The 142,040-nt window shown below is 41.8% G+C and overlaps 9 protein-coding genes across 10 annotated transcripts in view; 4 read left to right on the top strand and 5 right to left on the bottom strand.

Moving 5' to 3' along the window:
• Positions 1–5,601: 5,601 nt before the first annotated feature.
• Positions 5,602–14,462, top strand: LOC310956661 (P2R1A-PPP2R2A-interacting phosphatase regulator 1). The gene is made up of 9 exons (XM_083926973.1): positions 5,602–6,184; positions 6,554–6,638; positions 7,026–7,082; positions 7,266–7,312; positions 7,387–7,444; positions 7,665–7,729; positions 7,854–7,909; positions 8,535–8,619; positions 8,703–14,462. The coding sequence occupies exons 1-9, from the start codon at positions 6,084–6,086 to the stop codon at positions 8,824–8,826; spliced, it is 678 nt and encodes a 225-aa protein (XP_083783099.1). The 5' UTR covers positions 5,602–6,083; the 3' UTR covers positions 8,827–14,462.
• Positions 14,463–37,002: 22,540 nt separating this feature from the next.
• Positions 37,003–44,844, top strand: vps26c (VPS26 endosomal protein sorting factor C). Of its 2 annotated transcripts, none has more exons than XM_083926971.1 (8): positions 37,003–37,182; positions 38,613–38,756; positions 38,990–39,139; positions 40,439–40,519; positions 40,931–41,005; positions 41,588–41,738; positions 41,815–41,967; positions 44,643–44,844. In XM_083926971.1, the coding sequence occupies exons 1-8, from the start codon at positions 37,126–37,128 to the stop codon at positions 44,723–44,725; spliced, it is 894 nt and encodes a 297-aa protein (XP_083783097.1). In that variant the 5' UTR covers positions 37,003–37,125; the 3' UTR covers positions 44,726–44,844. The 2 variants fall into 2 exon arrangements, with proteins under 2 accessions (XP_083783097.1, XP_083783098.1); XM_083926972.1 differs by having other exon boundaries at positions 41,815–41,963; positions 44,643–44,788.
• A 75-nt stretch (positions 44,845–44,919) lies between these two features.
• ttc3 (tetratricopeptide repeat domain 3) lies at positions 44,920–81,640 on the bottom strand. Its single transcript, XM_083926962.1, has 46 exons — positions 81,532–81,640; positions 78,452–78,531; positions 78,312–78,357; positions 76,117–76,276; positions 75,928–76,006; positions 75,270–75,323; positions 74,803–74,935; positions 74,567–74,652; positions 72,580–72,674; positions 71,611–71,673; positions 71,241–71,295; positions 69,536–69,698; positions 68,448–68,466; positions 68,247–68,346; positions 66,792–66,822; positions 65,332–65,392; positions 64,185–64,269; positions 63,687–63,839; positions 62,206–62,286; positions 62,009–62,118; positions 61,787–61,913; positions 61,258–61,374; positions 61,064–61,165; positions 59,950–60,042; positions 59,790–59,854; positions 59,498–59,634; positions 59,093–59,413; positions 57,990–58,265; positions 57,865–57,908; positions 56,760–56,810; positions 56,597–56,676; positions 56,348–56,503; positions 55,654–56,254; positions 55,474–55,542; positions 54,389–54,538; positions 53,256–53,395; positions 52,261–52,329; positions 52,074–52,170; positions 51,441–51,544; positions 50,087–50,171; positions 49,873–49,974; positions 48,045–48,238; positions 47,320–47,434; positions 46,619–46,729; positions 45,300–45,392; positions 44,920–45,171 (listed from the first exon to the last, which is right to left on the bottom strand). The coding sequence occupies exons 2-46, from the start codon at positions 78,518–78,520 to the stop codon at positions 45,061–45,063; spliced, it is 5,253 nt and encodes a 1,750-aa protein (XP_083783088.1). The 5' UTR covers positions 78,521–78,531; positions 81,532–81,640; the 3' UTR covers positions 44,920–45,060.
• A 682-nt stretch (positions 81,641–82,322) lies between these two features.
• LOC310956847 (uncharacterized protein) lies at positions 82,323–85,875 on the bottom strand (the record flags this gene model as incomplete). The annotated part of the gene is made up of 3 exons (XM_083927222.1): positions 82,323–82,844; positions 83,960–84,265; positions 85,561–85,875. 3 exons carry the CDS (start codon positions 85,873–85,875, stop codon positions 82,323–82,325), a joined length of 1,143 nt encoding a protein of 380 aa, XP_083783348.1.
• A 3,145-nt stretch (positions 85,876–89,020) lies between these two features.
• On the top strand, positions 89,021–97,847 carry rabgef1 (RAB guanine nucleotide exchange factor (GEF) 1). Its single transcript, XM_083926964.1, has 9 exons — positions 89,021–89,068; positions 90,686–90,883; positions 90,963–91,162; positions 92,061–92,227; positions 92,376–92,457; positions 92,542–92,674; positions 94,068–94,159; positions 95,967–96,223; positions 97,280–97,847. Exons 2-9 carry the CDS (start codon positions 90,702–90,704, stop codon positions 97,691–97,693), a joined length of 1,527 nt encoding a protein of 508 aa, XP_083783090.1. The 5' UTR covers positions 89,021–89,068; positions 90,686–90,701; the 3' UTR covers positions 97,694–97,847.
• A 4,618-nt stretch (positions 97,848–102,465) lies between these two features.
• Positions 102,466–105,464, bottom strand: kcnj6 (potassium inwardly rectifying channel subfamily J member 6; the record flags this gene model as incomplete). Its single annotated transcript, XM_083926974.1, has 2 exons — positions 104,552–105,464; positions 102,466–102,818 (listed from the first exon to the last, which is right to left on the bottom strand). The coding sequence occupies exons 1-2, from the start codon at positions 105,447–105,449 to the stop codon at positions 102,466–102,468; spliced, it is 1,251 nt and encodes a 416-aa protein (XP_083783100.1). The 5' UTR covers positions 105,450–105,464.
• A 14,122-nt stretch (positions 105,465–119,586) lies between these two features.
• On the bottom strand, positions 119,587–128,633 carry kctd7 (potassium channel tetramerization domain containing 7). Its single transcript, XM_083926970.1, has 4 exons — positions 128,093–128,633; positions 125,087–125,256; positions 122,538–122,716; positions 119,587–120,491 (listed from the first exon to the last, which is right to left on the bottom strand). Exons 1-4 carry the CDS (start codon positions 128,438–128,440, stop codon positions 120,115–120,117), a joined length of 1,074 nt encoding a protein of 357 aa, XP_083783096.1. The 5' UTR covers positions 128,441–128,633; the 3' UTR covers positions 119,587–120,114.
• A 1,171-nt stretch (positions 128,634–129,804) lies between these two features.
• LOC310956666 (uncharacterized protein) lies at positions 129,805–137,639 on the top strand. The gene is made up of 12 exons (XM_083926979.1): positions 129,805–129,825; positions 132,802–132,906; positions 134,092–134,134; positions 134,832–134,875; positions 134,962–134,995; positions 135,988–136,022; positions 136,132–136,173; positions 136,252–136,282; positions 137,039–137,094; positions 137,177–137,236; positions 137,348–137,410; positions 137,562–137,639. The coding sequence occupies exons 2-12, from the start codon at positions 132,804–132,806 to the stop codon at positions 137,591–137,593; spliced, it is 543 nt and encodes a 180-aa protein (XP_083783105.1). The 5' UTR covers positions 129,805–129,825; positions 132,802–132,803; the 3' UTR covers positions 137,594–137,639.
• Positions 137,640–139,165: 1,526 nt separating this feature from the next.
• pgk1 (phosphoglycerate kinase 1) overlaps positions 139,166–142,040 on the bottom strand; it is a 13,177-nt gene continuing 10,302 nt past the window's right edge. Inside the window, exons 8-11 of the mRNA XM_083926968.1 lie at positions 141,240–141,419; positions 140,983–141,160; positions 139,923–140,021; positions 139,166–139,808 (exon numbers count right to left, since the gene is read on the bottom strand). Of these exons, the coding sequence (XP_083783094.1) occupies positions 139,768–139,808; positions 139,923–140,021; positions 140,983–141,160; positions 141,240–141,419 (498 nt within the window). The 3' untranslated portion in view covers positions 139,166–139,767. The remainder of the gene's footprint in view (positions 139,809–139,922; positions 140,022–140,982; positions 141,161–141,239; positions 141,420–142,040) is intronic.

Below are 142,040 nucleotides of genomic sequence, written 5' to 3' on the forward strand. Positions count from 1 at the left end.
GGACCAGGACCAGGCTGGGACTGGTCCAACTACCTAGTGTGTAGATCCAGGTCTTTAACCTCTCACAGGCCGATGATGTCACTGGAACCCTTTGTGCTCCGTCGTTAGAGTGACAGTTGTTGGTGGAAGTAGGTCTGGACTTCGTTAGTGCTAGTCCTGGTCCTGGTCCTGGTCCTGGTCCTGGTCCAGTCGTTGGTGGAAGTAGGTCTGGACTTGGTTAGGTCTCTATTGAGTCCTAACGACAGTCGTTGGAGTCACAGGAGGTCTGAATACCTGGATCTCACACCAGGTAGTTGGTCCAGTCCCAGCCTGGTCCTGCTCCTGGTCCTGGTCCTGCTCTTGGTCCAGTCCCAGCCTGGTCCTGGTCCTGGTCCTGGTCCTGCTCCTGGTCCAGTCCCAGCCTGGTCCTGGTCCTGGTCCTGGTCAGATGCGTACATGAACTGATGGTGAAACGTCTTCCTGACACAGAACCAGGTCCAGTTGCTTTGGACTGAAATTGCTTTGAGGATCTTTTTGTGGCGTTTATTAAAAAGCGTCTAAAAAACGCTTGAATGTGACTTTAGTTGAAGCTGCAGATCTTCTTGATTTCTCGTTATCGTCTGTAAAACGCTGTAAACACGAATTAGACCTTTTAAAAAGGATAAACAGGGTAAATGTCGTGTGCGCCAGGAGCCCACAGACTCCGCTGACCTTCGACCTTTCCCTCCTCTCCTGCTCCTGTTTCTCCAGCTCCGCGATGCGCTGACTCAGCTCCTCCCAGTGCATGATGGGAAGGCCCTGCTGGTCCACAGAGGACGCCGCCGCCGCCGCCGTGACGTGATGATGAAGCTCCTCGTCCTCCTCCTCCTTTTCCTCGGCCGTCTCTTTCTCTCCCTCCATCCTCTGGAAACAGACGACAGGAAGGAAACACTTTAAATGAAGAAGAGTAAAATCAGACGTCGTCGAGTTTCAGGGTTCATAAAACTGAGAAATCATAAAATAATCAGAACATATTAAAGAGAAACGAGATTTTCATGGAGAAACAAAAGCAGCTTCTCAAAACTGTGTCATTTCACATTAAAGTGAAGCTTTTTGAGCTTTTACAGCAACTTTATTTACAGTATTCTCATTATTTCACATTATTAAATGAGATTATAATAAAGTTAAAAACAAAGTTCCCTGATTTCACATGTTATAAAACGCTATTACATCAATTTATTACAGTGAACTTAACTTTCACTGCCGTACATCTGTGACAATTCAGGATATTCAAGTGTCAAGTAACAAATGAAGAGCTCTTCTCCGAAACAAGATAAAAGCCAAATTTTAAAAAATGAGGTTGAGCCACTTTGCTGTTTACAGAACCTTTTAACTTTCACTTCATTAGAGATTTAAAACAACTAAAATGACTAAAAACAGATTTAAAACAACTAAAAAAGACTCAAAACGACTAAAAACAGGTTTAAAACAACTAAAAACAGATTTAAAACAACTAAAAAAAACTCAAAACGACTAAAAACAGGTTTAAAACAACTAAAAACAGATTTAAAACAACTAAAAAAGACTCAAAACGACTAAAAACAGATTTAAAACAACTAAAAAAAACTCAAAACGACTGAAAACAGGTTTAAAACAACTAAAAACAGATTTAAAACAACTACAAAAGACTCAAAACGACTAAAAACAGGTTTAAAACAACTAAAAAAGACTAAAAACAGATTTAAAACAACTACAAATGACTCAAAACGACTAAAAACAGGTTTAAAACAACTAAAAAAGACTAAAAACAGGTTTAAAACAACTACAAATGACTCAAAACGACTAAAAACAGATTTAAAACAACTACAAAAGACTCAAAATGAATAAAAACAGATTTAAAACAACTAAAAAAGACTAAAAACAGATTTAAAACAACTAAAAAAGACTAAAAACAGATTTAAAACAACTACAAATGACTCAAAACGACTAAAAACAGATTTAAAACAACTACAAAAGACTCAAAATGAATAAAAACAGATTTAAAACAACTAAAAAAGACTAAAAACAGATTTAAAACAACTACAAAAGACTCAAAATGAATAAAAACAGATTTAAAACAACTAAAAGTGACTCAAAATGGATGTAAACCACCACAAAATGATTAAAAATAGATGTAAAGTGTCTCAAAATGACTAAAAATACTTCATCATTGGTGTGCTTTTGAAAAGTGCACATTAATTCTCTGTATTTCTGTAAAAACAAACTTCCTTAGATATAAAAACAACAACAAAATGACTCAAAAGAGTTGCAAACGTGTCTCAAAATGACTAAAAACACTTCATCATAAGTGCACTTTTGAAGATGCACATTAATTCTCTGTAAATCTGTTAAAACCAAACTTCTTTAGATGTAAAAACAACAACAAAAAGACTCAAAACAGTTGTAAAAGTGTCTAAAAAAGATCATAAACACTGAATCATAAGTGCACTTTAATTCTCTGTATTTCTGTATTTCTCTGTTCCCGTGTAAACGCGGCTGAACGCGGCTGGAGTCGCTCCGTGTCCCCGGGAGGAGGCAGCAGGCTCTGCCCGCAGTTGTTTACCAGCAGCGGGGAGCCTCGGAGCGCCGCACCCGCCTACCAGCCACCTCCGGACGGCCCGGATCCCTCCGTCATGTCGGGGAGCGTCTGCCCCGCGGCGTCGCTTCCGCCGCCGGCCTCGCTGCTCGGTGAAGGTCGGTGTTTTTACCGAAGCACGGAAGAAAAAGTGTCAAAGTTCTGAAGTTTAAGTCAGAACTCCTCCTCTTCCTCCTCCTCCTCTTCCTCCTCCTCTTCCTCCTCCTCCTCCTCTTCCTCCTCCTCCTCCTCTTCCTCCTCCTCTTCCTCCTCCTCTTCCTCCTCCTCCTCCTCCTCCTCTTCCTCCTCCGCTTCCTCTGCCTCCTCCTCCTCGTCTTCCTCCTCCTCTTCTTCCTCCTCCTCCTCCTCTTCCTCCTCCTCCTCTTCCTCCTCCTCCTCTTCCTCTGCCTCCTCTTTCTCCTCCTCCTCTTCCTCCTCCTCCTCTTCCTCTGCCTCCTCTTCCTTCTCCTCCTCATCCTCCTCTTCTTCCTCCTCCTCCTCCTCTCCCTTTTCCTCCTCTTCCTCCTCCTCCTCTTCCTCCTCCTCCTCCTCTTCCTTCTCCTCCTCCTCCTCCTCTTCCTCCTCCTCCTCCTCCTCTTATTCCTCCTCTTCATCATCCTCCTCCTCTTCTTCCTCCTCCTCTTCCTCTTAAGCCTCCTCTTCTTCTTCTTCTTCCTTTTCTCCTCCTCCTCTTCCTCTGCCTCCTCTTCCTCCCTCTGGGCTTCAGCCGAGTGATGAAGGTTAAAAACGGGAGGAAACAGGAGGAATAAATATTATATAATATAATATAATATTATTTTTGATGATATTATATAATATTATAATAATATAATATTATATTATATTTTATGATATTCTGGAGGAGGCCGACCCCCACCGGGAACGACTCCGACTTACTGCTGAGGATCCGGACTCAGCTCTCTCTTTGGGGGTACAGAGACTGGACGGCCCTCAGAAGTGACCCCCTCACCCCAGACTCCCCCAGCACCTCCCACAGTATCTCCAGGGACCCGGTCATGGGCCTTCTCCAGATCCACAAAGCACATGTAGACCGGATGGGCCCACTCCCAGGTGTTGGAGGGTCCCCGCCCCATGAGGCACCTAAGACCTTGAGGCCACAGCTCACCGCTGCAGCTTCAGCAGTGGAAGCTTTGAACATCGCCCGCTCCGGTTCGATGCCCCCAACCTCCACAGGGACGCCAGAAAAGCTCCTCCGGAGGTGTGAGTTGAAGGTCTCTGGGACAGGGGCCTCCTCCAGACGGTCCCAGTTCACCCGCACTACTGGTTTGGGTTTACCCGGTCTGTCCAGAACCTTCCCCATCCTCTGACCCACTCATCACCAGATGGTGATCAGCTGACAGCTCTGCCCCTCTCTTCACCCGAGTGTCCAAAACATCCGGCCTCAGATCAGATGAGACCATCACAGACTGGGTAATCGACCTTTGGCCTAGGGTGCTCTGGAACCAGGTCCACTTCTGAGCCTCCTTCTGTTCCAACATGGTGTTTGTTAAAGAGGATCCAGGACCAGCACACACACCAGACGCTGGGGTTTAGATCAGGGAGGCCGTTCCTCCCAATCAGCCTCTCCAGGTGTCTCCATCGTTGCCCACGTGGGCGTTGAAGTCTCCCAGCAGGACTCTGGAGTCCCCTACTGGAGCCCCATGCAGGACTCCATTCAGGGTCTCCAAGAAGGCCCCAGACTCTGAACTGCTGTTCGCTGCATCTGCACCAACAACAGTCAGAGTCCCCCCAGTCTTTAAGAGTTGTTTATTTATCTTTTTAATATTATATATTATATTAAATAATAATGTTTCTGCTTCCCTCTCTCTCCTCAGCTCCCTCTGTTTATTTATTGTTTATTTATCTTTTTTCATTATTTTTTATTATTATATATTTTATTTTATTTCCTTATGCCCCCCCCCCCCCCCGGCCGCTGTGTTTATTTATCTTTTTTTATTATTTAATATTATATTTTATTTTATTTCCTAATGTTTTCCCTCCCTCCTGACCGCTCTGTTTATTAATTGTTAATTAATTGTTAATTAATTTAATTATTATATATTTTATTTAATATTATTATATATTTCTTATGTTTCCCTCTCTCCCCCCGGCCGCTGTTTATTTTTTTAATATTATTATTATATATTTAATATTATTTTATATTTCTTATATTTTCCCTCTCCCCTCGGCCGCTCTGTTTATTTATATATTTTTAAATTATTATATATTTTATTTAATATTATTTAATATCCTAATATTCCCCTCTCTCCCCCCGGGCTGCACTTTATTTATCTTTTTTATCATATTTTTTATTATACATTTTATTTCCTAATGTTTCCCTCTCCCCCCAGCCGCTCTGTTTATTGTTTAAATATTATTATTATATATTTTAATTAATATTATTTTATATTTCTTATATTTCCCCTCTCTCTCCGGGCCGCTCTGTGTATTTATATTTTATTATTGTTATATATTGTTTTATATTCCTAATATTTCCCCTCTCTCCCCGGGCTGCTCTCTTTATTTATATTTTTTAAATAATATATTTTATTTATCTTTTTTTATTATTATATATTTTATTTAATATTATTTTATTTCCTAATATTCCCCCTCTCTCCCCCCCGGGCTGCTCTGTTTATTTATATTTTTTATTTTTATATATTTTATTTAATATTATTTTATTTCCTAATATTTCCCCTCTCTCTCCGGTCTGCTGTGTTTATTTATATTTTTTTAATATTATTTTATTTATCTATTTATTATTATTATATTTTATTGTATTTAATATTTTATTTCCTAATGTTTCCCCTCTCTCCCCCTGTTTATTTTTTTAATATTATTATATTTTATTTAATATTATTTCATTTCCTAATATTCCCCCTCCCTCCCCCCCTTGGGCTGCTCTGTTTATTTATATTTTTATTATTATATATTTTATTTTATTTAATATTATTTTATTTCCTAATATTCCCCCTCTCTCCCCCCGGGCTGCAGTCCTCCGTGTGGCCGGGCGGCGGCGCTGTTTCCCCGGTGTGTGCGCTCCGGTGTCTGCGGTGAAGGACTAATGTTATGGAAATCTTTCTAAACTGTTTGATTCCCGGTGATCGCGGAGCTGCGCTCGGTGTTTCAGAGGCCCGGCTCTCCCGGAGGACTGTGCCCGGCCCGGGGGTGAGTGTCCCGGGCAGCTGCTGAGCGCTTTCCCGCTCTCTCCCTGTGTTGTTTTGAACTAAACCAAGTTAGCTCCACGGCTAACCCTGAAAAGTCCCGTCACCCGCGCGGACCCGGGTTAAAAGTGTCCCGGGTAGAGGCGGGAGAACTTTGACCCGTGTACCCGGACTAAACTTCATGTGGTGTTTTTTCGCGGGCTTCGTGTTTTTTATCTCGCTTTCACGGAGCCATAGGAGGCCTGCGGGTCGGGCTTCCCCCGGGCTTGAGTAGAGCCCCTACGCCGCCGTCGGAGGGTCGGAGGCCGGCTGTTGGCGCTGCTTCCGCCGGGCCTGCGGACCGAGCTATGGAGCGGATGGAAGTGGACCAGTGCGCAGGCGCAGCTGGCGGAGCAGGGGGCGGGGCGCTCCGCAGGTCGAACAGCGCCCCCATGATAACGAGTGTCAGGTCAGTGGTACTGCACCCAAACACACACCACTGCGGTTAATGAACATTTATTATTTTATTTATTATTGTTTTATTTATTTATCTCTGCATTCATTTATTGACTTATACATGCATTAATTAATTGATTTCTTATTGTTTTATTTATTCATATATGTATATACTCACTTACTGTATTTATTTACTCATCCCTACATTTATTTATTTATTTTTCTCTGCATTAATTTATTTATTTTATTTTTCTCTGTTTTTATTTATTTATTTTTTTCTGCATTAATTAATTTATTTTATTTTTCTCTGTTTTTATTTATTTATTTATTTTCTCTGTATTTTTTTATTTATTTATTTATTTTTCTCACTCTTGTGTCTCAGTGACGGGATGACCGTGTTCAGCCCGGTGCCGTCGGCTCGATACCGACGCAGCAGCGTGTCCATCAACCCCAGCTGCCCGTCACAGGTCAGTGTCCACGCCGCCTCACCCCTTCACCATCCTCTCTCTCTGTCCCTTCACCCGTTCACCGTCCTCTCTCTCTGTCCCTTCACCCGTTCACCGTCCTCTCTCTCTGTCCCTTCACCCGTTCACCGTCCTCTCTCTCTGTCCCTTCACCCGTTCACCGTCCTCTCTCTCTCTCTCTGTCCCTTCACCCGTTCACCGTTCTCTCTCTCTGTCCCTTCACCCGTTCACCATCCTCTCTCTCTCTCTCTCTGTCCCTTCACCCGTTCAACGTTCTCTCTCTCTGTCCCTTCACCCGTTCACCGTCCTCTCTCTCTGTCTCTTCACCCGTTCACTGTTCTCTCTCTCTGTCCCTTCACCCGTTCACCGTCCTCTCTCTCTCGTCCCCAGCTCCTGCCTCTCTCTCCGTTCTCTCTGAGCGGAGACCGACTGGACCACAAGAAGCAGGTGAGCTCACACTTCCTGTTCCTGTTCTTCTTCTTCTTCTTCTTCTTCTTCTTCTTCTTCTTCTTATGTTTAGTGTGAAAGTCTGGATGTTTGTTCCTTTTACGTGAGTTTGAATTTGACAGTGAGGACGGAGGTAGACGGGTCAAAGGTCAGCGTTGAGGTTAATCAGCTGTTTGTGTTCAGGAGGAGACCATGGAGGCGGCGCTCCGAGGAGGTCTGCACAGACTCAGGTACGACTCTGACCCCCCTCAGCTCTGTGACGCGACCGTGTGCCAGCGTTAGTGACCGTGTCTCTCTCTCCCAGTGCCTCCAGTCTGATCCCAGCTCCTCCGGTCGCTCAGTGGCACAACCACACGTCAGCGGTGAGCTCTCTTTACTGACACACTCTTATTCTGGAGGGGCTTTGGGCCTACTTCCTGTTTGGATGTTCTCACTAGAACGCCAAGGCTCATGGGTAATGTAGTATCCACCCACCAACCAGAAGGAAGACGGGACACGGAACTGAATCCAGATCAAACTGAATCCAGATCGGAGAGTACAGACTGACGTTTTTTTCTGTCTTTTCACCTTTTTCTTCTTCAGTGGTTCCAGTCGCAGGACAGCGGCATCACGCCCAACTCCTCCCCGAGTCCCACCCGGAGGTTCAGGTAAACAAACAAACAAACAAACAAACAAACAAACAGGAAACCTGTTTCTGTAGAAAGTACTGGTTTCATTGTTTACTCTAAGCTTCAGTCTGTTTCACTTTACTGACGTGTGTTCGTCCCACAGACCGGCGGTCGGCGCCACAGTGAGGTGGCCGGCGTTAACGCCACTCAAGAGGAAAGGTGAGGACGGCTCCTAGAGGACACTTTAGCACACGTTTATGCTCCTAGAGGACACTTTAGCACACGTTAATGCTCATAGAGGACACTTTAGCACACGTTTATGCTCCTAGAGGACACTTTAACACACGCTTATGCTCCTAGAGGACACTTTAACACACGTTTATGCTCCTAGAGGACACTTCAACACACGTTTATGCTCCTAGAGGACACTTTAGCACACGTTAATGCTCATAGAGGACACTTTAGCACACGTTTATGCTCCTAGAGGACACTTTAACACACGCTTATGCTCCTAGAGGACACTTTAACACACGTTTATGCTCCTAGAGGACACTTTAACACACGTTTATGCTCCTAGAGGACACTTTAACACACGTTTATGCTCCTAGAGGACACTTTAGCACACGTTTATGCTCCTAGAGGACACTTTAACACACTTTTATGCTCCTAGAGGACACTTTAACACACGTTTAGGCTCCTAGAGGACACTTTAACACACATTTATGCTCCTAGAGAACACTTTAACACACGTTTATGCTCCTAGAGGACACTTTAGCACACGTTTATGCTCCTAGAGGACACTTTAGCACACGTTTAGACTCCTTTGTGAACCTTTGTCTCCCAGGAGGGGTGGAGTCTGACGGGCCCCCGAAGAAGCTCTTTGTTGCCGGGGTAACAGATCCCGCGCACCGCAGCAGCTACACGGTCAGGTGAGACTCACACCTCGGACACACACCAACCATCGCAGCATGAATCAAATGAAGTAGAGCTTCTTTCTCCCCCCCCCCCTCAGTGTCTCCCAGGCGGTGGCGGACTCCCCTCCTGCAGGAAGCGTCAGCCCTCAGTCCAGCCCTCTGTCTCTCTCTCCTCCCCCGTCCTTCACCCCCTTCACTTCCCACCAGCACCCCGGACACTGAACCCCTCCTCGCCCCCATCCTCAGAGTCCTGACCCCGTCATGGAGGGTGCAGACCGACCACCAGCAGCTCCAGAGACGTAAAAAACACAAAACACCTGGAGGAACATGGACTCCATCGCACCTTATTACCGTTCCAATCATCTGCCAGCATCACTGTAAGTCCCGCCTCTTCCTTCGACCACATTGGCCGGACGGAACAATCACAGGAAGTGGTTTCCTGCGACCCGATCGACTTTAACAGGTTTTGCTTTCTTGGACATTTTTCTGCATATAAGACAGAAAGTGTGCATCACTGTTCCTCTGATCCTTGATTCTGTGTTGGACTGTTCCCAAACTGACGGGCAGACGGACGCAGTCGCTGTGTCACATGCGTGGCTCCGCCCCCTTCAGAGGACGTGGCCAATGAGGTCCTATGAGAACTCAACCCCCCCAATAAACGTTGTACAAAGGACTCAAACTTGTGGGCGACTGAGGACACACTGGTTGTGTCGGACGTAGGTGGCTGATTCTGATTCGTTGGAATGAAACGTAATTGTTATACAAGTTGTATCAATGGATGAAAGAAGGAAGTGCACGAATGTGTCGTCCTTCTGCTGCGTTTCCCTGAGAACGTGCAGCGCGTCGAACTGTTCTGTGGACATGGAAGGACCCGGGTCACATTGGTTCACGTCACTGCCCCTCGGGGCGCGGCTCCAGTCCGGGCTGACGGTCGCAGTTTATGAAGTTCCAGATCTTCTGTGATCGACGGAGAGAACAGTGGCTCTGAAGAAGTTTTATTAAGGTCTTGAGTTGTAATCAAGACGCGTTCGCAGCTGACGACAAAATGCTTTCAGTCGTCTCTCTGACGGAGACGCTTCAGGAACATCTGGTTCCACCTCCGCTGATCCGTTCGACACCAGCTGTCAGAGACCCTTCTTGTTTTTTTGTTCCTGGAGACGAACTTGTTGTATGTAAACGCATCGATCTTCGCATCAGGAAGACGTAGAAATCATCTGATTCATTTAGACGCGGTCGTGAAGCCGAGGTCATAAGCGGCTGATGGATCCGTCCAAGAACATCTGGACTCTCCCGGCACTTAAGCTGCTTTCAGACCACCGCACGCAGACGCCCACATAAGCGCCTGAAAACAGAGGCTCAGACCCAAACCCCGAACCCGAACCCTGCAAGAGCGTTTCTCAAAAGAGCGAAGCCTTTTTAAAGCAGCACCTGGCGTCGGGCGGTTGGCGTCGGGCGGTTGGCGTCGGGAGTTCCGCGTGGTAAACTCTGGGGTGGAAGAGCAGCAACCGCTTCAAACGCCTACGGTCGAGGTCAAAACCGCCTTCCCTCAGTGAAAAGACTGGAGGTGGCGAGTTACGGGCCGTCACATGATCATGTTTCTGCTCTGGTCTCACCCGAGGTCGGGCGCAGAGACCCAGAAAACGGCTAAACCAGCGTTAGCATCGTAGCAACCGTTAGCTGCTAAACTGTGACGCTGATAAACCTCCATCTCTACGTTTTCTTCTGATCATCAAACGACTTTAATGGAACGTTAAATAGTTCGACACACAAAGAATACGTTTTTCCTCCGTCTTTCTAACCGGCGTGATGTCGCTCTCTGGTTGCCTAGGAAACGGAAATGTCACACTCAAAGCTTCTCTCTCATTGGTCGAGCTTTTGAAAGGTCAAAGTTCAACTCATTTGAACTTTGTGCGCAAATCTGAGTGCTGCACGCCGCTACATTGGTGCTAATGCTGCTACATGGATGCTTACGCCCCTACATTGATGCTAACGCCGCTACATTGATGCTAACGTTGCTACATTGATGCTAACGCTGCTACGAATGAATGGAACGACTGGAGCGAAGCGTTTTTACCGTTTATCATGTGTCTTTAACGCGCAGCGGTCTGAAAGCCCCTTTAACCAAATCAGAGAACCAAGTTATCGCACTTCCGATCATTTTTATGTCAAAGTTCGTAGAGAAAACAAAGAAAATCCTGAATATCAGATGAAACTCTGTAAAAACAACATTGGTCCCGACACAAACACCGTGTGAAGAGGGTTTGTAGCTTTTTCTGAGGCCAAAACCGGAACTTTGTGTATTTTTTTATCTTTTTTTTTAGCCCAAAGCAGTAAAACCTGAAATTCAGCCACTGAACAAAAGCTTCTGCCATCGAAGATTTTAGTGTTTTAAGGAAAGTTGTTGTTGTCGGCGTCGCTGTGACTGAAGCCTTCTGGGTAAAACAGAAGAAACTCTAAAGACAAAGACAATCGTTTGTTTCCTGTTTGTTAAAGTTCTGACGACAGATTTTTACAGACTGTTCCCGTCAGCAGCTCGTCTGTCTTTTAATCGTGTTTCTGTGAATGTCTGCGGCCGCAGCAGCTGACGCGTGCTCACCTCCCTCAGCCTGCACGGTTCGATCCTCCGTACTGAATCTGCAGGAAGCGACGGCTCGTCCCGTCTAAAGGTCGTTTCTCTCCAAGGAGCTTCAGTCGTGCAGCTCATCTGATCGAGTCAACACAGTTAGATCATGCTTAAAATCCTCCATAAACACTTTAGTTTTACTCGCTGTTTCACAAAACAAGTCAAAAACTTCTATAGTTTTATTTTATCTGCATAAAAGTGACCCCCCCCCCCCCCCCGACCTGGTGGTCCCGTTCCTATTTAAATGGATTCATTCCCAAATCTATGGAGCCCCGAAGAAGACTTCAAGTTTCTGATGCTAACCGCTAATAGAAACAAAATGGTGGTCAGTAGAAACAAAATGGTGGTCAGTAGAAACTCTGTGACTAACCAGAGAGTATCATCTGATGCCAAACACCTGGTGTGTTTTAGAGGCTCCATAAAAACCTCCGTCGCCGTCACGTCCGTCACGTCCGTCGCGTCCGTCGCTGGCTTTGACATCATTCTTTCAAAAATATGACGATTCACCGCCGAGGATTTTTATTTTGTCTTAGTCTGAAATGATTGTAATGATTCAGCAAACAGAGGCCTGCAGCCGTATCACCACAGGGGTCAGAGGTCAGAGTCAGGGGTCAGAGGTCTGAGTCAGGGTCAGAGGCCGGGGTCAGAGGTCAGAGGCTGGGTTAGAGGTCAGAGTCAGGGGTCAGAGGCCTGCCGCCGTATCACCACAGAGGTCAGGGGTCAGCGTCAGGGGTTAGTCGGGTCAGAGGCCGGAGTCAGAGGTCAGAGGCCTGCAGCTGTATCACCACCGGAGGGATCAGAGGTCAGAGGCCGTGGTCAGGGGTCATAGGCCGGGGTCAGAGGTCTGAGTCAGGGTCAGAGGCTGGGGTCAAAGGTCAGGGGTCACTTGCACAGTATTGTACGGTTGTGTGCTGTCACTCATCATTGTGCCTCCACACGTCGACAGGAACCTTGTTTTCGAGACGATCCGGTGTTTCCTAATCACCCGTGAGACGTTTGTACAGAAAGTGTCTGTGAGCGTTTTATACACGTGTCTTTTTCTCTCGCTGCTCGTTCAGATCTTCAACACAGACACGTTTCCAAAGCTTCAGATCTTTTTACGTTGTCACGACTTTGCACGACACGAGTGAGAGCATCGTGTTTTTCTGTTAAGTTTCACCGTGTTTGGTTCCGCTGCTGCAGATACGAAACCATTTGAACGTCTTAGTTTGAGAAACACAAATGATATTTTTTTAACAACAAAACAAAACAAAAGGCAGAGTTCAAACATCAGGACACAAGAACTGAACCACGGAGCCGGTCCTGAACTCTCTGATGAAAGACGACGACGATCTCTGAGATTCTGACGCTTTGCTTCTAAAACTCAAAAACACAAAAGCATCAACGTTCAGTCACTCGCTCCTTTATCTTCAGCGTCTTTCCTTTAATGACCACGTTCTCATATTGAGGAAAAATGGATGAAACGAATCAACATGAATTCAACTTTAACATAAAAATATTTTGGTTTCTTTTTTTTAACCGGGCCAAAAAAGTTCTGTTTCCAAAACACGTTCGTGTCGACGAGGCTGGAATGAATATTTAAAACGTTTTTGACGGGTTTGACGATGACTTCCTGTCCTGTTCTGTTTCCATGGCAGCAGCCAATAGCGTTGAGCGTTGCTGGTTGCCAGGGTTGCCTGTTGTTGCTATAGAAACAAGGACTCATGTTGAGTTGAGAGCGAGTGAATGCTCCAGACCTACGAACGTTAAACACGGTTAAATGAGTGGTTCCCCTGTTTGATTCATCACTGACACTCAGAGACAAACCTGGCAACTAACTAACCAACCTGGCAACCAACCAACCTGGCAATCAACTAACCTGGCAACCAACCTGGCAAACGACCAACCAACTAACCTGGCAACCAACCAACCCGGCTGCTGGACTTATTTTTTGTTGCTGTTCTGTTTTTTACAGTTTCGACCTTTAAATGTGACTCATGGAGGAAATCTCTTCTCCGCTCGGTGACGTCTTAGTTTCTGGATTTGAACGTTTTCACCGTTTTAGAATCTCCGGTAAAAATAAATCCACCGCCTTTTTCGTATCTGCAATAATTTCACACACGTTTTGAATCAATGTTTTTCTTGATTAGCGCTGATTTCAGGGTCGGCTTCTCTCTCGCTGCAGTACAGTAACTGCACCCAACAACAGACAACCCCGGCAACCAGCCTACAGTAGCTGCACCCAACAACAGACAACCCTGGCAACCAGCCTACAGTAGCTGCACCCAACAACAGACAACCCTGGCAACCAGCAATGCCCAACGCTATTGGCTGCTGCCATGGCAACACAACGGGACAGGAAGTCAAACATTTAAAATATTCATTCAGACTAAATATAGTTTTTATGGAAAAGCAAAACTTTGATTCTGTTCTCCTCAAAACGCCCGTGGGTGGATTATTATTAAAAATATAACTTTAATAAAGATTCTACAGATTTAACCTTTAATTCAGTCAAGATGTTGAAACTTTGATCAAAAAGTGGATTTTAAAGTTCTTTACAAATTTAGTCTTTTCATTTAAAGAGAAAAGAAAAACATCATAGCACCAGAAACAAGATGGCCGCCGTGTCGAGGCTTCAGCAGCCAATGAGAAATCTGCGTTTTTATTTCTGAGAAACTTTAAAGAAAGTTTTTTCAATAACGACACTTCCATTTGAGACTTTTCTGCCAAATGTGAAACTTTGGTTTTAAGCTAAAAATGTTTTAAGTTTAATCAACAAAAGGATTTTTAAAGACGAAAACTTTAAGCACTTTAAATTTTTACGTTTCTGAAGCAAAAACCAACAAAAATCCATTTCCTTGTGTTTTCGTGTTGATTCTTTGACGAAGCTGCTTCACGATCTTTGACTTTGCCGTGAAACAAAACGCAGAAACTTCGTGAAAAGTGCAGAAAACGTCGCAGATTCTCGACTTTAAAGCTCAAACGTGACGAAGGGAAATAAAAGCACAGGTGGAAACAATCACAGTTCAGTATTTTAAAACTTTAAGTCGCTTTTTCTTCTGTTTCTGTTTCTTTTTGGACGTAAATGAGACGTAAATGTATTTTTGTGTCAAATCAAAATCTATATTCAAATGTTGGTGAAAACGACGCAGAACGACTTTTTAGTTTTAGTGGAAACTTCATTATAAATAAATCTCTATATTATATTTTATTGTTTATGAAAACTCAATAAAAGCAAATCTGTATGAAATCAGAACGTTGTTTGTTTGTTTTGTTGTTGTTGTCTTTTGTTTTTATTTTACTTTGAAAGAAAATCAAATGAAAAATTTTCATGAATCCCGTCTGTTGCCGAACGAATTTTTAAAATAACTTTTTAATGACTTTTTTTAAAAAACGGACTTTTTAAAAAAACTTTTTTTAAACTTTCTTGCCTTTTTCGTCACTTTTCTGACATTTTTTTTAATTTTTCGAACTTTTTTGACTTTTAGGGTTAGGGCTAGGGTTTAGGATTAGGGTTGGGGTTAGGGTTATTTTAGAGACTTGAAACTTGGGCTGCCCCCCTATTATGTAGGTGCTGAGTTCACTGGTGCTGGTTTCGTTGCGATCGGACATCGGGAACCCTTTGATCTTAAACAATTGTGTGCCTATTTTTTTTCCCTTAGGTGCTCATTTGTTGAGACTTCGCCTACCCCCCTAATTGTGGCCACGCGCTTTCCATCGGTACCAAGATGGAGTCTCTACGACGTTCCTATCAAAAGTTATGGCCTATTTAAAATAGGGTTAAGGTTTGAGATTAGGGTTAGGGTTAGGGTTAGGGTTGGGGTTGGGATTAGGGTTGGGGTTAGGGTTGGGATTAGGGTTGGGGTTAGGGTTGGGGTAAGGGTTGGGGTTAGAGTTAGGGTTGGGGTTTGGGTTGGGGCTAGGGTTGGGGTTAGGGCTGGGGTTAGGGTTGGGGTTAGGATTAGGGGTTAGGGTTACTTTAGAGACTTGAAACTTTGGCCACCCCCCCCCCCCTATTTCGTGGGCGCTGAGTGCACTCGTGCTGGTTTTGCTGAGATCAGACGTTGGGAACCCTTTGATCTTAAACAATTGTGTGCCTATTTTTTTTCCCTTAGGTGCTCATTCGTTGAGACTTCGCCTACCCCCCTAATTATGGCCAAGCGCTTTCCATCGGTACCAAGATGGAGTCTCTACGATGTTCCTATCAAAAGTTATGGCCTATTTAAAATAGGGTTAAGGTTTGGGATTAGGGTTAGGGCAAGGGTTGGGGTTAGGGTTGGGGTTGGGGTTAGGGCTAGGGTTAGGGTTGGGGCTAGGGTTAGGGTTAGGGTTGGGGTTAGGGTTAGGGTTGGGGTTGGGGTTGGGGTTAGGGTTAGGGTTGGGGTTAGGGTTGGGGTTAGGGTTGGGATTAGGGTTGGGGTTAGGGTTAGGGTTAGGGTTGGGGTTAGGGTTGGGGTTAGGGTTGGGGTTGGGATTAGGGTTGGGGTTAGGGTTAGGGTTAGGGTTGGGGTTAGGGTTAGGGTTAGGGTTAGGGTTAGGGTTAGGGTTGGGGTTGGGGTTAGGGTTAGGGTTGGGGTTAGGGTTGGGGTTAAGGTTGGGGTTAGGGTTGGGGTTAGGGTTAGGGTTGGGGTTAGGGTTGGGGTTGGGGTTAGGGTTAGGGTTAGGGTTGGGGTTAGGGTTAGGGTTGGGGTTGGGGTTAGGGTTGGGGTTAGGGTTGGGGTTAGGGTTGGGATTAGGGTTGGGGTTAGGGTTAGGGTTAGGGTTGGGGTTAGGGTTGGGGTTAGGGTTGGGGTTGGGATTAGGGTTGGGGTTAGGGTTAGGGTTAGGGTTGGGGTTAGGTTTAGGGTTAGGGTTAGGGTTAGGGTTGGGGTTGGGGTTAGGGTTAGGGTTGGGGTTAGGGTTGGGGTTAAGGTTGGGGTTAGGGTTGGGGTTAGGGTTAGGGTTAGGGTTAGGGTTGGGGTTAGGGTTAAGGTTGGGGTTAGGGTTAGGGTTAGGTTAACTTAACACTTAGGCTTCTGAGGATCCCATTTGCTTGTTTTTCTTTTCTGCTTTACTTTTAGCCGCTCATTCACCTCATTTACTTGGCATTATTATTTTAATTTTTATACATTTTTAACATGTTCAATAAAGATTAAAATAAAAAATTTAGATAGCATTTATTTATGTCTGTTTTCATTAGGGTTAGCATTTATTTCATTTATTTAATTTATTATTATTATTTTTTATTTATTACAATTATTTCAGTACTTATTTATTCCTGCATTTATTAATTCATTTATTTTTATGCATTTATTAATTCATTTATTTTTATGCATTTATTAATTAGTTCACTTTTATGCATTAATTTGTTCATTTATTTCTGTATTTATTCATTTTTTTCATGCATTTATTTATTAATTCACTTTCATTTATTTATTTAGTCCTGTATTGATTTATTTATGTATTTACTGAGACATAATTCATGTTTAGTCCTCCACACCGGTCACAATCAAGGTTCGGTGAAGCTTTTACTTTGAAGGATTCTGAGCTGAGACGCCTGCTTTTATACTGAAGGACGTGGACCGGAAGTCATATTCCTGTTGCTGCCGACCTGAAAACAAACTGGGGGAGTGAAACATAATAAGGTTTTGCTGCGATCAGACGTTGGGAACCCTTTGATCTTAAACAATTGTGTGCCTATTTTTTTTTCCTTAGGTGCTCATTCGTTGAGACTTCGCCTACCCCCCTAATTATGGCCACGCGCTTTCCATCGGTACCAAGATGGAGTCTCTACGATGTTCCTATCAAAAGTTATGGCCTATTTAAAATAGGGTTAAGGTTTGAGATTAGGGTTAGGGTTAGGGTTAGGGTTGGGGTTGGGATTAGGGTTGGGGTTAGGGTTAGGGTTAGGGTTGGGGTTAGGGTTAGGGTTAGGGTTGGGGTTGGGGTTAGGGTTAGGGTTGGGGTTAGGGTTAGGGTTGGGGTTGGGATTAGGGTTGGGGTTAGGGTTAGGGTTAGGGTTGGGGTTAGGGTTGGGGTTGGGGTTAGGGTTGGGGTTAGGGTTAGGGTTAGGGTTGGGGTTAGGGTTGGGGTTGGGGTTAGGGTTGGGGTTAGGGTTGGGATTAGGGTTGGGGTTAGGGTTGGGGTTAGGGTTAGGGTTGGGTTAGGGTTAGGGTTAGGGTTAGGGTTAGGGTTGGGGTTGGGGTTAGGGTTAGGGTTGGGATTAGGGTTGGGGTTAGGGTTGAGGTTAGGGTTAGGGTTGGGGTTGGGGTTAGGGTTGGGGTTAGGGTTGGGGTTAGGGTTAGGGTTGGGTTAGGGTTAGGGTTAGGGTTAGGGTTAGGGTTAGGGTTAGGGTTAGGGTTGGGGTTAGGGTTAGGTTTAAGGTTGGGGTTAGGGTTAGGGTTGGGATTAGGGTTGGGGTTAGGGTTGGGGTTAGGGTTAGGGTTGGGTTAGGGTTAGGGTTAGGGTTAGGGTTAGGGTTAGGGTTAGGGTTGGGGTTAGGGTTAGGTTTAAGGTTGGGGTTAGGGTTGGGGTTAAGGTTGGGGTTAGGATTAGGGTTAGGTTAACTTAACACTTAGGCTTCTGAGGATCCCATTTGCTTGTTTTTCTTTTCTGCTTTACTTTTAACCGCTCATTCACCTCATTTACTTGGTATTATTATTTTCATTTTTATACATTTTTAACATGTTCAATAAAGATTAAAATAAAAAATTTAGATAGCATAGATCATTTATTTTTATGCATTTATATATTCCTGTACTTATTTCAGCATTTAATATTCATTTATTTCTGTATTTATTAATTTTTCATGCATTTGTTTATTGATTTTTTATGCATTTATTATATAATTCACTTTTCTGCATTTCTTTCTTTCTGTATTCATTTCAGCATTTATTTTTTCATTCATGCATTTATTTATACAATTAATTCAGTGTTTATTTATTTATGCACTTATTAATACATTTATTAATTTATTCCTGTATTTGTGTATTCATTTATTTATTATTTTATTAATTAATCTATTAATTTATTTCAGCATTTATTAATTCATTTATTCATGCATTTATTAATTAGTTCACTTTTATGCATTCATTTGTTCATTTATTCCTGTATTTATTCATTTTTTCATGCATTTATTTATTAATTCACTTTTATTTATTTATTTAGTCCTGTATTTATTTATTTATGTATTTACTGAGACATAATTCATGTTTACTCCTCCACACCGGTCACAATCAAGGTTCGGTGAAGATTTTACTTTGAAGGATTCTGAGCTGAGACGCCTGCTTTTATACTGAAGGACGTGGACCGGAAGTCATATTCCTGTTGCTGCCGACCTGAAAACAAACTGGGGGAGTGAAACACAATGTTAATAAAACACGTTATTGTTTGTTTGTATTGACAAACAAACAAACCGAACGCAGTCGCTTTAAACAACCGTCAGGGTTGGGGTTAGGGTCAGGGTTAGGGTTGGGGTTAGGGTTAGGGTTAGGGTTGGGGTTTGGGTTGGGGCTAGGGTTGGGGTTGGGGTTAGGGTTAGGGTTAGGGTTAGGGTTGGGGTTAGGGTTAGGGTTTAGGGGTTAGGGTTACTTTAGAGACTTGAAACTTTGGCTACCCCCCCCCCTATTTCGTGGGCGCTGAGTGCACTCGTGCTGGTTTTGCTGCGATCAGACGTTGGGAACCCTTTGATCTTAAACAATTGTGTGCCTATTTTTTTTCCTTAGGTGCTCATTCGTTGAGACTTCGCCTACCCCCCTAATTATGGCCAAGCGCTTTCCATCGGTACCAAGATGGAGTCTCTACGATGTTCCTATCAAAAGTTATGGCCTATTTAAAATAGGGTTAAGGTTTGAGATTAGGGTTAGGGCTAGGGTTAGGGTTAGGGTTAGGGTTGGGGTTGAGATTAGGGTTGGGGTTAGGGTTAGGGTTAGGGTTGGGGTTAGGGTTGGGGCTGGGGTTAGGGTTAGGGTTAGGGTTAGGGTTAGGGTTAGGGGTTAGGGTTGGGATTAGGGTTGGGGTTAGGGTTAGGGTTAGGGTTGGGGATAGGGTTGGGGTTGGGGTTAGGGTTGGGGTTAGGGTTAGGGTTGGGGTTAGGGTTGGGGTTAGGGTTAGGGCTGGGGTTAGGGTTATGGTTGGGGTTAGGGTTGGGATTAGGGTTGGGGTTAGGGTTAGGGTTAGGGTTGGGGTTGGGATTAGGGTTAGGGTTAGGGTTGGGGTTAGGGTTAGGATTAGTTTTAGGGTTAGGGTTGGGGTTAGGGTTAGGGTTAGGGTTGGGGTTAGGGTTAGGGTTAGGGTTGGGGTTAGGGTTAGGGTTAGGGTTGGGGTTGGGGTTGGGGTTAGGGTTGGGGTTAGGGTTGGGGTTAGGGTTAGGGTTAGGGTTGGGGTTAGGGTTAGGGTTAGGGTTAGGTTTACTTAACACTTAGGCTTCTGAGGATCCCATTTGCTTGTTTTTCTTTTCTGCTTTACTTTTAGCCGCTCATTCACCTCATTTACTTGGTATTATTATTTTCATTTTTATACATTTTTAACATGTTCAATAAAGATTAAAATAAAAAATTTAGATAGCATTTATTTATGTCTGTTTTCATTAGGGTTAGCATTTATTTCATTTATTTTATTTATTTTATTTACTATTATTATTTTTTATTTATTACAATTATTTCAGTACTTATTTATTCCTGCATTAATTTGTTCATTTATTTCTGTATTTATTCATTTTTTCATGCATTTATTTATTAATTCACTTTCATTTATTTATTTAGTCCTGTATTGATTGATTTATGTATTTACTGAGACATAATTCATGTTTAGTCCTCCACACCGGTCACAATCAAGGTTCGGTGAAGCTTTTACTTTGAAGGATTCTGAGCTGAGACGCCTGCTTTTATACTGAAGGACGTGGACCGGAAGTCATATTCCTGTTGCTGCCGACCTGAAAACAAACTGGGGGAGTGAAACATAATAAGGTTTTGCTGCGATCAGACGTTGGGAACCCTTTGATCTTAAACAATTGTGTGCCTATTTTTTTTCCCTTAGGTGCTCATTCGTTGAGACTTCGCCTACCCCCCTAATTATGGCCAAGCGCTTTCCATCGGTACCAAGATGGAGTCTCTACGATGTTCCTATCAAAAGTTATGGCCTATTTAAAATAGGGTTAAGGTTTGAGATTAGGGTTAGGGTTAGGGTTAGGGTTAGGGTTGGGGTTAGGGTTAGGGTTGGGGTTGAGATTAGGGTTGGGGTTAGGGTTAGGGTTGGGGTTAGGGTTAGGGTTAGGGTTGGGGCTGGGGTTAGGGTTGGGGTTAGGGTTAGGGTTAGGGGTTAGGGTTGGGATTAGGATTGGGGTTAGGGTTAGGGTTAGGGTTGGGGATAGGGTTGGGGTTGGGGTTAGGGTTAGGGTTAGGGTTGGGGTTAGGGTTGGGGTTAGGGTTAGGGTTGGGGTTAGGGTTGGGATTAGGGTTGGGGTTAGGGTTAGGGTTAGGGTTAGGGTTAGGGTTGGGGTTAGGTTTAGGGTTAGGGTTGGGGTTAGGGTTAGGGTTAGGGTTGGGGTTGGGGTTAGGGTTAGGGTTAGGGTTGGGGTTAGGGTTAGGTTTAGGGTTAGGGTTAGGGTTAGGGTTGGGGTTGGGCTTAGGGTTAGGGTTAGGGTTGGGGTTAGGGTTAGGGTTAGGGTTGGGGTTAGGGTTAGGGTTAGGGTTGGGGTTAGGGTTGGGGTTAGGGTTAGGGTTAGGGTTGGGGTTAGGGTTAGGGTTGGGGTTAGGGTTAGGGTTAAGGTTGGGGTTAGGGTTGGGGTTAGGGTTGGGGTTAGGGTTAGGGTTAGGGTTGGGGTTAGGGTTGGGGTTAGGGTTAGGGTTGGGGTTAGGGTTAGGGTTAGGGTTGGGGTTAGGGTTGGGGTTAGGGTTGGGGTTAGGGTTAGGGTTAGGGTTGGGGTTAGGTTTAGGGTTAGGGTTGGGGTTAGGGTTAGGGTTAGGGTTAGGGTTAGGGTTAGGGTTAGGGTTAGGGTTGGGGTTGGGGTTAGGGTTAGGGTTAGGGTTAGGGTTAGGGTTAGGGTTAGGGTTAGGGTTGGGGTTAGGGTTAGGGTTAGGGTTAGGGTTAGGGTTGGGGTTGGGGTTAGGGTTAGGGTTGGGGTTAGGGTTAGGGTTAGGGTTAGGGTTAAGGTTGGGGTTAGGGTTGGGGTTAGGGTTAGGTTAACTTAACACTTAGGCTTCTGAGGATCCCATTTGCTTGTTTTTCTTTTTCTGCCTTACTTTTAACCACTCTTTCACCTCATTTACTTGGTATTATTATTTTAATTTTTATACATTTTTAACATGTTCAATAAAGATTAAAATAAAAAATTTAGATAGCATTTATTTATGTCTGTTTTCATTAGGGTTAGCATTTATTTCATTTATTTAATTTATTATTATTATTTTTTATTTATTACAATTATTTCAGTACTTATTTATTCCTGCATTTATTAATTCATTTATTTTTATGCATTTATTAATTAGTTCACTTTTATGCATTAATTTGTTCATTTATTTCTGTATTTATTCATTTTTTTCATGCATTTATTTATTAATTCACTTTCATTTATTTATTTAGTCCTGTATTGATTTATTTATGTATTTACTGAGACATAATTCATGTTTAGTCCTCCACACCGGTCACAATCAAGGTTCGGTGAAGCTTTTACTTTGAAGGATTCTGAGCTGAGACGCCTGCTTTTATACTGAAGGACGTGGACCGGAAGTCATATTCCTGTTGCTGCCGACCTGAAAACAAACTGGGGGAGTGAAACATAATAAGGTTTTGCTGCGATCAGACGTTGGGAACCCTTTGATCTTAAACAATTGTGTGCCTATTTTTTTTTCCTTAGGTGCTCATTCGTTGAGACTTCGCCTACCCCCCTAATTATGGCCACGCGCTTTCCATCGGTACCAAGATGGAGTCTCTACGATGTTCCTATCAAAAGTTATGGCCTATTTAAAATAGGGTTAAGGTTTGAGATTAGGGTTAGGGTTAGGGTTAGGGTTGGGGTTAGGGTTAGGGTTGGGGTTGAGATTAGGGTTGGGGTTAGGGTTAGGGTTGGGGTTAGGGTTAGGGTTAGGGTTAGGGTTAGGGTTGGGGTTGGGATTAGGGTTGGGGTTAGGGTTAGGGTTAGGGTTGGGGATAGGGTTGGGGTTGGGGTTGGGGTTAGGGTTAGGGTTGGGGTTAGGGTTAGGGTTGGGGTTGGGATTAGGGTTGGGGTTAGGGTTGGGGTTAGGGTTAGGGTTAGGGTTAGTTTTAGGGTTAGGGTTAGGGTTGGGGTTAGGGTTAGGGTTGGGGTTAGGGTTAGGGTTAGGGTTGGGGTTAGGGTTAGGGTTGGGGTTAGGTTTAGGGTTAGGGTTGGGGTTAGGGTTAGGGTTGGGATTAGGGTTGGGGTTAGGGTTAGGGTTAGGGTTGGGGTTAGGGTTAGGGTTGGGGTTAGGGTTGGGGTTAGGGTTAGGGTTGGGGTTGGTGTTAGGGTTAGGGTTAGGGTTGGGGTTGGGGTTAGGGTTGGGGTTAGGGTTAGGGTTAGGGTTGGGGTTAGGGTTAGGGTTAGGGTTGGGGTTAGGGTTAGGGTTGGGGTTAGGGTTAGGGTTGGGGTTAGGGTTAGGGTTGGGGTTAGGGTTAGGGTTAGGGTTGGGGTTGGGGTTAGGGTTAGGGTTAGGGTTAGGGTTAGGGATAGGGTTGGGGTTAGGGTTAGGGTTAGGGTTGGGTTTAGGGTTAGGGTTGGGGTTAGGGTTAGGGTTAGGGTAAGGGTTAGGGTTAGGGTTAGGGTTGGGGTTAGGGTTGGGGTTAGGGTTAGGGTTGGGGTTAGGGTTAGGGTTGGGGTTAGGGTTAGGGTTGGGGTTAGGGTTAGGGTTGGGGTTAGGGTTAGGGTTAGGGTTGGGGTTAGGGTTAGGGTTAGGGTTAGGTTTAGGGTTAGGGTTGGGGTTGGGGTTAGGGTTAGGGTTGGGGTTAGGGTTGGGGTTAGGGTTGGGGTTAGGGTTAGGGTTAGGGTTAGGGTTAGGGTTGGGGTTAGGGTTGGGGTTAGGGTTAGGGTTAAGGTTGGGGTTAGGGTTGGGGTTAGGGTTGGGGTTAGGGTTAGGGTTGGGGTTAGGGTTGGGGTTAGGGTTAGGGTTGGGGTTAGGGTTAGGGTTAGGGTTGGGGTTAGGGTTGGGGTTAGGGTTAGGGTTAGGGTTGGGGTTAGGTTTAGGGTTAGGGTTGGGGTTAGGGTTAGGGTTGGGGTTAGGGTTAGGGTTAGGGTTAGGGTTAGGGTTAGGGTTGGGGTTGGGGTTAGGGTTAGGGTTAGGGTTAGGGTTGGGGTTGGGGTTAGGTTTAGGGTTAGGGTTAGGGTTAGGGTTAGGGTTGGGGTTAGGGTTAGGGTTAGGGTTGGGGTTAGGTTTAGGGTTAGGGTTAGGGTTAGGGTTAGGGTTGGGGTTGGGGTTAGGGTTGGGGTTAGGGTTGGGGTTAGGGTTGGGGTTAGGGTTAGGGTTAGGGTTAGGGTTAAGGTTGGGGTTAGGGTTGGGGTTAGGGTTAGGTTAACTTAACACTTAGGCTTCTGAGGATCCCATTTGCTTGTTTTTCTTTTTCTGCTTTACTTTTAGCCGCTCTTTCACCTCATTTACTTGGTATTATTATTTTAATTTTTATACATTTTTAACATGTTCAATAAAGATTAAATAAAAAATTTAGATAGCATTTATTTATGTCTGTTTTCATTAGGGTTAGCATTTATTTCATTTATTTAATTTATTATTATTATTTTTTATTTATTACAATTATTTCAGTACTTATTTATTCCTGCATTTATTAATTCATTTATTTTTATGCATTCATTAATTAGTTCACTTTTATGCATTAATTTGTTCATTTATTTCTGTATTTATTCATTTTTTTCATGCATTTATTTATTAATTCACTTTCATTTATTTATTTAGTCCTGTATTGATTTATTTATGTATTTACTGAGACATAATTCATGTTTAGTCCTCCACACCGGTCACAATCAAGGTTCGGTGAAGCTTTTACTTTGAAGGATTCTGAGCTGAGACGCCTGCTTTTATACTGAAGGACGTGGACCGGAAGTCATATTCCTGTTGCTGCCGACCTGAAAACAAACTGGGGGAGTGAAACATAATAAGGTTTTGCTGCGATCAGACGTTGGGAACCCTTTGATCTTAAACAACTGTGTGCCTATTTTTTTTTCCTTAGGTGTGTATTTGTCGAGACTTCGCCTACCCCCTTATTTTGGTCACGCGCTTTCCATCGGTACCAAGATGGAGTCTCTACGACATTCCTATCAAAAGTTATGGCCCATTTAAAATAGGGTTAAGGTTTGAGGTTAGGGTTAGGGTTAGGGTTGGGTTTAGGGTAAGGGCTGGGGTTAGGGTTAGGGTTAGGGTTTGGGTTGGGGTTAGGGTTAGGGTTGGGGTTAGGGCTAGGGTTAGGGTTGGGGTTAGGGTTAGGGTTGGGGTCAGGGTTAGGGTTGGGGTTGGGGTAAGGGTTAGGGTTAGTTTTAGGGTTAGGGTTAGGGTTAGGGTTGGGGTTAGGGTTAGGGTTAGGGTTTAGGGGTTAGGGTTACTTTAGAGACTTGAAACTTTGGCTACCCCCCCTATTTCGTGGGCGCTGAGTGCACTCGTGCTGGTTTTGCTGAGATCAGACGTTGGGAACCCTTTGATCTTAAACAATTGTGTGCCTATTTTTTTCCCCTTAGGTGCTCATTCGTTGAGACTTTGCCTACCCCCCTAATTATGGCCAAGCGCTTTCCATCTGTACCAAAATGGAGTCTCTACGATGTTCCTATCAAAAGTTATGGCCTATTTAAAATAGGGTTAAGGTTTGGGGTTAGGGTTAGGGCTAGGGTTAGGGTTAGGGTTGGGGTTAGGGTTAGGGTTGGGGTTAGGGTTAGGGTTAGGGTTGGGGTTAGGGTTAGGGTTAGTTTTAGGTTTAGGTTTAGGGTTAGGGTTAGTTTTAGGGTTAGGGTTAGGGTTGGGGTTAGGGTTGGGGTTAGGGTTAGGGTTGGGGTTAGGGTTGGGGTTGGGGTTAGGTTTAGGGTTAGGGTTAGGGTTGGGGTTAGGGTTAGGGTTAGGGTTGGGGTTAGGTTTAGGGTTGGGATTAGGGTTGGGGTTAGGGTTAGGGTTAGGGTTGGGGTTGGGATTAGGGTTGGGGTTAGGGTTAGGGTTAGGGTTGGGGTTAGGGTTAGGGTTGGGGTTAGGGTTGGGGTTAGGGTTAGGGTTGGGGTTAGGGTTGGGGTTAGGGTTAGGGTTGGGGTTAGGGTTAGGGTTAGGGTTAGGGTTAGGGTTAGGGTTAGGGTTAGGGTTAGGGTTAGGGTTAGGGTTAGGGTTGGGGTTAGGTTTAGGGTTAGGGTTGGGGTTAGGGTTAGGGTTGGGGTTAGGGTTAGGGTTAGGGTTAGGGTTAGGGTTAGGGTTGGGGTTGGGGTTAGGGTTAGGGTTAGGGTTAGGGTTGGGGTTGGGGTTAGGTTTAGGGTTAGGGTTAGGGTTAGGGTTAGGGTTGGGGTTAGGGTTAGGGTTAGGGTTGGGGTTAGGTTTAGGGTTAGGGTTAGGGTTAGGGTTAGGGTTGGGGTTGGGGTTAGGGTTAGGGTTGGGGTTAGGGTTGGGGTTAGGGTTGGGGTTAGGGTTAGGGTTAGGGTTAGGGTTAAGGTTGGGGTTAGGGTTGGGGTTAGGGTTAGGTTAACTTAACACTTAGGCTTCTGAGGATCCCATTTGCTTGTTTTTCTTTTCTGCTTTACTTTTAGCCGCTCTTTCACCTCATTTACTTGGTATTATTATTTTAATTTTTATACATTTTTAACATGTTCAATAAAGATTAAATAAAAAATTTAGATAGCATTTATTTATGTCTGTTTTCATTAGGGTTAGCATTTATTTCATTTATTTAATTTATTATTATTATTTTTTATTTATTACAATTATTTCAGTACTTATTTATTCCTGCATTTATTAATTCATTTATTTTTATGCATTCATTAATTAGTTCACTTTTATGCATTAATTTGTTCATTTATTTCTGTATTTATTCATTTTTTTCATGCATTTATTTATTAATTCACTTTCATTTATTTATTTAGTCCTGTATTGATTTATTTATGTATTTACTGAGACATAATTCATGTTTAGTCCTCCACACCGGTCACAATCAAGGTTCGGTGAAGCTTTTACTTTGAAGGATTCTGAGCTGAGACGCCTGCTTTTATACTGAAGGACGTGGACCGGAAGTCATATTCCTGTTGCTGCCGACCTGAAAACAAACTGGGGGAGTGAAACATAATAAGGTTTTGCTGCGATCAGACGTTGGGAACCCTTTGATCTTAAACAACTGTGTGCCTATTTTTTTTTCCTTAGGTGTGTATTTGTCGAGACTTCGCCTACCCCCTTATTTTGGTCACGCGCTTTCCATCGGTACCAAGATGGAGTCTCTACGACATTCCTATCAAAAGTTATGGCCCATTTAAAATAGGGTTAAGGTTTGAGGTTAGGGTTAGGGTTAGGGTTGGGTTTAGGGTAAGGGCTGGGGTTAGGGTTAGGGTTAGGGTTTGGGTTGGGGTTAGGGTTAGGGTTGGGGTTAGGGCTAGGGTTAGGGTTGGGGTTAGGGTTAGGGTTGGGGTCAGGGTTAGGGTTGGGGTTGGGGTAAGGGTTAGGGTTAGTTTTAGGGTTAGGGTTAGGGTTAGGGTTGGGGTTAGGGTTAGGGTTAGGGTTTAGGGGTTAGGGTTACTTTAGAGACTTGAAACTTTGGCTACCCCCCCTATTTCGTGGGCGCTGAGTGCACTCGTGCTGGTTTTGCTGAGATCAGACGTTGGGAACCCTTTGATCTTAAACAATTGTGTGCCTATTTTTTTCCCCTTAGGTGCTCATTCGTTGAGACTTTGCCTACCCCCCTAATTATGGCCAAGCGCTTTCCATCTGTACCAAAATGGAGTCTCTACGATGTTCCTATCAAAAGTTATGGCCTATTTAAAATAGGGTTAAGGTTTGGGGTTAGGGTTAGGGCTAGGGTTAGGGTTAGGGTTGGGGTTAGGGTTAGGGTTGGGGTTAGGGTTAGGGTTAGGGTTGGGGTTAGGGTTAGGGTTAGTTTTAGGTTTAGGTTTAGGGTTAGGGTTAGTTTTAGGGTTAGGGTTAGGGTTGGGGTTAGGGTTGGGGTTAGGGTTAGGGTTGGGGTTAGGGTTGGGGTTGGGGTTAGGTTTAGGGTTAGGGTTAGGGTTGGGGTTAGGGTTAGGGTTAGGGTTGGGGTTAGGTTTAGGGTTGGGATTAGGGTTGGGGTTAGGGTTAGGGTTAGGGTTGGGGTTGGGATTAGGGTTGGGGTTAGGGTTAGGGTTAGGGTTGGGGTTAGGGTTAGGGTTGGGGTTAGGGTTGGGGTTAGGGTTAGGGTTGGGGTTAGGGTTGGGGTTAGGGTTAGGGTTGGGGTTAGGGTTAGGGTTGGGGTTAGGGTTAGGGCTGGGGTTAGGGTTAGGGTTGGGGTTAGGGTTGGGATTAGGGTTGGGGTTAGGGTTAGGGTTAGGGTTGGGGTTGGGATTAGGGTTGGGGTTAGGGTTAGGGTTGGGGTTAGGGTTAGGGTTAGGGTTAGTTTTAGGGTTAGGGTTAGGGTTAGGGTTGGGGTTAGGGTTAGGGTTGGGGTTAGGGTTAGGGTTGGGGTTAGGGTTAGGGTTAGTTTTAGGGTTAGGGTTAGGGTTGGGGTTAGGGTTAGGGTTAGGGTTAGGGTTAGGGTTGGGGTTAGGGTTAGGGTTAGTTTTAGGGTTAGGGTTAGGGTTAGGGTTGGGGTTAGGGTTAGTTTTAGGTTTAGGGTTAGGGTTAGTTTTAGGGTTAGGGTTAGGGTTAGGGTTGGGGTTAGGGTTAGTTTTAGGGTTAGGGTTAGGGTTAGGGTTGGGGTTAGGGTTAGGGTTGGGGTTAGGGTTGGGGTTAGGGTTAGGGTTAGGGTTGGGGTTGGGATTAGGGTTGGGGTTAGGGTTAGGGTTAGGGTTGGGGTTAGGGTTAGGGTTAGTTTTAGGGTTAGGGTTAGGGTTAGGGTTGGGGTTAGGGTTAGGGTTGGGGTTAGGGTTAGGGTTGGGGTTAGGGTTAGGGTTAGGGTTAGTTTTAGGGTTAGGGTTAGGGTTGGGGTTAGGGTTAGGGTTGGGGTTAGGGTTAGGGTTAGGGTTGGGGTTAGGGTTAGTTTTAGGGTTAGGGTTGGGGTTAGGGTTAGTTTTAGGGTTAGGGTTAGGGTTGGGGTTAGGGTTAGGGTTGGGGTTAGGGTTAGGGTTAGGGTTAGGGTTGGGGTTGGGGTTAGGGTTGGGGTTAGGGTTGGGGTTAGGGTTGGGGTTAGGGTTAGGGTTGGGGTTAGGGTTAGGGTTAGGGTTGGGGTTAGGGTTAGGGTTGGGGTTAGGGTTAGGGTTAGGGTTAAGGTTAGGGTTAGGGTTAGGGTTAGGTTAATTTAACACTTAGGCTTCTGAGGATCCCATTTGCTTGTTTTTCTTTTTCTGCTTTACTTTTAGCCGCTCATTCACCTCATTTACTTGGTATTATTATTTTCATTTTTATACATTTTTAACATGTTCAATAAAGATTAAAATAAAAAATTTAGATAGCATTTATTTATGTCTGTTTTCATTAGGGTTAGCATTTATTTCATTTATTTTATTTACTATTATTATTTTTTATTTATTCCAATTATTTCAGTACTTATTTATTCATGCATTTATTAATTCATTTATTTTTATGCATTTATATATTCCTGTACTTATTTCAGCATTTAATATTCATTTATTTCTGTATTTATTAATTTTTCATGCATTTGTTTATTGATTTTTTATGCATTTATTAAATAATTCACTTTTCTGCATTCATTTGTTCATTTATTCCTGTATTTATTCATTTTTTCATGCATTTATTTATTAATTCACTTTTATTTATTTATTTAGTCCTGTATTTATTTATTTATGTATTTACTGAGACATAATTCATGTTTACTCCTCCACACCGGTCACAATCAAGGTTCGGTGAAGATTTTACTTTGAAGGATTCTGAGCTGAGACGCCTGCTTTTATACTGAAGGACGTGGACCGGAAGTCATATTCCTGTTGCTGCCGACCTGAAAACAAACTGGGGGAGTGAAACACAATGTTAATAAAACACGTTATTGTTTGTTTGTATTGACAAACAAACAAACCGAACGCAGTCGCTTTAAACAACCGTCAGGGTTGGGGTTAGGGTCAGGGTTAGGGTTGGGGTTAGGGTTAGGGTTAGGGTTGGGGTTTGGGTTGGGGCTAGGGTTGGGGTTGGGGTTAGGGTTAGGGTTAGGGTTAGGGTTGGGGTTGGGGTTAGGGTTGGGGTTAGGGTTAGGGTTAGGGTTGGGGTTGAGATTAGGGTTGGGGTTAGGGTTAGGGTTAGGGTTAGGGTTGGGGTTAGGGTTGGGGCTGGGGTTAGGGTTAGGGTTAGGGTTAGGGTTAGGGTTAGGGGTTAGGGTTGGGATTAGGGTTGGGGTTAGGGTTAGGGTTAGGGTTGGGGATAGGGTTGGGGTTGGGGTTAGGGTTGGGGTTAGGGTTAGGGTTGGGGTTAGGGTTGGGGTTAGGGTTAGGGCTGGGGTTAGGGTTATGGTTGGGGTTAGGGTTGGGATTAGGGTTGGGGTTAGGGTTAGGGTTAGGGTTGGGGTTGGGATTAGGGTTAGGGTTAGGGTTGGGGTTAGGGTTAGGATTAGTTTTAGGGTTAGGGTTGGGGTTAGGGTTAGGGTTAGGGTTGGGGTTAGGGTTAGGGTTAGGGTTGGGGTTAGGGTTAGGGTTAGGGTTGGGGTTGGGGTTGGGGTTAGGGTTGGGGTTAGGGTTGGGGTTAGGGTTAGGGTTAGGGTTGGGGTTAGGGTTAGGGTTAGGGTTAGGTTTACTTAACACTTAGGCTTCTGAGGATCCCATTTGCTTGTTTTTCTTTTCTGCTTTACTTTTAGCCGCTCATTCACCTCATTTACTTGGTATTATTATTTTCATTTTTATACATTTTTAACATGTTCAATAAAGATTAAAATAAAAAATTTAGATAGCATTTATTTATGTCTGTTTTCATTAGGGTTAGCATTTATTTCATTTATTTTATTTATTTTATTTACTATTATTATTTTTTATTTATTACAATTATTTCAGTACTTATTTATTCCTGCATTAATTTGTTCATTTATTTCTGTATTTATTCATTTTTTCATGCATTTATTTATTAATTCACTTTCATTTATTTATTTAGTCCTGTATTGATTGATTTATGTATTTACTGAGACATAATTCATGTTTAGTCCTCCACACCGGTCACAATCAAGGTTCGGTGAAGCTTTTACTTTGAAGGATTCTGAGCTGAGACGCCTGCTTTTATACTGAAGGACGTGGACCGGAAGTCATATTCCTGTTGCTGCCGACCTGAAAACAAACTGGGGGAGTGAAACATAATAAGGTTTTGCTGCGATCAGACGTTGGGAACCCTTTGATCTTAAACAATTGTGTGCCTATTTTTTTTCCCTTAGGTGCTCATTCGTTGAGACTTCGCCTACCCCCCTAATTATGGCCAAGCGCTTTCCATCGGTACCAAGATGGAGTCTCTACGATGTTCCTATCAAAAGTTATGGCCTATTTAAAATAGGGTTAAGGTTTGAGATTAGGGTTAGGGTTAGGGTTAGGGTTAGGGTTGGGGTTAGGGTTAGGGTTGGGGTTGAGATTAGGGTTGGGGTTAGGGTTAGGGTTGGGGTTAGGGTTAGGGTTAGGGTTGGGGCTGGGGTTAGGGTTAGGGTTGGGGTTAGGGTTAGGGTTAGGGGTTAGGGTTGGGATTAGGATTGGGGTTAGGGTTAGGGTTAGGGTTGGGGATAGGGTTGGGGTTGGGGTTAGGGTTAGGGTTAGGGTTGGGGTTAGGGTTGGGGTTAGGGTTAGGGTTGGGGTTAGGGTTGGGATTAGGGTTGGGGTTAGGGTTAGGGTTAGGGTTAGGGTTAGGGTTAGGGTTGGGGTTAGGTTTAGGGTTAGGGTTGGGGTTAGGGTTAGGGTTAGGGTTGGGGTTGGGGTTAGGGTTAGGGTTAGGGTTGGGGTTAGGGTTAGGTTTAGGGTTAGGGTTAGGGTTGGGGTTGGGCTTAGGGTTAGGGTTAGGGTTGGGGTTAGGGTTAGGGTTAGGGTTGGGGTTAGGGTTAGGGTTAGGGTTGGGGTTAGGGTTGGGGTTAGGGTTAGGGTTAGGGTTGGGGTTAGGGTTAGGGTTGGGGTTAGGGTTAGGGTTAAGGTTGGGGTTAGGGTTGGGGTTAGGGTTGGGGTTAGGGTTAGGGTTAGGGTTGGGGTTAGGGTTGGGGTTAGGGTTAGGGTTGGGGTTAGGGTTAGGGTTAGGGTTGGGGTTAGGGTTGGGGTTAGGGTTGGGGTTAGGGTTAGGGTTAGGGTTGGGGTTAGGTTTAGGGTTAGGGTTGGGGTTAGGGTTAGGGTTGGGGTTAGGGTTAGGGTTAGGGTTAGGGTTAGGGTTAGGGTTGGGGTTGGGGTTAGGGTTAGGGTTAGGGTTAGGGTTGGGGTTAGGGTTAGGGTTAGGGTTAGGGTTAGGGTTGGGGTTAGGGTTAGGGTTAGGGTTAGGGTTAGGGTTAGGGTTGGGGTTGGGGTTAGGGTTAGGGTTGGGGTTAGGGTTAGGGTTAGGGTTAGGGTTAAGGTTGGGGTTAGGGTTGGGGTTAGGGTTAGGTTAACTTAACACTTAGGCTTCTGAGGATCCCATTTGCTTGTTTTTCTTTTTCTGCCTTACTTTTAACCACTCTTTCACCTCATTTACTTGGTATTATTATTTTAATTTTTATACATTTTTAACATGTTCAATAAAGATTAAAATAAAAAATTTAGATAGCATTTATTTATGTCTGTTTTCATTAGGGTTAGCATTTATTTCATTTATTTAATTTATTATTATTATTTTTTATTTATTACAATTATTTCAGTACTTATTTATTCCTGCATTTATTAATTCATTTATTTTTATGCATTTATTAATTAGTTCACTTTTATGCATTAATTTGTTCATTTATTTCTGTATTTATTCATTTTTTTCATGCATTTATTTATTAATTCACTTTCATTTATTTATTTAGTCCTGTATTGATTTATTTATGTATTTACTGAGACATAATTCATGTTTAGTCCTCCACACCGGTCACAATCAAGGTTCGGTGAAGCTTTTACTTTGAAGGATTCTGAGCTGAGACGCCTGCTTTTATACTGAAGGACGTGGACCGGAAGTCATATTCCTGTTGCTGCCGACCTGAAAACAAACTGGGGGAGTGAAACATAATAAGGTTTTGCTGCGATCAGACGTTGGGAACCCTTTGATCTTAAACAATTGTGTGCCTATTTTTTTTTTCCTTAGGTGCTCATTCGTTGAGACTTCGCCTACCCCCCTAATTATGGCCACGCGCTTTCCATCGGTACCAAGATGGAGTCTCTACGATGTTCCTATCAAAAGTTATGGCCTATTTAAAATAGGGTTAAGGTTTGAGATTAGGGTTAGGGTTAGGGTTAGGGTTGGGGTTAGGGTTAGGGTTGGGGTTGAGATTAGGGTTGGGGTTAGGGTTAGGGTTGGGGTTAGGGTTAGGGTTAGGGTTAGGGTTAGGGTTGGGGCTGGGGTTAGGGTTAGGGTTAGGGTTAGGGGTTAGGGTTGGGGTTGGGATTAGGGTTGGGGTTAGGGTTAGGGTTAGGGTTGGGGATAGGGTTGGGGTTGGGGTTGGGGTTAGGGTTAGGGTTGGGGTTAGGGTTAGGGTTGGGGTTGGGATTAGGGTTGGGGTTAGGGTTGGGGTTAGGGTTAGGGTTAGGGTTAGTTTTAGGGTTAGGGTTAGGGTTGGGGTTAGGGTTAGGGTTGGGGTTAGGGTTAGGGTTAGGGTTGGGGTTAGGGTTAGGGTTGGGGTTAGGTTTAGGGTTAGGGTTGGGGTTAGGGTTAGGGTTGGGATTAGGGTTGGGGTTAGGGTTAGGGTTAGGGTTGGGGTTAGGGTTGGGGTTAGGGTTAGGGTTGGGGTTAGGGTTGGGGTTAGGGTTAGGGTTGGGGTTGGTGTTAGGGTTAGGGTTAGGGTTGGGGTTGGGGTTAGGGTTGGGGTTAGGGTTAGGGTTAGGGTTGGGGTTAGGGTTAGGGTTAGGGTTGGGGTTAGGGTTAGGGTTGGGGTTAGGGTTAGGGTTGGGGTTAGGGTTAGGGTTGGGGTTAGGGTTAGGGTTAGGGTTGGGGTTGGGGTTAGGGTTAGGGTTAGGGTTAGGGTTAGGGATAGGGTTGGGGTTAGGGTTAGGGTTAGGGTTGGGTTTAGGGTTAGGGTTGGGGTTAGGGTTAGGGTAAGGGTTAGGGTTAGGGTTGGGGTTAGGGTTGGGGTTAGGGTTAGGGTTGGGGTTAGGGTTAGGGTTGGGGTTAGGGTTAGGGTTGGGGTTAGGGTTAGGGTTGGGGTTAGGGTTAGGGTTAGGGTTGGGGTTAGGGTTAGGGTTAGGGTTAGGTTTAGGGTTAGGGTTGGGGTTGGGGTTAGGGTTAGGGTTGGGGTTAGGGTTGGGGTTAGGGTTGGGGTTAGGGTTAGGGTTAGGGTTAGGGTTAGGGTTGGGGTTAGGGTTGGGGTTAGGGTTAGGGTTAAGGTTGGGGTTAGGGTTGGGGTTAGGGTTGGGGTTAGGGTTAGGGTTGGGGTTAGGGTTGGGGTTAGGGTTAGGGTTGGGGTTAGGGTTAGGGTTAGGGTTGGGGTTAGGGTTGGGGTTAGGGTTAGGGTTAGGGTTGGGGTTAGGTTTAGGGTTAGGGTTGGGGTTAGGGTTAGGGTTGGGGTTAGGGTTAGGGTTAGGGTTAGGGTTAGGGTTAGGGTTGGGGTTGGGGTTAGGGTTAGGGTTAGGGTTAGGGTTGGGGTTGGGGTTAGGGTTAGGGTTAGGGTTAGGGTTAGGGTTAGGGTTGGGGTTAGGGTTAGGGTTAGGGTTGGGGTTAGGTTTAGGGTTAGGGTTAGGGTTAGGGTTAGGGTTGGGGTTGGGGTTAGGGTTAGGGTTGGGGTTAGGGTTGGGGTTAGGGTTGGGGTTAGGGTTAGGGTTAGGGTTAGGGTTAAGGTTGGGGTTAGGGTTGGGGTTAGGGTTAGGTTAACTTAACACTTAGGCTTCTGAGGATCCCATTTGCTTGTTTTTCTTTTTCTGCTTTACTTTTAGCCGCTCTTTCACCTCATTTACTTGGTATTATTATTTTAATTTTTATACATTTTTAACATGTTCAATAAAGATTAAATAAAAAATTTAGATAGCATTTATTTATGTCTGTTTTCATTAGGGTTAGCATTTATTTCATTTATTTAATTTATTATTATTATTTTTTATTTATTACAATTATTTCAGTACTTATTTATTCCTGCATTTATTAATTCATTTATTTTTATGCATTCATTAATTAGTTCACTTTTATGCATTAATTTGTTCATTTATTTCTGTATTTATTCATTTTTTTCATGCATTTATTTATTAATTCACTTTCATTTATTTATTTAGTCCTGTATTGATTTATTTATGTATTTACTGAGACATAATTCATGTTTAGTCCTCCACACCGGTCACAATCAAGGTTCGGTGAAGCTTTTACTTTGAAGGATTCTGAGCTGAGACGCCTGCTTTTATACTGAAGGACGTGGACCGGAAGTCATATTCCTGTTGCTGCCGACCTGAAAACAAACTGGGGGAGTGAAACATAATAAGGTTTTGCTGCGATCAGACGTTGGGAACCCTTTGATCTTAAACAATTGTGTGCCTATTTTTTTTCCTTAGGTGATCATTTGTTGAGACTTCGCCTACCCCCCTAATTATGGCCAAGCGCTTTCCATCGGTACCAAGATGGAGTCTCTACGATGTTCCTATCAAAAGTTATGGCCTATTTAAAATAGGGTTAAGGTTTGAGATTAGGGTTAGGGTTAGGGTTAGGGTTAGGGTTAGGGCTGGGGTTAGGGTTAGGGTTAGGGTTGGGGTTAGGGTTAGGGTTAGGGTTAGGGCTGGGGTTAGGGTTAGGGTTGGGGTTAGGGTTGGGATTAGGGTTGGGGTTAGGGTTAGGGTTGGGGCTGGGGTTAGGGTTAGGGTTGGGGTTAGGGTTAGGGTTAGGGTTAGGGCTGGGGTTAGGGTTAGGGTTGGGGTTAGGGTTGGGATTAGGGTTGGGGTTAGGGTTAGGGTTAGGGTTGGGGTTAGGGTTGGGGTTGGGATTAGGGTTGGGGTTAGGGTTAGGGTTAGGGTTGGGGTTAGGGTTAGGGTTAGGGTTAGTGTTAGGGTTAGGGTTAGGGTTGGGGTTAGGGTTAGGGTTAGGGTTAGGGTTGGGGTTAGGGTTAGGGTTAGGGTTGGGGTTAGGGTTAGGGTTGGGGTTAGGTTTAGGGTTAGGGTTGGGGTTAGGGTTAGGGTTGGGGTTAGGGTTAGGGTTAGGGTTAGGGTTGGGGTTAGGGTTAGGGTTAGGGTTGGGGTTGGGGTTAGGGTTAGGGTTAGGGTTGGGGTTGGGGTTAGGGTTAGGGTTGGGGTTGGGGTTGGGGTTAGGGTTAGGGTTGGGGTTGGGGTTAGGGTTAGGGTTAGGGTTGGGGTTGGGGTTAGGGTTAGGGTTGGGGTTAGGGTTAGGGTTAGGGTTGGGGTTAGGTTTAGGGTTAGGGTTAGGGTTAGGGTTGGGGTTAGGGTTAGGGTTAGGGTTGGGGTTAGGGTTAGGGTTAGGGTTGGGGTTAGGTTTAGGGTTAGGGTTAGGGTTAGGGTTAGGGTTAGGGTTGGGGTTAGGGTTAGGGTTGGGGTTAGGGTTGGGGTTGGGGTTAGGGTTAGGGTTGGGGTTAGGGTTGGGGTTAGGGTTAGGGTTAGGGTTGGGGTTGGGGTTAGGGTTAGGGTTAGGGTTAGGGTTAGGGTTAGGGTTAGGGTTGGGGTTAGGGTTAGGGTTGGGGTTAGGGTTGGGGTTGGGGTTAGGGTTAGGGTTGGGGTTAGGGTTGGGGTTGGGGTTAGGGTTAGGGTTAAGGTTGGGGTTAGGGTTAGGTTAACTTAACACTTAGGCTTCTGAGGATCCCATTTGCTTGTTTTTCTTTTCTGCTTTACTTTTAGCCGCTCATTCACCTCATTTACTTGGTATTATTATTTTCATTTTTATACATTTTTAACATGTTCAATAAAGATTAAAATAAAAAATTTAGATAGCATTTATTTATGTCTGTTTTCATTAGGGTTAGCCTTTATTTCATTTATTTAATTTATTATTATTATTTTTTATTTATTACAATTATTTCAGTACTTATTTATTCCTGCATTTATTAATTCATTTATTTTTATGCATTTATATATTCCTGTACTTATTTCAGCATTTAATATTCATTTATTTCTGTATTTATTAATTTTTCATGCATTTGTTTATTGATTTTTTATGCATTTATTAAATAATTCACTTTTCTGCATTTCTTTCTTTCTGTATTCATTTCAGCATTTATTTTTTCATTCATGCATTTATTTATACAATTAATTCAGTGTTTATTTATTTATGCACTTATTAATACATTTATTCATTTATTCCTGTATTTGTGTATTCATTTATTTATTATTTTATTAATTAATCTATTAATTTATTTCAGCATTTATTAATTCATTTATTCATGCATTTATTAATTAGTTCACTTTTATGCATTCATTTGTTCATTTATTCCCGTATTTATTCATTTTTTTCATGCATTTATTTATAAATTCGGGTTCATTTATTTATCTAGTCCTGTATTTATTTATTTCTGTATTTACTGAGACATAATTCATGTTTAGTCCTCCACACCGGTCACAATCAAGGTTCGGTGAAGCTTTTACTTTGAAGGATTCAGAGCTGAGACGCCTGCTTTTATTCTGAAGGATGTGGACCGGAAGTCATATTACTGTTGCTGCCGACCTGAAAACAAACTGGGGGAGTGAAACATAATGTTAATAAAACACGTTATTGTTTGTTTCTATTGACAAACAAACAACCTGAACGCAGTCGCTTTAAACAACCGTCAGAAGTGTGACGTCAGAGATGAGCGTCACTCTGGATATCAGACTGAAACGAGCGAACAAAGTTTACCATGAAGGGGTGAGTTAGCGTTAGCCTTAAGCTCAACAAGCTAACTAACAAACTGTTTTATGCGCTGTTTAGTTCACGTTAACGTCCCCGTGTTTGTGTTTAACGTAACTGTAAGTAAAAGAGTGTATTTTATCAAGATGCTATGTTAGCTGGTTGTTAGCTAGGAGGCGTCTTCCTCTACGCGCGTGACCAGCAGCTCATCAGCGGGGTGTAGCGAGAAAATCTGTCACCCGTCAGATTCGGTTCCACTGGGTTCAGTTCACTTTTAGCTCTTAATTCTTTTATATTTTCTGTTACTTTATACTTTTAATCCACTACATTGATTTGACAGTTATAGTTGCTTTACAGGTTCAGATTATTTATACAAAATAAAAAAACACATTATGATGTTTTTATTATTATATTAAACTACACTGCTACACAAGCTACAAGCTGCAACATTAATGTGATGAAAACATTAAATAAAGTAATAAATGCAAAATAAATAAATACAGAAGAGAATGAGTAGATATGTGCAGAGATAAATAAATATATAGATAAATGCATCAATAAATACAGGAATAAATAAATAGATGCATAAATAAAAGAATACAGGAATAAATAAATAAATACAGGAATAAATAAATAGATGCATAAATAAATAAATACAGGAATAAATAAATAGATGCATAAATAAAAGAATACAGGAATAAATAAATAAATACAGGAATAAATAAATAGATGCATAAATAAATAAATACAGGAATAAATAAATAAATGCAAAAATAAATAAATACAGGAATAAATAAATAATTGCAAAAATAAATAAATACAGGAATAAATAAATAAATGCAAAAATAAATAAATACAGGAATAAATAAATAAATGCAAAAATAAATAAATACAGGAATAAATAAATAAATGCAAAAATAAATAAATACAGGAATAAATAAATAAATGCAAAAATAAATAAATACAGGAATAAATAAATAAATGCAAAAATAAATAAATACAGGAATAAATAAATAAATGCAAAAATAAACACATACAGAAATGAATTAATGAAAACATGCATATATAAATAAATGTATAAATAAATACAGCAATAAACAAATGTAAAAATAACTAATTACAGAAATTAATGAATAAATAAATGGTGAAATAAATGTATATTGATAGTACTTACAAATGAATCTGTTGAAATGTTTTTTTAATTGTATTATTTTGCATGGATGTCTGCCTGTGACAAAACAGAATATTTATATTAATGTTTGGATAGCATACAGCTTATTTAAACTATCCCCAATTTCCAGTTAATTCCCATAAACTCCCAGGGAAAGTTTCTGGAAAGTTTCCGTAAACCGTCCTCCCTTCGCAGCCCTAGTCCGGACACATTAGTTGTCATCAGCGGGGACTATCCACCGTGATGGACGCCTTCACAGCGTGTGTTCTGTGTGCAGGAGGTGGTGTCCGGCGTCATCCTGCTGGTCTGTAAAGAGGCGCTGCAGCACCACGGCATCTCTCTGAACATGGAGGGGCTGGTGAACCTGCAGCTGAGCTCCAAGAGCGTCGGCGTCTTCGAGGCGTTCTACAACTCAGTCAAGGTGACTTCACAGTCGCTCTCAGGGTCCGTGGTCCAGATCATGATGATACCTTCATTAAATGTGCTGTTTTTCTATTCTAACCTTGTTTTATGTTACAGTAAATTAATGAATGTTTGAACACACAAAGATGATGGACTAAACAATGAATTAACTGGAAAGATGACCACAATTTCATATTATTATTATTATTATTATCATTAACCGGTCCGCTGTGTCTCGTCTCGTGTTTGCAGCCCATCCAGCTGATCAGCAGTAACATCGAGGTGGCGAAGGCGGGAAAGATCCCCGGAGGAAAGACTGAGATCCCCTTTGAGTTCCCGCTGAACGCCAAAGGCAACAAAGTTCTGTACGAGACCTACCACGGCGTGTTCGTCAACATCCAGGTGAGTGACACGCACACGCGCACACACGAGATGCGTTGTTTCTAGCGGCCTCTTTGGCGGTGAGATGTAACTGCAGGCGGGCCTCTGGGACTTCAGCGTTTCTATGGAAACCGAACAATGTTGACAATAGGACGTCAGCAGCTCTCACCTGCAGCGATGCGGCGTGATGCCTTCACATGCACCACACACTGACGGGAGGTCCAGAGAGAGAAGGGGAACGGCGTCAAAAGCGTCACTACTACTGATTTTAGTCTCCACAGACTCTCAGGTCGTGTTTTTTTTGGATAAAACAGCAAATAAAAGTGATCAATCACCTTTGTTTTAACCCACTCTTTGATAGATAGTATGAAAATCTTACGGATCACAACATATTTCATGTGTTTAAGTGTTTGCTTGCACCTCAGAAGAATCATAATAAGAGGTATGGCATGTAAACAAAGACACTGACATCTATAAACAAGCACACATATACTCTGTAGCACTTAAAACTGGCTTTAAACTTCTTTTTTAGTTGTTGTTTTTGTTTTGTTTTCTTGTCAAAGCGTCTTTGCGCTCCAGGAAAAGCGCTATATCAATCGTAAATTAATAAATGTATTACTATTAAGACTAATATACAACTATATCGCTACAAACTAAGTCAACAAGAGTTCGTGCAGAGGAAGCAGGAAGGTAAAAACTGAACTTAAGGAGAGATTAACAAATTCCATTATTCACATTTCTTAATGTAGATAAATGGAGTTGTTTTCTGTAAATGTTGGATCATTTAGTTTCTCACACTGTTCCCAAACACCAAGAACGACCTTCCGTGTACGAAACGCTAAAATGTCATTCACAAAGTTTAGATTCAAATAAGTTGCGGTCCATTTTAAGGCGCCGTCCAAAAACGAGAAGGGTTTTTGCTGTAACGGCAGAAGTTGAGTGTCCTTTTGGCCGATCATCCAGACGGAGGCGGCGTCTTTGGGAAACTGAAAAGACGGAGAAATCTCAAGAGCCCTGCCCTCGACCTCTAACCCTCGACCTCTAACCCGCCGACGTCACAACACAAACACACAAAACCACACAGAAGATTCTGTTCCTGATCTCACATTTGCCATCGTTGTCTTGTTGTGTTTGGTTTGTTTACAGCACGCAAACTTTATGTGCGTGCTCCGTCTCCTCTTCTGCGTCGTTGGTGTATTTCTGAGTTACAGCGCCACGTAGAGGCCTGTCACATGTACAACAGCGCTTTGAGTTCATAAGGAACGGACCCTAAATTTCAGCGCTCCTGTCAGTAAACCGCCCCGTGTGTCTTCTCCTCAGTACACCCTCCGCTGTGACATGAAGCGCCCCCTGCTGGCCAAAGACCTGAGCAGGAACTGTGAGTTCATCGTGCACTGTCTGGTGAGTGACGCACATTTCATTCAAAAGCACTGAGGGGACGTATGTGACTTTTTATACCTGTGAGGCTCAAACTCAGGCTGCACCATGAGGAAAATATGCAATACTGTTGAATATGGTGAGAATGTAGAGCTCAACGGTGACCAGCCCCGTTTTAAACGGCTCTGGGGATTTTCTCCTTATTCATTTACTCAATTTACATTTCAGAAAATCTATTTATATAAAGAGTTTTAAGCCCAGAACCGGAGCCAACCAGCTACGAGATGAATCAGGAGCGTCGAACATTTGATCCGAATAAAGGGCCACACACACTCCCTCCTTGGGAACAACTAAAAAATAGAAACTGGCACTGACACAGGCCTTTACGGGCGAGATGTTTAACTTTACTAATGTGTTGCTCTGTTTTACTTTCAGCCTCAGAAAGATAAAGTTGTCCCCGCTCCGGTTCACTTCACCATCACGCCAGACACCCTGCAGAACACCCGCGAGGTGAGAAAGAAACTTTTGTGACGAAATTGAGTTGAGGAAGGCAAAGCTCTCGATCTACCGGTCAATCTTGGTTCCTACCCTCACCTGTGGTCATGAAAGCTGGGTCAGGACCCAAAGAACCAGGTCCAGGTCCAAGCGTGTGAAATGTGTTTCCTCAGGAGGGGGGCTGGAGTCTCCCTTAGAGAGAGGGGGAGAAGTTCAGCATCCGTGAGGAACTCGGAGTAGAGCCGCTGCTCCTTTGCATTGAAAGGAGCCAGTTGAGGTGGTTCAGGATCATCTGGTAAGGATGAGCCCTGGGCGCCTCCCTAGGGAGGTGTTCCAGGCACGTCCAGCTGGGAGGAGGCCTCGGGGAAGACCCAGAACCAGGTGGAGAGATTAGATCTCCACACTGGCCTGGGAACGCCTCAGGATCCCCCAGTTAGAGCTGGTTAATGAGGCCCGGGAAAGGGAAGTTTGGGGTCCCCTGCTAGAGCTGCTGCCCCCACGACCCGACCCCGGATAAGAGGCTGAAGATGAGATGAGCTTCATTTTGTTTGGTTTTTACGTTTAAAGATATAATCCGTGTGATATTCTTTTCCGTAGAGGACCGTTCTGCCCAAGTTTCTGGTCCGAGGCCATTTAGACGCCACCAACCGCGTGATCAGTCAGCCGCTGACGGGGGAGGTGGTGGTGGAGAACTCCGACGTCCCCATCAAGAGCATCGAACTGCAGCTGGTGCGAGTCGAGACCTGCGGTGAGTTCAAGTGTAACGTGGCGCGAGTTGATCCGTGTTCTCTGCCGGTTGGTCTGAACGTCCGCTGTGGTCTCAGGCTGCGCTGAAGGTTACGCCAGAGACGCCACAGAGATCCAGAACATCCAGATAGCTGAGGGCGACGTCTGCCACGGCCTCCCCATCCCCATCTACATGGTGTTCCCCAGGCTGTTCACCTGCCCCACGCTGGAGACCACCAACTTCAAAGTGGGTGAGTGAAGGCTGCGCCACGCTCTCAGGACATTTGATGCACATGCCACAAACTTAACTCAACTATACTGTGACTGTTTTTGACACATACTGTGACTTTTCATTAACTTTTTTCACCATAATGTAACTTTTTCAACATATTCTGTAACTTTTCATTAACTTTTTTCACCATAATGTAACTTTTTTAACATTTACTGTAACTTTTCATTAACTTTTTTCACCATAATGTAACTTTTTTAACATTTACTGTAACTTTTCATTAACTTTTTTCACCATAATGTAACTTTTTTGACATATTCTGTAACTTTTCATTAACTTTTTTCACCATAATGTAACTTTTTTAACATTTACTGTAACTTTTCATTAACTTTTTTCACCATAATGTAACTTTTTTGACCTATACTGTAACTTTTCATCAACTTTTTTGACATAATACAACTTTTGTTGACATATACTGTAACTTTTCATTGACTTTTTCCAACATAATGTAACTTTTCATCAACTTTTTCCGACATAATATAACTTTTTTGACATATTCGGTAACTTTTCAACTTTTTTCAACATAATATAACTTTTTCAACATATTCTGTAACTTTTCATTAACTTTTTTCACCATAATGTAACTTTTTCAACATATTCTGTAACTTTTCAGCAACTTTTTTCAACATAATATAACTTTTTCAACATATTCTGTAACTTTTCATTAACTTTTTTCACCATAATGTAACTTTTTCAACATGTACTGTAACTTTTCATTAACTTTTTTCACCATAATGTAACTTTTTCAACATTTACTGTAACTTTTCATTAACTTTTTTCACCATAATGTAACTTTTTTAACATATACTGTAACTTTTCATCAACTTTTTTCAACATAATGTAACTTTTTTGACATATTCTGTAACTTTTCATTTACTTGTTTCAACACAATATAACTTTTTCAACATATTCTGTAACTTTTCATTAACTTTTTTCAACATAATGTAACTTTTTCAACATATTCTGTAACTTTTCAGCAACTTTTTTCACCATAATGTAACTTTTTTGACATATACTGTAACTTTTCATTAACTTTTTTCAACATAATGTAACTTTTTTAACATTTACTGTAACTTTTCATTAACTTTTTTCACCATAATGCAACTTTTTTGACATATTCTGTAACTTTTCTTCAACTTTTTTCACCATAATGTAACTTTTTTGACATCTACTGTAACTTTTCATTAACTTTTTCAACATAATGTAACTTTTTTAACATATACTGTAACTTTTCATCAACATTTTCCAACATAATATAACTTTTTTTTACATTCTGTAACTTTTCATCAACTTTTTCCAACATAATATAACTTTTTCAACATATTCTGTAACTTTTCATTAACTTTTTTCAACATAATATAACTTTTTTGACATATACTGTAACTTTTCATCAACTTTTTCCAACATAATATAACTTTTTTGACATATTCTGTAACTTTTCATTAACTTTTTTCACCATAATGTAACTTTTTTGACATCTACTGTAACTTTTCATTAACTTTTTCCAACATAATATAACTTTTTTCAACATATTCTGTAACTTTTCATCAACTTTTTCCAACATAATATAACTTTTTTCAACATATTCTGTAACTTTTCATTAACTTTTTTCACCATAATGTAACTTTTTTGACATCTACTGTAACTTTTCAGCAACTTTTTTCACCATAATATAACTTTTTCAACATATTCTGTAACTTTTCATTAACTTTTTCAACATATTCTGTAACTTTTCATTAACTTTTTTCACCATAATGTAACTTTTTTGACATAATACAACTTTTGTTGACATATTCTGTAACTTTTCATCAACTTTTTCAACACAATATAACTTTTTCAACATATTCTGTAACTTTTCATTAACTTTTTCAACATATTCTGTAACTTTTCATTAACCTTTTTCACCATAATGTAACTTTTTTGACATATTCTGTAACTTTTCATTAACTTTTTTCAACACAATGTAACTTTTTCAACATATTCTGTAACTTTTCATTAACTTTTTTCACCATAATGTAACTTTTTTGACATATTCTGTAACTTTTCATTAACTTTTTTCAACACAATGTAACTTTTTTGACATATTCTGTAACTTTTCTTCAACTTTTTTCAACAAAATATAACTTTTTTGACATACTGTAACTTTTCAGCAACTTTTTTCAACATAATATAACTTTTTTCACCATAATGTAACTTTTTTGACATATACTGTAACTTTTCTTCAACTTTTTTCAACATAATGTAACTTTTTTGACATATTCTGTAACTTTTCATTAACTTTTTTCACCATAATGTAACTTTTTTGACATATTCTGTAACTTTTCATCAACTTTTTTCAACATAATATAACTTTTCATTTACTTTGACATCTACTGTAACTTTTCATTTACTTTTTTCAACATAATGTAACATTTCATTGACTTCTCTACATAATATCTATAACTTTCTCAACATACCATATTTTCTCATCAACTTTTCTCAACATAATAGAACTTTTTTTGACAAACTATGACTTTTCTTAAACTTTTGACACACTAGACCATGACTTTTGTAACTTTCTTCAACATAAATCAACTTCAACTAAATACTTTATAATAAATACTCTGTGTAATTTGACAATGTTTGTTTCGTCTTTAGAGTTTGAAGTCAACGTCGTGATCGTGCTTCATGACGATCACCTCATCACAGAGAACTTCCCTCTGAAGCTGTGCAGGGTCTGAGACTCTGCAGGAGGCCAACACTTCCTTTTTTAATGCTAATTTTCTGACTTTAAATAAACTGATTGTGTGTAATTAATAATTATTCCTTTGTTATTTTATAAAGTAAACCTTAATAAATGTAAAACTTTGGTAACTTAATTGTTTAAAGTGTCTTTTTGCAAATCACCAGACTTAAATATCTTTGTTTCGTGACGTTTTGTTTAATCAAAGTATAGAAAGAGCATGACTTAACGTTTTAACGATACAAAACACTGCATGCGTTTGTAGAGGATGATAAAATTAGTAAAGAAAGGAGCTCGAAGCGTGAAAGGACAGGAAGGAAGAGGGTTAAGACATCACGGAGCTTGGCGTCTTCTGCCCGACAGCATGGGGAAATCATCGGGCAGCAGAGCGTGGTCTCTGCAGGTGGGACAGGTGCTCTGCTCCTTCAGCCACGACCGTATACACTGAACACAAACACAGGTCCAACAAAACACACCTTTAGGCCTCCCAGAACCACAGCTACAACAAAAGTTCATCTTAAGGGACGTGAAGGTTTTCAAACAACAAGCATGAGGAGGTTATCTCCGCTCACCTTGTTGTGAAAGCTGTGTCTGCACTCCAGCACGCAGATGTCGTCCGGACTCATGTCCTCGTGACAGATGATGCACGGATCCTCAACGTTCAGCTGCGTTCAAGAGACAAAGTCAGCTCCAAATAGTGTCTTAGTACGGCGGAAAAGGTCAAAATGTAGAAAAGAGTTTGTGGAATAAAGTCATAAAAAGTCAAAGTACAAAGTAAAATAAGTCAAAATATAACGTGTCCTGAAAATTCATAAATCAGTCATTTGTTGAAAAAAGTAAAAGAAAAATGAAGAAGTCTGTTTCAGTCTGTGTCAAAAAAGTCAAAATGAGGCGATCCTGTGACTGATTTAAGCATTTTATATTTTTACTGTCTTCAACATTCATATCATAGTTTATTAAATAGTCAAAAAAAGTCAGTTGAGTGTGTGTCCCAAATACCCCCCCCCCCTAAAGTCATCGTATGTCGAAAAGTTAAAAGTTAAAATGTCCAAAAATGCTTGAATCAGTCAAAGCAGAGTTTGCTGAATAAAGTCATAAAAAGTCAAATTATAAAGTAAAATTAGTCAAAATATAACGTGTCCTGAAAATTCAGAAATCAGTCATTTGTTGGAAAAAGTAAAAATAATAATAAAAAAAACTCAGTGTTGTGTCAGAAAAGTCAAAATGAGGCGATCCTGTGACTGAGTTAAGCATTTTATTTTGAAATTTTATGTTTTGACTGTCTTCAACTTTCATATCATGGTTTATTTATAAACAGAATTTATATTTTTCAGTTTTCTTTGTTAAACTTTGTTATTGTGCATTTATTTCTCTGCCCATTAATGTGAGATCATTTAGTTTTTTCACAGATTCAAAATAAACTATCTAAACTAATTAAATGGTCAAAAAAAGTCAGTTTAGTGTTTCATCGTATGTCCAAAAGTCAAAATGTAAAATGTCCAAAAATGCTTGAATCAGTCGAAGCAGAGTTTGCTGAATAAAGTCATAAAAAGTCAAAGTATGAAGTAAAATTAGTCAAAATATCACGTGTCCTGAAAATTCATAAACCAGTCATTTGTTGGAAAAAGTTTTACAAAAAACCCAAAACAATCCTGTGACTGATTTAAGCATTTTATATTCTTACTGTCTTTAAACTGTGACGTTTTTTCACTATTCAATAAACTATGATATGACCGTTTATGATGTTTGTGTGTCCCAAGAATATCCCCTGGTCAAAATATGAAATGTCAAAAAACATATGGTTAAATCAGTGCTAAGCCTGTTTTACACAGTCATAGTGGAGTTTGTTGGAGAAGTCACGATGTAGTGCGTCCAGAACATTTGGACTCACTGCGTTGGAGTGAGAGACCCTCTGGGGGCCCAGCGGCTGCCAGACCGGGGCCACGTACTGAGCCGGGCTCCCACGGCCCAGGCTGTTGGACTTGGCAGCGTTGAGTTTCTCCTGAGAGGAAAAGAATCAGGACGAGACATGAGCGCGCTTCTTTAGGGCTCAATACATACAGGAATAAATAATTACATAGATAAAAACTGAAATAAATGTATGACTAAATACAGGAATAAATAAATAAATGCCGAAATAAATGAATAAATTATAGAAGAATAAGTCCTTGCATACATAAATGCTGAAATAAATGTATCACTAGATGCATGAATAAATAAAATAAATACAGGAATAAGTGATTGCATGATTAAATGTGTAAATAAATACAGGAATAAATGATAGGAGGAATAAGTCCTTGCATACATAAAATGAAACAAAGCTGAAATAAATGTATGAATAAATGAATAAATACTAAAATGTATGAATACCAACAGGAATAAATGCCAAAATAAACTAATAAATACATAAATAAGTGCTTTATTTTTATTTCTGTGTCCATACGTTAATGAGGTAGGAGGTCCTCTTGTTCATTTATGCATTCATTGATTTATTCCTGTAGACATTATACATTTATTTATATATTTATTGAGACTTGTTTGTTCCTCCGTACTTCTTAAACGTTTGCACCTTTTAAAAAAAAAACAACCTACCTGATGGTCCAGGATCAGCTGGGTCACTCCCCCGACCATGTCCTGCAGCGCCATGCTGCCGAGACTTCCACCGCTGGAGGAACGAAACTCCTGAACATACTTCAGCAAGTCCGACCTGAACACACGCACGCACGCGCACGCACACACACACACACGCACACACGCACACACACACGCACGCACACGCACACACACACGCACGCGCGCACACACGCACAGGCATGGGGAATTCATCTGGTTAACGCGGAGGTCCAATTTAAACACAGATATCTTTATTTATTGTGTCATATTCAGTTGTACCAATTTGTCGCAGCAACAAAATAAAGGAATATATCCATGTATCCATCTAATTCCTCACTGTTATGTAATAACAATAATGATATAAATTAATAATGGCATGATGTTTAGTAAAATGACCTAAAAAAGCTGCATTTTCGGGACATTTGACAAACCAAAAAACGAACCGATAAATGTATAAAATCATCAACAGATTGCTCAACAGTGAAATTAACGGTCAGCTACACACACACGCACGCACGCATGCACACACGCGCACGCACACACGCGCACGCACGCATGCACACGCGCGCACGTCAACAGATTGCTCGACAGTGAAATTAACTGTCAGCTGCAGCTCTGCACTACAAACTAAAACACATGTGCGCACAAAATGCTGTAAAACCTCTTGGTTCTACTGCAGATTTAACTTGCATTAGCAGCGTTACCTGGTGCACCCGGGGAACATCGTGGTCAGCCGCTCCATGGCTTTGTCGAACACAGTGGCGTTGGGAGGCTCCTGCGTCCTGGGTGGAGGTTTCTGCGGAGCGGCGGGCGCTTGAGCTGCGGACGGGCGGCTGACGGAGGGAGCGCCGTGAGAGGCTGAAGGTGGAGGAGCAAACTCTTTGACCGCCGCAGGCTGCTGCAAGGTTATCAGGAGACGGGAGAGAGTTAACATTTAATATACGTCATTATGTTTATATCAGATCCTCATATCTGACTCTACGGCATAATCTACTATTGTTAGAGATGAACAAAGTAATTCTGTGCTCTGTTATCCGGTGGTAGAGCGGCACGAGTAGCAACAGTAGACGGGACGTAGTCAAAGCAGCGATGAGGGCTGTTCAATGAAGGAACTCTGGCTCTTTGGTCATTCACACATCCTTCGTCCCGCTGAGTCTGAACACGAGAACCTTTTTCTACTTGAACACTACCGATAAAGTCGGCGCAAAGACTTATTTTCGTTCCCTTTTGTTGAGAAAAAACAACAGGCTACTTCCTGAATAGCAATCAGGGATGGGCACGAGTAGTTCACTCCCATATCGAGGGATCGCATCAATTCCTCGAGGGCCTCGTTTTTCAAAATCTAATTTTTAGAAGTCAACGCATCTTTCTGCAGGAATCGTGATGCGCCGCAGCACAGCCTAGCCAACGCCCAGAGATGCACCAATCCCATCCCTGGATCGGACATCAGCTCTGATATTAATCGGATGACTGAGGGCGATTTCTTTTTCATTAATATCAAACACAGAATCGAAATGACTAGATCACTGTTACCTTAATGATATGTTTGCAAGGGTTAGGGTTTTATATTACTTTAAAAATGTCTGTTTGCACTTTACATGGAAGTGTTATTTAGTTTTGCTGCTAATGTACACTTTGTTACTGTGTTATTAAAAATTATATTAAGCACATTTATATTTGTGTTAATTTGTGGGTATACGCTTCATTCAGTCAAGAGTCGGATCGGACGATACGCTCACACTGGATGGGAAACAAATGGATTGGTGCATCTACCACACCTAATGCTTATAGGGGCACCTAAGCTTGGGGCAGCAGTAGCTCAGTCCATAGGTGACTTGGCTGGGAACCGTAGGGTTGCTGGTTCAAGTCCCTGTGTGGACCATGTATGGAGCTTGGACTGGTGGCTGGAGAGGTGCCAGTTCTTCTCCCGTGCCCAACTGCTCTGGGCGCCGGTCTCTGGCAGCCCCCTCGCTCTAACATCTCTCCTTAATTGCATGTATAGCTCCTGTTTGTGCATGAGTGTGTATTTGTAACATGATTAATAATAAGAGTGAAAAAATTAAATTTCCCTGTTGCGGGATAAATAAAGTAATTCTTCTTCTTCTTCTTCTCAACTGAAACAGTCACAGTGACCCTTTAAGGATTCTCCTAACTGAACCCGTCGTGCAAATGCATGACCTGTGCCTTGAAATGTCATTGTTTATCGCTTACATGACCTACTGTTACTGTTACATTACAGTATTGCTGCTGTTCGCTGTGTTTTGCACATCGTATTGCACTTAATTGTTCTTGTGTCTTTGATATTCTTGTAATTGTCTTTTAAATGTTTTTTGTGTTTTCATGCCTCAGGGAACGCCGCTCAGATTTGGTTACATTGTTGTGTGACCCCTCAATGCAATGACAATAAAACCGCTCAAAACTTATTTCGTGTAGCGAATAATTAAAGAGGTATTGAGTAAAACAGAGAGAAGGCGCGTGTTAGTAAACCGCAGCGTGCTGTACTGGTTGGACTGGTGTGGGGAAGTGTCTTACTGGTGCGGCTGCAGACTCAGGCAGGTTGTTGACGCTGACTGGGGTCAACTCACTGACTCTTCTGCCGTTCTTCACTTGATCCAGTTGCTCCTGGTACTGAGGCTGGGGAGCAGAGAGAGTCTTCAGTTATTAACTAATACCGTATAAAGTCAACGCGTGTAAGTCGGAGGTTAACAGAAGCCTCTCAGTGTGCGACGACGACGACGACATGTACCTCAGCTGTGGAGATTTTCTTCTCAGCTTCTTGGACGATTGCTCTGCAGTTTTTTCTGGCCGTCTCCAGGTCTGGGTTCGGGAATCTGGGAAACGATGAAGGACAATAAACACAGGGTTCCTCCGACATACTACGAAAATGAAGGTTGGGGGTTTTAAAGATACAGGGTTCCTGCACCTTTTCCAGAGTCAAATTCAAGCACTTTTCAAGCATATCAAGGTGCATTTTCAGTCTTTTCCAGCACCTTACAGCTGTGGTGAACTCCACATTTGTATCCAGAACAATCCTCAGTATTCACTTAATTTATTATTGCACTTGTTCATCACATTTAATAAGATGTTAGACAACCAACATGATGTTTGGAGACAGCTTTCTACAGAAGGACGACAAATGAAATGAAAGGAAACCTAACGCCACAGAAATGTAATCAACTATTCTTATCATCAAAAGTTTTTTTTCCTGTCAAAAATGTCAACAAACGTTGATTTTCAGTGTCAAACATGGAGATCTTCTTTTCTCTATGGTATGTCATATATGCAATCATCATATAAACCTACATTTCAAGCGCTTTGTTCAAAATCCAAGAGCTTTTCAAACCTTGAACACCAAACTAAGATCCCTAAAAGTGTTTTCAAGGATTCCCAGCACCAGTAAAAACCCTGAATATAGTTGGGGAAATATATTTTAGCATAATCGTGACTAAAACAACCAGATTATATGCAAATACACTTGGAAATATGTGCTATTCCTTCAACACATGCACATATTTATACTTAATATTAGAATGGACGGGGTCAGGGGGTTGAGTATTTTACTCAAAATGTTTGTTTTTGTTCAATAAAATAACTGAAACTTTGTAAAGTTCTTCTCACAAATAAAGCTGTTGAAATGTAATGTTTCTGTATTATTTTTGCATGGATGTCTGTATCGTATCCAAACATAAATAGAAACATGATTTGTCAAAGGCAGTTTGTTTAATTACCCCAAATTTCCAGTTAATTCCCATAAATTCCTGTGGAAAGTTTCTGGAAATGTTCCGCCCCTTTGCGACTCTCGTTCCTGCACCTTTTCCAGAATCAAACTCAAGCACTTTCATTGCATTTTAAGCTTCTCCAGCCCAACTGTGGTGAACTCCATATGAATGCTAAATACTGTGCTTCCACATCACATCAATTTAGATGTTTCTGGGCTATAAACAACCAAAATTATGTTTTGTTACAAAGTTTTAACCTTTGTTTCAAGAACGTTATTTAAAATCCGAGCCCTTTTTAAGTGTTTCCAGCACCGTTAAGAACTCTGTAAATAAATCTGGTTCATTCGGGTTAAAGGTGAATGGTGTCACTCCTCCTCTCACCTGTGCGCTGCTTCGTCCAGTTTGGCGAGCAGAGCCTTTCCGTTGGCCAGCTCTCTGTAGAGGCCGTACAAACCCTGGTCCCGACTGCTCTCCACCACCGACACCTGGAGGAGCAAAAACAAAAACAACGAGGGGTCAAGTCATTTACTGAACTACGCAAGCAGTAAAAGTTTTAACCAGTTATTCAACCAGCTTTGTATCATGACAATGCAGCTATCGTATGCAAATGAACATGTCAGCATCGAAAAAGTCCTAAAAAAACACGTACACGCGCGCAGAAGTGAACGTAAGATCTGAGTTGTGTACGAAAATGTGTCGTGCAGGGCCGACAACTGAACGAGCCTTTTCACGTGCTCTCGCGACACGCGTCCATTTTCTCACCCAATGAAAAAAGACTTTTAAAGTGGTAGGAAGTCACCTCACATGACGGCATACCACAGTGACAATTTCCTCATATTTGAAGGGTCAAACATTGCAGCGATCCATTTCTTTCAGTCGGGTTCGACCATAGGGGAAGGGAGGTGAAGCTGATAATCACAAATGTAAAATGTACTATTTCCGTTCATATTCGTTGCTTCAGACGGAAACTTACTCACCAAAAATAAAAGCGTCTGATGAGAATTAAAGTCCTACCTGAGCCGTGTGAGACCTCCTGCTGGCCGAGGTGATCGAGGCCTTACAGCGCTTGATCTCATCCTCCAGACTCATCTTCTCCGCTGCAGACTGATTGCTGAACGCAAACACAAATAAAAAAGTGAACAAAAAAGTCCGGGAGGCTTTAAGTTTGTATTCAGTTCCGACTCTTTGCTTTATCGCTTACCTCAGCTCCAGGAAGTCACTCAACTTTGCGTCAAAGCTGGTTTTCGTCTGTCTGATGCTTCGGTTCAGACTGTGCGCGGAAATAAGACAAAAAAGGAATTCAAAATCAATCATTACTTGTTGCTTTTGTTTACAGTGACAGGACAAGACTCTAATCGGTGATTATCTCATTATCAATGACTATGATCAAGAGTACCAAGTTGTGACAACATCTGCGCGCAAATATTGGATTTGATTACTTGCTGTTATGAGGGAAACATTTTTTTTGTAAGCGAAGCAGAGCTGATTCATGCGTCATTCTAGTTTCTAAATGTGTTATTGAAGCTAAACAGGGCCAGAAAAGGTAAGAGCAGAGGAAGCTCAGAGGAGAAGTGACAAGTGAAGGAACTCCCTCCTGACGTGTTAAAAGAGTCAACTGGTGCGCAGGGAAATGTAGATTTTTCAGGAGCATATTTTACAATTTGTTCCACATATTTAGTATTTATTAGAGTCGATACTTTTGCCGTCAACAGTGCAGCCTCTGCCACCTCCAGTTGACCCGTAACGCGCCCCAGCAGCTCCAGCTCGTCTCTGAGCACATGAACGCTGTTTCATCACGTTAACAACACTGAGCTGACTGAACACAGCTGCTGCTGGAGGATCTTCAGACCAGGTTTAGTTGAAAAAATACAAAGCAAAAGTGCCGCTTGGAAGTTATTAGCATACGAGGCTAACGACCAGGGAGAAGCTAATGATTAAACTAGCCGATATGCTAACAAAACTAAAGTGGAGCTAAGCAGCTAACATCAGTCCGGCCTGTCTCACGTTTAGAGGCGATAATTTAACAGGATGTCACAATAACGTGTCTGAGACCCTGTTTAGACGGAGACGATCTGGGCAGGGAACGCAAAAGTGGTGTTGCGTTCTCACTTTGTATTTCACGTTTAGACGAGCGTCTTTTGGGGGGGGGGGGGGGGGGTTCTTGGTTACAGTGCACCACGTCGGCCTCACTCTCACCTCCCGTGTTGCTCCGCCAGATCTTCTATCTCCAGCTTCAGGGACTTCAGCCCTTCCTGGTTTGCTTTCTTCTCCTTTTGGTCCTTCTTCACCTCCTCTTCCAGCTTCTGCTGGAACAGTACCAGCTCCTGTTTGGTCACCTTGACAACAGAAAAAGACCAACAAGAAGGGGATCAATGAACGTTTCTTATTAACTTAACTAACTTACTCTAACGATTCTTAAATGAAATAACACAGATGATGCCTATTTCTTTTTTGGGGCACCGAAAGTTTCGGTGCTGTGAATCTTCCGGATCTAAAAAGATTGTGTATGGAAGTAGTTTGCGTGTGAGGCAGATGAACATGTGGTTATCGTCAATTCGCAGAAGACACTATGAAAACAATGATACTGCGGTCTTCCGACCAAGGGAGGCAGTGCTTCCATTTTAGCGTTTACGACACATTTCCTCAAACAAAACTATGAAGACGGATCAGATGGGTAACGTTATCTTTAACGTTGTAATGAAAAACTAGGAGGCATTCACGAGGACAGCTACGGTCCAGCTACTAATTCAAGGTGATTTTTTGATTCATATATATAAACAACATCCAATCGTGTTAACCAGTGAACGTTTTCTTTTTTACCCGTCATACTAAAATACACGTTACGTGACGTTTGGGATGGCTCACGGGCACATCTTTATGTTATGTAGCATACGTTCTGTAGGTTTAACGTTAGCCTGTACCTCGTAGTAACGCAGCCTCGGCTAATCAGTTAGCAGGCCTCTTTACAGTTCAGTCGGTCTTATCAACTTAATACTTTTTCAAATGTTTGCAAATATATTTATGTTAATGTTTTAACAGCGACTCCCTGCCATGTGCTGTAAAACGACTGCATCTACTGTTAGTAATTCTTGGCTTGTGTGTTTGTGCAAATGTGTATGAATCTTACGTTGTTGCACTACGACCAATTGCTGTACTGTTTCCTGTTATGTTATATATTTCGTGTGTTTGTTATATAAATTGCATAACATGTTATCCCAAGTAAATGGGATCTTGAACATCCTTGTTTTTCGAATGCATCATGTAATTTCACTGGTATTGGCACCGACTACTGAATTCTTGGTATGGGGACGTCTCCGTTGTGGACCTACTTGTATGTTGGCCTTGATGATCTGAACCTCGTCCTCGAGGGCAGCGACTTCTTCTTCGTGTCTCAGGTTAACTTTGTCACAGCCTTTCGCCATATTCTCAATCTGCCGCTCCAACATCTCGTTGCTCTTTTGCTTCTTGTTGATGTCCCCCTGGAACAACAAGCAACGCCAAAAAGTGTTCAACAACAGCCGACATGAAGACAACAACTTAAGACACAGAGCCGATAAATCAGCCAGGCCGATGTTGGTTTATACCGGATATACTGGGATCAGTGATGGCCGATAAGCAGCAGTTGCAACTTGTATAACTTTATACTTGCAGTCCACAAAATCTAGTTTTTAAGCAATAGCTCAGACAGGCCATGGTATTAATATTACATAATGAACAGATTCTAGAGCAGGAGTGTGTGAATTAGCAGACTAGCTAGCAATTAACACTGAGTTTTACAGCTGAAGTTGAAAATATACTAGTAGAATTTTATACATTGTATTTATGTTTTTTTAACGTTTTTAAAAACGCTTTTTTATTCTGCATTTGGGAACATTGAAAAAATAATGGTGAAAATGAGTTGTTTAAATATTTGCAGAGGTAAATTTAGAGGCAAAAAAATGAATCCGATACAAAATTTCCCTTGCGTAACTATTCAGTGCTATGAAGATTCAATTGGCTTTTTTTTTAATTTTCAAAATCCGATTAACTTTTATTTATATATTGATTTTTATAAAAAGGTATGGCAAGTTTCTATTAGCAAAAAACTGGTAGATATATATAAGGTTTAATTTCTTCATCGGAAACGCTGTCTGACAAAGATGAAGCGATGAAAATATTAAAAAAATAGCGTACACTTAAACTAATATGGACTTTTTTGTGTCTACGCTACATTCAGCTGCTGCGCCCGTTCACAGCAGTATGTCTCTTAGCTTCTGTTTTTCCTGCTTCTCCAAACTGGGGGCGTGCAAACTGCCATCTACTGTAGGAAATACCTGCTATGAATAAGTACCTTATACCCCCACACTTCAAGAAAATCTGATCCAGATATCCCTCAACGAGTTACAGATATTCGTTGAAGCTATATTGAACTCACCTGGCAGCTCTCAAAACGCTCATGCATCTCTGTATTCACCGCTACACTCCTCTTGGTCTCCGGACAGGTCTGAGAGAAGGAAACAACACTTCAAACTTCACACGCTAATCTACACACATTTATGTTTTGACATATTCCACATGGCTTATTTAAAAAGCAGCTGAAATGTTTGGTATCAACCTGTACGGGTGCATGTTTCTTCAAAAAGCTTTTCTCCGTTGGCACTGTAGGTTTATCCAAATGTCCACCATTACTCTCCATGGCAGGTAGATCCGGCTCCCTGTGGTCATTAGGTAAAAAGTAGGCTTCCTCTTGACTGTCCCCGTTAGTCCAACAGTAAAATGGATCATTCCCAGTCAGAGTAACTCCACTAGCTGACTGGCCAAGCGGAGGAGGCTGGGAGCCATATGCATAAGGACTGGGAAGGATGGGATTGACGTCAGTCTGTGCAGATGAAAAATTGTCCAGATAGCTTGTTAAAGCAGTATCATGACCTGCATCCAAATCAGGAGAGGAAGAGTCCGAGGTAATTACATCCAGGTCATCCAGGTCATCCAAGCTCGGGCCGTGTCCAGCCTGCTGCAGGGACACGGCATGCTTCGCCAGGCCGATACACCTCCCCATCTTTATGAACCGAAGGGACTCCAGGAGGAAGGGCTCGAAGCCACCCACTTCTGTGATCTTCCGCTGGGCCTCGGGAGGGAAATTCCCCAGTTCACCCACCAGCAGAGGATCGGCAGCTACCAGTGGACCGTGCTCCTCCAAGATCTGAGCAAAGTAGCTGGAGAGAGATGTGCAAATATTCAAATTTTAAAAAAGGAGAATGTGCATGGGGAACACAAAGTAGAGTATTTGAACTGCAGCTCTCACTTACTCATACAAACTCTCTTTTGTTGGGTCAGGGTTGTTGTCCAAAATCTTTTTATAGTGACTTCTGTGTCTGGTGCTGTTGTACTGGTCCTCAAATTCAGCCACCTGCTCACGAAGGTGACTCGGTACGCTGAACGGATCTCCGGGGTGAAGGAATGATCTGTTGGCACAACGTATCAACGTCATGTATTAAAAAGTTCTTATAATATATATACATAGTTACAAATACAATCTGTGGAGGATGAGAGCTTACAAAGTGTCGTCTTCAAAAAAGTCTTGGTCCCATTCTTCTCTCTGAGTTACACCTCTCATCCCAGACCAAACAATAACACCCTGAAAGGAAAAGGAAACACGTCAAGAGCGATGCTACAACGGCATATCTGCACGAAACGACCAACAATCACACTTCTTCTCACCTTTGGCTCTTTCTGTTTCTTTTTCCGGCCTCGACTCTTCATAGGGGAATTCTGAAATTAAAGCAAATTGAATGAGGGATCAGGCAGGAAGCAATAAAAAGGAATAGAGTGACACTTTGGGAAACACGCTTATTCACCAAAGCGTAATAATCACAAGTTTTATCGGAGTTAAACAAATTAGATAAAAATGTGTTTCGGCCAGTTTAGACCAAAGATTCGCGACGAGAAAAAAACGCTTTAGAACATCGCAGTTGCAGCGGTGTGAACCGTCTCGTCTGGACTCAAACCGGCTGACGTTGTCTCCTGAGACTCAGCTTGTCAAGTCTCCAGCAGCTGGTTTTAGAACATGACACATGTCACCTGTTTCAACAGCCAATCAGCTCGTAGGAAAGTCCGCTGGTCAAGTTAGCTACACACTGTCAGCTGGTCGAAATGGCAGTTATGGACGGAGGCTCAACGTGTGCGAGAGAGAGAGAGAGAGAGAGAGAGAGAGAGAGAGAGAGAGAGAGAGAGAGAGAGAGAGAGACAGAGACAGAGACAGAGAGATAGGGTCGAGCAAGCAATACAATAAATGAAGGAGCGCCATAATCGAGGACAAAGCAGTGACTCAGGGAAACAAAACAGTATTTTCGCTGTTTCATCACTACTAGACATGCAGCTGTAGCAAGTATCTTACTGTCTCTGTCCTCAGTTATATTTTATAATGCTACAAATCATAACCAGCTATGAAAAACACCCTGAAAAGTCGGAGGTTAGAACAGAAGTACAGAGACGCGTTGCTATGGAGATGAGGCACGGGCTCGCCTCGTCTCACGGGTGTGAACTGGCAGGTTTCAGAACGTTGCAGACTCCAAGTATTCGCAAGTTTCAACTTGTCTCATTACAAATCTTTGGTCTGAACTGAACTTTAATAGAGATAGTTTGGCTTTTTTTAAGTCACTTATAGTCCGTGCATTTCCCATAGTAGATGGTGGTCGACACTGACTATGTGTCGCATACGTCACTATCTCCCGAAAATGCTGAACTAGTCCTTTAAAGTTTAGTTCATGTGCCAACCAACTTCAATTCAGTGTACAAAAACAAAATACTATTATGTAAGACTTACATTTTGATATTCATCAGACTTTTTTAAGACTGAACAAAGTCCATCTGAAAAACAAAGAATTGAAAATCATGAGCAACAAAAGAACCAGCCTTCAAAATCAAAGTCAGTCAAAGTGAAATACGTACCCATCATATCAAAATATTCATCCAGTATAGGGTGGCAGGAGAGAAACCCGTCCCTATGCTCCTCCAGAGTCCAGATAAAGAGTCTCATGTCATGTGGTTGGGCCTGTTTTAGGTACTCAGTCACAGTCAAGCCAATGCTTGATGAAAGCTCCGGCCTAGTGCCGAGCTTCTCTATAATCGCGTCCTGCAACGGGCCAAAGTTCAGCAGAAAAGCCAAGTCCAGCTGCTCCAAGTGTTCCGCGTAGCGCTCAATGAACGTTTTGGCCGCATTCATACCTGAGGAAAAACAGTGAGCAGGTGGTCAGGCTTCATGACATGGCACTGAGTTTTACACGACGTCTATGTCCAAACAACAAATCTGTGAGTGTCGATCTCACTCGGCTGGTCAAGCAGCCGTCACTAACATCTCCGCGGTCAATGTGGCCAACGCTATAACCGTAGTGTTCCCGTATATTCTGATATTATGTTAAATGCGTTCAAACGGCCCAGATTGAGAGAAGATAATTTTCCACTGGGCAGTAAGTTGTTAATTTCCGAGGTATGTTGCTTGATTTAGCTCCTAATGTGACGGCTCAGACCCTAAACATGTTGGCGGCTGGATGTAAATATTGTTGATGCGCCTCGGTGGCACAGGCGTGACTTGGGGGGAGGTGTCAGTGACGTGAAGTGTTGTGTGACCCAAAGCCGGGGGTTTTAAAAGCAGCTGAGCACAGAAGCGAGAGACGGCAAAATATCGCCCGTCGTGATGAGCAACCGGAAAGCCTGTGAAATCGGTGAGACGCTGACCATCATGGCAGAGAAAATCGTAAATTCGGTGGACAGATTTGATTCTTTACGCAAAAAGGGTGGCTGAGGAACTTCGCTCTACATGGCTTTCATCAGGAGAAGAAACTAGTGAACAGCAAATAAAAGACTATGGCCAGTGACCATATGTTGTACGCCTGACTCTGTGCTTCACGTTACGTCACATGTTTACCCAGAAAGCAGTTTTTTGGGGAAAGTCACGCCTTGGTTTCACACAGACAGGACGAAGGGAGAGCTCACGACAGACTCACTTCACTTGAACTCTTAGGACTCGCGTGTTAACATTGATAAATGCTGACCTGCATTGCTGAGCTGGCACGCCCAGTTGTTGAGTGTAGGATTTACATCCTGACAGTTGCTGAGCAGCTCGATAAGGACACGAGCCCAAACCCGGTTCTTCCTCTCCAGGAGCAGCTCTATGGCCTGACCTAGAGTCTCCAGCGGCTCCTCCTGCCAGTTCAGTATCCTATCGGCTATCTGGTTGCCCCTTGAGGAGTCCAGCTCCAGCCAGGGCTTCAGACTACCTGTCAGGGCCGACACGTGGAGGCCCTTCTCCTCTCTCAGCAGCTCCATGTTCTGGCTAATCTGCAGAAGAACTCGATCCCTGTACAGCAACCATGCTGACAACACAGAGGGACATATAAGGTCAGCCCCATACTGGGGGAAAAAATGAAAAAGACAGACTCTGAATTGCAAAACCACACCTTTCTGTTGACTCTGTGTCGCCGAATCTTCTTTCTGCTGCAGAATCTCATCGTTGATCGCCTGCTTCTCTTGAAATGACTGCTTACGCTGCTTCCTCTTGAGGCTGCGCTCATCCTTTGATTTTAACTTCTTCAAACTGAAAATAAAAACAAAAAAAGAGACGAAAAGGAAGTTACTTAAGGTGAGAAGGGATGGGCAGGTGATTGGGCGCTTGGAGGTTAGAGGGGAGAATATGGAGAAGAGTTTTCTGAGGGTTTGAGGAGGAGGAGGGTTGAATTGCACTTAACACACCTTGTACATTTCTGATTCACTTTGGGCTTCTTTGGATTCTGGGGTTTGATGATGGCAGCTTCAAACTGAAGAGAGAAATGACTCAAAAGGTCAACCACTGATGCCGTGAATAATCACAAGCTCCAAAAAGCTTCACCTCAGCTGCAGAGGATGGTCTCACCTTACACTTCACCAGCCCCGTCGGACCATAGATCTTGATACTGCAGATTTGGCCGACACAGTCTGGAGTCAAACACGAATCTTGTAGGAAATCCTGCAACAGCAAAATAACAACGTTAGTCCGGGAGCAGCGGGAAGAAACAGCTGGTGCGCTCTAAAAAATCACCAGACCGGCAAACGCATCAGAGTAAAAAAGGCGACAGTGTAACGAGGGTGTGATGAGACCCTCGGCTCACGTGACGAGACTCTCGGCTCAGGTGACGAGACGCTCGGCTCACGTGACGAGACCCTCGGCTCACGTGACGAGACTCTCGGCTCACGTGACGAGACTCTCGGCTCACGTGACGAGGCGCTCGGCTCACGAGAACGACATGAGATTTTAACACCTTTTTAAAAATGTCAGTATTTTCTTTACAGGGGGTTGATTTTAGCAGAGAGCTGTGGTGGGGCTGCACGTGTCTCTGCATAGTACTTGGGTTAGCCGCGTTGTAGCCTGCGGTACTCACGGAGGTAAAGCTTGTGAGATGCCTACAGACGGCAGAGACAGTCTAGCCCGTCATATTCGGAGGCTTCCTGTCCGTCAGTCGCCATCGCTGTGATTATAACCTGTAGCCTGATGTTAAAGAAGCTGCAGGGCTCACGTGTTAGTGTTACGGTGCTGACTGCATCATCCTCCTACAGTGCTCACATATTGTTCCTGTCTTATCTGTCACTCTGTTGCCGTTTATCCACTTACATATTGATATGGCGAGACATCTGGTCGCAGTCTGGAGACCTGTGCGTGCTTCAAGATTCTGAAGACGAGCAGAAAGAGGCTACATCACCGGTAGCTATGGGGGTATGACACATGCGGAGTAAAATCTACCGTAATCTGCACTATTATAGAAAGAGAACAGTTCCGACGCGCATGTTCTGTTCCCCCAAAGCACCGCCATCTTTTATTGGTGTCCTTGCCTCTTTTCATAGCCTTGGCCTCTACCCCTCCCCCCAAAAACTCTCCGGTTCTCTCCGTGAATGACCCAACTGACCAAGAAAAGGCGAATGTAGCAGAAAAGGGACACGTTTGCAGGTATGATTACACTTCCTCTGGAAACTTTACGAGTCAGAATCATTACCTTTTCATTCTTTTCAAAGAAGGTCGATGTCTTGAGGGTCTTCCAACAGCCGATGTGGTATTCAACTATGCAGCTCTGACAGCAGCCTATTTGGATGAAGCCCTACATACAAGAAGCATATTCGTTAATATTACAAAGGATGTTGATGAATTGATTCTAAAACTGACTAACAACGTCTCACTGCTGCCACGTACCTTAAAATCTGGGTCAGTGAAGTAGATTTCAGCTTTCAATGAACATTTCTCAAATCGACAAAAGGCATTAGGAACAGGAGGAAATTTGCACATCTCTATAGAACTCTCCAGACTTTCCTGAAAAGAAGAGAGAGAAAACAAGTGCGATCATTTCAATATGCTATGAAATGAATGTGATCTAACAAAATAAAGTAGGGAAATGTAAAACATAAGTGGCACCGTTTCCAGAGTCAAATTCAAGCATTTTAAAGTGCATTTAAAGATTTTTCAGCAACTCACAGCTGTGGAAACTTACATATTTATACAATACAACACAGTTTAACCTAACCTCCATTTCAAGCATACAAGCATTCCAGTATAATCGATGCTTTCATGCCATCATTTGCAACATTGCCTTTATTAGCTCACAGAGGACTGGAGTAGATCCTGAAGCAATGAATCGTGATACCAAGAAAGAAACCCAAAGATTCCCACCCCTACAGAAAGGTCTGCAGTTGCCTCTAAACACCCCCCACCCATAAAAACATACCTTGAAATAGTCCGGCTGCGTTTCTCTGACAATATCTTTTGTTAAAGGCCAGGTGAGTTTACCCGGTGTTATTCTATTCTTGACCATCTGCAGTGCGTCTGAAAAATGCTCCAGAGCAACTGCAAACCTGAAGAGGAAGAAGAAGGAAGCGTACATGTGAAACGACAAAAAGGTGTGAATCAATGCCATAAAAAAGGAGGTAAAGAGCAGAAGCCAATGTACCTATTCTCTCGGAGATACACCCTCCCGATGGCGAAGTAAACCAGACACTGAAGCTTCCTCTCCTCAAACGATTTGATCTTCTCCAGAAGTGTTAGCGCGTCTTTAAGTTCCTGTGTTTAATACAGCGATAGAGGTTACGACACGCACATCATGAAGTGGTCTAACTTGATACAAGCCTTCACGTGTCTATGAGTTACCTCGGGCTGGCCGATGTCTATCAGGGCTAAAGCGCGCCCGTATGGCACCAACAGTCGATCCGCCGCGGAAAATCCAAGTTCCTGGAAAAGCACAAAAGAACCTGAATCATGTCTTTTACATCTCACCGCAAAACCAGAGGCTTTGATGAAAGTGTGAGTGTGAGTGAAGAGAACAGGAATCTGTGAAAAGCAGAATATATTCTAAAGGTTTTTCCTGTATTTGATAGTATATAGTAGAGAGAGAGATAGATGATTCAATAAAGCATTGATTGATTCATTTACATGACAATACGTCGTCTCCAGAGAGTGTTTTTGTTGTCTGGGTGTTGCGGAGACGACGAACATGAGGAGGGGAGAGTATATATATAGTGTATAAGACAAGGAGGGTGTGTCAGCGTTACGCCGCTGTATTATTTATTATATAGCATTACATAGCATGAGAGAGCTTTCCAGTTTTACAGCCTGTTGCCTTTTTGAAAAGTGTTAGTTCAGTGTTCGTTCTATGGATTGGGCGTGAGTGATCGATTCCTTGAGTAGTCCTCGTTTCAAATTAACTTGATTTGTAAACAACGGCACTCAAGTTGTTTGCGCTCACAGCACCTCTCGCTTCTGTGCTTTACCTAAGACACAAACACCTTTGATTTTTGGAGCTGGATCTTCACCTCACCATCAGAGAAGTTGTCACCTACATGACGGGTTTACTGTGCAGGGCCCAGATGATATGGAGGGAAAGCAGAGACGTTAGTGTCTGCAGCGACGCGGCGCTGAACACCTTCTTCAGGAGGACTAGTTTGAAAATATGGGTGTCAACGAGTTGGAAGCTTGTTTCAGTGAGCCGTGCGTTCATCCTCAGAAAAACCCAATGGAGCGGTGGAAGTCCAACAGGCACCGGGACAAAAAACTGAGCGTTGTGTCAAAGCAGCAGCTGCTGGTACCTGCCACCTGTGTCAGAGGAGCGCCTGTTCTCCACAGCAGGACTGACCATTAACAGAATGGGAACAAGGACATAATTAGTGTTTTGTAAGGCAACGATGTTTTGACGATGTGGTTGTGAAAAAATAAATCCTTAAAGGTGAACTGTGACTGTTTTGATTGAGAAGAAGCATTGGGTGTTGGGTACGCTGTATTTCTGTGCAGCCTCATTCCTGCAGGAAGATGCGGTGACTTCTAAAAATAGATTTGGTAAAACGGGTATTAGATTGGCCCCCGAGGAATTGATGTTCCCTGCCCATCCCTAGTTTGTACAGTGCAATACAGAAGTGTTCCTTATTTTTAGACGGAAAAAATGATGAATGAAATGATAGTTCACATAACCCCAGTCCCCAGCAGGAGGATTGTGTCTCCACCGAACAGTGACTTCTGTGTACCGGTACACGCCTAGAGCATGTTTCAATTACGTATCTAAAACAAACATTCAGCGTAAAGACACTTCTCTGTATCGACAGCTTTGGCCCCGATCTGCACATCAGGGGCATGATTACCTTGGGTGAAATAGTTTCGAGTAAGGCCACTGCCTTCCTGAAGGCCTGCTCTGCGTTGTGGCTGCGGAGGTCGGTCAGAGCGGTGTGCGCGTCCTGCATCAGCGATGTCAACTCTTTAACCACATCTGCTTTCCTGTCTTCCAGTTTCTGTTTCTGAACAGATTAAAAAAACAACAGTGAGCGGGTCAGTCGTCTCATTTAATGACACTGTGAAGACTTAAAGGCTAATTTAGACACATTTTAAAGTTAACATTCTATTAAATACAAGCTGTTAACACATCAACATCCAGCGAATGCGCAAGAGATTAATGATGCAGTGCGAGACAATGAGCCTCAGTGAGTCAACGCTCGAGGCGCGACGTGTCTCTACAAAGGTTTCTTCTGATACTCAGTGTCCTGGAAAAACTTGACACCGCCCACATGACTAAACACAAATGCATCATGTCGTTCATATGACACAAGCAGAACGCCCCACGTGGAGTATAAGCGCAGTGTTACCTCGTCTTCAGGGACATATCTGTTCTTTGAGTTCTTCTTTGTCGGGGTGCTGGGCTCTCCTTTCCCGCTCTTTGAAGAGAACTCACTGAAAGCACAGAGGTTTTAATCAGCTATACCAGGGATGTCAAAGTCAAAGACAGCAGAGGGCCAGAAAAACTAATTTGCTACAAGCCGAGGGCCGGACTGGTTCAACGTTTATTAAAACGTATTAAAATGATGCATTTAACCTATTGAACCAGGACCTAACACAGTGTGACGTATTTTATTTAACAATTAAATGAATAATCCAATATTTTTGTACGGCTCTGTCAGTAATTTGGCTGAAAGTTGACATCTGCCCTGAATGCTGACGATTAATGAAGCCGAGGCGGCCCACTTGCGGCGCTGCAGTGAGTTCATGGGCTACTGTTGCATTGTGGGTAATGTAGTTTTGCTGTGTAAAAAACACCAGCAGGCGGCTGTGGCCTTGACTTTGACACCCATGAGCTATACGGTCTGAAAGGGAGATCGCCGCGGATTCTTATTAAAAGCCGATTTATTTCACAGTGCGTGTTTGTCAGACGCACAGTAGTAGAGATGTTTAGATACCATGTTTTCCTTCCTCTTTCCAAATACCGATTCCTAAACCCGAACCTTTAAAAGCACCGTTATCAGATCAGTGCATCATAATACTATTTACTTATTATTATCTTTGTACTACTAATCCTGTATGGAAGTGCTATCATTGGTGTGTGGCCTGGCTCATGTTAAACTGTTAATGCCAAATAACTTTCTTTCATAATGTAGTTTGACAGTCAACAAATGAATAAGTCAAGAATAAAAAAACAACAAAAAAACGCAGAAAGTTTGATAGAATTTAGCCGATAACTGTCCGACTGGTGACAGAGATCTGTTTATAAGGCACTGAAAAGAAAAACAATGAATAATGCTGCATAAAACATTCATATTAAAACCTATACAAGGTGATTGGTGATGGTTAATAAATACTGAGTAAAATGCAATCTAGAGTAAAAAGATAAATAAAAAGGAGGATAACTCAACATATTAGGAAGAAGTGAAACTAATGCAGTCACACAGCAGTTATTTTAAAGCAGCAGCAGCATCATTTATTAAAGCACTGACATTAGTAAAAAGCTCCTCTACGAACCTTTTTGATGGTTTAGAGGTTTTAGCGCCGCCCTCCGACTGAGCCGTCCTTTCCATTTTCACTGCAGAGAGAAAACATCGACAAATGAGATGAAGTTACTTTAACTCCATGGATTCCATGGATTCCATGGAGTTTCAATTCAACACAATTTTCGATTCCAAGCGATTCTCGGTTCATAGCGATTCAAAGTCTTTGTTTTTTTAATTAGTACATGCTTCAGGATCTGCTCCAGGCCTAATTATGGCAGAAAATCATAGGATTATACTTTCTTTTTTGAAAAATGTATCAACTGGATCCACAAGATGCTCAGAAATCAGATCCCTCAGTAACCCTCTGCCTCATGCGTGACCCCGCAGCGCCGGACTCACGTGCACCCGCCGCTGTCTGCTTCATGTCTCGCCACCAGATCAGCGGGTTTTTCATGAGCAAATACCGTAATTTCCAGACTATAAGCCGCTACTTTTTTCCCTCGTTCTGGTCCCTGAGGCTTATTCAACGGTGCGGCTTTTCTACGGCTTACGGTAACCAGGGGCGCGCACTACCGAGGATGCGCGAGACCGAGGCAGACATCTGGCGCCAGGTAACAAGAGCAAAACAAAGAGAAGGAGAGCGTCAGCGACAGTTTGCGCAAAGGAAGTGTTCATGCAAACACCCTCAACATGGAAAACAAACGGAGAAGTGCATATGATGCTGCTTTTAAGTTAAAGGCAATCGATCTGGCTGTCAAAGAAGGAAATGGAGCTGCTGCACGTACCCTTGACATCAATGAATGGCTGGTTATTTTGATAACGTAAACGGCCGCGGGACTGCACTTTTACTGCCGTGTTACAGGCGAGCACTTTGTATTACTTTGCACCGTTGTATTATTTGTACTCTGCACGAATGCTGTTCGCCATGTCAAAGATGTGAAAGTTTGATTGAATGATTGAAAGATTTATTGTTAATAAATGGGACGCTTTGCGTTCCCAAACAGTCATCTCTGTCCCGACAATCCCCTCCGTGGTAGCAGGAACCCCTATATACTACGGTAATTACACATCAAAACGCCTGCGGTTTATAGTCGGGTGCGGCTTTTATATGGAGCAATCTGTATTTTACCCTAAATTTAGCTGGTGAGGCTTATAGTCAGGTGCGCTTTATTGTCCGGAAATTACGGTAAATAAAACGGATTTGAAGATTAGTCGACTGGCGAATCAGATTCGACTATGAACATCTTTAGTCGGGGACACCCCTGAAATAATTGTTCAATGAACTTTAACGCATAGATTTTCTACGTGAAACTCTTAATATCCTGATTATGATCAAAACGGGTTTATTTGTTTCCATGAAACGCACAAAAGTTAAAACCTCCACCTTTAAATAAATCCACGTGTGTTTAAGGATCTGACACACACACACACGCACGCACACGCACGCACACACGCACAGAAGGTGTGTCAGGGGTGTTCGACCAAACTCACCTTGTTGCTTTTCCAGTTTAACGTCTGAGACCTGTGAACACACGTTATTATTAACAGTGAACTAAAGCCACAAACACACAAACAGGTCTTTTTACATGTCAGTTAATGCTGTTCGCACAGTTTTTATTCTATATTTATTATTAATTTACTTTAGTTTGGAGGATGATTAAAATGAACAACAAGAGGAAATGGCAAACGGACCATTTCTGCATGTTAGTCTGGATATTCAATAATTAAATGCTTAAAAAATGAACTTAAATGTGGAAATTAAAACAAACTGATAATGAAAAGTGAAATTGAATTCAATAGAAAAGCTTCAATGGAGAAAAACAAAAAGATAACTTAAATAACTAAAATGACACATTCAAAATTTAAGCAGGATTTTAAATTTCGTAACTTTAACATCATTTTTACGGTTTCCTTTCGCTTTTCAAGCATTTAATTATTGATATGATTTAATATGTTAAGTACTAAAGTTGTAATAAATAAATATTAGCCATTTTCTATCTTGATTTCTGATTTTGGAAACACAGTTTGGTACAAAGGGGAAATTTTGTTTAACACTAAGGGGCTGCTCACACTGTCCCCCCCGACCGTGCCCCGTGCTTTAGGGTCCTTTGCCCCCCCTCCAGGCCCGTTTGTACTCACACTACCTGGGCCTCGGAGAATGCTTCTTGCTGCCTATACGTCATCACACCGTAACACGTCACACGCATTGATGACGTCATGGCGATGCGTGGCTTTGTTTCCAGATCTTTCCGTAGACCTCAGAGTTTTTGTGCGTCTTGTCGACTGTTTTTGAATCTTTCCATCGACCAAATCTGCAGTAAACACTCCACCTCCGCATCACACCAACGTGAACCTTTCACCACCATTGTTGTTGTTGTTAAATGTCCGCGCATGGTCCCTCCTTCTTTTTACATGTCCGAACAGGCGGACATAACGCTACTGCCGTAGGGCTCGTGCTCGTGCGCGTACACGTGCGCACGCTCGTGCTCGTACATGTGCAAACGGCTCCGCTAAAGCCCACCTCTTTCAAGCGGGCCGTGGACGGTCTGCTGGCCGCAGTTGAGCGCGGAGCGGGTGCACTCACACTGCTTAAACGTACTAGGCTTTAGCTGAAAAAACGGTTTTTGGCCGCGGCCAAAAGGACAGTGTGAGCACGCTGTAAAAAGCTTTTATTTCATCTAACACAGAGCCAAAGACATACAGTTTATTTATCTCGTAAGACAAAGAAAATCAGCAAAACCTCAAATTAAAGGGGCTGGATTTAGGATAAGTTTTGCGTTTCTGTTTGAAAAAATGGCTCAAATTATTAATAATCTATCAGAATATTTGCAGATGAGTTTCTTTTTCATCAAATAATCGATAAAACATTTCAGATCTTGACAAAACCAAACTAAAATAAGAAAATATGCGTCGTCGACACATGAAAACCTCACAAATGTAACTCACTTTACTCTGCGGAGGATCGCACTTCACAAACACTCCTCTGACACTTCTATGAGGATGCTGTCGTGACTCAGCAGCGTGTGATTTGTGAGTGCTCTCCGCTCTGGAGGAGGAAAAGAAAGAATAATAATCATCCAAAAAAGTTTATCAGCATTTATTAATCAAGTGTGTATATTGTATAAGACACCACACACACACACACACCTTTTCTTTAGATGTCCAACTGAAATCAAAAGCACACAGACACAAAGTTTAATTTTCGTCTTGATATAAAACAGATCAAAGATGATTTCACTCAGATTTTTAGTGAATAACAAGTTAATTTTATCCTTGATGACGAGCAATAATCACGTCGTCATGTGATGTTTTAAAAAAGGAGCTGTACGCAGAATACTGGGGAGGTGGCTGAGCCGTAGAAGCGGCGTCTTCGCAGAGGTAATAGTGCTCATATGGCGCTCACACAGCTGATTACAAAAGGCAGAGACAGGAAACGGGGAGTGTCAGAGGCTTCAGCGGAGCATTAGGAAGCTCCGTGTTCAGATCGCACAAACAGGGCGACCTGGCTTCTGCGAGGAGAACGGTGCTCAACGGCGACGTTAAACGCTGTAATCCGTAAGATTTTGGAGAAGGAGTAATAACCTACGGAGCACGTGCAGACGCATGACTCGATTTTCCTCCGGTTAACGTGTTTAAATGCAAGAACACTCCAGTTACTAAAGGAGTAATCTAAGTCTGTGAACCAGAGTATGGGAACTCAGATTATAACCAGGGTCCGGTTGTTTACATGGCGCTTGAGAAACCGGAGTATTGAGCATCTCTGCAGGTGAGACCCGACGATCTACTGACGCCATACAGTCGACAATCTCAATTCTTACGGATTACGACTATTAGACGGTAACCTCCAAATGAACACAGATGATATTGAGTACTGTATGGCTTCTGCGGGGAGAACGGTGCTCAACGGCGACGTTAAACGCTGTAATCCGTAAGATTTCCATCTAATTAATAGTCTGTTACGTTCCTATCTATCAAAGAGAGAGAGTTCAGACAATGGTGATGGATCATATGAAGCAGTAATGAAAGCACTTGTATTTGCTGCTCTGCGGGGAAATACGGTCTGAGTTTCTGTGCCGACTCTTCCGCGCTAAAATGAAATAAACTACATTTGTACGGTATGAGGCCTTAGGTTGCTTTTTCAAACCAGTAAATGTGTTTCTTTAAATGTATAAATTAAGATAGAACAAAGTAAATGTGATATAAGAAAGCTGCTGTAAGGATGACGTGTAAATTACCACTTCGGCCGGACATTTCAGAGATGAATTTGAGGTACTGCTGCTTCAGATCTTTGACCCCCTCGGGGTTGTCTTTACACAGACCCTGCGCAAAAACGTTGGATTCAAGGGCCAATTTCAACTCTCCCGCAGAGAACAACGCCTCACAGTAGCGGTACTGGCCCTGCGGACACAAACACAGCAGGTTTTGAATAGAGGAGAGGCAGCATCCATTTGTTGTGGCAACAAGTTTCAAACAGGACATTATATTTTACATCTTCAAACCACAGGCCGTTTAAAAGATGGATGGGTTTCTGAAATTGAGCTCAATGTGGTTGTACCAGGCTGAAAACATGGTTATTTCTGACATAAACATGGTTATTGTCGTAAACATGATTATATCTGCCTAAAACATGGTTATTTCTGTTGTAAACATGTTTAATTCTGCAGTAAACATGGTTAATTCAGCTTTAAACATGTTTATTTATGCCGTAAACATGATGTTAACATGTTAATTCTGCCATTCACATGATTATTTTTGCTGTAAACATGGTTATTTCTAATGTTAACATTGTTATTTATGCTGTAAACATGTTTAATTCTGCTGTAAACATGATTTCTGGCTTAATCGTGTTTAATTGGCTGTTAACATGGTTACTTCTAATGTTAACATGGTTATTTCTGATGTTAACGTCATCATTTCTAATGTTAACATGGTTATTTCTAATGTTAACATGGTTATTTCTAATGTTAACATGGTTATTTATGCTGTAAACATGGTTATTTCTAATGTTAACATGGTTATTTCTAATGTAAACATGGTTATTTCTAATGTTAACGTGGTTATTTCTAATGTTAACATGGTTATTTCTAATGTTAACATGGTTATTTATGCTGTTAACATGGTTATTTATGCTGTAAACATGGTTATTTATGCTGTAAACATGGTTATTTCTAATGTTAACATGGTTATTTCTAATGTTAACATGGTTATTTATGCTGTTAACATGGTTATTTATGCTGTAAACATGGTTATTTATGCTGTAAACATGGTTATTTCTAATGTTAACGTGGTTATTTCTAATGTTAACATGGTTATTTATGCTGTTAACATGGTTATTTCTAATGTTAACATGGTTATTTCTAATGTTAACGTGGTTATTTCTAATGTTAACATGGTTATTTCTGCTGTAAACATGGTTATTTCTGCTGTTAACGTGGTTATTTCTAATGTTAACATGGTTATTTCTGCTGTAAACATGGTTATTTCTGCTGTTAACGTGGTTATTTCTAATGTAAACATGGTTATTTCTAATGTTAACGTGGTTATTTCTAATGTTAACCTGGTTATTTCTAATGTAAACATGGTTATTTCTAATGTTAACATGGTTATTTCTAATGTTAACATGGTTATTTATGCTGTGAAGAGTCTTTTTCTTTCTCCAGTCTTCTGGACTCAAATTAGCCTCATCTTTATGTAGCAGCTAAAATCTGCAGAACCAGGTTTAAACTGAATGAACAGACATAAAACCATCGATTCAATAGCTGTTTTGATATTTCAGTCCGGACCGACCGACCAACATTGCTGCCATCAGAGCCAAGTGTTTGTTTCGAGTCCAGATTGACTTCCACTCAGTTTCTAACGTAATAAAATAGAAACTAAACGCCGTTTTGCACGTCCAACTTCACTACATCGATGTGATCGGATCATTAAAGGGATCATTACCTTTGCCCAGTGTGGTTTAATCAGAGTAGCACGTTTTCCATCATTAACAGCTTTTCTGTAATAAAATAAATAAACAGGAGACGTTAAAGAGCAATTAGACACAAATAACAATATAAAAAAGATCAAACGACACCCGTAACCAGAGTTGTACTCGAACTATTAGTGCAACAACGTCTCAAGCAAAGAAATAAATTAAATACGTATTGATTAAGTTTATAAACCAATGTAAAAGAGTAGTTAGTTAGCAAGTTCATTAGCTCATTAGCTTAGCTCTGTTGCTCACAATTTATTAAGGCGACGTAACATCGAGGAGCAAACGACTTCAATTTAAATTATATTAACAAATGAAAAAGGAGTAAATTGTACTTACAGATATTTCTTACAGCGGATATAGCAAAGGGCTCTGTTGCCATAAATTATGTGGTTGTCGGGGCTGGAAGGAGAACAAACGAATATCAGTTACAAACACATTTAGCTGTTTATTAGTTACACCTGTAGAATCTCAGGGCGCACTCCCACTGTCCTTCTGCACCGCGCTCCGTGCTTTAGGGTCCTTGTCCCCCCCTCCAGGCCCGTTTGTACTCACACTACCTGGGCCTCGGAGAATGCTTCTTGCTGCCTATACGTCATCACGCCGTAACACGTCACACGCATTGATGACGTCATGGCGATGCGTGGCTTTGTTTCCAGATCTTTCCGTAGACCTCTGAGTTTTTGTGCGTCTTGTCGACTGTTTTTGAATCTTTTCATCGACCAAATCTGCAGTAAACACTCCACCTCCGCATCACACCAACGTGAACCTTTCACCGCCATTGTTTGAAATGTCCGCGCATGGTCCCTCCTTTTTTCTACGTCCCAACAGGCGCACAGGAAATGACCTCAGAACCGCCGTAGGCCTCGTGCTCGTACACGTGCGCACGCTCGTGCTCGTACATGTGCAAACGCGCTTTACAAAAGCCCACCTCTCTCAAACGGCCGTGGACGGCCAGCTGGCCGCAGTTATACGCGGAGCGGTTGCACTCACACTGGTCAAACGCACTAGGCTTTAGCCGAAGAACCTGTTTTGGCCCGGCGCAGAAGGACAGTGTGAGTGCGCCCTTAAACGACACAGAAAAAGGTGTTAAATCCGCTCCGTGGTCTTATTTGAGGCTGTATTTTAAGTCGTTTTAGATTAAATTGAGGCGTGTTCTTTAAAGTCTGTTCTCTTTGTGTATTAATTAAATACAGTGTCGACAAAAACAGAGCTTCACAAAAGACACAGTCGTGATATTTTATTGTGTACTGAACGTAACGACGCGGATTAAAAAGGTTTTAAAGATCGTATGAAAATAAAACTTACTAATATTTGATGGCTTTGGAATAAAACTTCACGGCGTCTTCATACTGTTTGTTTTGAAAGTTTTCGTTTCCTCTCTTCTTCATTTCTTCACTTTTCTGGATGAGGAACAAAAACAACAACAAACCAAAGATATTAACACACGTAAAAGACACAAGACACTCAAATATTTAGAATCTTTTCCCCAGCGTCAGACGGCGTGCGCTTCTCGGAAAGTACGTCTTGCCGCAAAGTTCCGTGCTACAACTGAAACGAAGGGCGCGGCGCCTTTGAAAGAAACAATAAGTAAAAAAAACCTCCTCCTCCTCCTTAAAACTTCTCTAATGTGGCAAAACGATGGACGGTCACGTGACACTGTGTCCAATTCTTCCTAAGTTATAGAGCGTTGGCGTACTGTCCCCAAAACAACCACCACGTTGCATAAAGATGACCTATTTTCCCGTTACGCCTTTCTCTGGGAACCGCTTTGGCGCGTTATTTGAGTGATCGGATCACAATGCTTCGCCCAAGACGCATTTTAAAACCAAGTGGAAACAGGCACAGGTGGAAAAGTTGTGAATAAAGGTAAAGTCCCCAAAGCAATTTAAGTAAAAAGGCAACTGGACTTTGTTATTTGTCTAGGAAGATGTTTCACCTCTCATCCAAGAGGCTTCATCAGTTCATGTACGCATCTGACCAGGCTGGGACTGGACCAGGACCAGGCTGGGACTGGACCAGGACCAGGACCAGGACCAGGACCAGGCTGGGACTGGACCAGGACCAGGACCAGGCTGGGACTGGTCCAACTAAGAGCGTGCTCACACTATCCTTTTGGCCGCGGCCAAAACCGTTTTTTCAGCTAAAGTCTAGTACCTTTAAGAAGTGTGAGCGCACCCGCTCCGCGCTCAACTGGGGCCAGCTGGGCCGCCACGGCTTGAAAGAGGTGGGCTTTAGCGGAGCCGTTTGCACATGTACGAGCACGAGCGTGCGCATGTGCACGCGCACGAGCACGAGCCCTACGGCAGTAGCGTTATGTCCGCCTGTTCGGACATGTAAATAGAAGGACGGACCATGCGCGGACATTTAACAACAACAACAATGGTGGTGAAAGGTTCACGTTGGTGTGGTGCGGAGGTGGAGTGTTTACTGCAGATTTGGTCGGATGAAAATATTCAAAAACAGTCGACAAGACGCACAAAAACTCCGAGGTCTATGGAAAGATTTGTAAACAAAGCCACACACGCGATCAATGCGTGTGACGTGTTACGGCGTGATGGCGTATGGACAGCAAGAAGCATCGGCCGAGGCACAGGCAGTGTGAGTACAAACGGGGCTGGGGCGCGGGGGGGAGAGGGAGGGGGGACAAGTACCCTAAAGTCCGGGTCTCGGTCCGGGAGGACAGTGTGATCACGCCCTAACTGGTGTGGAGATCCAGGTATTTAACCTCTCACAAGGCCGATGATGTCTTTTGAACCCTTTGTGCTCCAAGTGCCAACGACCGTCGTTAGAGTGACAGTCGTTGGTGGAAGTTGGTTTGGACTTGGTTAGTGCTCTATTGAGTCTGAACGACAGTCGTCGGAGTCACAGGAGGACATTTGTGAACAGTTGTTCTTTGAGGTTAGATTGTTGAATGAAGGGATGAAAGGGCAGCATTGTAAATTGGAGCTAAGTGAGTCTCAGACCTCCTCCTCTGTTTAGGGATGGTTTCTAGGATGTGGCGCAAAGCAACTGGACTTTCCCCCAATATCTTTGTAATGACAGGATTGTGGGTCATACAGCAGCGGGAATTTCGCCACGTCAACAACGAGTCGTTTCCTCATCCACTGTTCTGCACACAGGAGCGACAGTGAGAGATAAAAAGAGGAAGTAGATCTGCCACGGGAGCAGAGAAGAGCCGCTAGGGGAACAATGATGGGGGGAGGGCCTCAAAAACAGATGCGCTTTACAGAGCCGGCGAAGCTGGACATGGGCCGGAACGTGCCCTGTGTCATCGATGCGTTTTAAGCCTTACCTCTACGTGATAGTCAGTTGGTCGGGCCATTAACGTCTTCATGGTTTTCTCCACATTCGTACCCATTTGCTGAATATACTTGGCATCTGTTTGAAAGAACAAGGAGTGTGCGTTAATCATCAGCATTACACACATCATCTACTAAACTACCTGAGCCATTTAGGTTTTCCTCTTTACTGCAAATGTTTCCTGAATGGCATTGAAAAGACAAATTCCTGGATGGTTGTGCATCTTACACTCTGTGAAGATAAGGTGAAGGGCTTTGAAGAGGACGTTCGGATGTCCCAGTTCTACGATGCGGTCACGGATCCCGTGTTCGCCCGTGTGCTTCAACCAATGAAGCGCTTCGTCCAAAACATCCTCGGAGCACTGCAGGAACATGAGCCGGGTAAGTATTGCAAAAGGAAAACCATTCAACGGTCTCTGTTTACCATTTCATAAGGCTATGACAGCGCATGTTAGTGTCCATTCGACTGTACGATGTTTTTGAGGTTTTGTTTTTGTATTCCTACACATTCACTGTGTTTTAATATTGCATTTGGTGTCTTTTAATTAAAATAAATAAACAAGGTATAAACAAAAAGTGTATTATTTCAAACCAAAAGCGAGAGAAAGAGGTAATTCCTCTGCCATGAAGCAACTTTACTTTTATAGATTAGTTGATGCTCTTGAATGTTATTCACAATCCCTTTTCTGGACTTACCAAGTTAAACATGTTGCTTATACAGACGACATGCCTCGCTAGGTCCCTCTTCACCTGAAACAGAGAACAAACAAGCAGTTTGGCGATAAATCATCATTTGCCCGACTGTCAAACACAATCTGTTAATCTCTCCAGTGCCTAATAATACATGTAACCCCAGATGCACGGTTCCTGCACCTTCTCCGAAGTAAAATTCAAGTACTTTAAGGTGCATTTTCAGTCTTTTCCAGCACCTTAAAACTACACATTTGTATCCAGAACAATCCTCCAACGTAAAGTAAAGGTATAATTGCACTTGTTCATCACATTAAATTAGATGTTATTGTCCTGTAATGAACCAACATGATGTTTGGAGACAGCTTTCTACAAAAGGACGACACATGTGAGGAAAACTAACTCCACAGAAATATAATCACCAACTATTCTGATCATCTGTTCGACATCAAAGTTATTTTTTCATGCAAAAATGTCAGAAAATGTGCAGATCTTCTTTTCTGTGTGTATCATATATGCCAGCATCATGCAACAGAACATTTCAAGCATATAACAGGACATTTTAAGCACTTTATTCTAATTTCAAAACTTGAAAACACCACACTAAAATTCAAGTGTTTGCTGCATTATGATCCCAAAATAAGTAACTACGTAGTCGACTTACGGTCCCGTTCTCCAGGGCTCTGAAGATGGCTTCCACGGTCTCGATCTTGTCCAGGTGTCTCATACTTAGATCCGTACTACTAGAAGGAGACAGTAACAAACTCCGTAAACGTCCAAGCATTGACGATAAGAAGGTTTTATAAATTGAGGTTTACAAAAAATGTGTATTTAGACCCTGATCATGACTTACACCGGGTCAATGAGACCTATGTTTAAAGCCCAGATGACAGTAGAGCTGGGCTGCTCCCGCTGGAGCAGGATGGGAAGCCAGAAGGCACAAACTTGCATTCGCTCCCCAGCTTCTCTTCTGGTATCTTCAGGGATGCGACTCCATCGTTCATAAGTCTCTTCTAAAAAACAAAAAAGCAAAACATGCAGGAAATACACTTAGTTTTTGCCTGAGAGCAGCATCGGGAACAACTTAGGGATGTGCGGTATAAATGGTTTAGACTGTAGGGCGGCAGGATTTTGACTCTACCGTGTAACCGGCAGAGCACCTCTGACGCTACCACACAATGCCTGCTGATCCGGCCCACGGGAGAAGATTCACTGGCCCTTTGAGTAGAAGCCTTGGTGAAAAAGTAATTCATGGCCATAGTGGCCGATGCTGACTGCTGCCCTCTCTCGCATCTCAGTGCAACTGTCTCAGCGGATGTTTGGGAAAATTAGTCAATAAGGGTCAATCAAGAAAGACGAAGAAGCAACAAGATCGGCTTTCTCCGTGTGAGTTTATTCCAAAATCATTTCCTTGCAAGGAAAGCCGCCTTCAAACCCCAGCACGAACGTCTCCCGTCTGCAAGAGCGCCCCCACGGTCAGATTCTGTAGAGTTTAAGGGCGCACTCACACTGTCCTTCCGTACCGTGCCCCAGGACGTTTCGCCGCTAAAGTCTAGTTTGTTTGACCAGTGTGAGTGCAACCATACGGCGCCTAGGCTTGCCTCCCAGATTTGTAAAAGAAACGGCGCATTGCGATGACGTCATCACTGCGTGTGACGTATTACGGCGTGATGACGTATAGGCAGCAAGAAGCATTCACCGAGGCCCAGGTAGTGTGAGTAGCACGGGGCACAGTACGGATGGACAGTGTGAGTGCGCCCTTAAATACAGAAAGTGCAAAACAGCCCAGCGTGCATGACGTGTACAGGGCGCAAGGCCGACTTGTCCTGTGCTTTGAGTCTTGTATCACAGGATAAAGGGAAGTATCTTCACTAGATACACAGGGCTGTACGTTGCATGCAAAGATAGAGAAAACTTCTGCATCAGGAGGAGATAAGGAGTGTGTTTTAAAACCTAAGACATGTTCATTGTAATTCCTGTCACACACGCGTCAAATACAATAGTCTGTATTCACTTAACGTATTATTATCACATTTAATAAGATGTTATTGTCCTGTAATCATCCAACATGATGTTTGGAGACAGCTTTCTACAGAAGGACGGCAAATGTGAGGAAAACTAACTCAACAGAAATATAATCCCCAACTATTCTGATCATCAGTTCAACATCAAAGTGATTTTTTCATGCAAAAATGTCACAAAATGTTGTTTTTAGCCTTAAAATGTGCAGATTTTATTTTCTCTGTTTTATATCATGTATGACATCATCATATAAACTTACATTTCAAGCACTTTATCTGAAAATCAAAGCACTTTTCAAACCTTGGAAGCACACCACACTAAAAAAGTAAGTGTTTTCAAGGGTTGGCCGCACCCGTAAGGACCCTGTCTAATGCCAGGTGTGAACTGACGTACTTAGAGGACGCATGTTAATGCCGGGTCTCAGGGCCTGAGGGGGTACACGTCTGTAGTAACACTGATATGAAAATTGTCTTAAGTACCTACGGCAATAAAAAAAGACCAAACGGGATTGGCGATTGAACGAGTTGAGGTGCGACTCCCTGCTGGGTTGGGCTCTCCTCACAAAAGCACGCTAGACAAAAGTCTGCAATTCAGATCAAAGACTTGTCTCAACAGAGGGCTGTGACAGTGATGCGGTGACTCAAAAGTGCAGCATGCACGCAACGCAGAACCAAGCGCTCCGCCCAGAAACGTGTGACTTTCCCCGCCTCATTAGGACGAGCGCCAAGTGAAACAACGGAGCTGCCTCCAGGTTCCCATCAGCTACAACAGAGAAAGATGTGTGTACGAAAGGAGGGCGCTGTGTCGGCATCGCCCCACCTTAGTGAATATAAAACACACCCAACATGTTTCTCCACTTTTCACCATTTAAATTCTTGCTCCGAAAGATGCAATGTTGGTTATTCTGTCAAAACGTGGTGAAATACCAACGTAAGAGGAGATAAATACCATCCAAGCCCAGTGGTTTATACAATAACGTGGTCACACATCGTGGTGCTGGGTATGAATATAAATAAAGATCCTTACCTGATGGACGGAGGGCAATCGTCGAATTGTTTTGGGACAAAAGTCGCTGTGTGGAACAAAAAAACACAATTTATCAGTGACATTTATACAGAAAACAATCAGAATAATGCTCTAAATTTGATTATTGGTTAAAAACTCACAGCGCTCATTCGATGTGTGATGCTTCCCCACTCAAAGTCCAAGTCAGAATCAGAGTCCGAGTCCGACATTTTGCACAAATCTGTAAGAAAGTGTGTGTTAAAACAAATCTGTGAAACATGCTGCAGGGGATTAGATTTAAATGTCGCAGGCTGCCGATTTTAATTTGTTTTACTTTATGAAAATCAACAAAGAGAGACTCTTTCCTGTAATCTACTTCAGCAAATATCACAATGTGTGTTTTTTTTTATTGCTGTTAAAGTTCAATTATCAGACAGTAAAAGCAGACGTGACAGGGAGTTCACTGTGTCAGATTATCAAAGAAGCAGGTTTCAGATCTCTAAAAGTTAGTGACGACCTGAAGAGTGAAAAGCACATTCTCTAATCTGTCACAATTTAATCAGCATCAGACAAACGTCAGGAACAATGACAATCAATCCATCAATTACAATCATTTTTGTTGTATAAGTGTACAGCTAGACCTGTTTCAGCTTATTCGCAGAGCTGAAATTTGTGTGTCTATTAATGAAATCGCTAGAAAATCAACCTCTGTTTAGCATTTACCTATTTAACTGATTAGAGACAGAGCGCTATCATCGGCCGATATTTGCGTCGCCCCTCTCCTACCTCGCACCGCATGTTTGTGGAGACCCTGGTGCTAAACCACTCGCAGACGACCTGATTCTGGGTCAGGGTTTCGTGCGTAGCAGAGCAGCTCCCTCGCTGCGATCTATTGAAAGTCATCCCTCGTCTACCCCGATCTAACACGCCAGAGGCCGTTCACCTTTTTAACACCTTATCCCACCATTTTAAAGATATTTGAACCCATTTATGCCATTTTTAAAATTCTATTTTAGTGTTTTATTTGCTCAATAATGTCCACTTTTACCAGACGGTTGCTCGACGCTTCAGTTCCTCTATTATTTTTTGTCTATTTTGATGTATGTACTCCTGTTTTATAGATATATATATATGAAGAGCTCTTTTCCAAAACGAGATAAAATCCAAATTTTAAAACAATGAGTGTGTCATGCCACTTTGCTGTAAACAGAACCTTTTCACTGCTTCATCAGTGTTTCTGCCACATCTCTATATTTCACTGTTTAAAATGGTCTCAAGATGCAGTTCCTTTCCAAACTGCGACCAGCGCCAAACCTTTTTTTAGCCTAAATGCCATACGTCCTCTCGACCAATCAGAATTCAGTGAGCGTTCTATGCGATCCAACATGGCGGCGCTCTGAAGCGGGAGAGTTTTTTGTCTTGTCCGTCCGTTCAACATGTTCAGACTGAGCCATGAACCATTTTGACAAGATAAATTCAATATTAACCAAATGTGTGGGTCTGGGTAAAAAATGTAATTTTCCTGAAAACTATTAAAATGGATTTATAGCGTTTTGGAAAAGAGCTCCTCATATATAAATACACACGTTTTACTATTGCCATTTACTAAAGTAGACAATTGTAACATTATGCCTGAGGTATTAATGAACATCTGTATGCTTTTCTTTTACTTATATAAAATCTGTAATTTACTGAACCATGCTTCACAGTCACACCGATGACTGGACAATTTAGAAATCTGGCTCAAACATTTGAAAAATCTAACGACAAAAACAAAAGGTCCTTATAAAACAATTTATTTGCTGCATTTTAAATCACGCCAACATTAATTATATTCACTTTTATCTTGTGAGAGAGTGAAAGTGTCACATCAAAAACCCGTACATCTCTGTAACATGTAAGAAAAGTAACGTTTATATTGAATGTTTTCAGTAAAAACCCAAAGTAAATACCGAAACATGACTGGACATGTTTGTGTGTTTGGGATGACTGGAGCAAAGAGGGAAGGCGTGTTAACGTAATGACGCAGTGACACGTCACGAGTCATCGTATTGTTACATTTTCATCTTTAAAGTCAGAAATTAGAGAATTACACCTCAAGCTTTTACACAACATCTATCCTACTAATGCAGACGTATCCACATGTTCTGACATTGGTGAAAACCGTTCCTCCTGTTAAAAGATAAAGAAAGTATCATCCATTTATTTTACAAGCGTCCATTTTTTATGACCTTCTGGAAAGATCTGGAAAGTTTCCTTTTGGCTAAAACTACAGTTAGGTATAACTTTGATGAGAAACTTATTATGTTTGGCTCCTGCTCTCACAATAATACATTTAACATACTTAGCCTCTTCATATTACAGGTAAACTCCATAAACATAAAGTCTAAATGTCCAAGGCAAACGTCACCTTCATTCACATTATTTTTTTATTGAATTAATCTATAAAGAGTCTGTAATGTGTTGAATCCAACAAAAAAGGTTTATCAGCTATTTAATTTTATTCAAAGCACATTCAGTGAACTTGTCTGCCCTTTATAACACGCCCTATATATTTAAATTAGTATTTATTTATTTGAATTTCCTTTTAAAAATGTATTTATTTATTAGAACTATTGATTTATTTACTTATTTTTTTGTCGTTTCCATACTTCTTATATCATTTATCTACTATATAGTATTTATTTAAATGTTTTGATAATGTCCTATTGTTTTTTGTTCCTTTTGTCAATTGTTTACACTATTTAATGATAAATAAAGTTTAATAATAATTATAATAATAATAAAAATGTAATTTAAAACAGTAAACAAATCAGAAGAGATACATTATTGGTCGACTATTTTCCCTTAATGATTAATAATTAAAAATAATAATAATTTTAAATGTTTTTTCAGCAATAACACACGTATATCTCAGGAGTGACGTCATCCAGCTAACGCCACTCCCTGATTGGTTGTTATGATGTTAGCATGTTTAGCCTGTTAGCTCACCTACGTCGCATTGTTAAATCTTGCGTTAAAGCGCAAAGTTGCGAACTAGTTACGTAAAAATATGAAGTCACAACAAAAGCAGCGTTATTGCGTATTTGTAACATGACGTGGCTTTAGTTTAACAGCGTTTAATTCACGCTACTACACTTTTTAATTTCAGCGCGACGCGAGCATCAGACACTCGAGCACAGTTTAAACAGATAAAACTACAAACGCAGGTGAAAGTTCCGTGTTTGGTAACAGCTCTTACCTGGAGACAACTATTGTTCAAACACCAGCCGCTGCTCCGGGCTCGTCCTGTTCATATTAGTGTGCGGAAGTTAGAAGTGGTCACGCAGCGCCGCGTGTCATCAGCTCGCACCAAAGGAAGGGGGCGGTTTAAAAAAACTACGATTTCTTCTTCTTCTAATGTATTTCCGGTTTTCACGCAACGATTTCCGCCCCCATTGGCCAGTGACTTCCGGTTTGTGTGTTTTTTTAATTTTGATTTATTGATTCGTTCTTTCTTACATTATATATATATATGTATTGATAATTCAAATCTATAAAATAATTCTAAAAAATGTAAAAATAATAATAATTATAAGCATTTTTATGTATCTTCACATTTATTTGTTGATTTATTTCTGTACATATTAATTAATATATTACATATATTACAATTAAATACAAAATCATCAGAAAAAGTAATTTATATTTAGAAAATAAATAAAATATCTTTATTCTCATTGGACAAGTAAAAAAAGATTAATATATATATATCGGAAAATAAATCTATACAGAAGCAAATTAAGAAGAATAGATTAATGTGAAAACAAATTAATTATTATAATTATTTACAAATTTATTCTTGTTTTATTTTTCTACATTTATTTCCTCATTCCTCCACAGATTTATACTCTTTACGGCACTCTTACGACTAGTTTAATTTACATCTAAACATCAGATTTAATAATCTCTTTATGAGTAAATCCGTAAAGTAACTGAAGCAGTCAAACGTGGAGGAGCAGAAGTATAAAAAGACACTTTTTAATTAAATGTCTAATTAGTCTTGAGCTCAAAGTGCTGCCTCTGTGAGAGCAGGCGGTAGAAGAGGTTCTCCGGGTACAGGAAGAAGTTTCGGTTCCTCTCCAGGTCCTGAGCGTCCATAATCCGAGTCACCAGAGCTTGTTGTATGGCCGGGGACTCACACAGGTGATGCTGCACGCCGTGACTCACGTTCCTCAACGGCTCGATGACCAACAGACCCTGAAGGTGCTCCTCGAGTGTCCTCATGCCCTCCGGCCCTGCAGAGGCCTCGCCGCTTCTGTTGGACGCATTGAGCCCAAAGGTCGTTTTATTGGACGCCTCGGTACCAGTGGAGTTGATATGATTTCTTAAGCGGGTCGTGTTGGTTCTGCTGAATGGGTTGGCGGTCCTGGTTCTGGGTGTTTGGGGCCCCGGAGTCTCCTGGATGTTTCTGTGCAGATAGGCCGTGTAACCCTGAACCAGGCGAGTCAACGCCGTCTTGTAAGACAGACGCAGCGACTCGGCCGACCCCACGGGCACCGAGTGCAGACGAACCTGTCGGAACAAGATCACATCGGATCATCTCACGGTTTGAACCCGGTGCCGACAAAGAGTCTGTTCTTTCTGTGGAGAGGTGGCGAGGTCGAGTGCTATTGAGTCTGTGAACATAGATGTATTCAGAGACAACTGGCCCCCGGGCATAGACCTGTCAGAGGCCCCCCCCCCCCACCCCGTCTGCAGAGGAACAAGAAACTCAAATCTGAAGAGTCGACTTTTAGTTGTTTTGTGGTTTCGATTGTTTGGTTTCTATGTGCTCGTCCATTTTTGCTTGTTTTGTACGCCTTTGTCAGTGTTTTGCTCTTTTTTGTGTGGTGGTTTTGCATCTATTTTTAATAATTTTGCATCTTTTGTGGTGGTTTTGCATCTATTTTTAATAATTTTGCATCTATTTTTAGTCATTTTGCATCTTTTTGTGGTGGTTTTGCATCAATTTTTTAATAATTTTGCATCTTTTTGTGTTGGTTTTGCATCTATTTTTAGTCATTTTACATCTTTTTGTGGTGGTTTTGCATCTGTTTTTAGTCATTTTACATCTTTTTGTGTTGGTTTTGCATCTATTTTTTTAACATTTTTCATCTTTTTGTGGTGGTTTTGCATCTATTTTTAGTCATTTTGCATCTTTTTGTGGTGGTTTTGCGTCTGTTTTTAATAATTTTGCATCTTTTGTGGTGGTTTTGCATCTATTTTTAGTCATTTTGCATCTTTTTGTGGTGGTTTTGCATCTATTTTTAGTCATTTTAAGCTGGAAAGATTGTAGCCGACCTCTTCCATGTTTGGACGCAAACTTTTTGTGCACATTCTGCACAAAACTGTACACCCCTCCAATTCTACAACAGCTCTGCTCCATTTATATTTATGGTGATTTTTCTGTTTTTCTTGACTGCTGCAGTAGTAGTTTGCTTTATCTTTGATTTCCTCTTCTGTTTACACCAAACACCTTGTGTGTGTGAAACCCTACATGGCAATAAACTGGATTCTGATTGACAAGGAAGAAGAATGCATTGATATTGATGAACAGTGATCAGAGGAAAAGTTATTTACAGAGTTATTTACATATTTATGCTGAAGTAGAAATAAAAACATGCACTCCTTAGTTAGTCTGTGCTGACCTGATGAATCCGCAGGTGTAGGTGAAACGCAGCTCCTGCCAACCACTGCTGCATGGACACTGAACTCATCCTCTTCTTCGTGGTCATCCTCTCAAAGTGGTCAATCAGCTCCAGCTTCAGCCAGTTGTCGTGGAGCTCGGTGGTCTCGCCCATCTTCTCCGGGTCGTTGGCGACGCCGGGGAGCAGGCGGAGGTAGCTGTGGATGATCCGGCCGACTCTTGAGGAACTGCTGATGCCAAAAATCCTCTGGGCCTGCTGGGATCTCTGAGCTGGGGACCCCTCCTCTGTGGAGCCCTGCGCTCGGACCTGGAGGGGTGACAGAACATCTGGCACATCTGGAGTTTCAGTTCTGCTTTAGCTTCATGTTTGCGGTGATTTCAATGGTGTCAAATCACCTAAACTGTACCAGTGTGATGGATTTATAAGTTTCTCTCCATAAAAAAAAATATTAAGAAGGAAAATGCAACAGAAATACGAGGAAATCTTACTTACTACAAACAAATAGCATCAACATTTACTTAAAGGCCTGACAGTAAAAGGAATGGCCCATTTTATAATTATATATATTATTGTGTTATAATTAGTGTTCAGTTATAGTGTTCATCACTTTAATGTTGCAGCTGGTAAAGGTGTATCTCATTTGAATTACTTTATATACTGCTGGGGAACGTAATCTACAATAATACGCCATCATTTATTATTTATGTTGTATTAATCATCTGAATCTAAAGTAACTAAAGCCAGACATTTATATTAAATCTTTGAGAGGGCTGGAATGTAACTAAGTACATTTACTGTAAGAACAACTTTGAGTCTTTTCTTTCGGGCCACTTTATTCTTCTAGTACATCTCTGAGGGAAAAAATTGTACTTTTTATTGATGACTCTAAAAAAAATCGCCCGTAGGTGTGAAAGGTTGTCTGTCTCTGTTCGTCTCTATGTGTCCTGTGATAGACTGGCGTCCTGTCCAGGGTGGACCCCGCCTCACGTCCGATGTCAGCTGGGATCGGCTCCAGCACCCCCCGCGACCGCGACAGGGACAAGCGGCTGAAGATGAATGAATGAATGAATGAATGAATCTGACAACCTTCATTACTACAGTGGTTACTTCAAAAGTGAAGCCATGTGCAGCTTTTCCTTTGCAACTGTTTGAGTTCTAAAACATTTGTTTTTAGATATTTCTGCATTGAGTACTTTTATTTTACTTTAAGTACATTTTGCTGATAATACTACTTCAATGCAGGACTTCTAATTTGTGTTAGTAGTACTTTTACAACCTTAACTTAAGTATTAGATCTGAATACTTCCTCCACTACACTTGATAAAACATCAATGTCTGCACATTTGATGATTAAAAGGATGATTTTACCTAAAACCTCATATGTCAACTGGGCGGTGACACTAGAGGAAAAGTCGGGAGGTCCTCAAAGTCAGTGGGGATCATCCTCTGGGTAACATGAATATTCGCACCAAATTTCATCCCAATCCAAACGATAATTCTCAAGATATTAAACTGGAAACTAAATCCTGTCGGAGGTTGTTCTGAGCTCTTTGAACCCTGCAGAGAGGACAGAGTTTGATACCGATGTAAAACAAACCTACGTGTTGAGCAACCTGGTCAAAAAGCACAGACAGAGCCAGAGCAACGACCCCGACTCCTCCACAGGTGACCCTGCGGCTGCCTCCCAGCTCTTCAGTCAAGCCGAGCCTGAACGCAGCCTGCTGCTCCCCGCTCATGCTCCGCCGTAGGAAGGCGTACTGATGCTGCAGAGCGGCCGACGAGTCCAGCGAGAGGAAGGTGGTGAGGACGGGATCCAAGGAGATGTCGGGGACGATGCCGGAGTCTCGAGCCACAGAGAACAGCTCCTGGACGGTGGCTGCAGAGGGAAGACACAAAGTGCGACCCGTCAGGATCATGGCTGCATCTGTCTGTCGAAACAGTGTCTGCTCCTTATCTGTGTTTCTGAACCGCTTTGTGTTTATTTGCCCGGGTCAGAAAGACGTCATCAGCCGCCAAGCAAAGCTCTCGTCAACATAAACACAAATGCACAATCTGCTCCAATGAAACAAGGTTTAGACAAACATGCAGAGGTGCAAGAAGTATTCGGGTCCTTTACTGATTTGAAACGACTAATGCAAAGTGAAAACCGTCCACTACAAGTTCATGTCCTGCATCCAAGTCCTTGCCTAAGTAACAGTGTGTATCATCAGCTAAATGTAAAGTCGTGATTGTGCAGTGAAATGTTCTTTTTCTTGATTAAATGTATTTAGTTACGGCATCTACAGCAGTGAAATGTGGGGGCTCGTCCGAGGCCGTAACACATGAAACATTAGATACAGTGAAAAACAGGGAACATTTCACTTCACTAAGACTTTTACTTTAGTACTTTCACTCAGTGGAGTGCACAGACTTTTTTAAGGGCAGGGGCAAAAAAGGAAAAAAGAGGGCATTTAGTGCTTCATCCCCACTGAAGAGGGCACACGTTTGGGCCCCTAGAGGCCACTTTAGCGCTTGTTTTGGCCCCTAGAGTGCACTTTAGCACACATTTTGGCCCCTAGAGTGCACTTTAGCACACCTTTTGGCTCCTTGAGTGCACTTTAGCACATGTTTTGGCTCCTTGAGTGCACTTTAGCACACGTTTTGGCCCCTAGCGTGCACTTTGGCACACATTTTGGTCCCTAGAGGGCACTTAAGCACACATTTTGGCCCCTAGAGTGCACTGTAGCATACGTTTTGGCTCCTAGAGGGCACTCAAGCGCACGTTTTGGCTCCTAGAGGGCACTTTAGAACACGTTTTAACTTCCAGAGGGCACTTTAGCGTACATCTTGGCTCCTAGTGTGCACTTTAGCACATGTTTTGGCTCCTAGAGAGCACTTTAGCACACATTTTTCCACCATTGCCCCCCGTGCACACCACTGCTTTCACTACATTTTACTGATGTACATGCTGTAAATATTAAGGTTATTAATGTCTGTGGTGTCAATCTCATGCGTGTCGTGCAGCGTGAAGCTTGTTAATTAATAACCTCCTGTTTCAGATTCAGCTGATAAATAAAACTGCAGCTCTGTTTGTAATCAGATTGTTGATTGTTGAAGACTCGACCGCTGAACATTAACCTTAATGTCAATAAGCAGCCAGATCAGTGTGAGGGGCAGATTTACAGGGACATGCACACACATTTTTTAAAAAGACCTTAAATAAGAGCAAAAACCACCAGATCCCTGTGTTTCTACAGAACACACACTCAGTGTAATGGTCGGGTTATGGTGCCTGTAAAGCTGCAGAATATCAGCTATCTCAGTAATGTGACGATATTTTGGGGTTGGATATTTGTGCTGCTTTCACACATTTACACAATAAGATTTCTGATAAATAACCTTTGGCTATAATAACTAAGTAAAGGCAAATAATGCAACATTTAGAACAGTCACTTTCTGTCATGCAGCCTTTAAAACCGGGAAAAGACTCAGGTCATAATAATAAAATTATTTTTTATAATAATAAAATCTAATACGATATCTTTTCGCATGTCTCTGTAAATCATAAATAAGTCATAGAGTGTGGTCTTTACCTGCTCTGTAAAGTGTCCTGAGATAACTTTTGTTATGATTTGGCACTGAAATAAAATTGAATTGAATTGAATTATTTATTTATTCATTTATTTAAGCATTTATTCTTGTATTTATGCATTTATTTATTCCTGTATATATTTATACATTTACTTATGCATGTATTTATGTATTCATACATTTATTTATTTATTCATTTATTTCAGCATTTAACTATTTATTCATTTATTTATACATTCATTTATTCCTGTATATATTTATACATTTATCCATGCATTTATGTATTTATTTATGCATTTATTTATTCCTGTGTTTATTCTTGTTTATATCTATGCATTTATTTATGCATTGTTTATTTTATTTATTCATTCATTCTTTTATTTATGCATTTACTTCTGCATCTTTTTATGTAAATATAGATTTATTTATCTATTCATTTATTTCCGCATTTATCTATTTTTTCCTTTATGTTTATATTTACACATTTACTTATTCCTGTATTTATTTATACATTCACAGTTCCATGCAGCCTTTAAAACCGTGAAAAGACAAGACTCGGGTCATAATAACGTTTCTAAAATCTAATACGATATCTTTCCTCATATCTAATAATGTATGACTATTCTTTTATGCTATCTATTTATTATTGTAATTATTCATTTATGCATTTATGCATGTACAAACGGGGGAATTGTTGGGTCTCTGTAAATCATAAATAAGTGTGGTCTTTACCTACTCTGTGAAGGGGCCTGAGATACCTTTTGTTATGATTTGGCACTGTAAATAAAATTGGATTGAATTGAATTTTTTATTTATTCATTTATTTAAGCATTTATTCCTGTATTTATGCATTTATTTATTACTCTATATATGTATGCATTTGTTTATTTATGCATTTATTTATTTTATTTATTCATTCATTCATTTATTTATGCTTTTATTTATTTTATTTATTCATTCATTCATTTATTTATGCTTTTATTTATTTTATTTATTCATTCATTCATTTATTTATGCTTTTATTTATTTTATTTATTCATTCATTCATTTATTTATGCTTTTATTTATTTTATTTATTCATTCATTCATTTATTTATGCATTTATTTATTCCTGTATTCATTTATTAATTTATTTATGCTTTATTAATTGAGACTTAAGTCATGTTCAGTCCTCCAAATGATTAAAAAAGACCGTAATCATTAAAAATGTCTGACTTTTCGCTCTTCACTCTGCGCATGTCCGTTGAGCCATGACGTCACGTACCCATCCTTTTTCTAACCACTCCTTATAATGCGGAAGTAAACAGATTTGTGACCTTTTCAAAAACAAATAGAGGTTAAAAACAAAACAAACAACCAAAACAAACAAACAACCCTGTAGGTTTGAAAGTCTGATGATAAAATAAAAAAAACGTTTATGAGATAAAGTGTAAACCTGTGTGACGTCACTGTCCCCGCCTTCTCACGCGGTCTCTCAGAACGGAAGTGGAGAGGAGGTCTGCTGCTCGCGCCCCTGCTCCATGAAAACACAAGAATAAGGTGAGAAATGCAGCTGTACGTGACGCGACGTGTTCAAATACACACTTAAAGTTCATATTTCATAAGATAATAAATTATTCTGGGTCATAAATACTGAAAAACTGCAGCGTTTAAAGGTCCGGGACCGACAGACGGGCGAGACGTTAGCTCCCGTGTTATTATTATTATTATTATTATTATTATTACAAGGTTATTACAAAGCAGCAAGCACTCAGAAATACTCTGATTATATAGAGTTATAGTGCATGTTTTATTACATGTATTATATTAATACATGTTATTATTGATGCATTCATGTTTAACACTTTAATGATGCAGCTGCTAGAGGTGGAGCTCATTTTAATTCATGATTTATCTTTATTTATTTTGTATTAATAATCTGGATCTAAAGTAACTAAAGATATAAACTGCTGAGTCTCTTTATCTACTATAATAACTCATAATTTACCCTTATTTATTTTGTATTAATAAGCTGGATCTAAAGTAACTAAAGATATAAACTGCTGGGTAATTTTATCTACAGTTATACAGCATGATTTACCCTTATTTATTTTGTATTAATAAACTGCATTAAAAACAACTAAAAATATTTATATTGCTGGGAAACTATCTACAATAATACATCATAATTATCTTTATTTTGCATTAATAATCTGAATCTCAAGTAAATAAAGATATAAACTGCTGAGTCTCTTTATCTACTATAATAACTCATAATTTATCTTTATTTATTTTGCATTAATAAACTGGATCTAAAGTAACTAAAGATATACACTGCTGGGTAATATATATATATATATATATATATATATTACCCAGCAGTGTATATCTTTAGTTATATATATATATATATATATATATATATATATATATAAGATACTGTATATCATAATGTAGTAGTTGATTATATTTTGTATTTCTAATATGAATCTCTTCAGTAAATAATGTGCAGTAACAAAAAAACTGTAGTGAAGTCGAAGTTTAAATAGTTTATAAAGTGGAAATATTTCCTTCTGCAGTAAAGTAGTCCCTCTAAAGTGAAGGCCTACTTATGCACAGTACCTTTCACCACTGATAAATAATTTGATTGTTTGCAAATAAATGTTGTGCAAATAAAACTAAAATAAAATATGTTTTGTTATAAACTAAACTCCTCAAAGTTTATACCAGTGCAGCCGAATCAATAAAAAAATCAGTCAATAGACAGAAAATTCATGTATAAGACTAATTTGATGTTTTTTTCTTTGAAAAATGTTAATAATTGTAATTTATTATTAATAATGTTGAGGTTTGACTGTTGTTTTGATGAAGCAAATATAGTTTTTACACTATTTTTTACAAACAAATCAATCAATTAATGTAGAAAATAATGAGAATAATCATTAGTTACTAGTTGAAAATGAGCTGCACCTCCTGCTTTGACATTAATGCATGAGTAATAACAATCTCATGATTTAATATGTAATAGTTTAACAGTCCCAGGGGACATATTAGTACTTTTACTGCAGTAAAGGCTCTGGATATTTTGTCTAAAGTGTAATAATTTAATCATAAATAGACTTAAGTGCATGCAAACGCACACTGATAAATTAGACTGAATGATTTTTCACTTTCCAGGTCGTCCAGCAGCATCATGAGTCAGCGGACGGAGCGACGGGGAGGCATACACGTGGACCAATCGGATCTGCTGTGCAAAAAGGGATGCGGTTACTACGGCAACGCGGCGTGGCAGGGCCTGTGCTCCAAGTGCTGGAGGGAGGAGTACCAGCGGGTGCGTCAGAAACAGATCCAGGACGACTGGGCCCTGGCAGAGAAGTAAGAGACCTTCCCACTGCAGCACAGTGAGTTCTCCTCCGCAGTCTCCCACTGATGATGGTGTTGTCCTCGGCTCCAGGTTGCAGCGGGAGGAGGAGGCGGCGTACGCCAGCAGTCACGGAGCGCAGTCCCAGTCGGCGGCGCCGCAGCCGCAGCCGGGGCACGCCTCTCTGGGACCCTTCTCCAAGTTTGAGGAGAAGAAGACCAACGAGAAGACGCGGAAAGTGACCACGGTTAAGAAGTTCTTCAGCCCCTCGTCACGCACCGCGCCCAAGAAAGGTACGCCGTTCAAAACGACTCGCCGTTCAAGTTCCAGTCTGTTATTTTCTCCGAGTGGTTTGTTTTTTCGTGCTCACAGCTTCGTGCTTTGGTTAGACGGAAATATTCAAAGGCAAGTTTATGAGTGCAGCACCTTTCAGTACACTGAACATTAAAAGCCTCGGAAAGAAACACATAAAATGACATTTAAATAAAGAAATGATAAAACAAAAACATGGAATTGACGCAATGACACAGCATAAAAGAAAAGACTATAAAGTTAATGCAATGTGGTTATATGTAGGGTCCTCACCGCACTAACTTGGGGTCTTCCTCCGGTCGAGACATTGGTTCAATCCCCAGCTCCCCTGGTCCGCATGTCGAAGTGTCCTTGGGCAAGACACTGACCGCTGAATTTCTCCCTGTGCTGCGCATGGCAGTGTAAATGTGGTGTGAATGGTTAGATTAGATGGTCTGTAGATGTCCACTGCCATCAGTGTGAATGTCTGTGTGAATGTGACAAGTGTGAAAGTGCCTTCAGTGGTCAGAAGACTAGGAGCGCACTAACACTGTCTGTCCGCACCGTGCCCCGTGCTTTAGGGTACTTGTCCCCCCTTTACAAAAGCCCACCTCTCCCAAACGGTACGTTACCGGCAAGCGTGACGCAACTAGGCGCGGTACGGTTGCACTCACACTGGTCAAACAAACTAGACTTTACCCGTGAAAGGTGCTGGGGCGCGGTACGGATGGACAGTGTGAGTGCGCCCTAGAAAGTAAAGAAGTACAAGTCCATTTACGATGTACAGTAACCTGAGAAGACACCAAAGCTCACCCCTTAACAGGTCAATTCTGGTTTGTTTAATGTCTCAAAACCTGGAGTTTGGTAAAAGAACCGCAGTCTTCTTGTCTTCCTCATCAGAAACCCAAGAGGGCAAGTCACCGAGTCCGTCCATCAGCCGCCACGCCAGCTTCGAGACGGACCAGGTGTCCAAGGACTTTGTGGACTTCTTGAAGAACCTCCAGAAGCCCGGCCGCGAGATCCACAAGCAGTGCAGAGCGTTCATCGTGAACATGTCGAGCAAGAAGGTCTGATTATACCTCCTCCTCCTCCTCCTCCTCCTCCTCCTCCTCCTCCTCCTCCTCCTCCTCCTCCTCCTCCTCCTCCTCCTCATCATCATCATCATCATCATAATAATGTGCAAAATTAAAGTGTTGAGTTCTGCTGTGTCGTCAGGATCTGGGTGCTGACGAGCTGTCGGAGTGCGTTCAGGATTTCTACCAGAACTTGGCCGACCGCTTGATGAGTCACTTCAAAGGTCGGTTCAGAGATCGCCGCGGTAACGTGCAAACATTAATAAGTTGGCACTGAATTTAGAGCGTGTGGCGTCTTTGTTCTCCAGGCTCTTCAGAGTCCGTGGAGCAGGTGATGGACCAGGTGGAAAAGTACATCATGACGCGTCTGTATAAGAGCGTGTTCTGTCCAGAGACCACTGACGACGAGAAGAAGGACTTGGCCACGCAGAGACGCATACGGTGGGTCTCTATCATCAGAATAACAATAATAATAATAATAATACAATAACAATAATTATGGGGGACGGAAGATGCCAAATCAACAAATAACTTGATAAATAATAAACATTAATGCCATTAAATGTATAAAAAATAATATAAAATGTGACATAAATGGATATTTGTGTCTATTTAATTTGCTTTAATTGAAAGAATATAACAAGAAAATACAGAAATAAATCTGAAAATGCAAAAGCAGAATACATGACATTAAATTAAAAATTAATACATTTAAAATACATTTAGAATATATAAAGATACATGCATGAATAAAGAATTAAATAATAATAATAGGTAAATAAATAATTAAAAACAGAAAAATCAATTTATGTAACATTTTAGCAGGTTTTTTAAATGAATGCTTAACTTTATTTTCTACATTATGTTTGGTGCATTTAATGCCTTTTAATGTATTTATTGGTTCATTTTCTAAAAATATTTATTTGGTGTCTGAATGATACTTTTAAAATAATAAAAATGATTTTAAAAATTAATACATTTAAAATAAATTCAGAATATATAAGAATTAATGCTTGAATAATTAAATAGGGAAGTAAATAAAGAGATTTAAATAGTTAAATAAATAAACGAATTAAAGAGAGAAATATCTATATTTTTATATATAATATAAATAAATATATATATATAATATATATATATGTATAAAATATGTCACATTTAAGCAGTTTTTTAATTAATGCCTCCATTTATTTTCTACCTTATTTTTGGTGCATTTAATGCCTTATAAATTATTTATTAGGTCATTTTAAAATATATATATATTTAGTGTCTGAATGATACTTTTAAAATGATAAAAATTAAATTCAAAATTAATACATTTAAAATAAATTCAGAATATATTAAAATATATGCTTAAATAATTAAATAGGTAAATAAATAAGCTAATTAAAAACAGAAATATTTATATATATAATATATGTGTCACATTGAAGGATTTTTTTAAATGAATGCCTACATTTATTTTCTACGTTATTTTTCGGGCAATTAATGCCTTATAAATTATTTCAAAATAAATATTTTTTTAGGTGTTTTATTAGGAGTTTTTAATCACAGTAGTTCTAATTGAAGGACTTGCATCGCCAACATTTGTGTTTTGATGAGCGTTCGCTGGTTTTATTGTAACGTTTAGTGGAAGCGTCGCTGCACAACTGTCGTCTTTATTCTCCAGCAGTCTGTTGGACAACACGCAGCGGACATTCAGAGCCGCGTTCATGTTTTCTGTGAATGCACAGTGGCATCTGCTGACCGCATGCGTCACTCAGAGGGGAATAAATGTGTGTCATCTGCAAAAAAACGAATTTTGAGGCTGACTGCACGGCGTGTGTTTCTGCAGGGCGTTACACTGGGTCACCATCCAGATGCTCTGCGTGTCTTTTGATGAAGAAATCCCCGAAGTCTCTGAGAACGTCGTCAAAGCAATAACAGGTCAGAGTGTGATGCGTGTGATTCTGTGTGCGTACGCGGAGAACAGACGATCAAACCGCTTCATTATTATCTGTTGTCACGTCACTTCCAGTCACACACGGTCTCGCTCAAGGGTGCAGGTTTTGTTTCAACACTCAGGGGGGCACGTTGCAACCGGGGGGCAGGTGTCAAACACTTCACTTCCTGCATACTTGTGATTTTTCTATGCAGCAATTATTGCGTAAGTGTTTCAGGGTGTTTTTTTAGGAATCAAGTTCATCTCAACAGCAAATCGGAAGCGATAGATGCGAAATAAGCAGCGCGATTACATACAAAGTCAATCTACAGACACGATTTCAAGACGTGTTGGACATCGTGTCCAACGCCTCCAACGTGCGGGTTGAATATATCAAACTTTTCAGCCGAATCGTGTGCCGCTGCGGCGCGTCAGCCAATCAGAAGGGAGGAGGGGGTGAGAAGCACTTGAGGAGACGTATCTCGGACTTCCACAACAGGCACAACGCAGCAACGGTGGTTAACTCGGCCGTGGTTGATGAGAAAAAGGAAACAGCGGCTGAACAAATGTTTATAAAGGCGGGTTTGCATCATCGTGTGGATGACGCAATGGGCACGTTTGGCACGATGGTCCAAATATGATCAAGCAACGGTATTCGCTTTTCTTGTGGTTTCCTCGCATCTAACGCACCCGGTCTGAACGCAGCACCAGAGAATGGGGGGAAAAAATCATCCTGCAGGAACTTTCACAGTAGGACAATTGTGCGTTTAGACCACAGACCTGGAAACACAGCCGAAGCTGCTGAAACAGGAACGTTTGGCGTGCGCTGCAGGTTAAGATGGTATGGTCCACTATAGGGGGGTCTGACACCATTGTGAAACCAATATTTACAGGTTGGAAGGATATAAACATGGTTTGTGACTCTACCTCGTTTGGGGATTGGGTTGTCTTTCATATTTTTTGAGAGGGACAAATCTACTTCTTCTAAATATCGGGGGCGTACTTGTCCCCTGCGTCCGTCCCCCCTATGGTCTCACTGAGCAACAGACTTTGAACAACAACCCACATCAGCTCTCCTTCTAAAGTCCCCTTCTTATCTAAACCTACAGACACGAACACAAGTCTTATCCTGCACCTTAACCTGCTGAACATTCACCTGGGAAAGTGCAGCACATGAAACAGTGTCTTGCCCGAGGACACTTCGACATGTGGACCGGGGAAGGTGGGGATCGAACCGTCAATCTTTCGAATGGAGTACGACCCACTCTGCCACTGAGCCACAGTAATTAACAATGAACAGCCCAAAGCGGATAGAGAACACAAGCATAAGAAAGAGAGAGACACGATACCACGTAAATGCGAAAACGGTCTGGCACCGAATAAGAGCCACATCCGGCTATTTATCCAGTGGGCGCTGATGAGGTGATGAGCCACAGCTGGGCGGGACCACGCCTTTGAATTTCCCCATTGCGGGAGGAATAAAGGACTTCTTCTTCTTCTCTTCTTCTTCTTTTTCCAGCTCCGACAGACAAACACAAAGGAAAGACACAAGCAGGAGAAACAGACAGAGGGAGACAAACTCACACAAAAGGAAGAGGGAGGGGCCTGACACATTTTCTATCGTAGAGGACGAATAAAAACGGTTCATATTTGCATCTGAGCAGCTGGAACCAGTGGACTTTTGTTAATTTTGCTGGAAAAAAAAGACATAAACAGTGAATCCATTATAAAGAAGAGTTCATACTAAAAGGTTTTTGTCCAGAAGAGGCTGATGACGCGCGTATATGACTTTGTATCTTTGTCTTTTTCCAGATATCATCGAGATGGACTCGAAGAGGGTTCCCCGGGACAAACTCAGGTGCATCACGAGCTGCAGTAAAAACATCTTCAGCGCCATCAGGACCACCAAGAACGAGCCGGCCTCAGCCGACGACTTCCTCCCCGCGCTCATCTACATCGTGCTCAAAGCTAACCCTCCGCGACTTCAGTCCAACATCCAGTACATCACCCGCTTCTGTAACCCCAGCAGGCTGATGACCGGAGAGGACGGATACTTTTTCACCAACCTGGTCAGTGTGTTTGTTTGCTCGCAATAAAACCTGCACCACGCCAATACAGTCCTCATGAATCTGAGTTTTAGAGTGTTTTAAATCTTAATGGATTATACCTAAAGATGTCTTTTTTCAAGAATATTAGATGTCATAAAAAAATACTTTCAAGACTTGAAGTTCGGCAATTAACCTTTGTTGCTTTCTACACTTTTCATTCATTCATCAAACAAGACATAACATGTTTAATTAGAGACCTGCCGCTTATTCAGCTGTAATGGAAACGCCTCAAACTAAGGGCGCACTCCCACTGTCCGTCCGTCCCGTGCCCCGTGCTTTAGGGTCCTTGTCCCCCCCTCCAGACCCGTTTGTACTCACACTACCTGGGCCTCGGAGAATGCTTCTTGCTGCCTATACGTCATCACGCCGTAACACGTCACACGCATTGATGACGTCATGGCGATGCGTGGCTTTGTTTCCAGATCTTTCCGTAGACCTCTGAGTTTTTGTGCGTCTCTTTCGACTGTTTTTGAATCTTTTCATCGACCAAATCTGCAGTAAACACTCCACCTCCGCATCACACCAACGTGAACCTTTCACCGCCATTGTTTGAAATGTCCGCGCATGGTCCCTCCTTCTTTTTTCTACGTCCCAACAGGTGCACATAAATGACCTCAGAACCGCCGTAGGCTTCATGCTCGTACACGTGCGCAAGCTCGTGCTCGTACATGTGCAAACGTGGTTTACAAAAGCCCACCTCTCCCCAACCGCCCTTGGACGGCAAGTGGACCGCAGCTAGGCGTGGTACGGTTGCACTCACACTGGTCAAACGAACTAGACTTTAGCCGTGGAACCTGTTTGGGCACGGTACGGATGGACAGTGTGAGTGCGCCCTTAGAGCTGATTTCTTTATATTATGACGATCTTCTCATGTAACTCTCCAGCAAAGAGCAAATACTGTACAACCCATTGCTTTAATAATAATAATTATAATAATAATAATAATAATAATAATAAAGTATTGCTGTGTTAGCACTTGTGGTCTGTTTCAGTTGTCTCCTGTGTTTTGTTTTTTAGTGCTGTGCAGCCGCCTTCATCGAGAAGCTGGACGCCCAGTCTCTAAATCTTTCCCCGGAGGAGTTTGAGCGCTACATGTCCGGCCAAGCCTCGCCGCGATGCAACAGCTCAGAGGGCGACTGGACCGGCGCAGACCCGCCACCAACCCCAACCAACCCCGTCCTGGCTCAGCTCAACCACAACCTGGAGGCGCTGTCGGGCCTCAGCAGCCGGCAGGAGGCGCTGATGGAGGCCGCTCAGAGCCTGCAGGCCGACCTCCTCTCCTGGCCCGGGAGCGTGCAGCGGGAGGTGCACGGCATCCTGGAGAAATACCCTCTGGAGGTCGTGTCCCGCACCGTTTCTGCCATCGATGACAACAACGTGGACAATGACAACCTGCCGCCCCCCCTTACGCCCCAGGTGTTTGCTGGGTAGTGGAGTCTACGGAGAAAAAGCACTCCACATACACGACGACGGTACTCCTGCTTTGACAAAGTCAGCTTTTACATCCAACACTCATTAATCACCTGAATGGTTCGGACCTTAAACTCCCGGTCACACCAGTATTTATTATTTCATAAAAGGGATATTTAGGCAGCTAAATCACTGGGCGCATTAACCTGCACGAGTTCTGCGACACGGTGGATAGTGGTTAGCACTGTCGCCTCACAGCAAGAAGGTTACAGGTTCGCATCCCGGCCTGGGCCCTTCTGTGTGGAGTTTGCATGTTCTCCCCGTGTCTGCGTGGGTTTTCTCCGGGTTCTCCGGTTTCCTCCCACAGTCCAAAGACGTGCAGGTGTTCGGTTCATTGATGACTCTAAATCACCCGTAGGTGTGAATGGTTGTCTGTCTCTGTTCGTCTCTACGTGTCCTGTGATAGACTGGCGTCCTGTCCAGGGTGTACCCCGCCTCACGCTCGATGTCAGCTGGGATCGGCTCCAGCCCCCCGCGACCCCGACCCCGACAGGGACGATGAATGAATGAATGCGTTCTGCAGGTCAATGTCAACTTTGGCAGTTTTGTGCTGCAAATCGTCTGAACCGACCTTTGAGGGGACGGAGAGTCCAAATTGGAGGACGCGTCTTAGTTCACGAGCTAAATTATTAAAGTTCTGTCCTTCTCCTACAGGGAAATGTTGTACTTTTTACTCCCATATATTTATTTGACTGATTAATATGAATAATACGGAGAAAAGGCTCAGGTGTACCGTAGCCTGCTAGCACGTTAGCATTACAGCGACGCACAGATGAAGTGTTCTGGTGTGACCGGATCTTTACGGTTCTTTAAGTCGCCTCTTAAACCCGTAGACTGCTGCTCTTTCATCACACTGACGGTCACTATAGCAACCACAGTTGAAGAATAAGATAAACAACAACAACAACAGCAAGTAAACGTCTGTAAACTGGTGTTTATTTGTTTCTGTCACACTTACTTTTTTTTAGTTCCCTCCAATTTTCTGTTCTTTTTTTTTTCCCTCCATTTTGTGTTTTCTTCTTTTTCCCCTCCCCTTTCTGGTCTTTCCCTCCATTTTTTCTGTTCTTGTTTCTTTCCCTCCATTTTTTCTGTTCTTCTTGTTTCTTTCCCTCCTTTTTTCTTTCCCTCTCTTTTTCTTTTCTTCTTGTTTGTTTCCCTCCATTTTTTCTGTTTTTTCCCTCCTTTTTTTGTTCTTCTTGTTTCTTTCCCTCCATTTTTCTGTTCTGTTCTGTTCTGTTCCCTCTTTTTCTATTTCTATTTTTTCCTTCTCTCCTTTTTTCTGTTCTTGTTTCTTTCCCTCCCTTTTTTCTGTTCTTGTTTCTTTCCCTCCATTTTTTCTGTTCTTCTTTTTTCTTTCCCTCTCTTTTTCTTTTCTTCTCGTTTGTTTCCCTCCATTTTTTCAGTTTTTTTCTTTCCCTCCATTTTTTCTGTTTTTTTCTTTCCCTCCATTTTTTCTGTTTTTTTCTTTCCCTCCTTTTTTTGTTCTTCTTGTTTCTTTCCCTCCATTTTTCTGTTATTTTTTCCCCTCTTTTTCTATTTTTCTTTTTTCCTTCTGTCCTTTTTTCTGTTCTTATTTTTTCTTTCTCTTCCTTTTTTCTGTTCTTCTGCCTTTCTTCTTTTTCTCTCCCTCCCCTTTTTGTTCCCTTCCTTTGTTTTCTTCTTTTGTCTTTCCCGCCTTTTTCTTTTCTTTTTTCCTTTCTCCTCCCTTTTTCCCCCTCTTTTTATTTCCCTGCTTTTCTTTTTAATCTCCCACTTTTTCCACCCAGTTTTTTCTTTACCCATTTTTCCTTCTTCACTTTTCCTCCATTACAGTTTTGTTGGACTTGTTGATATGAAATCACTTCATTTCCCGCTCTTTTTAAAGTTGTGTGTAATATTTTAAACTGAAATCAGCTTTTACACTTTTAGGAGAAACACAGAACCACAGTCAGGAGCTTATTTCAGTTTTTATTTTTTATAAACACTTTGTTTTTACTGTGGTTTTAGAAGCAGCTGTATTTAGGCAGGTTTGTGCATAATCACTATAATGAATGTAAAATGAAATATATGAATAATGGGATTTAAATATTGATTTATTTTGTGATGTACTGTTTAATAACGGGCGTAACACCCGGCTGGTGTTGTCTGCACTACTACTGCTTTTGTGTGGATTCATTGGCTTGAAGATATTTTAAATAATTTAATTCAGTGACTAGCATTTAAATATAAAACACATTAAAGCCTGTACAATTATTTATTACTGTAAATCACCACCTTTACTAGCCAGTGCCCTGTTTAGCTTGTGTGGTTTAACTATTCCAGACTAACATGATTTTAGATCGTTTAAATGAACCTGTTAATTCTTAAAACTAACTCGGTCCTTTGATTTCAGTTGTTTTTTAATTGAAGTCTGTAAAGTGAAAGATTAGCGTGCTCTTATTTTGAAATGAAATCACTATGATCAGCTCATATGATTATAATATTAAAGTAATTTGGTTTGAGTAGGGAAATATCCATATAAATATATATGGAGAAAAATGTAGAATATATTTATTAGAGCAGATTTATGAAACTGGCTTTAACTTAAAAAGTTTAAAATGAGTGTGCACACGGCCGCCATTTAATGGCTAATGGTATATCTACTTCAAAACTGTAATGAAATTATGGTATTTTGGTATTATTTGGTCTAGAAGCAACTAAATGAAACTGAAATAGGACAAATTATAGATGTGATTAATACCAGTTAAAGGTGTGTAGATGCTAATTGTTGAAAAACTGTATAATTTAAACTGCTTTTGTCATTTGAGTGAAATAAAGAAGCTGATGAAAGCCTGTGAATGTTCTCATTTGTCCAGGTCGTCGTTATCCTCAAAGCAATTTAAGTAAAAAACAACTGGACTGGTTGTTTGTCTAGGAAGACGTTTCACCTCTCATCCAAGAGGCTTCATCAGTTCATGTACGCATCTGACCAGGCTGGGACTGGTCCAGGACCAGGACCAGGCTGGGACTGGATCAGGACCAGGACCAGGAACAGGCTGGGACTGGACTAACTAACTGGTGTGGAGATTCAGGTATTTAACCTCTCACAAGGTCGATGATGTCACTGGAACCCTTTGTGCTCCAAGTGCCCACGCCCGTCGTTAGAGTGACAGTCGTTGGTGGAAGTTGGTTTGGACTTTGTTAGTGCTCTACTAAGTCTGAACGACAGTCATTGGAGTCACAGGAGGACATTTGTGAACAGTTGTTCTTTGAGGCCAGATTGTTGAATGAAGGGATGAAAGGGCAGCATTGTAAATTGGAGATAAGTGGTGTCTCAGACCCCCTCCTCTGTTTAGCGATGGTTTCTCCACTTTTACATAGATGGCTTCTTTTACTCCTCTTTCAAACCATCTGTCCTCTCTGTCCAAGATTTGGACATTGTTGTCATCAAAGGAGTGGGCTTTCTCCTTGAGGTGTGAGTGGGCAGCAGAGTCCAGGCCTGAGGAGTTAGCTCTCCTGTGTTGGGCCATGCGTTTATGCAGTGGTTGTTTTGCTTCTCCAATGTAATTTTGGCAGTTTTCAAGCCTTTTATTAGATATGACAGACAGGAAATAGGGTGTGGGGGGCATGCAGCAAAGGGCTGCAGGTCGGAGTCGAACCACTCAGCCACCGGCCATCCCATCTTTTTGTTTTGATGCATATTATTTCGAGGTACTCAGACGCTCTGAGCTCGGTGAGCTGCAGCCACAGAGGAACGCTAAACGCCGTTTATCTCTACACGCTGCCATGATGGTTTTAAATCTGCAAAGTATTTTAAATGCAGGACTGAGTCAAGCATCTCTGCACTTCTTCCACCACTGAAGAGAAAAACACATTAAGATGCCATAATCACATTTAAAACAACGGAAAAAAATCTCATCATGTGCATAATTGTGCAATTTATTGTTTATTTATTTTTGATACTGTTAGGTGACATGTGAGGGATTTCTGGAGACTGAAACGACGACTTACATTCTCCACCAGAGGCATCCGATGTGCAAAAGTGACGAGATGCAGTTTTTAAAGGGCCATTGTGTGAAGTCACTCAGCTGTAAACAGCAAACCATGGCTTCTAAAGGAAATAGTGTCGAACTACCTTAAACAAACATCGATCACGTGGGAAAGTATTTGTCATTGGTTTAAACTAGTGTTTGCATCCATTGAGCTGTATGTGTTCCTTATAACATTGCAGTATATACACAATACAAGATAAATGAACTGCAGATAATGTTTATACATGCTAATATATTCCTGAAAAATAAACAAGTGATGAAAGCTTTATACACACAGTAAGGCAGAGAATATACACAACTAACCTAAAATAATTAGTATCAAACGTCTCCTTCAAATATTCACACGGCGACAGAACAAAGGATTCAAACGTTGTGTAGTATATACAAAAATACTTATGCAAATGCCCCTAGGGATAATTTGAATAGAAAAAATAACAGGAATCTCATCAGGAGCACATCACATTAGATTTGAAACATGCACGTCCCGCAGAGGGTTTTCAGTTCAGCGGTGGGACACATGTCTAGATGTTGTGTTGTTTTTGGGGTAACTGAGAAAAAGCAGTTCTTGGTGCGGGGATACTTGGTCTACTGTGCTCATTGGTCCTCGTTTTTGTAGCTCAAACTCTCACCTGTGCGCCGCACGCTCGTGTGGTCATCGTCGCCGACGTAAAGCACACATTTATAATCTCATATGGAACTTTAAACTTGCCCTCTTTCCCTCTATCACACTTTGGACTCACTCTCTACGTTGGCAATGTCCCCGTTCCTCTCAGTCTGCTGGCTCTTACCCTGGTTGTCCAGGCTGGTCTTGGTCTCCTGACTCTCCTGCTCCGACTCTGGCAGCCCCTGCTGGCTCAGCTTACTGGCCAGCGACCAGGTGAGGGGCAAGCGGCTCCTGTTGGCCATGTCAGCAAGCTCTTTGGCACTGCAGGCGGGGGTGTTGGTTTCGTAGATGTCGTGGAAGCTGTTGTAGTCCACCTCGTAGAAGCCGTCCTCCAGCGTCAGGACTGGTGTGAAGCGGTAGCCCCACTTGATCTCGTTGCCGATGTAGGAACTCCTTGCCTGGCACGTCATGCCTGGAGACACAACGCAACATTAAGGATTCAAAGTTGTGGCGTATTGTTACGGCCCCAGAGCCTTTCTCTCTCTCTCTCTCTCTCTCTCTCTCTCTCTCTCTCTCTCTCTCTCTTCCTGGCATCCCGTCTTTTGTTATATCTATCATTTACTAAGTTTGTTACCTTTTCCGTTCATTATAGTAAAGAAAATGTGTTCTTTATTTTGACTCTACGTGTGGGCTTCAATCTTGTTATGATCCATGTGTCGGCCATAACAAGTGGGGGCTCGTCCGGACCATAACATGCATAGATTTAAGGAAACATATTTTTGCCCAGTTTTCTCTAGTTGTGTCGGTTTTCGGTTTGGTTTGCTGGTTTGTTTGTTCATCATGATCTCACGGGAAGTTTTATAAATAGCATTCCACTTATAAGAACATTATGAGTGTCAGTGAAAAGCGTGTCATATAAAAACCGACGTTCTCATTCCCAACTAAACACATGGTTAAGGTTGTGACTTCAAATAAAACTACTCAAAATCATGGTTTGGGTTGAAATGAGTGCGTTTGTCACGTAAGTTAAGTCGTCAATGTAAAGTAAACATTGACGTTTGCTTAAGACATTGATGTGTTATTAATTATTTAAGCCATTTGGTGATCCCAGGTTGGTTTGTCCGTTTGTCAGCAGGACTAATGAAAAAATTCTGATCCAATTTTCATGAAACTTGGTGGAAGGGTGTAGCACGGGCTAATGCTATGCATGGATCTGAATCACAGGGCAAATGATTTTTCCGTTGCGTTAACATTGCTAGATAAGGCATGATCTTGACATATCACTGAAAACCACAAATGTCAACGTCATGGTGCAGCGAGAGGAAAAGTCAGGGGACCACCATAGGTTTCATCTTCTGGAGACAATCAACGTCTGTATAGACTATGATGGCAATCTCAGCAGCTATTGGACAGATTGGTGGATCAACCGGCACTGTCATTCCTTGAGCCATTTTAAAAATATAAATTGAGAAAAGACTTACATAAGACAATATGATGTAGGAGTGATGTATTTTCTTTGTCATTTTTGGACGTCCAGTTTCGGTCCACTGAGGGGGTTGTTTTGTAATGTCAGGTGGCATCTTTTTTCAACATTTACCAAATGTCCAGTCTGTGCTATTTATAGTCCAAATGTGGTTGTTTGTGGACATTCTTTTAACATCGAATTTAGACTATAATAATAACTAGACATGGACGCTATTCATTGCCTACTGTCCCTCCGACCACCGACTCAATCAGCATTCAGACGAGGCAAGGATGGTGAAGTGTTGATCATGAAACAAGGCAGAGCGGAAAAACCACCGACCCTCTGAATATTGGCCAACCCGCTCTACCACCTGAGCCACAGCTCAACAACAGCAACAGGTTGTTTGCTGCTAGCAGTGGTGCTAACATTAGCTTGTTGCTCCTGACCTGCATTTTCAGTCTGTAGTATTTGACTGTTGGAGAGTTCTGTCGTAATAAGGTGGATAGGCTACCATTTCCAATTTCCACAAAATTGGAACTAGGTCCACTGCTTGGACGACGAATGGATGTCCAGAATTGGTCATGGACCGATAGACCCAATGTGCACATGATCTGCACCTCTTTCCGACATCCAATGTTCAGTGGGATCACTTATTGACGAGGATTGTGTATTAGGTTTGGATGAAAGTTACTGTTCAACACTGTTCAAGCATAATAACAAATACATCTAAAACTACTCACCTGTGGCCTCCACCATCCCTTCCAGAATCACGACGATCTCCAGCTCGTCCTTGGCCAGATGGGCTTGTGAGATCTCCCAGAAGGGGCTGCTCTGGTTTATTTCATGGCAGATGATGAGTGGCGACACCAGGAAGAGCCTGTCATCTCCCGTGTTGTAACCCACATTTATGTCCGTCTGGTTCAAAGGGATGAACTCCCCTTCCTTTGTCTGCTTTGACCTGATAAGCTTGGCCCTGATCGAAGCCTCCACGATGTGCGAGTTTCGGAGGTCTCCGACTCTGAACATCAGGCACAGCCGTCCGTCTCTTATTGAGATTACCGCATTGGAGGAAAACACTAGTGTCTCGGCTCGCTTCTTTGGCTGTGAGATCTTAACGAACATGCAACCCACCATGAAGGCGTTCACGATAGATCCCAGCACCGACTGAATGAGGAGCAGAAGGATCCCCTCTGGGCATTGGTCCGTGATGACTCTGTACCCATAACCGATGGTGGTCTCTGTCTCAATCGAGAACAGAAACGCAGATACAAATGAATTAAGGTTATCGACGCATGGAGTCCACTCGTTGTCGGATAAATGCTCCAGATCCCCCCGAAGGTATGCGATAAGCCACCACATGAAGCCGAAGAAGAGCCACGTCACGGTGTACACCAGCACAAATATGAACAGGTTGAACCTCCATTTGAGATCCACCAGCGTGGTGAAAAGGTCCGTGAGATAGCGGTACGTCTCCCGGACATTCCCGTGGTGGACATTGCACTTCCCGTCTTTCTGGACATACCGCTGGATCCTCTTTGCCCGCTCCTTTTCTGACAGCTGTTTAGGCAGGTCCTCGCGGGCCTGCTTCGGCAACTTAGGCGGTTTGATGATGGCTGGGCTCTCCACATCCTGCTCCATGTGATTTCTAGGTGGATTCAAGCCTTTAAGAGAAGAAAAACAAACATGATGGTGATTAGTAGGAATAGTTAGAAAAGTGCAAATGCGGGAACCCTGTCGTTTCTGCTTTGATTCAGAGATTCAGCACCGGAGGCTACTGCAGAAGAACTGTGAGGTACTTTTAAGCAACGTTATACTTAAAACAGCTTAATCACTTCATCTTCGATATCTTTTCAGTTGGCAAAAATACATTTCTGACCTTCTGCACAGCTACGAACCATCCAGCCCTCTCAGATCATCTGGGACAGGTTTTCTCTGTGTCCCCAGAGTCAGGACTAAACATGAGACAGGTCTTCTCTGTGTCCCCAGAGTCAGGACTAAACATGGGACAGGCCTGCTCTGTGTCCCCAGAGTCAGGACTAAACATGGGACAGGTCTTCTCTGTGTCCCCAGAGTCAGGACTAAACATGGGACAGGTCTGCTCTGTGTCCCCAGAGTCAGGACTAAACATGGGACAGGTCTGCTCTGTGTCCCCAGAGTCAGGACTAAACATGAGACAGGTCTTCTCTGTGACCCCAGAGTCAGGACTAAACATGGGACAGGTCTGCTCTGTGTCCCCAGAGTCAGGACTAAACATGGGACAGGTCTGCTCTGTGTCCCCAGAGTCAGGACTAAACATGGGACAGGTCTGCTCTGTGTCCCCAGAGTCAGGACTAAACATGGGACAGGTCTGCTCTGTGTCCCCAGAGTCAGGACTAAACATGGGACAGGTCTGCTCCGTGTCCCCAGAGTCAGGACTAAACATGGGACAGGTCTGCTCTGTGTCCCCAGAGTCAGGACTAAACATGGGACAGGTCTGCTCTGTGTCCCAAGAGTCAGGACTAAACATGGGACAGGTCTGCTCTGTGTCCCCAGAGTCAGGACTAAACATGGGACAGGTCTGCTCTGTGTCCCCAGAGTCAGGACTAAACATGGGACAGGTCTGCTCTGTGTCCCCAGAGTCAGGACTAAACATGGGGACAGGTCTTCTCTGTGTCCCCAGAGTCAGGACTAAACATGGGACAGGTCTTCTCTGTGTCCCCAGAGTCAGGACTAAACATGGGACAGGTCTGCTCTGTGTCCCCAGAGTCAGGACTAAACATGGGACAGGTCTGCTCTGTGTCCCCAGAGTCAGGACTAAACATGGGACAGGTCTGCTCTGTGTCCCCAGAGTCAGGACTAAACATGGGACAGGTCTGCTCTGTGTCCCCAGAGTCAGGACTAAACATGGGACAGGTCTGCTCTGTGTCCCCAGAGTCAGGACTAAACATGGGACGGGTCGGCTCTGTGTCCCCAGAGTCAGGACTAAACATGGGACAGGTCTGCTCTGTGTCCCCAGAGTCAGGACTAAACATGGGACAGGTCTGCTCTGTGTCCCCAGAGTCAGGACTAAACATGGGACAGGTCTGCTCTGTTTCCCCAGAGTCAGGACTAAACATGGGACAGGTCTGCTCTGTGTCCCCAGAGTCAGGACTAAACATGGGGACAGGTCTGCTCTGTGTCCCCAGAGTCAGGACTAAACATGGGACAGGTCTGCTCTGTGTCCCCAGAGTCAGGACTAAACATGGGACAGGTCTGCTCTGTGTCCCCAGAGTCAGGACTAAACATGGGACAGGTCTGCTCTGTGTCCCCAGAGTCAGGACTAAACATGGGACAGGTCTGCTCTGTGTCCCCAGAGTCAGGACTAAACATGGGACAGGTCTGCTCTGTGTCCCCAGAGTCAGGACTAAACATGGGACAGGTCTGCTCTGTGTCCCCAGAGTCAGGACTAAACATTAAAAAATATGTGCTGTATTTTAACTTCCCCCGATCTTTAATTTATATCATTTGAACTTCACTATATATGTGATTTATATGTTTTTTTGTATGTTTCTTCTAATGCATTTAAATGTTGTGTGTAAAGCACTTTGAACATGCTTGCTGATGAATTATGGTATTTAAATAAACTTGATTTATGTCACTGTTTTATGGTCGCAACGTCTTGTGAATAAATCAACTTAAATAAATGTTAATGACAACGGCTTTGCTGTATAATCAGCTTTATCTGACTTCCTTCAGTGTCCCCCTGCTCTTTCTTTAATTCATTATGTCAGTAAATGCAAACACAGATAGGAGTGGAGGCCTAAGCCAAGGCATGCCCTGAATCACAATGTGTATTTTCCCAGTCAGGAACTCATTTTTCCGATTATTCTGACATCACATGAATGGAGCACAAATGCCCTCGTGGCTTTCTCTTTGGCCCATGTTTTGTTTTTTGGTCTTAATTTAACCAGGTTTGTCCCCAGAGAGATCAAATGTAAACCGTCCAAAAATAACAGCAAGACAGTTTCAACATAAAAGTACGGAGACGACATTCAAATGATCACGTGAAACGTTCACACACACACAGACAGACCGTGGGTTTAAACTCCTTCAGTGTTTCTGTGTTTTGAAGCTTCGGATCAGATTGTTCGATGCAGCAGGTGCAGAAAACCTAAAAGCTTTCTTTCCCCCTTCGGTTCTGACTTTAGGAACAGTCGAATGCACAAACACTTGCAAACCGATGCTTCACTTTTCCACCAAGATTCATGAAAATCAGGCCAGTAGTTCATTTTTTTTCGGGCTGACAAACTAATTTAAAAAAAGTCAAGGACCCGAGTCACAATAGGATTGGATGATTCATCCTGAAGACAATGGTTGTGCAGCAGCTGCAGGACAAAGTAGGAAAGAGTGCAAAATATCAACAAAGGTGCAAGTATAAAAATATCAATCACAGGTATTAAAAATCCAAAAAACACGATGCTAACAAGGTAAGGATCATAAATGACTTATACCTCAAGTTTATAATATATATAATTAAAATACTGCAAATGATGATGCATGTAATGTGCCATTAGAAGGCTGTACATGCATGTAACGTGTGTGTTTGTTAGATTTATATTGACTTAGTTGCAAATCACTGCACATTCATTCATTCATTCATTCATCTTCAGCCTCTTGTCCCTGTCGGGGTCGTGGGGGGCTGGAGCCGATCTCAGCTGACATCGGGCGTGAGGCGGGGTCCACCCTGGACAGAACGCCAGTCTATCACAGGGCACATAGAGACGCACAGAGACAGACAACCACTCACACCTACGGGCGATTCATTGTTATCTGTGCCTTTATTAATTACACATGCAACATTTATATTTCTTTTAATAAGCCGTATCAAAAGAGAAGATGGATTTTCTGTAAGTAAGATAGATTCTACTTGATTTGAGCTGTTGTTAATGGCCAAAGTGATGTTATAGTTAAAGTAAAAGCTGGCGTAAATTCATCGTGAGGACACATGATAATAGAAATTCACCTGTGCAGCACGGTGGAGTAGCTACGCGACGCCTCTGATGTGGCAGACCTCCTTCACTAATAAGCACATTCAGCCCCCGTCAGCGTTTGTTGGCGTTTTGTGTGTTTTTTTGTTGCTGTTGGGTTTTTTTTTTACCACTGGAACAAATGGCCGCGTTGGAGCTGCTCTGCTTTCCATTCACAGGAGAATATTATGAGCTTGAGCAGCCCCGGTTTCCATGGTAACGCACAGCTCAGTCGACCCCAGTGCTCACAATATGGCAGGAATGTGCCGGATGAGGCTGCACGGCGTTGGATAACATTTGTCTGTTTCATCTTGTTTCAGAGAGAGAGCCCGAGGACGGACGATGGACTCGTATCTGCTTCACGAAGCTCAGATAAATATCTGTGCATAGAAACATAATTATAGAGGCTTCTCTTGTTTACTGAAAATAAAGACGCAATAAAAGCCAATATTGGGACTTATGCTGCGGTGGATGAAGGCCAATAGGGAAGAATTGAATTAAAGCTTCTTGATAATAGATTAAATGACTGTGCATGTGGAAGGTGTTAGTATTATCATGTATTTCTATGTTTAAACTTATTGATTTGGTTTTACAGCCCACGACTTCACTGTTTTGGTTCGATCTCATCGCCCCCGCGGCGCCATTTTTAACCGCAGCCTTTCAAAAGAAAGACTTTACGCTACCTGCACCACAGACGCAGGCAAAGTTGGCGACTGGTGAAAATACAGAACATTAAGGAGCTAAAGAGACGTATTTTTTTTATTATCAGGAGTTGTTTGAGACAAAAACAGAGCTAGAGAGTTAATATTTGAGTTAATATTGGACTGACATTTGAAACTCCAAATGAAGGCTACTGTGCCGCCGTGGCCTGGCTGCGTAACGTCTAGATTCAAGGTTTTGATTAACTTTATCGGGTGTGGATCGCAGCAAATAGAGACAGTGAATGGACGACATAACAGCGCTTTCAAAGTATATGTGTTAAATATGTCGCAAACGTGGAAATAATGCAGATATTTGTACTTAACTCAACACTTTCTGGTTCATTTCTGTGGACAGAATCTCAACTTTCCCTGTCTCAAACAAATATAATTAACATTTGTAATGACACCAAATGAAATATTATATTATTTATGATGATTACTCAGTGTAGAAAGGCAGGCACAGCCATAAAGCTATGTCCCAGTAAAAAGTTAGCATCCAGTTATTGGGAGTCTTATGCTAATTCTTGGCTTTAGAAGTGAGTATACAGCAGGTAGTAAGCTAGTTGGTATGCTAATGTTATAATTAAACATAGCAAACCTCTGTTTTTATTAGGTATTGACTACTTAATATGATTGACGTCAAGTTTAAAGTCAAATCAATCAAAAAAAGAGCGGGAAAGAGGCGATAACAAGCTTAAACCCTGATAGCAAACAGGGCTTTTGCTTTCGAACCTGTATCACCGCCAAATAGTGTAGCTAGCTAATGATTCGCTCTTGGTTTTAAAGGAAAGGCTGAACTGTAAAGACTACTGTAGAAGCAAGCTAGCTGGCATGCTAACGTTGGTAGCATAAATTAGAGCAACACTGTTTATGCATTTACTACAACTATGGTGTTATTTTGGAAATGCTAATAATGAAGAAAACACCCTTCATATGCTGTTTATTTCTATTAAAGTGCTTTTTTGTAGTACTTTAATGTAAAATCCCAAACCGCTAACATTAGCCTAGCTTTAAGGACAGGCTGTGGGTGTTTTTAGCCCTTAACAGGATTCTGCTAACGTAAATAACCCCATAAACATAACGTAGCTAATGAAATGCAAACTCTTGACTTAGGAAGACTACTAGGCCAACTTGAAGGTTGTAAGCTAGTTAGCATGCTACGTTAACAGCTTAAATTAAAGCAAAAATAAGAGAATTGTGCTGTTTTGTATTATTATTTTGGAAATAAAATGAAAAACCACTGATGTAACTCCTTTGATGTTGAGAATTGCTTTCTTATTTAAGTGCTTTATCTTGAAAAATTAAAAATAAATCAAAGTGCAGCTATGGTTGCTAAACACTTTGGGTTTAGCTAAGCTTGTGTTGTGAGGGCAGGTGTAGAGAGATGAAACTGAAGTACATCACTGGAGGTTATCGTGGCCTGCAGAAGGATACGGTGAAGGATGAACTCGAAGGTAAGTCTCTTATCGTTATGTACGAGACGAATGAACACATGAGTAGTTACTCATCATACGGTTGTTATTCATCTCTGCTGCGTAAGGGAGACCAGGTAACCAGGTAAAATCGAGGCCATTTGGGGACACATGCTATTTTTAGACAGCAGAGCACGAGCAGTATGGACGTCTCAGCGCACACTTTCAAAATCTTAACAACGTATTTGTTTAGATCTCGGGTGAGATGTAAACGAGCCTCACGTCACAACTGATGATCGAAAATACAGCAAAATAGCTGCTGATGTAAAATGGTGCATGGAGCCAATTATACACAATCATGCAGGCTGCAAGACCATCCACTGTGATTAAATTAGCTCACCCACATTAACACACACACACACACACACACGCACACACACACACACACACACACACACACACACACACACACACACACACACACACACACACACACACACACACACACACACACACACACACACACACACACACACACACACACACACACACACACACACACACACACACACACACACACGCAAACGCACACACACACACACACAAAATAAAGGGGAAGTGAAACTAAAACAAATGTAGTGGAAGGCCTAAGTGAGAAAAGATTTTCAGCTCTTTCTATTATGATTTTTTTGTTTTTTTTTACCCAAAACAAGTAAAGCAATTTAAAAATATGAAACGACATCACAATGTTATGTCTGTTAGCCGAGCAGGAACAGATATAAAGTGGTATAAATACAAGAATAAAGACGTAAATAAAGGAGAGTAAATATAAAGAGAAATCTGTATATTATGTTTAAAAAATATATACTTATTAGTTTGTTTTTGCATAAACATTACTCTAGGTTTTATATGTATTTTATATAATGTAATTTATTTACCTTTACCCCTTCATTATTCCTCACCACTCAAGCTAGCTAATGTTAGCTTTGTTAGCAAGGTGCAAAACAAGTTCACAGCTATTTTAAGGTGCAGCACAGTGACCTGTCAATCACAGGTTAGCCCCGCCCTAAAGTATTTCCTGGTTTGTCATCTATTTGACGCTAAATGGACCTTAATTTACTAAATTAACACCATGATGTATTTAAGAAGACTTGAAACTAGAGATTGAGACATAAACTCATTAGGAAAATGTTAACTGAGGTAAGAAATCAAGTTTAGGCTCATTTTCTCATTGACTTCTATACAATCACACTTCTTTATGGAGCCAGTGCAGGCTCCCCCTGCTGGACATTAGAGAGAACACAGCTTTAAGTGGAGTCTCCTCCTGCTGGACATTAGAGAGAATGCAGCTTTAAGTGGAGTCTCCCCCTGCTGGACATTAGAGAGAACGCAGCTTTAAGTGGAGTCTCCCCCTGCTGGACATTAGAGAGAATGCAGCTTTAAGTGGAGTCTCCTCCTGCTGGACATTAGAGAGAATGCAGCTTTAAGTGGAGTCTCCTCCTGCTGGACATTAGAGAGAATGCAGCTTTAAGTGGAGTCTCCTCCTGCTGGACATTAGAGAGAATGCAGCTTTAAGTGGAGTGTCCTCCTGCTGGACATTAGAGAGAACACAGCTTTAAGTGGAGTCTCCCCCTGCTGGACATTAGAGAGAATGCAGCTTTAAGTGGAGTCTCCTCCTGCTGGACATTAGAGAGAATGCAGCTTTAAGTGGAGTCTCCTCATGCTGGACATTAGAGTGTATGCAGCTTTGAGTGGAGTCTCCTCCTGCTGGACATTAGAGTGTATGGAGCTTTAAGTGGACACTCCCCCTGCTGGACATTAGAGAGAACACAGCTTTAAGTGGAGTCTCCTCCTGCTGGGCATTAGAGAGAACACAGCTTTAAGTGGAGTCTCCCCCTGCTGGGCATTAGAGAGAATGCAGCTTTAAGTGGAGTCTCCTCCTGCTGGACATTAGAGAGAATGCAGCTTTAAGTGGAGTCTCCCCCTGCTGGGCATTAGAGAGAATGCAGCTTTAAGTGGAGTCTCCTCCTGCTGGACATTAGAGAGAATGCAGCTTTAAGTGGAGTCTCCTCCTGCTGGACATTAGAGCGAATGCAGCTTTAAGTGGAGTCTCCTCCTGCTGGACATTAGAGAGAATGCAGCTTTAAGTGGAGTCTCCTCCTGCTGGACATTAGAGAGAATGCAGCTTTAAGTGGAGTCTCCTCCTGCTGGACATTAGAGAGAATGCAGCTTTAAGTGGAGTCTCCCCCTGCTGGACATTAGAGAGAATGCAGCTTTAAGTGGAGTCTCCCCCTGCTGGACATTAGAGAGAACACAGCTTTAAGTGGAGTCTTCCCCTGCTGGACATTAGAGAGAACACAGCTTTAAATGGAGTCTCCTCCTGCTGGACATTAGAGAGACCGCAGCTTTAAGTGGACATTAGAGAGAACGCAGCTTTAAAGCAGCTTCACCTCTCAGAACCTAGATCTACGTCCATCTTTATTATATTTAATATAAAATCTGTGGTTTTAACAACAATGCTGTTTCTTTAAAAATGAGCAGATTACAGGGAAATTAAATTATTTTTTAAATTAATTTAATTTCACTCCTCAAACAGAGGGAGTTGGAAATAAAGGCCTGCTTCAAACAAAGGCCTGCTACCTTTCAGTAGAGGAGGTAAATAAAGGCCCTGGACACATTATCCCCCAGCTAAATTAGCTTTTTAGAGCAGATCACCTGTGTTTGTTTCTATATAATAAACATAAAAACAACAACAACAGGGGTTTTTATCACAGGGCTTCGGGCTAAATGATGCTTGAATCAGCTGCAGGAAGCAAACTAACCAGCTGGAGATGTCCAGTTGTCATGGAGACGCAGGTGATCCAGATCATTACAACAAAAGCTTAATCTTCTTTTTTTTGTTTTTTTGTGTGTTGTTGTTGGTAAATGCAGCAGAAGGTGTGACAGGTTCCAGGTGGTGCCGCCGGGGCCTGCAGGCTCCTACAGCCCGGAGTCTGCTCCACACCTCCCGGCTTCCTACTTCCATCTCACCGGCTGCTTTTTTTTAATTTCTCCCCCCCCCCCCTCTCTCTCTCTCTCACGCTGCAGGGAGGAGAAACTCGCCTTTCCACTATTATAATAACACTCATATCTACATGCGTGTTTCCTTAATCATCCTTAATTAATCTCTAATTCGACTCGCACTGTTATGTAACTATCCACCCCCCAGCTTCCTCCTCCTCCTCCTCCTCCTCCTCCTCCAAAACAGATGATTACATTTAACAGGCTTCATCAGTGTCGCCACCAGGAAAAGGAAGGGAAGGTGCATCCATACCTTGTGCAGCAGATTGTCTCCCCGAGGCATCTTTACATACATTTATGTATGGGTATAAAAAAAATGAGGCTGTGAGGGTCAAGTCGCTCTCTTTCTCCCGAAAACACCGACTGAAGAGGAGCCGCTAGTTCCCTCTGTCCTCCATCCTCAACACTGAAGACACATCCGTCTGCCTCCACCCCTCAGCTGGGAGAGAGAGAGGGAGAGAGAGGGAGGGAGGGAGGGAGGGAGGGATGAAGTGCTACTCATTTATTTATTCTTTCTAGATTTGAGTTTGCCATTTGAGTTGTTTTAATAATTATTTTCATGCCAATTCAGCTTATTAAACTGAAAAATGTGTGATGCAACATGTACTTTAAAACAGGGGCGTAGTTTTGTTTTCCAGCATCAGGGGCGGTGGAGGTGGAGGTGGTGGGGGGGCTTTTGGTTTGAGCATGTAACACTCCATTTGCTGCATTCTGGTGAATTTTTATTCAACAAGTTGTGCCTTTTCTGCGTTAATTTAGAGCGCAAATGTCTTTATTTATGTTTTGTTTTATTGTTAAAGGTTGATTATAGAGAATGAGCAGAAAAGCGCCATCTGGTGTCTCAAGATCGTCGTCGCAACAACAAAAATAGTTAAAGCAGTCGGGTTGCCAGGTTGACCCGGTCCAGCAGCCTAGAGGAGACCGGAGTCTGTTTGAGCCTGTTTGAACCCGTCCCCTTTGGAAAATCGCACCATAAACACAAGTATTAGAGGAGTTTCACTGACAGTTACCGTTAGCATTAGCCGTTAGCCTTTAGCTGTTACAGCTAAGTAAACATGAAAGTTAGCTTACAGATCAAGGAGAAACGTAGCCATTTTGGCGTTTTAATGCTGTTGAACTCCTTTCTCTCAGTCCATGGCGTGAATGCTCGGCCTATATAGACTCTGGTTTTTGCCCGTCTCCTGTCAAAGCAGCTGCAGGATTGGCAAACTCCATTTCACCAGTGCCAGCCTACAGTAGCTGCACCCAACAACAGACAACCCTGGCAACCAGCAACGCCCAACACTATTGGCTGCTGCCATGGAAACAGAACGTGACAGAAAGTCACTAAAAAAATATAGCTGTTAATAAAGATTCTACATATTCAACCTTTAAGCTAAATATTATTATTTATTATTATTATTAATATTAATGAGGTTCCTCCCTAAATCTACACCAAGCTACTTTGACTTTATGTGGATGTTTTTACGCGTTACGCTGCTTCATACGTCGGCTCCACGGCGCCTCAGAGGGAAACGGGTCGTTTTTAAAGGCGAAATAAACACAAGAACCTTTAAAAAAATGTTAATAAGTGCATAATTATAATAATTTATTAACCATTTAATGAGGCTTTGTCCTCGCTTTAGATCCAGTAGCTGCAAAAAGCAGTGAACTGTTAATAAATACATCATGTTTACGTGTTTGTTATAACATTAAACATGTTTATGATGCTTTTATTAACACTTAGTCTCATTAACACAGCATGGTTAATAAGCATCTTTTAAAGACATATAAGTTATTAAGATAATAATCGATTAAGAGACAATACATAATTATACATTTAGCATATAACATTAAAAAAATTCAATAAGTGCAAAATAAAGGATTTATTAACGGTTATTACGGTTTATTTGTTTGTTCTTGCTTTAGATTCAGAACTGTTAATAAATGCATCATAATGTTTCTTATGAATGTTTCCTAATCTACATTAAACATGTTTATGATGCCATTATTAACAGTCTTATTAACACATATTGTTAATACGCATCTTATACATAATATAATATATAATAATTAGCATCTTATTACCTTTTAATAAGTAGTTAATAGGTAAAACAAAATTACGAGACATTTAAAAGCACTTATAAGAAATGCAATATTATGCATTTATCATAAAGCCTTAAAAATGCTGATAAGTGCAAAATAAAGGATTTCTTTAACACTTTTTTTAAGGCATTGTTCTTCATTTAGATCTGGTAGCTGCAAAAAAGCACAGTTAACTGTTAATAAATGCAGAATAATGTGTTTTAAAACATCATATAAGGCTCGGATTATCTTCTGAATAAGGGTAATTACATTTATTATGAAGTGTACGGGATCTTCTTCAGGACACGGCAGGGGAACACGTCAGAGATCAATGTATCTGTCGGTGCAAACAACTACACAACAGTTCTACGGCAAGGTCTAATTCATTTAAGATGTTTTTTAAAAAAAAGTCGTAGTAAATTTGTTCAGAGCCGATCCCAGTTGACATCAGGCGTGAGGCGGGGTCCACCCTGGACAGGACGCCAGTCTATCACAGGACACATAGAGACGCACAGAGACAGACAACCATTCACACCTACGGGTAATCAGTGTTTTATAAATAAAAGCACACTGTGAAAGCATTTAACAGTGGTTTCTTTACTTTTACCATAAATAATAATAAAAAAAAGACATTTCTTCATCACTGCAAACGTAACTGAACCCAAATAATACCATAGAGCTACGGCAGCTTCCTGGAAGCCAACAGGACGGATAAATAACGATATATAAAACATTGCAAACAGACGAGTGTGTAAACGGGGATTAGCAGTGCTGCATCTGTCCTGCAGTTTCAAAACACAACAATAAAATAAGCATGTTATAAATTAAGTGATGCTTCCTGTCGTAGGAAGACGTAAAACATACTGGGTTACAATCACAAAGTGCTCAGTTATCAAGTACAGAGGAAAAGACTGTCGCTGTCCGCGTTGCAGCAGCGAGCTCCGTGTCCTTCTGGGGCGGAGTGACGTTAAAACAGAATAATGTGATTATCTCTGTGACAGTGACGCCAATAAATATCAGACACTTTCTAACTAAGAAACGAGGTGCAGGTGTGTAAACAATCTGTATTCCGTCTGCACATTTTTTGCATGAGTGCGTAACAACTTCAGCTACCGTCAGTCCCCCGCACGACAACGTGGAAACCACCCAAACGTCCTCATCTCATCTCATCTTCAGCCTCTTATCCTGGGTCAGGTCTCGGGGGCAGCAGCTCCAGCAGGGACCCCAAACTTCCCTTTCCCGGGCCACATTAACCAGCTCTAACTGGGGGATCCTGAGGCGTTCCCAGGCCAGTGTGGAGATCTAATCTCTCCACCTGGTCCTGGGTCTTCCCCGAGGCCTCCTCCCAGCTGGACGTGCCTGGAACACCTCCCTAGGGAGGCGCCCAGGGTTCATCCTTACCAGATGATCCTGAACCACCTCAACTGGCTCCTTTCAACGCAAAGGAGCAGCGGCTCTACTCCGAGTTCCTCACGGATGCTGAACTTCTCCCCCTCTCTCTAAGGGAGACTCCAGACCCCCTCCTGAGGAAACACATTTCGCTTGTACCCGCGACCTCGTTCTTTGGGTCCTGACCCAGCTTTCATGACCACAGGTGAGGGTAGGAACCAAGATTGACCGGTAGTTTGAGAGCTTTGCCTTCCTCAGCTCTCTTTTGGTCACAACGGTGCGGTAGAGCGACTGCAACACCGCCCCCGCTGCTCCGATTGAGGCCATGGCTCTCAGCAGGAAACCGGTGGATTGCTTTCTCCAGGTAGGGAATGAGTCTTTACCCCAAGTGAAGGAGTTCAAGTACCTCGGGATCATGTTCACGAGTGAGGGGACGATGGAGCGTGAGTTTGACCCAAACGTCCTCCCGTCTGTAAAAGGACGCTCCCGAGGAGGCTGCGTAATTAAAAATATACTCTGTTTATCCCAAAGAGGACCAGGCTCTCACGGTTCATCTGCACCCTAACGAAACTTAGTCCTAAAATATATAGATTTGACTTTAGACTCTACCTAACTTACAATATTTACCCCCCCCCCTCTCTCTCTATGTATATATACATTTACTACAAGGTCATTCCTTCGTTCTGGACCCAATCACGTCAATCCTAAGAGAGCAAAATCTTAATGTTTTAAATTATTAAAAAAATAGTAAAACATATATGTAAATGGGCTGAATTGGCTTTTAAAAGAGATGTACGGTGACGCCACCCACTTCTGATGCAACATAATCTCAGACTTTACGTTTTTTGCACGTTTTTGCAGCTTCAGTCCTTCGTGAGCGCGTCTACAACTGGACGTGTTCATCCGCAGAACTCCAGCAAATAGATCCGACGCCTCAAAGGAGACACTTTCTGGGTCGATCCCGTGAATCAGACGAGACGGATACAGAAAAGATATGCTTCAGATTGTATGAACACGTGTACAGAAGCTGCACCAAACATGAAGCATATTCTTTTTTTGGCTTTGTAGTTTTTCCTTCACCTGCATGTAGCTGCAGTGACTGTGCTGGACTCCAAACCCCGTCTGAAACCTCCTCATTTAAGGATTAGACCTTTAAAAAGTGACTTAAAAGAAGAGTTCACTCAAAACCATATAAAGTGTTTATAGTACTCACTTCCCTCGGCTCTCTGCGGTCCCAGTTTTCTGTCTGTTGAATGAATAATCTTTTTTACAGAACACATCACGCAGAACACGACGCTTGGGCTGATTTAAAAATGTGTTTTCTTAATGCTGAACGTACAGCACTGATGTTTATTTAGCTATTTATTTGAATGTATTCTTCATTTTCTGAGTGTTCATTTCTAGATTCGGTTGACGTCCTACATTATATATGTATAATAATGATAAATGTTCTCTAATAAAGTCATTTGTTAGCCTTCTAAGAACCTTTGCAGGGATATCGGTGCACGCAGAAAAGCATCATTATCGCCCGCCATACCTGTGATCTCAAAACTCCTGCATCAGTCGGGCTCCAGAACAGGCTTCAACATGAAGAGGAAACAAAAAAAACACCAAAAAATGTTTTGTTTAGCAAAAGAAAAGGTGTGTTTGGGTTTCCATGAGCCCACGAACGGATAAAAAACACTTTGATTACGCTGCACGCGGACTTTTACAACGGTTTTCAGACGTTTTAGGATCTTTTTGCTGTGTTTTGTTGGGACTCTGTTGAAGTGTTTGCGCTGATGTGCTTTCATTTGTCAGCCGTTCCGCTCTCCTTAAAGCCATTCGATAGAAAACCTTTTTTGTGGGACCACAGAGCGCCGAGGGAGGGGAGAACTATAAACACTGTATACCGTCTGAAGGTGAACCGTTCCTCTAAGAATAGACCTTTACATCGCAACTTAATGACCGAACATCTGCGTTTTTTCCTCTTTTTCAGAACCGTCAGGTGTGGTCAAGAGTGGGTTTTTTCACACACACACACACACACACACACACACACACACACACACACACACACACACACACACACACACACACACACACACACACACACACACACACACACACACACACACACACACACACACACACACACACACACACACACACACACACACACACACACACACACACACACACACACACACACACACACGCACGCACGCACACACGCACACGCACACACAGTCCTGGAGTTCCCCTGCACATCACTGCATCAAGTTGAGGGTTAAACCACTGGAGGTTCAGCAAAAACAGGGCGTTACGTTACTCTTTAAAGCAGCAGTGCTTCTGTATTTACACTCATTTGACGTTTGTTTGTTCGGTTCACTTAGAAAAAACTCACGCACTCCGCAACAAATCCTCCTTAACGACCGTTATAGTGTACGTAGTGTGCATTCACTTCAGGAGAACCCAATGAAGAGGCAACTGAGTGACATTTGAGCGTTTTTTCACTTGGGTAATAAATAAAAATAAAAAGTGTTTTGGGGCAGCAAAATACTTATGTGTTGAAGCACGTTTCCACTTTTTAAGACGTCAGCACAAAATATCGGCATCTTCAGTATAAAAAAAAACAATAAGGGCTGAGCTGCAGTAAAAATGGAGCATCCATCTCTTTGGTCCCATCGGCGCCGCGCGTCTCCCTCCGGCTTCACCACCAGGTGATCTTGAACTCGTAGATGGGCCTCTTGCAGTAGTAATGGTTGATGAGGTGCTTGTCGCAGACGCCGATGCACTGCTGCTCGGCGGTGATGCCGCGCTCGGCCAGGTCACCGACGATGCAGTGCAGCAGGTCGTAAACGTCCGCCACCGCCTCCCAGGGTCCGAAGGAAACGTCCACGTCGCAGTGATGCTCGAACAGCTTGGCCTCGCTGTCCGAGCGCTCGAAGCGCAGAGAGTTAAAAAGGGGGCGCTCGTACGGCGTGATGGGCATCTCCTCCTTGTAGACGCAGATCTTCAACTTGGCGAACCGCGCCTTCTTCTGCATGGCCCTGAGTTTGGCGATCTCCACAATGCGCTCCAGATTGTCTGAAAAGAAAAACAATAAAACAAATGAAATATCCTTTGGACGTATTGGTGCTTTTCAGCTGCTCGGCAGAGGGTGTGTTGGAATCAGACTTACCTAATCTAGTGACTCACAGCTCGCAAAGGAAGTTAAGGTAAATTAGCAGAGAATGGATTGCGACTGCATGAGTTGTGCATCAATAGCGAGCGCTATCTGCTGCTCTCAAGGTCTGAGTCACAAAAGATATGGTGCTGATGATATTACGGCACAAACACATCCATAAAGTTTTGCAGCTGATTGCTGATTTGCCCTCGTTTGCTTCTGATTGTAATTATTCATGTGGCAAAGCAGAAACAATGTCTTTGTTTTCAGAACGACGACAAAGAGAAAAAGAAAAACAACATGTTCAGAGAGTGAGCCACGGGTCCGGATCATAGACTGCATGTAAAGATGGACGCTCCCCGAGTGTATAGTTGTACCGAGACACAGTTTGTCTCATTTGTGCAGGTTTAGCATCAGCAGAAGCTTCACAGTCTTTTTGTGGACTCGCCCTTTGAATGCAGCAATTTAAATCAGAATCAAACTCCTTCTCTGAGACGGATGTGAAACCAGAATCAGCTCCAGTCGAGAGCCGTTGACAAATGGGAATCAGAATCGTTCGCTCTGATTTTGTCAATTTTTTTTATCAACGTCGCCATTTTTCTTTCTGGTACTTTATCGTGAAAACAATGAAATCAAACTCATGCGTCTACGCTGCTGGAAACGTGTGAATAGAGTCGTCATGGCAGAGAAGAAAAAGAAACAATGGTCGAGCGTGTCGTTATAAGCATTTTAACCAGCTGCATCTCTCTCTGGTCTGGGGCCTGCAACGCCTCAGACTGGAAACGTGTAGTAAGTGTGGTGAGAACAGCGGAGGGTATCATCTGTACAGCTCTTCCTGCTATCCACGAGACTGCACGCAGACGCTGCCTGACCAGGGCAGAGTCCATCATCAAGGACCCCTCTCGCCCCCATCATGTTCTGTTCTCCCTGCTGCCCTCTGGTAAGAGGTTCAGCAGCTTCTTAGATGCTATATTTTATTTTATTTTATATTTTATTTTATTTTATTTTATATTTTATTTGTTGTAGATATGTCTATGTCTTGCCTCCTTTTATATTTTATATTTACCTTTTATATTGTATATTTTTTGGTGGTTTCTGGAGCCTTGCAACGGAATTTCGTTTGTATACATGGAAATGTGTGTGAATGACAATAAAGTTTGTCTAAGTCTAAGTCTGTCTAAGTCATAATGACAAAGGCAGCTCGTAGCAGGCTCAGCAGATTCTTTCTTTATTTTAGAAAACCCCAATGAACAATAAATGTGTGCAAATATTCTCTGATTTCATCTCAGTGCGTTTACAGTCCCCGCAGTAACCGGTTAAGTTAATAACAAGGTTACTGCAGTTCTCCTCGTATCCATGAGCGTGGAAGAGTGTTCAGAATGACAGTCACTCTTCCTCCGGTACAACAGGTGGCGCTCTGCCAACGTACAACTGGTCTGAATACATGTTTGTCTACTTTGACCTTTTGGCAAAATCACAACAGCTTGGAAAGTGCGGAGAACACGGACGACTTTTGGACAGAACATGTCTTCTTGGTGGTGATGTTAGTCGCCATGGTGAAGTCCTCAGTGGGTTTAAAGGTAAAACTTGTGTTGTTGCTGTTGTTTTGGGCGCTGTCGCTTCCTGATCTTTTCTATTTGCGGGTCAAGACCCACTGTAGCGAAGTGGGGAGGGGCAGTTATAACCTACGAAGCATGTGCGGACGCGTGACCTTATCTGACCCCGGTTAACATGCACGATACCATTACTGAAGGAGTTATCCAGGTCAGTCAACCCGAGCATGAGAACTCCAATCATACTCAAGGTAAAGTGTTTACGTGACGTAGTATTGACTTAACCTGAATATAATCCGGTTTTTAAACTGCAGGTAAACACGCTGAGTCTAAAGCAGATGGACTCACATACTTCTCAGTGTCAGACTCTGAATAACATTTAACGTTAACAGCCACGCTCCAGACTCCGGGTACCTCTGTAGTAGGGCATCAGGTCGAGGAAAGCTTGCCGAACCTTCTCCCCTGTGAGCGGCTGCGTGTCCTCCAGGCTGTCCAGCAGCGGGCCGATGGCGTAGTACTGAGCCTCTCTGTGCACCGCGCGCACCCGCTCCCTGTGTGGAAGCTCACCTTCTCGCAGGAAGTTCAGGATGTCCCTTTAAATGGAAAGAGGGGTCACTACAACAAATCCACTCAAAACCGTACTACATACTACTTGCACCTAAACAATTTCCCCCTCCGCAAATCTCTTGAGTAAATTTTCGACAGGCATGAATCCCACAAATCGAGGATGAGGGTGAGTTAAAACGTCCCTCCACTGGGCCTCAGTGACGTCTACCCCCAAATCCTTTTCCTGTGCACCTTTAGGTGAGGCAGTGGGGGCTCGGCTCGGCTCAGAGGAGGAATCTCATTATAAATGACAGACATCAGTCGCTTGTGTTGTACGTTGAGAGACAGGAACGGGGGCGGTTTGGAAAATGTGGGAATTGCTTTTGGATAAAATGTCTTATTTGAAGGTACGGATAAAAAAGTGGCTGTTGGTCAGGCTGTATTTGTCCGACATGGATGCAAAGGACGCAAAAACCTCTTCGTCGTACAGGTCATTTAGTTTTTTGAGGCCTTTATCCGACCTCATGCGAAACGCAGGATCAGTGCAGGAAGGGAGAAACGCATGATTATTCAAAACTGGGGACAGGGTCCAAGCCCTGTGTAAGCCACACACATGTTTTTAAATGATATACATTTTTATATTCAATTCAATTTTATTTACAGTGCCAAATCACAACAAAAGTTATCTCAGAGTAGGTAAAGATGAAAATGTCTTTCTTTGTCTCGTTCCGTTGCTTTCTTCTGTTTAAATCTTTCATAATCACCCCCTCACATCACTTCTTACACCTCGACTCAGCTTGTCATCACGTTCATTTATGTTAATGGCTCCACGACTGTAGCACGGTAAATGATGCTGTAAACATTATACCAGCTAAACATCAACACATTGTGACTTTGGTGAATCCAAAATAACCCTTTAAAACACCAAAGTCACACAATAACACAAACTAACTAACCGATGGAGGCAGCGGTCGACCTTTATCTCCTGAGTTCTTTGAGGTAAAATTTCTGTTTTTGTCAAAAGGAGTCTGGAGGCTTTGAAATAGAGCAAACAGCTTCAGTTCCACGTCGTAAAGGGACGTCTGACGGCGAGGGAAAGCGCTGAAAATATTCTAAATATAGCGTACACTTAGACTCATATTGCTATTTTGTGCCGACCATCATCTACTGTATTTACCTCCTACAGCTCCACTTTAAACATCCCAACTATCACTTTATGAAAAAAGATGAGATCTATATTGAGTCCAGTACATAAAATAAATTAATTCAGACAACATAAAAGATGCAAACCTGTAGTGCACCAGGCAGGAGGATAACTGTACAAGACTGTTATAAAAGAGTGTAGGTATTGCACTAGCAGTTTGTGAGTCCCTGAGGACATTTATTAAACTGTTGTTCTGCACTAATAATAAACACACACACACACACACACACACACACACACACACACACACACACACACACACACACACACACACACACACACACACACACACACACACACACACACACACACACACACACACACACACACACACACACACACACACACACACACACACACACACACACACACACACACACACACACACACACACACACACCTGTCAGAATATAATGAGCTGCCAGCAGAGTGTGAACTTTTCTTATCCTCCAGTCTCTCTGTTGCCATTTATACACTTCCTACGGTCTCACATAATCCCCCTCCTCTCACAGGTGTTCGCAGATGAATAAGAAACTATTAAACCAGTGTGATAGTGATGATGGTGTCTGCTTTTGTACACTGCTGCTTTCCTTCAATAATAACTATTTAAACAGAAATAAGAACGTCAAAAGCATTTCTACTGACAAAGAGACACAAAAAGGCACGCAAAATATAGATGTGAAATGACCACAGAAACAAAACAACTACATAGAAACGTAAAATGTCTAAAAATAGATTCAAAACCACCACGAAAAGATGAAAAATGACTAAAAACAAATGCAAAACCGCCACAAAAAGATACAAAATGACTAAAAATAGATGCAAAACCACCGCAATAAGATGCAAAATGACTAAAAATAGATGCAAAACCGCCACAAATGATAAAAATTGACTAGAAATAGATGCAAAACCGCCACAAATGATAAAAATTGACTAGAAATAGATGCAAAACCGCCACAAATGATAAAAATTGACTAGAAATAGATGCAAAACCGCCACAAATGATAAAAAATGACTAGAAATAGATGCAAACTGACAGAAAAAGTGGCAAAATGTCTTAAAATAGAAAGTAAAAGATGACTCTTTGAATTCTGGGGCCGCTGACATGTCTGTGCACAGCCCGTTGGCCCAGAACACGTCGAAGGACCTACTGGTCGAATCTGCGCCCCCTCTTCTAAAAACAGCTCACGCACAAACACACGATGCAACTCACCCAAAATAGGCTCCATCCCGATCGATGAAGTAGCGTCCCTCAGCATCCCGCGGGATGTAGTGACGCCCGCTGAACATGGCGGCCAACATGGTGTCCTCGTATCGCCGCAGCGTGGAGAGGCGTGTGGTGAAGTACGTGCCCCCGACGTTCAGAGAGATGACCTCTGGAAACTACAGCAGGAGACGAAGGAAACGAAAGTGAGACTGTGATGTTTGTGCTGAAGGGATGAAAGAAGAAGACATAGTTTGAGAATTTACCGCTCGAAAGTACAACGACAAAAGCGTGTTATTTAAGTCTATTTATAACATTTATTTTGACATCATGAGATGATACAAAAGGGCCTATTTTACTATTTTACTACGAACTAACACCTTCAAGAATGATCTTCCTGGTCTCCTCCACGCTGGTCCTTATTACTGCCACTAGCATGTAGCTACATGTAGCGAACAGCGGACTGAGGGGCGATAAAGCAGCGATTTCTGCCGTCAGAAATCATCAATAACGCTTTTTAAACAAAAAACAACACACACGGACATGTTGTAGCAGGCGTGATCTTAATTAAGGGTCCGATGAGCGACAGAAGCAACACATATTCAGGGCTCTCGCACATTTTCTGTTTCTACATCCCAGACTTTTTCAGACTCAGATTTCCAGACGTCTCAGGGGGTTTTTAAGTCAATATTAAACGTCTGAATACCAATTGTTAGATGCTTTTTATGTTAATAAATGGTTTTAAAATCCAACTTTTTACATTCTGAGTGAATACAAGATATTTTTACCAGTGTATTCACTAACGTTTTTGCTCACCAGCCACTGTGGCTAGGGGTTTTCAAAAGTTACCGGCCACTCAGCATTCTCAACCTTATATAAGGCGCAGCTTCTTATACATAAAATAAAAAGTGTTGCAGGGATGTAGAAGATGAATTAAAGCGATAACTCGACTGAAAAAGGCCCAGCCAGAGAAATACTGTCTGTTTAAATACAGCATTTATTAACAACACCATTTATCTTTAACAACAATAAACACTGAAGTCTAATGCAATTCAAATACCAACATTTCATAAAACATTTAAATATTTTTAATTAAAAGCCTTAGTAATTACTCTTTATTAAAATAGATGAAAGATCACCACAAAAAGATGCTAAATGTCTAAAAATAGCTGCAAAATCACCACAAATTAAACAATATGTCTAAAAATGGTTTCAAAACTGCAACAAAAGACGCAATAGGACTAAAAATAAAAGCAAACTGCCAGAAAAAGATTCAAAATGTCTTAAAAATAGCTGCAAAACCACCACAAAAAGATGCTAAATGTCTAAAAATAGATGAAAAATCACCACAAAAAGATGCAAAATGACTAAAAATAGATGAAAAATCACCACAAAAAGATGCAAAATGACTAAAAATAGATGCAAAACCACCACAAAAAGATGCTAAATGTCTAAAAATAGATGCAAAACCCCCACAAAAAGATGCTAAATGTCTAAAAATAGCTGCAAAACCACCACAAAAAGATGCTAAATGTCTAAAAATAGCTGCAAAACTGCATCTGCATAGATCTGCAAACTGCATAGATGCAAGCATAACAGGACCCCTGTAAAAAGGTGTGGCTCTTTAATTATTTGTTTGTTTTAATGATATGAAGAGTTTAATCTTTGCCTATAACGTAGACTGGTTTATGTTTATGCGTCGCACAGAAAGCTAATTTAACACCTCTGGATTATTCATACAGCCTGATTTAACTGTCAGACATGTAAGTAAGAGGATTATTCTGCTGTTTGTGTACTTCCATAATGTCACATGCTCACTCATTAACTCAAGTCATGTGACACAACTGCCAGCCAATCATGATGGCAGGGCTCAGCCCCTCACCTGACCCCTGACCCCTGCATAAGTGGCTAAATTCTCATTTAAGGACCTTTACTTAAGCAATACTGCCGTGTAAAAACAACTCCTTCCTTCAAACATTTAATAAGCAATGTTTCCTTAAGTAAACGTACAAAAGTATTAACATCAAAATAATCAAAAGTACTGAGTAAATGCATTTTTGTGTTTACACTTTAATGTTGCAGCTTGTAAATGTGGAGCTTATTTTAATTACTTAATACACTTCTGATATGAGATGCTGAGATGCAAAATGACAAAAAAATAGATGCAAACTACCAGAAAAAGATTCAAAATGACTGATATAGATGAAAAACCACCACAAAAAGAAGCTATATGTCTAAAAATAGATGAAAAAAACACCGCAATAGTTGCAAAATGACTAAAAAGAGATGAAAAACCACCACAAAAAGATGCTAAATGTCTACAAATAGATGCAAAACTGCCCAAAAACGATGCTAAATGTCTACAAATAGATGCAAAACTGCCCAAAAACGATGCTAAATGTCTACAAATAGATGAAAAACCACCACAAAAGATGGAAAATGGCTAAAAAGAGATGAAAAGCCACCACAAATGATGCAAAATGACTTAAAATAGAGGAAAAAATGCCACAAAAGATACAAACTGCATTATTTTAGTACATGATAGTTATAAAGAGTGTATTTGTACTGTGTTTACTTGTCTGCTTTTATTTATTGACTAATAAATAATTAGTTAAAGTGATGTAACTACGTCTCAGAGGTAAATATTGTACTTTTTACAGCACCAAATGTCTTTTAGAGCTTTAGTTATTATGCAAATTCAGATTAATAACATACAATATAATAATTATGATGTATTATTATGAATTAAACTACCCAGCAGAATATAAAGTTTGAAACTATGTACAGGAATACATCATTATATTCCAATAATATAATATATATATATTATAAAATTACTTTTACTTAATTTTAAGTATAAGTTGATGCTAATAAATGTGTACTTTTGCTTAAGTAAAAGGTCTAATTACTTGCTCCACCGCAGGTAATTAAGGAGGCTAAATATCCTGTCAGTGTGTGCGGGTTTAACGTGATGTCCCCCCGGTGAAACAGTCCTGTGAAGCGGGCCTCTCCTACCTCCTGCTCCGGTGTGTTGAGCGCGCAGCGGAGCGGCTTGGCGAGGGCGAAGCTCGGCGCTGGGGAGGCCGGCTTTCGGAACTCATCCTCGGGGTTGGCAGCGGTGTCCGAGCTGGACATGGCATCATCCCCCGGTCTCTCGGTGTCACCCGCGGCCGAGAACACCACCATGACTCTGGGTAAAGGCAGCGCCCGTCTCTCCTGAATGAACCGCCTCACACGGGTGGTGGCGCCGGGCAGCAGCGGGCTGAAGGACGGAGCCGGGCGGTCCCTGGCGCCGCCGCCACCGCCACCGCCACCGCCGCAGCCGTTGGAACCGTTGGAACCGCTCGAGCCATTCTGCTGCATGCGCGCGGCGAGCCAACTCGGGAGGCGTCAACGGAATCAGTGCGACTGTTATAATACAAATAAAAACAAAAACAATAATAACAACAACAACAACAACAACAGAGGGTAGGGCGCGACCTGCCGCAGGAACACACCCCCGCCTCAACAGCGACAGCGGGAGTTGGGAAGTGTACAAACTCCAAAGTGTGCTAAATGTTTCAGTGTTGTGGGTTAGCTGGGCCCCAGCGACGTCCGGGCTCAACGCGCCTACGTGCTCTGACGTATCATGACGTCATCACGTCAAGGAACGCTCAGTTATAAGACCCGTTAGAAAAATGAATTTAATGAATAAATAAAATATGCAAGAAAAAACAAAATAAAATAAAATGTGCATGAAAAAAATTAAGAAAATTATGTAAAAAAAATTAAATATGTGAATAAAATAAAATATGTTAGAACAATGTATTTAATGATAAATCAAATCTGCCAGAAAAAACAAAATAAAATCAAATGTGCATGAAAGAATTAAGTAAAATTATGTAAAAAAAATTAAATATGTGAATAAAATAAAATATGCCAGAAAAGTGTATTTAATGAATAAATCAAATCCTCAAGGAAAACTAATATAACAAAATTACGCTTGAAAAAATAGATTCAAAATGACTAAAAATAAATGCAAAACTGCCACAAAAGATGCAAACTGCATTATTTTAGTATATGATATTTATAGTGAGTGTGTTTGTACTGTGTTTACTTATCTGCTTTTATTTTTTGACTAATAAATAATTTGTTAAAGTGATGTAACTACATCTCAGAGGTAAATATTGTACTTTTTACAGCACTAAATATCTTTTACAGCTTAAGTTATTATTCAGATTCAGATTAATAACAAAATATAATAATTATGATGTATTATTATAGATTAAACTAACCAGCAGAATATAAAGTTTGAAACTATCGACAGGAATACATCATTATAATCCAATAATATATATATTATAAATATATACATACATATACATTCTACTGAGTATTTGACTCGTCTTTTTATGTCCATTTATGCCACAGCTGGTGTTTTGCAGGAGTTTTACTTGTAACAGAGTTTGTTTCCAGAGCAGTTTTGCTGCTTTTTATTTAAGTAAAAAGTAAAAAGCACCTTTTTCCATGAGTGCATACAACAAGACATGAAAAAAAACACTTTAAAAAACATCACTAATGATCTTGAAAAAGACTGGATTGTAATATAATAAAGAGTACACACAGCTGAGCCAGAGCGCTGCGTCTGTGCCCACTCTTCAGGCGGCTCTTCTCGGCCTTCGGTGTGACGGATGTGGCGAGGTGAAAGAGGAAACACAGCTCGTGCTGCTGCCTCTGAGAGAAGAATGAAGGCAGCCGGACCGCTGAAGGTAAAACACGACTTTATTAAAGATTTTTATCTCCAGTTGTTGTTGCAGCTGTTGCGTGTGTGTGTGTGTGTGTGTGTGTGTGTGTGTGTGTTTGCCCTGAAGTAGGACTCTTGGTTTTTATTATTAGTACTCCACCTCTGGATGGAGGTAGCACTTAAATGCAGCAACTTAATACGTTAACAGTGAGCCACAGATGTTTGAAAGTGGGGTGTTTATTCATAATCGGTGTGTTAGGGACAGTAGAGGATGATCTGCACGCCGCCAGTTTGGAGAAGCAGGTGGAAAGACAGACGAGGACGCTGAATTTAAGTGTCTTTAGTGTCGTTGTACCAGTACAAGGAGATTAACAGTACAATCCCTTAAAGTGAAGAAATAATTTCACATTAAAAGCATCCAAAAGAAAAGGCTAGACCTTTAAAAGACGCATTTAAAACAACAAGCTTACACACACACACACACACACACGTACACGCACACACACACACACACACACACACACAGACAGACAGACAGACACGCACACGCACACGCACACGCACACGCACACGCACACGCACACGCACACACACACCGTAGCAGCTTAAGGAGACAAAAGAAAACACAGTAGACTGCAGAGGCCCTGAGCATCATGTACCATCATAGGTAAAGGTGTTTGCGGTGTTCAGCACTGTTTTAGCTTTTGGATAATAACTGTTCTTAAGTCTGTTAGTCGGAGCATTCAGAGACCTGAACAGCAACAATTACAGTGGGACGGCTTCAGAAAGACTTGTGATTTTGTCCCTGATCCTGTTCCTTAATGCTGCTATAAGTCTGTCGATGGCGGCCCCCCGTCAAAAAAGACACTTGCCACCCGGCCTATCAACTTTCCTGGGGGAATTCTTATTACTGTGCTTTCACTATCTGTAAAATCCCAACGGTGGGATGATGTCACACTTGCTTTATAAAGGTCATTTACCGGCTTGCATTGTGGGAAAATAAGCTCACAGTAACATCGCTTATCACACCAGGGATCATTAAAGCTGATGGTGTCTTACGTTCAGGGCTCTGTAGAGAATCTGCGGGTCCTGGATGCCAGTGACCTCCCTCAGCTGGTTGATCAGGATTTCACTCTGCTGAGGGAAAAAGATCGAACAAATGGAAAACAGTCATCAGTCGAGCTTAAGATCCTCCATGCAGCGCTGCAGCTAACATAGTTTGGGTTAGTGATGGACTGGTGTTTGATCCCCCTTTGGGCTGATATATATTTAATTTTGACCTATTTTCTTCCACTGCTTCACCATAAAAAAGTAGTCGTATCAAACCAGCCCATATAAGCCGTCTTTAACCCTCGTGAGAACCAGCAGATGTCCCAGTTTGGCTCATGAGAGGCCCACTTGAAGTCCAGCTTCTCCCACATACTGAACAAACTGGTGCCAGTGAGGATACGTGTGTGTGGGCCTCACTTTGAGCCTCTGACCCAGTGAGCAGACACTCATCGTTTGTGTGCATAAATACATATATATATATATATATATATATATATATATATATATATATATTGTTGCCACCGTACTCTACGGGGGAATTGTTGGGTCTATGTAAATCATAAATAGGTCGCGGGCGAAATGTGTTTCCTCAGGAGGGGGGCTGGACTCTCCCTTAGAGAGAGGGGGAGAAGTTCAGCATCCGTGAGGAACTCGGAGTAGAGCCGCTGCTCCTTTGCGTTGAAAGGAGCCAGTTGAGGTGGTTCAGGATCATCTGGTAAGGATGAACCCTGGGCGCCTCCCTAGGGAGGTGTTCCAGGCACGTCCAGCTGGGAGGAGGCCTCGGGGAAGACCCAGGACCAGGTGGAGAGATTAGATCTCCACACTGGCCTGGGAACGCCTCAGGATCCCCCAGTTAGAGCTGGTTAATGTGGCCCGGGAAAGGGAAGTTTGGGGTCCCCTGCTAAAGCTGCTGCCCCAGAGACCCGACCCCGGATAAGAGGCTGAAGATGAGATGAGATGAGATGTAAATCATAAATAAGTCATAGAGTGTGGACTCTACCTAGTTTGTAAAGTGTCCTGAGATAACTTTTGTTATGATTTGGCACTACAAATAAAATTGAATTGAATTGATATTGAATATATATATATATATATATATATATATATATATATATATATATATATATATATATATAAGAGCTGGAGACGTTCAAATGCCAACCTATATGAGGTCAGCTGGGTCAGGACAATGGGTTACGATTGAGTAGCTTCAAAACGCAGCATCTCACTCTGCTGAGGGCCATAACTCAAAGTGTCGGTGACCTGGTTGGGACGATTCCCTCAGGATGTTTTTAGTCCTACTGAGACAGCGTGGGGTCCAGGGTGGGGAGCGAGCAGCCACTGATCTTCTGGGCTGTATTGGGCTTTCCGGTCGGCCACTGTGCAGCCGGCAAACCACACACACATGCAGTAAGTCCGGACGCTTTCTATGGAGCAACCATGGACGTACAGCCTCTGTTGGGCTTTCTCGATGGTGGTTGTGGTGTTGATGTTCCAGGTTACGTCCTCCTGTACGTTCAGTCCTCCTGTATGTTCAGTCCTCCTGTACGTTCAGTCCTCCTGTACGTTCAGTCCTCCTGTATGTTCAGTCCTCCTGTATGTTCAGTCCTCCCAGCACACGTTTCTCTTTCCTTACGTATTTCAAGTCCAGCTCCTTTAAGTGAAAACACAACCAATATTTGGGGTAGTTGAGTATTTCCATGGTTACAAGTACTTGAGTAAGTGTACTCGGCTACTTTCCATGACTGTGTGTGTGTGTGTGTGTGTGTGTGTGTGTGAGATGCTCGTTGGATGCACTGAAGTGTAGGTTTGAAGTTTCAGTTATGCTTCGGCCGACCACATCCTGTGGCCGCTCCGACTGCTCACAGGAAAAACAGAAGCAACTTGAACCCTGACAGACGGCAGAAGTGTGGGCTGTCACACGGTGATGCTGCGTCTGTGTGTCCTTCAGGTATGGTAGGAAACTTCAGCGTCCTGGCTGCAGTCCTGACAGTGACGTCAGTGGTGTCGCTGAGTCTGCTGTCTGCTCTCTGCCTGCGATGCAAAAAGAAATCCAGTAAGTGTGTGTGTTCCTCTGACTCTGTGTGTGTGTGTGTGTTCCTCTGACTCTGTGTGCGTGTGTGTGTGTGTGTGTGTTCCTCTGACTCTGTGTGCGTGTGTGTGTGTGTGTGTGTTCCTCTGACTCTGTGTGCGTGTGTGTGTGTGTGTGTGTGTGTGTGTACACTGTTATCCGGGTCAAATGTGGGCTGTTTCAACACCACAGAGCACATTTTGCAGAGAAAACTTTTCTTTTTTTTGCTGCTGCTGCTTTTTCAGTCTTTTATTTGTTTATCTAAACATTTATTCATGCGTTTATCTATTTATCACAGCATTTATTAAATAATTTATTTAAATATTTATGCATTTATTTATTTATGCATCAATTATATTATTTTATTTGTTTATCTAAACATTTATTCATGCGTTTATCTATTTATTACAGCATTTATTAAATAATTTATTTAAATATTTATGCATTTATTTATTTATGCATCAATTATATTATTTTATTTGTTTATCTAAACATTTATTCATGCGTTTATCTATTTATTACAGAATTTATTAAATCATTTATTCCTATATTTATGCAGTTATTCATTCATACATTTATTATTGCATTTATTTATATATTCTTTAATTATGCATTATTCTTTTATTTATTTATCTAAACATTTATTAACATTTATCTATTTATTTCATTATATTCATGTTCAATAAATTGACTTAAAATTTAAAAATATAATTAATATTATTTGTTTTATTTTTTATAGCTTAACGATTTTATTTTGTGTCTGTATAATTTAAAATGTTCAATAAATTGACTTAAAATAAAAAAATAAATAATTAAAACGAGCTCCTCTCAACTGCACATCATGATTTATTTATTAAGTCAAAAAACACGGTTTTGTTTTTATGGATACAACATCAAACATTTTTTTTTTGCACTATTTAAACTATAAAAATAAGTTGATGATGATGTCATATTTTCCAGTTTCTGTTTTGAACTCCTTTAAAACACAAACACACACACACACACACACACACACACACACACACACACACACACACACACACACACACACACACACACACACACACACACACACACACACACACACACACACACACACACACACACACACACACACACACACACACACACACACACACACACACACACACACCTTTGTGTTTCTTGCAGAGATCATTCACGAGGAGCATCAAGTTTACGACGCACAGATATTGTGAGTGTTCACAGTTTGTTCCACATTAGAAAGTTTCCCCCACTCTTTCTAGGAACGGAGCGAAATGTGGATTGACTGGACCAGGACCAGGACCAGGACCAGGACCAGGACCAGGACCAGGACCAGGACCAGGACCAGGACCAGTTAGTTGGTCCAGTCCCTGCCTGGTCTATTAGGTAGAGGTATTTAACCTCTCACAAGGCCGATGATGTCACTGAAAGGTAGGTTTCAGTGACATCATCGGCCTTGTGAGAGGTCCTGGTCCAGTCCCAGCCTGGTCCTGGTCCAGTCCCAGCTTGGTCCAGTCCCGGCCTGGTCCTGGTCCTGGTCCTGGTCCTGGTCCTGGTCCTGGTCCAGTCCCAGCCTGGTCAGATGCGTACATGAACTGATGAAGCCTCTTGGATGAGAGGTGAAACGTCTTCCTAGACAAAATAACCAAGTCCAGTTGTTTTTGACTGAAGTTGCTTTGAGGAGAACGACGACCTGGACACATGAGAACATCCACAGGCCTAAAAAAAACATAATTTCCTGTAAACTAAACTTCTGCTTTTTTATTTAAATTATTTTTTATCTGGGGTGCATCAATGATGAGCAACGTTGATTTTGATGCATTTTTATTTTGCATGTGCTAAGTTGTTGTTGTTGTTGTCGTCGTCGTGCTTTTGTTAAAATGAACATTTGTTAATGATCCTGACAGCCAGCGTGGGGGGAGTGTGTTTGCTGTGACGCAGTCAAAAACAGGTAAGTGATGATTTACTACTTAACATTATTAATTATTATTATTAATTATTAATCTGCATATTTAACAGCATTGTTTTGTTCTCCAGTCACCAGAGCCAATCAGATGACTTCAGTCCCCGTGTACGTAAACTCCGACACACGTCAGCTGATCTTTGTTTACCAACAGCCACTGACATTTATTCATCTGTGCCCAAAGATTATATTTAAGAAGATCAGGGGATTTGTTCCGTACGGAGGACTAAACGTGACGTATGCCTCAATATATAAATGTACAAATAAATAAATAAATACAGGAACAAATACATCATTTAAATTTCCAAAGGGATCATTAAAGAGACGTCTACGTCTAAAAAATTCTCAGAATTAAAATATTAATAATAATTATAAGAAATAAAGACAAATAAATGAATTAATAAATAAATAAATACAGAAATAAATACATAATTTAAATGTCCTTAAATAAAGAGAAGTCTAAGTCTGAATAAAAGCTCAGAATTAAAATAAAATAATAATAAAAAATAAAGATAAATAAATGAATAAATAAATAAATTAATTAAGAAATGAATTAATAAATGAATTATTAAATAAATAAATAAATACAGGAATAAATACATCATTTAAGTTTCCTTGTGGGAGTCATAAAGAGACGTCTTAGTGTAAATAAAATCTCAAGATTAAAAAAATAAGAAGAAATGAAGATAAATTAATTAATTAATTAATAAATAAATGAATTAACTACTAAATAAATACAGGAATAAATAAATAAATAAATGAATAAATACATCATTAAAATTTCCAAAGGGATCAATAAAGAGACTTAGTCTTAATAAAATCTCAGAAGTAAAATAATAATAATAATAAGAAATATAAATAAATAAATAAATACAGGAAGAAATACATCATTTAAATTTCCTTAGTCTGAGTCTATGTGTAAATAAAATATCAGGATTAAAAAAATAAGAAGAAGAAGAAATGAAGATAAATCAATTAATTAAGAAATAAATAAATGAATTAACTACTAAATAAATGCATGAATAAATAGGACTTTAATATTGGTCAATATTAAATATTAAATATGACCAAAATAAAGTAATTATTTATTTGTTTTTCAGTGAAATTCAAGAGGAATTTGAGGATTTTTCCACCGGTAAGATCCTCGTGTGTTTGTGTTCATACTAACTTTTTAAACAGCAGCAGCTCTTATTGTTATTATTAATATTATTATTATACAAACAGAAGTTTAAATTATGTTACAGGTGCAATAGATGAACCGTCAGACTATGAAAATGTCTCAGAAGGTGAGTTCACACCTAATCCTGAATAAACACTTTTATTTTGAAGGGTTCGTCATTTTAACGATGTAACTGTTTCTGCAGCTCACACAGGAAACCTGGAGCACACATATGTGTAAGTTTAAAGTGCTTTTATACATTTTATCACTCTAATACTAGTATTAATATCTATATATATATATATATATATATATATATATATATACATATATATGTATATATATATATATGTATATACATATATATATATACATATATATGTATATATATATATACATATATATATACATATATATACTGTATATATATATACATATATATGTATCTATATATGTATATATATATATATACATATATAGATATACATACATATGAAAATCAATTAACAGAAGCATTCAGGTTATTTTGATGCGTTCAGAAGTGGAGAGACCGTTGTTTATTTTGATGCTGATACTTTTTTGACTTTTAATTAAGTTAGATTCAATGCAGACTTTTATTCAAATTCAAATTCAATAAACTTTATTTGTCGCCGGGGGGCAATTCAGGGCACACAGAGCAGCAAATAACGTCAGTTTATTTTAGTTTTTTGTAACTAAAATATCTATTTTCTGGTGTAATGGACAGAATTTGTGGGTTTTAATGAATATTTAAGACTCATTAAAGTAGTTTAAGTGTTAAATTTCTCTTTTCCATGTTTTACTTTTGTACCTAAACTCAAATCTAAACCACAGAGGCATCAACGTCTACAGTGGGATGCTCTGGATGTGTCTAATAAATAACGTGCCCTTTATGTAAATATCTAAACATGTATCTTTCTATATTAACACAGAATTAAAAGGCTAAAAAGTCACATTTGTGCCTTGTTTTACAGAGCTCCTCTCCCGTTCTCAGTGTATGAAAATGAACAAACTAAAGGAAGCACAACTGGTGAGAACCTTTAAACTAATTAAATTAAAATCTGTTTAGCACCAAACGTTTTAACGTGACGCACTTTTTCATGCTTTTACAGATGGTGCTGAAACTCCAGGTGTCTATGCTAACATCATCACATCCCTGCCCATAAAAGAAGGTAACAGTGTGTGTGATCATTAAATCATTACACTGAAGCTGAAATAATGAATAACACACTTGAGAGAAGTATGAATACTGGGTTTTATTCTGAAATACTGTTTGCTGCTAGTGTTTGACCAAACAGATGAGGACGACTACGAGAACTCGGAGTTTCTGCAGCAGCAAGAAGACGGTGAGAGATATAAATAATATGAATTTATTAGGTGTTGTTACACTGTGCTGTTACTGAAGTGAAGGATCTGTGTACCACCGCTGCTGCTGCTCTCGTGTTAAAAGAGTTGAAACATTAATCAAGTTGTTTGTTTCACCTTCTTTTGTCACAGACGAGCCGGATTATGTGAATGAACACGGCTGACTGCACCTGATGTGAACGCCAGAAAACATCGCTCTGGACTTTCCGCTGTGTCAAACTCTTTTTATTATTATTCCTGCTCTGGCGTGTGCTGATGATGATGATGTGGACAGCTGTGTGAATAATAAAGGCTCATGGGAGCGTGAGAAGTGAGGCTGCCAAGTAGTGGTGAGAAATACAGAATACAGTGAATACACGGAGGAGACAAACTGGTGTTTCTCGTTGGGATTCTTCGATGTTTGGGTGCTTCTGGGGTAAAGATGGAGTATTAAGTGTTTCTAAAAGGGACATATGGGACTTTGACTACTACTTACAAACCTATAAGTGAAAGCTTTTATTTTTTAATCAAATTTATGTGTCTTAAAAATCAACGTGTACATGAAAAACCTAGTACGTGTACCCAAACATCCTGGTTTGTATAACTAAAATCCTGGTAACGTTTACCTGAAAATCCTGGTTTCGTATAGCCGAAGACCCTGGTACATATAGCTAAAAATCCTGGCAACACGTACCTGAAAATCCCGATACGTGTACCTGAAAATCCTGATAACATGTACCTGAAAATCCTGATAACGTGTACCTGAAAATCCTGATAACATGTACCTGAAAATCCTGGTACATATAGCTAAAAATCCTGGTATGTGTACTTGGAAATCCTGGTAACATGTACCTGAAAATCCTGGCAACGTGTACCTGAAGATCCTGGTACGTCTAACTGAAAATCCTGCTACGTATACATGGAAATCCTGCTAACACGTACCTGAAAATCCTGGTTTGTATAGCCGAAAATCCTGGTACATATAGCTAAAAAAAATCCTGATACATGTACCTGAAAATCCCGGTACGTGTATCTGAAAATCCTGGTAACGTGTATCTGAAAATCCTGGTAACGTGTATCTGAAAATCCTGGTAACATGTACCTGAAAATCCTGGTATGTGTACCTGAAATTCCTGGTTTGTATAGCCGAAAATCCTGGTACATATAGCTAAATAAATCCTGATACATGTACCTGGAAATCCTGGTAACATGTACCTGAAAATCCCGGTACGTGTACGCGAAAATCCTGGTAACATGTACCTGAAAATCCTGGCAACATGTACCTGAAAATCCTGGTACATATAGCTTAAAATCCTGGTAACATGTACCTGAAAATCCTGGCAACATGTACCTGAAAATCCTGGTACATATAGCTTAAAATCCTGGTACATGTACCTGAAAATCCTGGTTTGGATAGCCGAAAATCCTGGTAACATGAACCTGAAAATCCTGATACGTGTACCTGAAAATCCTGGTTTGTGTAGCCAAAGACCCTGGTACATATTGCTAAAAATCCTGCTAACATGTACCTGAAAATCCTGCTAACATGGACCTGAAAATCCTGATACGTGTATCTGAAAATCCTGGTCTATATTGCTAAAAATCCCGTTGTGTGTACTTGAAATTCCTCATAACATGTACCTGAAAATCCTGCTGCGTGTACCTGACACGGCTCCCTGACCAGCGACCAGGAGATCTCCTGTTGAGCACAGCACCCTCTGCTTACGCCGTGCACTTAAATGAAGAAACAGCGACAGTAAACTTTTAACACAGAGACGGTTTTATTAATCTGAACGGATCAGCCGACGTCGACGCTACACCGTCTCCGTCTGAAGCCGCTCAGAACCCAACGACCACATTTAAAGACACAACGTCTACAGACAAACACACACACCACATTTATAACCGTTTCTTTATGTATACACACCTAAAGCGCTGCAGTGACGTTCCCAAAGTGTGGTGACGCAGCGGCACACATTCACACAAGAGCCAGTGTGGAAGTTGACCACTGTCATGATGTGTTTCAGCCGTTTATTCAGCAGGTCAACAGGAAGATTCACATCAGCAAAAACACGACTTCTACCTTAAACCCTTTGATCTAATAACTCCTATTTCCTGCAGTTTGACTTTAAGTCTCCTCCGCTCGATGAAGTAAGGCAGAACTTGTTACAGAGCGCGTCGACAGGACGTTTTACTTTAAAAGTAAAGACTGAAGAGAAGATTAAACGGCTGACGAAGCAGGTGAGTTGTTTCTGAGGTTAAACAGCAGTAGTCTTCTCTCATACACACACACACACACACACACACACACGCTTCCACACACACATTCACGCAAAACACCAGCGGGCTGACGGGAAGCTTAGGCGCTGCTCAGTGCGTCCACACCAGGCAGGACTTTACCTGTGATAGGGAGAGAGAGAGAGAGTAAACACACACACACACAGTCCGCATCAAGCTTCAGTAAAACCAACACTGGAATGATTTTGGTGTTTTTATCCGTTTTCAGTCGCTCACCCTCCAGCAGCTCCAGGCTGGCTCCGCCTCCTGTGCTGACATGGCTGACCTTGTCTTCTGTGTTCCACTTGGCGCAGCAGGTAGCGGTGTCGCCCCCACCTGGACGCAAACGCAAAATAGGATTCAAAGGTTTATTACAACATCCTCTTGAGAAGGACTCATTTACAGCCTTTGTGTCTTCACCAGAGTCAAACTGGACAAAGAAACACACACATACACACACAGGGCTGCAGACAGCAATGTTGGTCACCCCTGTATGTATTCAATGATAGGGTGATAACTGTTCCAACAGGATTTAAAATCTATAAGATAGTGGATCCAAAAGTGGGAGTTGCCATTCACACCCCATACACCACAACCCCATCAGGAACTAAAGGACGCACACAAGTTCCAAAGACAGAATACAAAAAGTGCTGCATCCATCAGGTGTCATAAGGCTCAGCTGTTTTAAAGCAATTCTTCCTTTTCTGGCGTGTCGCACAGCACTTAGTAAATTTCTGAGGATGAACAACTCCGCCTCCCAAAGTCCTGCCCTCTTCCCCCTCCCTGATCTCTGACGCTCCCTCCTCCCCCGACTTGAGAACACTCCCTGAAGTAAACAGTGGACACCGAAGTGGACAAGATTATACCTTCCCCGTGAACGATGTAAACAAAAACAAACAGTAACGCGTGTGAACTCCAAAGGGACTTTGTGGTGCATTCAGGTACACCTCGGAGAATCTTTCACTGTTGTTGAAAAGAACACTTTTGCCATCTGGAAGTTTTTGTTGTGGTATTAAAAGAGATATTTTTTGATACTAGTGTCAATGGAAGTTTAAAATTCTGAATTCTGGTACCCTGAAAACCTCTGGGTGAACACGTTGATGCATGTGTGTATTGCGTTTGCAGGTAAGAGAACATTGTGCACAGCGGCCGCAGCAGAAAAACCTGTTGGTTGATTCGACGCCCAGAAAACTATCTGAAGTATAAATGTGATCGTGTTGCAGCACTTTTGAGTTCAACGTCTACTGTTTTTGCCGTCCACGAGAGATAATTAACTGAGGGACGTCGTCCTTCTTACCGATGATTGTGATGCACCCTGATTTGGTCACCTCGACCACTTTGTCCATCATGCTCTTCGTCCCTTTGGCAAAGTTGTCCCACTCAAACACACCGACTGGGCCGTTCCACACGATCTGCTTGGCCCTGCCGACCACCTCTGCGTTGGCCTTGATGCTCTCTGGTCCACAGTCCAAACCCTGCAGAGGGAATTATTATCATAACAAAAAAACAGTGGAGAGAAAAAATGAGATAATGAGGGAAATGATCTTTTCTCACCATCCAGCCGGCGGGGATGCCAGCAGCGACGGTCGCGGTGCCGGTGGTGGCTTTCTCGTCGAACTTGTCGGCGGTGATGAAGTCGACGGGCAGCGTGATCTTGACGCCGTTCTTCTCTGCTTTGGCCATCAGGTCCTTGACGATGCCGGCGCCCTCCTCGTCGTACAGGGAAGTACCGATCTGACGACAGACAGAGAAATGCGTCTCATTCTCTTTTGTGTTGACAAATTATGACGATTGTTACGGAGTTCATTGAAATATTATGTGGTGTTCAGTGTTAGTTCAATAACTCCGACGACGACTTTACTCCAACTCGTGCACAGCAACAAAAAGACTGACCCCGCACTTCCTGACTCAGAACACACCAAACATGCGCAGTGGGAAAAGTAGCACATAACATTCAGATGAGCAAAACGTTTGAAAGGTTGTTTCATTTTTGATTTGTTGTGTGACGTTTACCAATTTTGCCGTTAAAGCTCAAGCATTTATTTAGATTCAGCGTGTTTATTTTTCAAGGATTCATGAATTTTCTTATTGATATTGAAGGTCTGAAGATTTCATTCTCTCAGTTTTTAAGAAAACAGCAGAAACATCAAGGTTGATGATTTTTTTTTTTTTTTACATATAATGATAAAAAAAAGTTCTCTTGTAAATTTGAGTGAACGGTCCCTTTAAACAAAAACTCAGAGGTCAAATTCAGGACATGGACCTGATTCTCAATCTGTGCTGTGAAACAATAGAAGTTTCACAAGACTGTTTGAACATCACCCCCGTTATTACGCCAGCACGTTAGCCGAGCGG

This window comes from Echiichthys vipera, assembly GCF_963691815.1.
Source record: "Echiichthys vipera genome assembly, chromosome: 14".
NCBI lineage: Eukaryota > Metazoa > Chordata > Actinopteri > Perciformes > Trachinidae > Echiichthys > Echiichthys vipera.

Coding starts and splice junctions, on each gene's coding strand:
- LOC310956661 (XM_083926973.1), top strand. CDS start 6,084: ATGGAGCGGATGGAAGTGGACCAGTGCGCAGGCGCAGCTGGCGGAGCA. Junction 6,185..6,553: donor CCCATGATAACGAGTGTCAG/GTCAGTGGTACT, acceptor CTTGTGTCTCAG/TGACGGGATGACCGTGTTCA. Junction 7,083..7,265: donor GACTGGACCACAAGAAGCAG/GTGAGCTCACAC, acceptor GTTTGTGTTCAG/GAGGAGACCATGGAGGCGGC.
- ttc3 (XM_083926962.1), bottom strand. CDS start 78,520: ATGTCGGACTCGGACTCTGATTCTGACTTGGACTTTGAGTGGGGAAGC. Junction 60,043..61,063: donor TCTTTGAAAAGAATGAAAAG/GTAATGATTCTG, acceptor TTGCTGTTGCAG/GATTTCCTACAAGATTCGTG. Junction 48,239..49,872: donor CTGAGTCTGCAGCCGCACCA/GTAAGACACTTC, acceptor ATAACCTTGCAG/CAGCCTGCGGCGGTCAAAGA.
- vps26c (XM_083926971.1), top strand. CDS start 37,126: ATGAGCGTCACTCTGGATATCAGACTGAAACGAGCGAACAAAGTTTAC. Junction 37,183..38,612: donor ACAAAGTTTACCATGAAGGG/GTGAGTTAGCGT, acceptor TTCTGTGTGCAG/GAGGTGGTGTCCGGCGTCAT. Junction 41,006..41,587: donor CCCTGCAGAACACCCGCGAG/GTGAGAAAGAAA, acceptor TCTTTTCCGTAG/AGGACCGTTCTGCCCAAGTT.
- LOC310956666 (XM_083926979.1), top strand. CDS start 132,804: ATGGTAGGAAACTTCAGCGTCCTGGCTGCAGTCCTGACAGTGACGTCA. Junction 132,907..134,091: donor GCGATGCAAAAAGAAATCCA/GTAAGTGTGTGT, acceptor TGTTTCTTGCAG/AGATCATTCACGAGGAGCAT. Junction 134,996..135,987: donor CAGATGACTTCAGTCCCCGT/GTACGTAAACTC, acceptor TTTGTTTTTCAG/TGAAATTCAAGAGGAATTTG.
- rabgef1 (XM_083926964.1), top strand. CDS start 90,702: ATGAGTCAGCGGACGGAGCGACGGGGAGGCATACACGTGGACCAATCG. Junction 92,458..92,541: donor CTTGATGAGTCACTTCAAAG/GTCGGTTCAGAG, acceptor TTTGTTCTCCAG/GCTCTTCAGAGTCCGTGGAG. Junction 94,160..95,966: donor CGTCGTCAAAGCAATAACAG/GTCAGAGTGTGA, acceptor GTCTTTTTCCAG/ATATCATCGAGATGGACTCG.
- kctd7 (XM_083926970.1), bottom strand. CDS start 128,440: ATGCAGCAGAATGGCTCGAGCGGTTCCAACGGTTCCAACGGCTGCGGC. Junction 125,257..128,092: donor TCAACACACCGGAGCAGGAG/GTAGGAGAGGCC, acceptor CTCCTGCTGTAG/TTTCCAGAGGTCATCTCTCT. Junction 122,717..125,086: donor CGGGATGGAGCCTATTTTGG/GTGAGTTGCATC, acceptor TTCCATTTAAAG/GGACATCCTGAACTTCCTGC.